The 114,496-nt window shown below is 43.3% G+C and overlaps 1 protein-coding gene and 1 pseudogene across 3 annotated transcripts; both read left to right on the forward strand.

The window, feature by feature from the left end:
* The first annotated feature begins 14,632 nt into the window (after positions 1–14,632).
* On the forward strand, positions 14,633–16,744 carry LOC138844496 (cullin-4B pseudogene; annotated as a pseudogene).
* A 29,882-nt stretch (positions 16,745–46,626) lies between these two features.
* ACO1 (aconitase 1) lies at positions 46,627–107,555 on the forward strand. Of its 3 annotated transcripts, none has more exons than XM_008248341.4 (22): positions 46,627–46,803; positions 64,491–64,590; positions 66,046–66,175; positions 67,894–68,062; positions 69,076–69,213; positions 80,310–80,379; positions 80,490–80,673; positions 81,162–81,301; positions 83,888–84,059; positions 86,886–86,986; positions 88,102–88,218; positions 89,740–89,899; positions 91,859–91,994; positions 93,077–93,161; positions 95,230–95,386; positions 97,039–97,163; positions 98,537–98,641; positions 99,549–99,691; positions 100,082–100,229; positions 102,074–102,196; positions 105,646–105,831; positions 106,746–107,555. In XM_008248341.4, exons 3-22 carry the CDS (start codon positions 66,079–66,081, stop codon positions 106,857–106,859), a joined length of 2,670 nt encoding a protein of 889 aa, XP_008246563.3. In that variant the 5' UTR covers positions 46,627–46,803; positions 64,491–64,590; positions 66,046–66,078; the 3' UTR covers positions 106,860–107,555.
* The last annotated feature ends 6,941 nt before the right edge of the window (positions 107,556–114,496 follow it).

Raw genomic sequence — 114,496 nt, forward strand, 5'->3', positions numbered from 1 at the left:
GCTCTGGGGAGGAGTAAACTTCTACGCAGCTGCCTATCGCCAATTTGACTGATGACCTGCAGGAGCTGATCCTGCTCCTGATTGGAGGAGAGCAGCGTGCTCAGCGTGTGGGTAGCAGAGTTGGGATTGGTGGAAGAGGACTATAAAGGAGGAGAGAGACAACATGCACCAGGAACATCTGAAGGAACACCTGAGCAGCCCCCGAGAGAGCCGGCCGGCGGTGTACCGCTCCTCCGCGGAAGCGGGGAAAGTGGCAGGGGGTACCGCCCCTCCACGGAGGTGGAGGGGTCGGCAGGCAACCCGGGAAGGACCAGCAGCAAACCCGGGAAGGGCCGAGCAGACCAAAGAACAGCGCAGGGTCCTGTGTCGTTCCTCCGCGAGTTGGGGAGCGACAGGATGGAATACAAATGGCTAACAGACACATGAAGAGATGCTCAGGATAACTAGCCAACAGGGAAGAGTGAATAAAAACCACAATGAGGTTTCACTTCACCCCAATTAGAATGGCTTTCATATAGGGATCAACAAACAATAAATGAACAAATGCTGGTGAGGATGTGGGGAAAAGGGTACCCTAATCCACTATTGGTGGAAATGTAAACTGGTGTAGCCACTGTGGAAGACACTATGGAGATTGCTCAGAAATTTTAAAATAGATCTACCATATAAACCAGCCACCCCACTCCTGGGAATTTACCCAAAGAAAATGAAATCAGCATATGAAAGAGTTTTCTGTACCGCCATGTTTATAGCAGCTCACAATTAGCTCACAATAGCTAAGATATAGAATCAACCCAGATGTTCATCAACTCATGACTGGATTAAGAAATTGTGATATGTATAAATGATAGAATACTACTTAGCTGTGAAAAAAGAATGAAATCCTGTTTTTTTTCAACAAAATGGATGCAATTGGGAGATCATTATGCTTAGTGAAATAAGCCAGTCCCAAAAAGACAAATATCATGTTTTCCTGATTTGTGATAGAGTACAAAAAAAGTAATGTATATGGGTGAAATTGACACTGAGATTGATTATCATTCGTAGCCCTTGTCTGTAATCTTGAACAGTGGTTTTTCTACTTACTATTTGTTGAATTCTTTCTTAGTGGGGGATTAAGCTTGTGATTATAAAGTAAATTTAAAGTATGTGATCGTAAAAATTATAAGAAAAGAAGGAGGAGGGATGCTGGGAGGCAGGAAGTGTAGGGTGGGAAGTTATGCTCTTAAAACTGAATATATGAAATACATGAAATTTGTTCCCTGTATATAAATTTTTAAATATTTATTTATTTGAAAGGCAGAGTTACAGAGAAAGAGAGAAGAGAGAGACTCTTCTGTCTGCTGGTTCACTCCCCAAATGGCCACAATGGCCAGGGCTGAGTCAGGCTGAAGCCAGGAACCAGGAGCTTCATCCTGGGTACAGGGATCCATCTTGGGCCATCTTTGGCACTTGGGCCATCTTCAGCTGCTTTCCTGGGCTGGATTGGAAGTGGAGCAGCCCAGACTCTAACTGGCACCCATATGGAATACTAGTGCTGCAGACAGTGGCTCTACCCACTCTGCCACAGGGCTGGCCCCTATATAAAGTTTTGAAAAGTGAACTAAGACACAGGCTTTAAAAAAAAAAAACAACAGGAAGTAGAGAAGAGAGGGCTGTACAGCCCTCATGAGACTGAGATCCATAGAACTGCCACTTTACAGGATGGAGTTGACAGCATCACCTGAAAATAATGAGTGGTCCCAGACTACCTGTGTGACTACCTACGGGGTTTGCTTTCTAGAAGTAGATGCAATCTTGATCTGTCCTCTGAAATAACACTGGAGAGCAATTTCATGGACGTTAGTGTTGCAGGGGATAGTACAGGTCCCATTTGAATAATATGAGATCAAAATCATGTTTTTGCTTTGCCTGAACACACAGTCTGTCCACTGAGGCTAAATGATAGTGGCACCAGTCTGCTTTGTAAATAGGGAAGAATTTTGCATAATTTCCTCAAGGATGACAGTAACATGCAAAAGATGTGAGTATACAAATATTTCACTTAAGAGTGAGTGCACAGGATTAAGACAAGGTCTGTGGAGAGTGAGAGGCAAGGTTTTAAATAGCTACTGTTAGCTATAAAACAGGTGGACTGTAAATTCTTCTGAATGTAGGTTTCCTAAAACAGAAGAGATAGATACATTCCTAAAAACCTTATGCAGGGGAAGTCACTCAAATGAATGCTTTGTAAGGGAATCAATGCATGGAGAGGAAGCATTTGCAGACTAAAAGCCACATAACACACAGAGGTTACATCCTGACAGGATACTTGTTAAAAGAATCCATTTGCGGCTCCAATATTCAGGGTCAGTAATTTCTCAGAAAAAGGTTAATGGAAACAAAACAGAATTCAAGGCACATTCTCTCAACCAGCATGCAGAAATATAGGCAAAAATATACCCTTAGCCTATCCTTGGGCTATGGAATGCTAAATTATTACAACATTTTTTGTAGAGTTTACAATCCATTCAGTAGAGAACAGAAAGAGGTTACATGGGGCAAGGCTGAGGGGTATTTGTATATGCAATTCAGCAAGTGAATTCAATGACCTCTGGTCAGTTTCAACCTGGGGTTGCAATGGTTTCATGTTTGAAGACAGAGAATATGGGTGTATGGTGGCTTGATGGAGCTGAAGAAACTTTCTCAAACTGCCAGTCCCAGAAGATACTCTGAAAAATGTATTTATGTGTTACAGACCCACAGATGATCAAGAAATGACATCACAGAAGCCAGCATTGTGGTGCAGTGACTTAAGCCACTGCTCAAAACACACATATCCCATATTGGAGTACTGGTTTAAATCTTGGCTACTCTGCTTCTTACCCAGGCCCCCTCTAATGCATCCTGGGAGGCAGCAGATGATGGCCCAAGTGGTTGAAACACCCATGAAGGAGATGAAGGAGACCCAGGTGGAGTACCTGACTCTTGGCTTGGCTAGGCCAAGTCTTGTGAATAGAAGACATTCTCTGTGTCTGTCTGTCTGTCTCTCTCTCTCTCTCTCTCTCTCTTAGATAAAAACAAATAAATATTTTAATAGAAAAAGGATGCCATAAAACCTGATCTAGACAGCATTATTCTAGACAAACTGGGAAAATGAGAGCCTGTCTTGGGTTCCAGGGTCTAGAGTAGCTGTGTTCTTTGGAAAATCAGAAACAATGAGAGTCCCAGCAAAGCATGAAGTACCTAGCAACAGAAGATGTCAAGAAACAGTCTAGAGGCACCACAGTCCTGTGCTTCTATGAGCCTGGGAGGTCTGGAACAGGATGAAGGAGCAGACTTGTATCTGGAGAGAATGGAAAATCTACCCCTGTTCAAAATGACTTTTGAGGCCGGCGCCACGGCTCACCTGGCTAATCCTCCACCTGCAGCACCAGCACTCTGGGTTCTAGTCCTAGTTGGGGTGCTGGATTCTGTCCTGGTTGCTCCTCTTGCAGTCCAGCTCTCTGCTGTGGCCCGGCAAGACAGTGGAGGATGGCCCAAGTGCTTGGGCCCTGCACCCGCATGGGAGACTAGGAGGAAGCACCTGGCTCCTGGCTTCAGATTGGCGCAGCACACCGGCCATAGTGGCCATTTGGAGGGTGAACCAATGGAAGGAAGACCTTTCTCTCTGTCTTTCTCTCTAACTCTGCCTGTCCAAAAACAAAATGACTTTTGAAAACTACCCCAGTACTTAGGACACACAGACAGCCACATGGGTCAGTTACAGCAGGCATCACAATTCTGCAGTTGAAGGCAGTGCATAGTTCAGGCTGGTTCTGATGGCTTTTATTGAGGCTCACCACCAGCTGGGTTCAGAGTTAAGTGTTCACAGAAATACTCCATCTTCAACAAATCTTCAGATAAATAATATTTATAGAGCAGTGACATATTCTAAATTGTATCCTTCCAATAAACTAGAGTATTAGCTATATTGCAAGAAAATGTTCTAAGGTGCATGGTGCTCATCCTGTGCCCTTCACCTTGAACTCCTTCAACTGAGCAACTGATACTGTAAAGAGCATCCTTGTGAAAAGTATCATTGTGCTTAATAGAAGGGCATTATTTCATTACACAGTATCCTCTTCTTGAATCTCCAAAGGATATAATTTCTGCTCTTAGTACTACACATTATTGTTTATCTCTTAGCCCCTGGCTTGTTTTTATGCTATGGACTTTAGATCATATAGTTGTTCTTACATCCCTACTGGCATTCTCTGCTAGGAAGCTCCAGGCCAGATCCCTAATCCAACTTCAATTCACACTTTCTTGCTCTTGTTTTTTGAGTTTAGTTATGCTTTATCTGTGTTATCCAGTACAATTTTGTACATTGCTTAAAACTCTTGTTGTACAGACCAGATATGAACACATGCACGCACACATTCATATGTACAGATCTAAAAGGGCTATGACCAAATTTCTAGAATAGTACAGGCATTAAGGTTTCATGTACACTTAATTGAAATTAGTGAAATTCTTGTCGCCTGTTAATATTATTTCTTGTTAAAATTTATAAGTAACCCAGTTTTCCTGCTTCTCATTTTTATTAAGGAAATCCATTTTCAACTTGCCAGAAACCTGAATTTCTTTATTCCTCATTAGAGGAGCCAAGCCTTCCAACTTTTGTGGAACAACTTCTCCATCTATTGGCACAATTTAATATTGCAAATAATATCATGAGATCAAATGTCCCCTTGTTATTCTATGGAGATCCCCCCCCCATTAAGTCTCTCAAAAAATTCCTAGTATCAACAATTAAATGTATCTCCCCTGCCTTAACTCTTTGGCTTCAGGAGTAAATAAACTTACCTGAATATATATCAAATTCATGTGAAGCTTCCTGGATCACTGTTTCCATCTCCTAGAAAAAAAATCAAGCCAAAATTTCCAAAATGAGCTACAAAGGCATGAAACATTAATGTACATAGCAAAAAAAAACAGCTTATGATGCTACAATAATTTAAAATCATGTTTAGGGGCTGAGGGAATGTTATAAATGACATGTTGATCCTCATTTTAGAATAGTTTAAAAGTAACAAAACATATAGATAGTCAAGCAGATCAACCCATTTCATCAATATGCCTGATGAACTCTTACTAAATATTGATACTAAGCTAGTCTCACCATCCCTTACTCCACAGCAAACATCTGCCTTTGAGGAATCCCCTTCATCTGACATGGTAACCCTGCCTTCTCCTACACAAAGCACACCACCCTGGAAAATGCCCAAACCACAAAAGGATCTCAAAATCCTTGTGATGTTCCAGCCTCTCTATGACTCTATAGATGTGTTGTGAATTACCCTGCAGACCTGAGGTTAAACCCTACCAAGTACAAAGCCTTAGGCAACTCACTTTTACCTTTGTGACTTTCTTTGAATGAAAAAGAAAATAAGAGTAACTACCTTAAAGGGTGATTGTGAGGATCCAATAAGATTACATTTCAAAATATTAGTTACTCAATAAATAGTAGAGTTTAGTGGTAGCTGTAGTTGTTGCAAAAAGAAGAGACTTTGTCATATATCCCCATAATTCCTTTGATACTTCAACCCTTCTTATATTGAATCTCTGGCCTACAGAAACCTAAGAGGACCTGAAAGCAGGGATTATCACAAAAAATGAGAAATAATAGGATTCTGATGGAGACTGTGGAGTGCCTGACAGGAACAAGGAGCAGATCCCTTCTTTCTTCTCCAGTCTACAAGTTTCCTTCTAATTACCCTCCCATTGGTGGAGTCTCATAAGTACAGTCAGCAAAGTATAAATGTGGTATATTGAGTCCCAGCCACCGCAACACAGGGCAGAGGCCTTGGAGATATGACACAGCAGATTTTCACTAAATGTGATGACCAACAGAAAGACTCCTGGAATTCTAGTTTGTCAACTGGCACATGAAGAGCTTAGAAGTCACCACTCTGACCTGAAAAGTAGAGAGCTGAACACGTTGAAAAGTCAAAACTCTTCTTAGATTCATCTGAGTGTGAGTTTATAGGGCAAATGGCTACCCCAGAATTGGGAAAACAGGCATATTGAGAGAATCACAACCTACAGAGCAGAAATCCATGAGCTGAAACCTCCATGGAAAGCAGTAATGGAGTAGGACAATCTGAACTTTAATTGATGAATTGCAGGAGCATCAGTGTGGACAAATCTGAGAGATTAAAAAAAAAGTCCAATGGGGGGCCCCACAGTTCTGTGTTTTACATCCAAGAGTCCTACTGGGTCCTCAGAGTGAATTTCAAAAAAAGCACCCACTATCCTTCCAGCAAGGAGAAGGGAAAAGGAATCCCTTTGAAATATGCCAGGGTCTTCTGTTCTTCTTAACAAGGCCTTTTCTCAGGAAACTCTATTTTTTCAGAGCATCCCATCTGAAGGTTTCTCTAACCAACTGGGGGAAGAGAAATACCTAAGTCCTTCAAGGCATCTGTCACATCTAACAGGAGAAAAAAAGCTGAGAAATACAAGTGTAGTTCACAGTCCAGGAACAGAGACTCACCAATAATGGATGCTTAATCTTAGAAAAGCAAGAGAGAAACATCAGATGTTATCAGAATGCAAAGAAGAACATCACTACGGATGCCATGAGTGTTAAAAGTATAATAAAAGGATATTATGAGGGACCAGCACTGTGGCACAGCAGGTAAAGCCGCCACCTGCAGTGCTGGCATCCCATATGTGCACCAGTTCAAGTCCCGTCTGCTCCCCTTCTGATCCAGCTTTCTCTGCTATGACCTGGGAAAGCAGTGAAAGATGGCCCAAGTCCTTGGGCCCCTGCACCCAAGTGGGAGACCTGGAAAAAGCTCCCGGCTCCTGGCTTCGGAGCAGTGCAGCTCTGGCCAACAGATGGGACCAGCAGATGGGAGACTCTTTCTCTCTGCCTCTCCTTCTCTGTGTAACTCTGACTTTCAAATAAATAAATAAATCTTTTTTTTTAAAAAAAGATACTATGAACAACTCTATACCCATAAATGTTATAACCTAGATGAAATGAATCATTTCCTTAAAAGACGTATCCTGCCCAAAAAAATCACACAAGAAAAAATAGACAAATAGGCCTATATCCATTAAAGAAATTAAATAAATGATTAATAACTTATCCAAACAGAACATACCAGGCCTTGATGAAGTACTGATGAGTTTTTATCAGACATTTAAGCAATTAAGTTTCAGAAGATAGAAGCAGAGAGAATACTTCATAATTCATGATATTCTATGAGACCGATTATATGCTAATAGTCATACCAAAACAACACAAGGATGTGACAACAAAATTATATCCTAATGAACATAGATGCAAAACTTCTCAATAAAATACTAGAAAATCCAATGATGTACCAAAAGAACTATACACCATGACAAAGTGAAATTTATTCCAGATATGCAAGGCTGGTTAAATATTCAAAAATCAGTTAATATGAAGTGTGCATTTGGATTAACAGTTAAGGCATCACTTAGGATGTGATGTGCCTACGTTAAATTCCTAGCTCCAACTTGTGCTTCCAGCTTCCTGCTAATGAAGACCCTGCTAGGTAAATGTGATGACCTAGATGGTTGGGTTCCTGCCACCTAAATGGGTAACCTGAATTGGTTACCTAGCTCCCAGTTTCAGCCCATAGCTGTTGTAGAGAATGTGGAGAGAACCAATGGCTGAAAATGTGTACTCTGCCTCTCACTCACTCTCTCTCTTTTTCTATCCTCTGCCTCTCAAAAAAATAAATATTTTAGAATAAATTAATGGGAGGGCTCCAAGATGGCAGAATAGGGAAGGAGCGCACTGATAGTCCAGGAAAAGATATTTTAATAAAAGTGGAGATACTGTAGTTTCAGGGAAGAGTTAGGGAAAAAACTGCAGAGGAAACTCTTCCAGAACTAGTGGGACAAGGTGGACCTATGTGGAGGGCATGGGCGCCCACGGCTTGGGACCCCAGCCACCGAGTCTACACACCAGCGCTGGAAAGGGAGGTGAGGCGAAACTGCAGTAGCCTGAGACACTCATAGAAAAGTGACAGGAAGAGCCTAGAGAGAACGAGGCTTGAAGCCCCATAGGGGAAAGTTCACCAGGCTAACTAAAGGAGAGGAAAAAAAAAGGGGGGGTGGATCGGTACAGACACAATTCTCTCTCTCCACTCACCTTACAAAGGCGAGAAAGATAAGGAGCAGGTGCCATTTTGGACATACGTAACAGCTACGTCAGCTCAGAGCTGCGCCTGCACTCAGCCAAACAGAAAAACCTGACTCTGGTGGGGAGAAATAATGGGACGTTAAACCTAATGAATGTGTGGAGCTTAAGAACTGGGACTGTGAAAAAAAAATAGAGAGTGAGTGGGAGACGCCACAAACTCGGTAACCTTGGAAACCTGGTGGAAGATTGCAGGGGAATCTGAGCTTACACTGAGGACTGCATAGATCCTTTGTGTGGTCCTTGGGACAGAGCAGACGAATATTATACACACAGGGGCCAGCACTCAGGCACTGATTGCCATCAAGGAGAAGAGCACAGTTGTGCAGAATTACTTCCCTTCTGAATTAAAAAAACAGAGAGAGAGAAGATTTACCACACCAACCTGGGTGTGTCACCTCTGGCACACCCTTAACCCTGAAGAATTGACCAGAGCTCTCTGGCCACACCCACCACAAGCCTCTAAAGATTCCCAAAAGCAGACAATCCACTTAATCTAGAGTCATAGTATAACGAGAAAAGCCACCACAGTGAGGAAAAAAAAAGAAGAAGAAACCGAAGAATATCTCTATAATGCCAAGCAACAAAGGCAGACACTGAGGAAACAAGAGCCAGGAAGACATTATGACGCCCTCAAATGAACAAGACATTCCAATACAAGATTATGAAGATGATGAGATAGAAGAAATGCAAGATACAGATTTCAAAAAATTTATAAGAATGTTTAGAAGTTATCAAAAACAAATGCATGAACTACAGAAATCCATACAGGACAGGATAGAAATTCTCTCTCATGAAAATGAGATATTAGCAGAAAACTTCCTGGGTTTGGAGAAGGACAGAGACATCCAAGTATACGAAGCTCATAGAAACCCCAATAAACATGACCAAAAGAGATCCTCACCATGACACGTAATCAAACTCACCACAGTGAAACATAAAGATAAGATTCTAAAATGTGCAAGAGAGAAATGTCAGATTACTCTCAGAGGATCTCCAATTAGACTTACAGCAGACTTCTCATCAGAAACCCTACAGGCTAGGAGGCTGGGTGAGATACAGCCCAGGTACTAAGAGAGAAAAACTGCCAGCCCAGAATATGATATCCTGCAAAGCTCTCATTTGTGAATGAAGGTGAAATAAAGAACTTTCATACAAACAGAAATTGAAAGAATCTGTCACCGAGGTTGGGAGCCAAGATGGCGGAATAGTGAGGGCGTGCACCGATAGTCCGGGAAAAAGTAGTTTAATAAAAGTGGAGTTACTGTAGCCTCAGGAAAAGGCTCAGGAAAAAATTGCAGAGGAAACTCTTCCGGATCTAGTGGATGTGACACAGAGGACCTATGGGGAGAGCAAGGTCGCCCACCACGTGGAAGCCAAGCCGCAGGAGCCGAGCCACGGGATCCAAGCCGCAGAGTCTGTGCACCAGCGCTGGAAGGGGAGGTGAGACAAAAACCTCAGTAACCTGAGACATTGGCGGGGAAAGGCAGAAAGAGCCTACAGGGAAAGAGGCCTGAAGCCCCACTGGGGAAAGTTCACCAGGCTGACTGGAGGAGAGAAAAAAACGAATAAATAAGGGGAACCGGCACAGACATTAGCCTGTCTCTCCACTCACCTTACAAAGCTGAGCAAGACAAAGAGCAGGCAACATTTTATGTATGTAAAGCGGCGCCGGCCATTAGCCAAGCAGAAAAACCTGACTCTGGTGGGGAGAAATAACGGGAGGTTAAGACCTAGTGAAAGTGTGGAGCTAACGAACTGAGACTGTGAAAATCTGAGGGGGTGCTAGAGAACTCACCGAGTACACAAACTCGGTAACCTGGGCAACCCGGTGAGAGACTGCGGAGAAATTTGAGACCATACTGAGGGCTGCATAAACTCTTTGTGTGGTCCCAGGGGTAAGCAGACGAATACCCATAGGGGCCAGATTTCATACATCAACTACCCTCAATTCCACTCAGCTGTGTGGAATTACTTCCCAACTGAGTCAAAAAAAAAAAAAAAGAAGAAGAAGAAGAAGAAGAGAGAGAGAGAGAGCGAGAGAACAATCTGGGTGAGTCACCTTTGGCACACCCTTAACCCTGAAGAACCAAACATCATGCTGAGTGAAATAAGCCAGTCCCAAAGGGACAAATATCATATGTTCTCCCTCCCTGATCAGTGACAACTGACCGAGCACCAGAAAAGAAACCTGTTGAAGTGAAATGGACACTATGAGAAACAGTGATTTGAACAGTCCTTGTCTTGACTGTCGATGAACAGCTTAATACTTTATCCCTTTTAGTATTTTTTTGTTCTACTTAATACCATTGGTTGAACTCTTTAATTAACACAGAATTATTCTTAGGTGTTTAAATTTAACTGAAAAGTGATCGCTGTCAAATATAAGAGTGGGAATAAGAGAGGGAGGCGATGTACAGTTTGGATATGCTCAGGCGGACTTGCCCCAAGTGGTAGAGTAAGAAACGTGCCAGGGGATTCCAATTCAATCCCATCAAGGTGGCATGTACCAATGCCATCTCACTATTTCAAGTGATCAATTTCAGTTCACAATTGATTATAATGATAGGATTAAGAGTCAAAGGGATCACATAAATAAGACTAGTGTCTGCTAATACTAACTGACAGCATTAAAATGGAGAGAACGTTCCAACATGGGAAGCAGGATACACAGCAGATTCATAGAATGGCAGATGTCCTAAACAGCACTCTGACCTCAGAATCAGCCCTTAAGGCATTCGTATCTGGCTGAAGAGCCCATGAGAGTATTTTAGGCATGGAAAGCCAAGACACTGTGGCAAAAAAAAGACCTAAATGGAAGATCTCTGCAAGTGAGATCCCAGTGGAAAGAACGGGCCATCAAAGAAGGAGGTACCTTTCTCTGAAGGGAGGAAAGAACTTCCACTTTGACTATGACCTTGTCTAAATAAAATCGAAGTCGGCGAACTCAAAAGGCTTCCATAGCCTTGGCAACTCATGACTAGAGCCTAGGGAGATTACTGACGCCATAAACAAGCGTATCAATTGTTAAATCAACAACAGGAGTCACTGTGCACTTACTCCCCATGTAGCATCTCTGTCCTTAATGTGTTGTTCAATGTGAATTAATGCTATAACTAGTATTCAAACAGTACTTTACACTTCGTGTTTCTGTGTGGGTGCAAACTGTTGAAATCTTTACTTAATATATACTAAATTGATCTACAATATATAAAGATAATTGAAAATGAATTGATGTGAATGGAATGGGAGAGGGAGCAGGAGTTGGGACAGTTTCGGGTGGGAGGAAAGTTATGGGGGGGAGCCACTGTAATCCAAAAGCTGTACTTTGGAAATTTATATTTATTAAATAAAAGGTAAAAATAAAACTATAGTAGAGCAGCAGTCACACAAAATAAAAAGAAATAATCAAGTAATAAAAGTAAACTCTATCAAAACTCTTCCCTGAGTTTCTAACAGTTGAAAAAGAGATATTAAAGGATCATGAAGTGCTCATTCTCTAGCAAAAGAAATACTGTTACTAAAAACTGATTCTAGGCTGAGCAAGGGTATCAAACACATGGCAGTGTTGGTGCCACTGATACAACCTCAGAATCATTCTGGCTGCCGCATTCCAGGAAGCAACCACTGATTCTTCAGAATTGTCACTTAAAATAAATCTTTCTCATTTTTGCTTGCATAAATGATGATCTTTCCCTTGAGAAGTTTGTCTGTTGAAAATAATAGGGGCAGGCGCCGTGGCACTGTAGGTTAATCCTCTGCTTGTAGCGCTGGTATCCCATGTGGGTTCCTGTTCTAGTCCCGGCTGCTCCTCTTCCAATTTGGCTCTCTGCTGTGGCCTGGGAGAGCAGTGGAAGATGGCCCAAGTCCTTGGGCCCCTGTAGTCGCATGGGAGACTGGGAGGAAGCTCCTGGCTCCTGGCCATTTGAGGAGTGAACCATCAGAGGGAGGACCTTTCTCTCTGTCTCTCCCTCTCACTGTCTGTGGCTCTACCTCTCAAATAGATAAATAAAATCTTTTTAAAAAAGAAAATAATAAAGGATACTCTCCAAAAATATAGGCTATTTTAGAGTTAAACTGTGAAGTGCTAATTTTTTCTTATGCTTCTTTGTACCCCAGTTGCATGGAGTTTTGTCCTTGCCCAGAATGGATGCATAAAAACTTTTTCCTGGTTAATTTATATTGCAATATGAATTCAGGGATGAGAGACCCGGGTAGTGAGAATTCTGCCTTGCAGAAGAGGAATTGAAACTAAGCCTTGAAACATGGGTGTTTGTTGAATGAGTGAACTGAGACCTTGAATCAACTTTTGTTTTTAAAGATTTATTTATTTGTTTGAAGGTCAGAGCTATGGGGCGGGGGGTGGGGGGGGTAAATCTCCCATCCCCAGATGGCCACAAAAGCCAGGAGTGGGCCAGGCCAGAGCCAGGAGCTGGGAGCTTCATCTAGGTCTCCCATGTGGATGGCAGGATCAGAGGTGGAGTAGCTGAGACTCAAACCCGTGCCCATATGGGATGCTGGCATCACAGGCAGCAGCTTCATTTGCTATGCCACAACACAGGCCCCATCATAACTAAACTTTGAATCTACATTCTTGCTTAGTGGCTTCTACACCTAACATGCATTATCCCAGTATTCCTTTGTTGATTTGATTTAATCCTGAACCCTGCATTAGACTTTTGGACTTTAGTATGTTAAAAATCCAAAGCTATGAACCCAATTTATTAGTCTGTATTAGCTGGCAACTCAAGGAGCTGGGGGCATTCTTTTGATGCCCTCAACTTTATCTTCCTGAGATCCAAACAGGTTTTGTGTCTTCTAACAAGTGAGTTTAAGAGTTGAAGGAGCAAAAATGCCATTTTAATTGCATCGATAATCCACTCCACAACACCTATTAGATTTTTGTGCTAAATGATCCTTTCAGCTTTCATTAAAAAAAAATTCATTCTCATTTCTTTCCTGTTGATGGTAGAAGTGGAAATACGCAAAAGCCTATATGCTGGAGACCCCTCCCAAATCAGTAAGTACTCAAAATTGTGTGCAAAATATGAATAAAATATTTTTTCATTAAAGATAAAAAAATAAATTAATGTAATTTACCATATTAACAGGCCAAAGAAAAAAAATTACATGATCATACCAATTGATGCAGAAACTTATTTGGCAAACTCCATTCATTCATGGTTTAAAAAAGAAGAAGAAAAGTCAGTAAATTAGGAATAGTGGAGAACTTGGTAAGAAAAATGTACAAAAAAAAAAACTTGCTAACATCATGCTTGACAAAATATTCAAAGTTTTCCCACTAAATCTAGAATTAGATGTCTTACTATGTTTTGTGTTGCTATTTAAAATACTACCTGAGGTATACTACCTTATGAAGAAAATATTTATTTATAAAAGAAAAGCAAAAAGCATTAACAGTATTTTCACAGTGATGTTGGAACAACTGGACATCACATGCAGAAGAAAAATCTAGACACAGACCTTACATGTTTCACAAAAATTAACTGAAAATGGATCACAGAATGTGGTTAAGCCACTTCATGCAATGCCTTTACCCCATATCAGAGTGCCAGGTTAAGTCCCAGCTGCTCCACTTCTGATCCAGATTCCTGTTGCAAAAGATGATTCAAGTACTTGGGTTTCTGTACCCGTTTAGGAAACCGAGATGGAGCTCTGGACTCATGACTTCAGCCTGGCTCCAGAACTGGCTGTTACACCCATTTGGGGAATGAACCAGCAGGTAGAAGATCTCTCTTTTACACTCCTCCGCCAATACCCTTCTATCGCTTTGCCCCCACCTTTCCCCCTCTCTCTCTGACACTTTGCCTTTCTTTTTTTTTTTTTAAGATTTATTTTTATTTACTTGAAAGTCAGAGTTAAACAGAGAAAGAAGGAGAGGCAGAGAGAGAGAGAGAGAGAGGTCTTCCATCCGCTGGTTCATTCTCCAACTGGCCGCAGAACAGACAGCCAACGGCTACCTCCTCCTTCTGCCTGGGGCTTTACATGGCTACTTCTAGCCACGTACCAATATAGAAAAAGGTGCATTTTGAAAAAATCCTGGAGCTTGTAGTGTTTGATATGAAGTTGGCTGAGGAATCCTCCTCCATCTCTTCCTCTTCATCTTCACCAACTGCTGCAACATCTCAGCAGCAGTAACTTAAAAATAAACTATATTCATCTTTTCTGTGGCTTTGGTGCATCATGCAAACAGCCCAGCCAAATCTTGTACCATCAACTCTAGCTTTGCTAATAGCAAGCCTGCCTCTCCTAAGAAGTTAGTGATCAAGAACTTTAAAGATAAGCCTAAATTACCAGAAAACAACACAGATGAAACTTGGCAGAAACTGAAAGAAGCAGTGGAAGCTATTCAGAATAGTACTTCAGTTGAGTATAATTAGAACTCTACTAGGCTATAGAAAATCTCTGTTGTTACGGATTCTCAACAAACGTGTACAAACAGCTGGGACAGATTTGTGATGATCACATCAGAGCACAAATTCATCAGTTCAGAAAAGATTCACGGGATAGTGTCCTTTTCCTAAAGAAGATTGATAGGTGCTGGCAGAACCATTGCAGACAAATGATCATAATCAGGAGCATCTTTTTGTTTCTGGATAGAACTTGTGTTCTTCAGAATTCAGTGCTGCCCTCCATTCGGGACGTGGGACTGGCGTTATTTAGGGCACATATTATAAGTGATCAGAAAGTCCAGAATAAGACAACTGATGGCATGGCTTCTCTTGACAGAGGGAAAGGAATTGTGAAGCAATTGATAGACGTTTACCCCTAAGCCTTTTAAGTATGCTCTCTGATTTGCACATTTATCAAGATTCTTTTGAACAAGGATTTTTGAAGGAAACTAACTGGCTCTACACAGCTGAAGGCCAAAAATTAATGCAGGAAAGACAGGTTCCTGAATATCTTCATCATGTTAACAAACATCTAGAAGAAGAACTAGGTAGACTTATTACATACTTAGATCAGACTACCTAGAAATCATTGATTGCTCCTGCAGAAAAACAACTTCTAGGCAAACACTTAACAGCATTTTTAAGAAACATTTAAATAATCTCCTTGATGGTAACTTAATTCAAGATTTATTTCTCCTGTATCAGCTCTTCAGTAGAGTTCGAGGTGGTGTTCAGATTCTCTTGTAATAGTGGGCTGACTGCATCAAGGTATTGGCAGCACTATTGTAATCAATCCTGAAAAAGATAAAACCATGGCTCAAGCACTGCTGGATTTTAAAGATAAAGTTGATCATATAATTGATATCTGCTTTCTGAAGAATTAAATATTTATCAATACCATGAAATGTACATTTGAAACATTCATTACAAAAGATCAAATAAATCTGAGCTTATAGCCAAGTATATAGATTCAAACTTTGTGCAGGCAACAAAGAAGCTACAGATGAAGAACTTGAGAAAATGTAGAATAATATTATGATCATATTTAGATTTATTTATGGCAAGGGTGTTTTTGAGGACTTCTATAAAAAAGATTTATTAGCCAAGTGTCTGTTATTTTGGAAGAGTTCATTTGTAGATGCTAAAAAATCAATGCCGTCCAAACTCAAACATCAACATGGAACTGCTTTCACCAGCAAGCTTGAAGGGATATTTCAAGACACGGATATTTCTAAAGATATCATGGTTCAGTTCAAACAGTATATGCAGAATCAGAATGTACCTGGAAATATTGAATGAACTGTGAATATCCTGACAATGAGTCATTGGCCAACATATGTGCCTATGGACATCCATTTACCACCAGGGATGGTAAAACTTCAAGAAATTTTTAAGATATTTTACCAAGGTAAAAACAGTGGCAGAAAACTTCAATGGCAGTCAACCCTAGGACACTGTGTGCTAAAAGCAAAGTTTAAAAAGGGCAAAAAAAAATCAACAACAACAAATCCAGGTCTCTCTTTTTAAATGTTGCTGCTAATGTTTAATGAGAAAGTGCAGCTCAGTTTAAAAGAGATCAAACAGGCTACTGGAATCGAGGCTGGAGAGTTAGAGTTAAGGAGAAAATTTACAGGCATCAGCCTGTGGCAACTAGAGTTCTGGTGAAAAAAATCTGAAGAGCAAAGATATTGAAGATGTTGACATATTCATTTGTAATGATGATTTCAAGCACAAACTTTTCAGGATAAAGACCAATCAAATTCAGATGAAAGAGATGAGGAATAAGCAAATACTACAGAAAGAATATTTCAAGACAGACAATATCAAATTGATACCACAATTGTTTGAATTATGGACACTTAGCCACAATCTGCTTGTTTCAGAAGTATACAACCAATTGAAATTCCAAATAAAGCCTGCTGATCTTAAGAAGAGAATAGAATCGTTAATTTACTGGAATTGCATGGAAAGAGATAAACAAAATCCAAACCAGTACCACTACATTGCATAGAATGTTGGCCTTGGCGCATGTAGGGTCATATCCAGTAACCAGTGCATGAACTAACCTGTTGATCCCATGTTATCTGACTTTGTTTTTTACTACTTATGATCAAATGAAGCAGTATAATGGAAATTGAATGAACATTTTTTCAGTGGTTAACATGCCCATTTTAAAGAGTAATACCTTTAAGAAGAATGTTGGTGAACTCTTTGCATGTTATCTAGCATCATGTGCAGAAAACTCTTAAGAAAATATCTACTCTTTAGGAATCCTCTTTAGAACAGGGGAAGAGGTCCCTATGACTATTTTCAAAAAAGGGAGGGGTTATACACCATTAATGTAGAAGTAAAAGGTTTATTTGCTTAAAATGTCATTTAAAAATATTTAACCTGCATGCAAACTATATCTACTGTATAGAATTCTAGATGTATTTTTCAAATGGAAAAACCACCTTAGACTTGATTGTACACTTTTTTCTGCTAATATATAAAAAGTACAGTGGAATTTTGTACATTGATGTGATATCCTGAAACCCTGCAAAATATACTTATTTTTTAGTAAACTTCCTGTAAATTCATTGGTATTTCTCACATAGACATTTCATATGCAAATAGTTATCCTTTTCCCCAACTTATTTCACTTGTTTGGACATAGAACAAAGCGGAATGGGAGTGATTACAGTGGACATCCTTGCCTTATTTCTGATCTTACAGAAAAAGCATTCAGTCTTCCATCATTATGATATCAGCTGTAATTTTATTGTCAGTGCCCTTTGACTGATTAAAAAACTTGCCTGTGGGGAGCAGCTCGGACTAGACTAAGTTACTCGAATTAGGACTTATTCTATGCATCTGCTCTCCTCTGTGGGGAGCAGCTCGGACTAGACTAAGTTACTGGAATTAAGACTTATTCTATGCATCTGCTCTCCTACAATATGGCGCTGGGAGAGGAGAAAACAGCTTCTACCCAGCTGCCTCCAGTTCAACCAATAAACTGTAGGACTTGCTCCTGATTGGAGAGCAGCGTACTCGGCGTGTGGGCAGCCGAGTTAGGATTGGCGGAGGAGGACTATAAAGGAGGAGAGAGACGGCATGCACGGGGAACATCTATGAGGAACATCTAAGGGGAACACCTGTGCAGCCCCCGAGAGAGCTGGCCGGCGGTGTGCCGCTCCCCTGCGGAAGTGGGGAATGTGGCCAGGGGGAACTGCCCTTCCACGGAGGTGGAAGGGATAGTAGCCAACCCGGGAAGAACCAGCAGCAAACCCGGGGAGGGCCGAGCAGACAAAAGAACAGCGCAGGGTCCTGTGTCGTTCCTCCACGAAGACGGGGAGCGACATAATGGTGCCGTGACTCGGATAGGAAACATGACTCGGATAGGAAACCTGACTCGGATAGGAAACTTAGGACGGATAGGAAACTTAGGAGAGAAGAAACGGGAAGAACTGGGAAAATATCGGAGAGAGAGACTAGCAAACAGCCAAGGGAAAATACCGGAGAGAGAGACTAGCGAAGAGCCTAGGGGAAAGCCGGACGAGAAAGGTGCCGGAAGAAGCTATTGAAAGCCTAGGCATAGACTCGGATATGGACTGTGGGAAAGAAGTTAGGATTGAAAGCGAAAGTGAAAGCTTTCATAGACTCGGATGCGGACTATGGCGGGGAAGCTAGGAGACTGAAAGCGAAAGTGAAACCTGGAGCAGGCTTGGACTCGGATACGGACTGTGGGGAGTAGCCAGGAGAAATGAGAGGAATATTGTTGGAAGAAAACTTAAGGAAACATACCGGGTAGAGAAAAATGTTAGGGAGGATGAAGCCGCGAGTGCAGGCCGAGGCGGAGATATAAGCCACCTTGGAATTCTTCAAGTCACCCCGGGGAGCAAGAGGCGAAGATCTGGAACCAGAGGCAGAGACGTGGGCCGCCAGAATTCGCCAGGTTAGTCCGGGGAACTTGGACTGAATGCCGGTGGTGGCGGAAACATTCGCGGAAGCCGCCGCGTGCAGAGAGAGCACGGGGCGTGAATAGATAGGGAACGGGGCTGGCGTAGGCCGTGGTGCAGACGCGAAGGGCGTGGAGACCGCGGAGCGCGCGAAGCCAAGCTGCGCAAAGCCGGGAAGCTGCGCAGATGAAAGAGGCGCGGGCTGAAGCAGCTCAGCTGGGAAGCCGCCGAGAAGTAGCCTCGGGGCGGGCAGCGGGAAGCTGCGGGGATAAGAGAAACAGAAGTTTTAGAAGTAAAGTGAGAGAAATAGGAATGCCCGGAGATAAATAGAGAAATAGAAAGGCCTCCCCTCAACATGGCAACGAGAAAGCTTGGATTCGGTCTGCCTAATCAAGTGAGGCGATGAGCACCTGCGGGCAGCTAGCAGCTTGTGCGCCGCAGGTCACCGAAGACAGGCACGAATTAACATCAGTAAGGCTTCCCCACAATGCAACAATTAGGAGGCTTGGATTCGGTCTGCCTAATTAAGGCGGTAAGCACCAAGCAAGCAGCTCGACCAGAGTATGAGCTGCAGGTCACCGAAGATAGGCACGAACCAACACTAATAAGTCTCCCCCACAAAAAGGCAATGAGAAGGCTTGGATTCGGTTTGCCTGATAGAGCTTGTAAGCCCCTGCAGGCTCGACCAGAGCATGCGCTGCAGGGCACCGAACACAGGCACGCATCAGCGCCTAAAAACCTCCTCACAACATGGCGAAGAGAGGACCCAGATTCGGTTTGCCTGATTGATAGGACTTGTAAGAGCCTGTGGCAACTCTAGCAAGTAGAGCAGAGTGTGTGCCGCGGGACACCGAAGACAGGCGCGTATCAACGCCAAAAAAATAAAAAGAAAGGGGGATCTGTGGGGAGCAGCTCGGACTAGACTAAGTTACTCGAATTAGGACTTATTCTATGCATCTGCTCTCCTACAATATGGCGCTGGGAGAGGAGAAAACAGCTTCTACCCAGCTGCCTCCAGTTCAACCAATAAACTGTAGGACTTGCTCCTGATTGGAGAGCAGCGTACTCGGCGTGTGGGCAGCTGAGTTAGGATTGGCGGAGGAGGACTATAAAGGAGGAGAGAGACAGCATGCACGGGGAACATCTATGAGGAACATCTAAGGGGAACACCTGTGCAGCCCCCGAGAGAGCTGGCCGGCGGTGTGCCGCTCCCCTGCGGAAGTGGGGAATGTGGCCAGGGGGAACTGCCCTTCCACGGAGGTGGAAGGGATAGTAGCCAACCCGGGAAGAACCAGCAGCAAACCCGGGGAGGGCCGAGCAGACAAAAGAACAGCGCAGGGTCCTGTGTCGTTCCTCCACGAAGACGGGGAGCGACACTTGCCTTCTGTTTTTATTTTGAATTGATGCCAATTTTCATCATATGCTTTATCTTGATTTATTGAGGTGATTGTAGTTTTTTCTCAATAGTCAATTGATACAGGAATTACACTGGTTAATTTTAAATGATGGGAGGCCGGTGCTATGGCGCAGCAGGTTAACACCCCAGCCCGAAGCGCCAGCATCCCATATGGGCGCTGGTTCTAGTCCTGGCTGCTCCTCTTCCGATCCAGCTCTCTGCTATGACCTGGGATAGCAGTAGAAGATGGCCCAAGTCCTTGGGCCCCTGCACCCACATGGGAGACCTGGAAGAAGCTTCTGTCTCCTGGCTTCGGATTGGCACAGCTCCGGTCATTGCAGCCATCTGGGGAGTGAACCAGCAGATGGAAGACCTCTCTCTGTCTCTACCTCTCTCTGTAACTCTGTCTTTCAAATAAATAAAATAAATCTTTAAAAAAAGTCTTCTGGAGGACAGTTTGGAAACATGATTTAAAATCTAAAAATGTACAAGCTCTTGGTAGGAATTCTAGATATTTATGCTAAGAAATAATTAGAAATATGACAAAAGTTTCTGTATAAAATAGTAATCTTTATAGTAGAAAATGGGGCAATTTTTAAACAGCTGAAAATGGAAGGCAGTAAATGGTTAAATAAAATACAATACAATGATACAAAATTGTACTTTCAATTAACTTTTCAATGATCTGAGAATTGCTGAGGTTATATTTTGAAGAAAAGGCAACATAGAAGACTAACTACCTTTTTCTCTTCACTTATTTAGACAGGACAAAAACTGATAGGCCTTTACCTTTTGATAGGAATAGGTATCTATGAGTGGTAGGATCTGGGTGATTTTAAATAGTATGTGTTGGGGGTAGGGTGTTGGTGTGTGTTTTCAAAGTCTTTTGCAGTGTACATGTTTTACTTTGATGTTGATGATGAAAGTGATGTATAAAACTGGCTTTTTTAAACCTAGAAACCTTTTATTTAAGATATATAAATTTCTTGCATTTCACACATACAAATTTAGGAGCATGGTGATTCTTCCCACTCTACACTCCCTCCCACCTGCACATCCACATTTTTCCTACCCCTCTCCTATTTGAACTCTTATTTTTCACTAAGATCTATTTTCAATTAACTTTATACATATAAGATTAACTCTACACTAACTAAAGAGTTCAACAAATAGTATGAAGGAAAAAACTGTTCCTCAGCAGTCAAGACAAGGGCTGTTCAAAGTCTTTTCACCTTAAAGTGTCAATTTCACTTCTATAGATTACCTTTCAAATATTCTATTAATTACTACAGATCAGGGAGAACATACGCTTCTGTCTTTTTGGGACTCACTTATTTCACTAAGTATAATATTTTCCAGCTGCACCCATTTTTGTCACAAATGACAGGATTTCATTATTTTTTTTTACCATTGTATAGTACTTCATGGTATACATATCCCATGATTTCTTTATCCAGTCTTCAAGTGACAGGCATCTAGGTTGATTCCATATTTTAGCTATTGTGAATTGAGCTGCAATAAACATGGAGGTGCAGATAACTCTTTCTTTTTTTTTCTTTTTCTTTTTTTTTTTTTTTTTGACAGGTAGAGTTATAGACAGTGAGAGACAGAGAGAAAGGTCTTCCTTCCATTGGTTCATTCCCCTAATGGCCACTACAGCCAGCACTGCACTGATCAGAAGCCAAGAGCCAGGTGCTTCCTCCTGGTCTCCCATGCAGGTACAGGGACCCAAGCACTTGGGCCATCCTCCGCTGCCCTCCCGGGCCACAGCAGAGAGCTGGACTGGAAGAGGAGCAACCAGGACAAGTACCCAGTGCCCCAACTGGAACTAGAACCCAAGGTGCTGGTGCCACAGGTGGAAGATTAGCCAAGTGAGCTATGGCGCCAACCCAGATAACTCTTTCATGATGATTTCACTTCCTTTGGGTAAGTTCCCAGGAGTAGGATGGCTGGGTCATATATAGGTCTACATTTAGATTTCTGAAGTATCTCCATCCTGTCTTCCACAGTGGCTGTCCCAGTTTACATTCCCACTAACAGTGGATTAGGGTGTTTTTTCCCCACATCCTAACCAGCATTTATTGTTTGTTGATTTCTATATGAAAACCATTCTAACAGGGGTGAGTTGAAATGTCATTGTGGTTTTTATTTGCATTGCCCTGATGGTTAGTGATCCTGACCATTTTTATGTGTCTGTTGGCCATTTGGATTTCCTCTTTTGAAAAGGGTCTATTCAAATCCATTGCCATTTCTTAACTGGGTTGTTTGTTTTGCTGTTGTAGAGTTTCTTGAGCTCTTTATATATTTTGGATGTTAATCCTTTAACAGTTACATAGTTTGCAAATATTGTCTCCGATGCTGTCAGTTGCATCTTCACTTTACTGAGTGTTCCTTTTGCAGTGCAGAAGCTTTTCAATGTGATGTAATCACATTTGTCATTTTTGGCTTTGATTGCCTGTGCTTCTGGTGTCTTTTCCAAGAAGTCTTTGCCTGTGCCAATGTCTTCAGGATTTCCCCAATGTTCTCTAATAATTTAATGGCTTCAGGTCATAGATTTAGGTTCTTAATCCATTTTGAGAGGATTTTTGTGTAAGGTGTAAAGTAGGGGTCTTTATTCATACTTCTGCATGCAGAGATCCAGTTTTCCCAGCACCATTTCTTGAAGAGACTGTCCTAGTTGCAGGGATGATTTTAGCTCCTTTGTCAAAGATAAGTTGGTTGTAGATGTGTGGATTGATTTCTGGCACTTCTATTCTGTTCCATTGGACTACCCTTATGCTTTTGTTTCAGTACCAGGCTGTTTTGATTATAACTGCCCAGTAGTATGTCTTAAAATCTGATATTGTGATGCTTCCATGTTTGTTTTTGTTGTGTAAGATTGCTTTAGCTATTTGGGGGTCTTCTGTGTTTCCTTATGAATTTCAGCGTAATCTTTTTCTAGATTGGAGAAGAATATCCTTAGCATTTTTATTGGGATCACGTTGAATCTGTAAATTGCTTTCAGTAGTATGGACATTTTGATGATATTGATTATTTCAATCCATGAACATGGAAGATTTCCATTTTGTGTGTCTTCTTCTATTTCTTTCTTTAACGTTTTGAAATTTTCATCATGGAGATATTTGATGTCCTTGGTTAAATTTATTTATTTTTTTGTAGCTATTGTGAATGGGATTGATCTTAGAAGTTCTTTCTCAGCTGTGGCATTGTCTGTGTATATAAAGGCTATTGATTTTTGTCTCTTAATTTTATATCCTGCCACCTTACCAAATTCTTTTATTAGTTCCAATACTCTCTTAGTGGACTCTTTTGTTTCCTCTGAATATAGAAGCATGTCATCTGCAAATAGGAGTAGTTTTAATTCCTCCTTCTCAACTTGTATCCCTTTGATCTCTCTTTTTTCCTAATGACTCTGGCTAAAACTACAAGGACTATATTGAATAATAATGCTGAGAGCTGGCATCCCTGTCTGGATCCAGATCTTAGTGGGAATTATTCCAACTTTTCCTGATTCAATAAGATTCTGGCCATGGGTTTTTCATAAATTGCCATGATTGTGTTGAGGAATATTCCTTCTATCCCCAAATTTGCTTGAAGTTTTCATCATGAAAGGATGTTATGTTTTATCAAATGTTTTCTCTGCATCTATTGAGATAACCATTTGGTTTTTGTTCTTCAGTTGATGTGATGTCTTACATTTATTGATTTGTAAATGTTGAACCATCCCTGAATACCATGGATAAATCCATTTTGGTCATAGAGAATAATCTTTCTGATGTGTTGTTGGATTAGATTGGCTAGTATTTTGTTGAGGATTTTTGCATCTATGTTCCTCAGGGAGATTGGTCTATAGTTCTCTGACTTTGTTGTATCTTTTTCTGGTTTAGGAATTAAGGTGATGCAGGATTTATAGAAGGAGTTTGAGAGGATTCTCCCTTTCAATTGTTTTAAATAGAATGAGAAGTATCTGAGTTAGTTCTTTAAATGTCTGGTAGAATTCAACAGTGAAGTTGTCTGGTCCTGTGCTTTTCTTTTTTGGGAGCATCTTTATTACTGATTCAGTTTCCTTCATGGTTATTGTTCTGCTTAGATTTCTGTGGCTTCATGACTCAATTTAGGAAGGTGGTATGTGTTCAGGAATCTATCTATCTATTCTAGGATTCCCAAATTGTTGGTATACAGCTCTTTGTAGTAATTATTAATTATTCTTTTTATTTCAGTGGTATCTGTTGTTACATTTTCTTTTTCAGCTCTGATTTTGTGTCTTCTCTTTTTATTTTTTTTTTGGTTAGTTAGTCCAATAGTGTATCAATTTTCTTTATTTTTTCAAAAAATCAGCTCTTTGTTTTGCTGATCTTTTGTATTATTTTTGATTGTTTGTTTGTTCTAATTTTGCTTATTTCTTCTCTAATTTTAATTATTTCTTTTCTACTAATATGGGGTTTGGTGTGTTGTTGTTGTTTTTAGATCCTTGATATTTATTGATAGTTCATTTATTGGTACCTTTCCAATTTCTTGATGTAGGCACCAATTTCTGTAAACTTCCCTCTTAACACTGCTTTTTGGTGTTTCCCATACATTTATTTTTAAAAATTTATTTATTTGTTTGCAAGGTGTAGTTACAGAGAGAAAGAAGCAGAGAGAGAGAGAGAGAGAGAGAGAGTCTTCCATCTGCAGGTAAACTCCCCCAAAATGGCTGCAGTGGCCGGATCTGTGCTGATCAAAAGCCAGGAGCCAGGAACTTCTTCTGGGTCTCCCATGTGGGTTCAGAATTCCAATGACTTGGGCCATCGTCTGTTTTCCTGTTTTCCCAGGACATAGCAGAGAGATGGATCAGAAGTGGAGCAGATGAGACCTGAACTGGTGCCCATCTGGAATACCAGTCCTGCAAGCATTGGTTTTACACTCTACACCACACTGCCAACCTCCCCCATAAATTTTTGACATGTTGTATTGTAATCTTCATTCATTTTCAGGAATCTTTTTATATCTCTTTTGATTCTTCTATGATCTACTGTTCATTCAGGAGTGTGTTGTTCAGTTTGCATATGTTCCTCAGACTCTTGAGTCATTGATTTCTAGCTTCATTCCATTGTGGTCAGAGAAGATACATGGTATGATTTCTATTTTTTTTTATTTACTGAGACTAGCTTTATGGCCTAGCATGTAATCTATCCTAGAGAAAGTTCCATGCACTGGTGAGAAGAATGTGTAGACTGCAATTGTAGGGTGAAAAGTTCTGTAGATATCCATAAAACTGTTCTTAATATCACTTTTTTAAGCTGTTTTCATATTTCACTGTACAAAAATAAGGTTCTCCATCAAGAATACCTCATTTTCCCTTCTCCAAGTTGCAAAAGCATCTTAAATATTGAGCAGTTTGCTTGTGGTAATAACATATCCACTCTACTTAGAGAACAAGCTCCTAGAACTTTTCCCTGTGGCAAAACAAAAATGTCACACACAGAGGCATTACAGTGTTTATGCTAACTCTGGCATTTTACATACTTGGGCACGTTATTATACTCATTAATTTTGTGAGTGTTAATAGTACTTCTATTTATATGATGACTTAACCTTTACATATTTCAATCAAACATTTCAAAACCCAATGGAGAATGTATCTAGAATGTAATAAGATGTGTCTCTGAGTGAATTTTCCCATAAGGATTTTTTTTATTTGTAATTGATACATAATTATTGTACCTATCTATGAGACACAATACAGTTTAATATATTTAAACTACTGCTAGACTAGCTAATATTTTTATTTATATTGTCAATATGGGCAGGCAAAGTTGGGCACAATGTTTTAGTTTACTCATCAAAAATTAAATAAATTAATGTTTTCTGAAAATGAAAGATTCAGGAGGCAAGAGATAAGTCAAGAAACAATGATTTCATTAGTAATGGCATGTAAATATTAAATTATAAAACATGACTTTCATCCAATTATGTTTGAATGCCAAAAACAGATATAAAATAAAAATAACCCATGGAGGTATTTTCTAGATATTCTCTTTCATGTGGATAATCTTAAAATAAGTAGAGAATAAGAATATTTTAAAAAGAGGCTCATTTTATATCAAAACCTGTTCCTGGCTTGACTAGGAGCAGAATACACTTTAAATTCAAAAAGATTAAAAATACAGAGGTTTCTCTAATTGTTGGGAACACAGCAAGATCCCCTGAAAGCATATTACTTTTGCCAACTGGTGGTTTGGGCCATCTTGCATAGTCATTTTGTTGTTGGTCACAGGTCTCATTTGCATGTAGAATCTAAGTTCATTTGTCTGTATCACCTGTGTCTCTTTTATAGTTGTGAAAAATTTAATAAGCATCTTTAATGTCATATATTATCAGCATGAAAATGATGCAACTCTTGCAATTTCTTTTTTCTTTGTTTATCTTTTTCTATACTTTTCTGTACCTTATAAAGCATAATTACCTGTTGTTTAATGGAATGATCTCTTGGTGAAAATCAAAATGTTTAACAAAACCTTGTGTTGCTGAGGATGTGGTAAAACAGGGACTCTCAAACCGCTGTTGGAAATGACTAATAAATAACACTACATCACAGAATAAAGGTAATTCTTGCAAATGTTTATAGGAATATAAATTCTTTAAATTCTTTCAATGCTGCATTTTTTTCAGGTTTAGGAATTAAGGTGATGCTGGCATCATAGAAAGAATTTGGGAGGATTCCCTCTTTTTCAATTGTTCTGAATAGTTTGAGAAGAATTGGAGTTAGTTCTTCTTTAGATGTCTGGTAGAATTCAGCAGTGAATCCATCTGGTCCTGGGCTCTTCTTTGTTGGGAGGGACTTTATTACTGATTCACTTTATGACTGGGTTATGGGTCTGTTTAGGTTTTCTATGTCTTCATGGTTCAATTTAGGTAGGTTGCATGTGTCCAGGAATGTATCCATTTCTGATAGATTTCCTTGTTTGCTTGCATACAGCTCTTTGTAGCAATTTCTGATGACTCTTTATTTCTGTGGTGTCTGTTGTTACATTCCCTTTTTCATCTCTGATTTTATTGATTTAAGTCTTTTCTCTTCTTTTTTTTAGTTAGTTGGGCCAATAGTGTGTCAATTTTGTTTATTTTTTTCAAAAAACCAGCTCTTCATTTGGCTGATCTTTTGTAATTATTTTGATTCAATTATGTTGATTTCTTCTCTGATTTTAATTATTTCTCTTCTCCTACTAGATTTGGGTCTGGTTTGCTGCAGTTTTTCTAGATCCTTGAGATGCATTGATAGCTCATTTATTTGGTGCCTTTCCAATTTCTTGAGGTAGGCACCTTTTGCTATAAACTTTTCTCTTAACACTGCTTTTGCTGTATCCCATAGGTTTTGATATGTTGTGTTGTTATCCTCATTTACTTCCAGAAAGTTTTTGATTTCTCTTTTGATTTATTCTATGACCCAGTGTTCATTCAGGAGCATGTTGTTCAGTCTCCATGTGTTTGCATATGCTCTAGGGATTCCTGAGTTGCTAATTTCCACCTTCATTCCACTGTGGTCTGAGAAGCTGTATGGTATGATTCTAATTCTTTTGAATTTGCTGAGGCTTCTTTATGGCCTAGTATGTGGTCAGTCATAGAGTGGGTTCCATGTACTGCTGAGAAGAATGTAAATTCTTTAAGTGTAGAATGAAAAAGTTCTGTAAATATCTGTTAGATCCATTTGGGCAATTGTGTCGTTTAAATCTTCTGTTTCCTTTTTTACCTTCTGTCTGGGTGATCTGTCTATTGCTGAAAGTGGAGTCTTGAAGTCCCCCAATACTATTGTATTGGAGTCTAAGTCTCCCTTGAAGTTCCTTAATATATCTTTTAAATAAACCAGTGCCCTGTAATTAGGTGCATATACATTTATAATAGTTACATCTTCCTGTTGAATTGATCCCTTAATCATTATATAGTGCCCCTCTATTTCTCTCTTAACAGTTTTTGTGTTAAGGTTTATTTTGTCTGATATTAAGATGGCTACGCCAGCTCTTTTTTGGTTTCTGTTGGCATGGAATATCTTTTTCCAGCTTTTCATTTTCAGTCTTCTTGCATCTTTGTTGGAAAGATATGTTTTTTGTAAGCAGCAAATAGATGGGTTTGTTCCTTAATCCATTCAGCCAGTCTGTGTCTTTTAACTAGAGAGTTGTGGTCATTTACATTCAATGTGACTATTGCTAAGTAGTGACTTTGCCCTATCATTTTTCCAAAGACATTTCTAATGTATACTTTGAATTTCCTGTGATCTTTAATGGGGAAATTTCTTTCCTTTACCTTCTTTCGTATTGACAGCCGAGTTTCTGTGTTTCTATGTATAACACATATTTAAGCATCTCTTGCAGGGCTGTATGAGTGGTGACAAATTCTTTCAATTTCTGTTTGTATGAAAGTTCTTTATTTCACCTTCATTCACAAATGAGAGCTTTACAGGATATACTATTCTGAGATGGTAGTTTTTTTTCTCTTAGTACCTGGACTATATCTCACCATTCCCTCCTAGCCTGTAGGGTTTCTGATGAAAACTCTGCTGTGAGTCTAATTGGAGGTCCTCTGAGAGTAATCTGACATTTCTCTCTGGCACATTTTAGAATATTTTCTTTATGTTTCACTGTGGTGAGTTTGATTACAATGTGTCGTGGTGAGGATCTCTTTTGGTCATGTTTATTGGGGGTTCTATGTGCTTCCTGTACTCTTTTCTTCTCCATACCCGGGAAGTTTTCTGCTAGTATCACACTAAAAAGGCCTTCTAATCCTTTTTCTCTCTCCATGCTTTCAGGAACTCCTAGAACCTGAATGTTGGTTTTTTTAATAGTATCCTGTAGATTCTCAACAATATTTTTTAGATTTCTAATTTCCTCTTCTTTTCTTTGGTTTGACTGTACACTTTCCTGTGCTCTGTCTTCTAAGTCCAATATTCCCTCTTTTACCTCACTGATTCTGTTCTTAAGGCTCTCAAATGCATTTGTATTTGTTCCATTGAATTGTTCATTTCATTTTGGTTTCTCTTCAATATCTCAATTTCATGTTCTACTAAATTCCTCATTTCATTTTGATTCCTCCTTAAGATTTCATTTTCACAACAGAGATTTTCTGTCCTGTCCTGTATGGATTTCTGTAGTTCATGCATTTGTTTTTGATACCTTCTAAATGTTCTTATCATAAATTTTTTGAAATCCGTATCTTGCATTTCTTCTATCTCATCATCTTCATAATCTTGTATTGGAGTGTCATGTTCATTTGGGAGCATCATGATGTCTTCTTTGTCCTTGTTTCCTCGGTTTCTGCGTTTGTTGCTTGGCATTGTGGAGATATTCTTTGGTTTCTTCTTCTTTTTTTTTTTTTCTTGCTATGGTGGCTTTTCTCGTTATACTATAACTCTAGATTAAATGGACTGTCTGCTTTCGGTGAATCTCTAGAGGCTTGTGGTGGGTATGGCCAGAGAGCTCTGTTCAGTTCTTCAGGGTTAAGAGTGTGCCAAAGGTGACACACCCAGGTTTGGCATGGTAAATCTTCTCTCTCTCTCTCTCTCTCTTTCTTTCTTTTTTATTCAGAAGGGAAGTAATTCCGCTCAGCTGAGCTCTTCTCCTTGAAGGCAATCAGTGCCTGAGCACTAGCCCCAGTGGGTATAATATTTGTCTGCTCTGTCCCAAGGACAACACAAAGGATATATGCAGTCCTCAGTGTAAGCTCAGATTCCCCTGCAATGTCTCTCACCGGGTTTCCAGGGTTACCGAGTTTATGATGTCTCCCACCTAGACTACTCATGTCTCAGCTACACCGTGAGTTCTCCCACACCCCCTCAGTATTTCGGTTTTTTTCCCACAGTTCTGATTCATAAGCTCCACGCATTCACTAGGTCTTAGTCTCCTGTATTTCTCCCCACCAGAGTCAGGTTTTCCTGTTTGGGTGAGGGCGGGCGCAGCCCCAAGCTGGCACAGCTGTTACATATGTCCAAAATGGCGCCTGCTCTATTGTCTTGCTCACCTTTGTAAGGTGAGTGGGGAGAGAGAATTGTGTCCATACTGGTCCCTTTTATTTTTTTTCTCTCCTCTAGTTAGGCTGGTGTACTTTCCCCCACAGGGCTTCAAGCCTCATTCCCTCTAGGCTCTTCCTGCCACTTTTCCGCCAATGTCTCAGGCTACTGCGGTTTCACCTCACCTCCCTTTCCAGCGCTGGTGCATAGACTCAGCAGCTGGTGTCCCAAGGTGTGGGCACCTGTGCCCTCCATGTAGGTCCACTGTGTCCCTCTAATTCTGGAAGAGTTTCCTCTGCAGTTGTTTCACTAACACTTCCCTGAGACTATAGTATCTCCACTTTTATTAAACTATCTTTTCTTGGACTATCAGTGAGCTCCCTCTCTATTCTGCCATCTTGGAGCCCTCTTATTCCCCTTTTGATTTCTTCTATGACCCATTCTTCACTCAGTAGTGTGGTATTCAGTGTGGTTGCATATTTTCTAGAAATTCTTAAGTTGTTAAGTCATTCATAAATGAAAACTTTGCAGGGTACAGTGTTCTGGGTTGACAGTTATTTTTCTTTTAAAACTTGAACTAAGTTTCTCCATTCTCTCCAAGCCTGTAGAGTTTCTGATGAGAAATCAACTATAAGCCTAATTAGAAATACTCTGACAGTAATCTTGCATTTCTCTTATGCATATTTTAGAATATTTCTTGATGTTTTACTGTTGAAAGTTTAACTAAAATGTGTCATGGTGAAGATCTTTTCTGATCATATCCATTAGGAGTTCTATATACTTGGCTGTTTCTATATTTCTCCAAATTAGGGAAATTTTCTGGTATTGTTTCACTGAGAAAGCCTTCTAATCCATTCTGTCTTTCTACACCTTCAGAAACTCCTAAAACATATATGTTAGATCATTTGATAGTATCCCATAATTCTCAAACACTATTTTCAGTTTTTTTTTTTAATTTGCTTCTTTGTTTTTTGTCTGACTGAGATATTTCCAGATTTGTCTTCTAGCTCATATGTTCTATCTTCTGCTTAACCAAGTCTTGTCAAGACTGTCCACTGTATTTTTTGACGTATTGAATTATTCATCCCTTTTTTAAAGATTCATTTATTTACTTGAGAGGCATAATTACAGAGAGAAAGAGGGAGAGACAGAGATAGATAGATCTTCCATACACTGTTTCACTCCTCAATTGGCTGCAACAGCCAGAGCTGGGCAGTTCCAAAGCCAGGAATCAGGAGCTTCCTCCAGCTCTCCTACATGGGTTCAGGGGCCCAAGGATTTGGGCCATTTTCTACTGATTTCCCAGGCTATCAGCAGGGAGTTGGATCTGAAATGGAGCAGCCAGGACTCAAACCAGCACCCATGTGGGATGTGAGTGCTTCAGGCAGATGCTTAACCTACTGTGCCACAGTTCCGGCCCCCTGAATTCTTTATTTCTAATATTTCAGTTTGGTTTCTCTTCAATATCTTTATCTCCTGGCAAAATTTTTTATCCATGTCATGTATGGATTTCTTTAACTCATGTATTTCTTTCTCATTGCTGTGGAGTAATCTTAAGATCATTCTTTTGAATTCCTTTTCAGGCATTTAATTAATCTCTTCATCTTCACATTCTAATATTGAAGTATTATTATGTTCCTTTTGAGGAGTCATATTATCTTCCTTGTTTTGTGTCTTGTATTTCTATGTTTATTTTTAGGCATTTGTAGAAACACTTGGTTTTCTCCTCTGATGACTTTCATCTTTGAAATATGCCTCTGTGGATCTGCTCCTTTAGCAGATATTCAGAGGTGTGTGGACCCAGGGAGCTGTGGTTAGTGCTTGAGGGTGGGGCAAGAGTGTTTGGAATTTTGCTTTACTTATAATCTTGTGAGAGCCTGCTACTATTTCATAAATACTGGCTGAAGACGGAGGTTCTTGGTTCATAGAAGTCTCATTACTACTCATGACACAACAAGCAGCATGAACATCAGACTGCACAGTTCTTACTCCAGCCCAGAAGGATGCCACACATACAATGAATTTGTGTCTCAGCCAGGGGACACTGAGCTTGGAGAGTCAGTGCTTTTACAGTAAGTGGTAAGCAAGCTTGCCAGTAGTATCCATGTACACCCAAGATTCTGCCATGACTCAGACTCATCAATTACAAAAGTCTTGGAAAATGTTGCTTCATCTACACCCTTTTTCAACTCTTGTCCCCCTCACTCAATGATTTTGGAACAAATACTTGACGTCATATAATTGCAGTCCTCAATGTGGCCCTCTGTTTGCACAATCTGAAGAAATAGCCTGGGTAAAGAGAAGTCAGGGCCAAGAATTCCTGGCACACTCAGAAATAATGTTCAGAGATGCTCAGGGCCCATGAAAGACTGTGTTTCCCATAAATCTGCCCTCTGCACCTCTGCATCATAGATTCTTGTGAACTTTCACATGAGTATGTCACTCAGGAGGCCACTCTGATTAATTTGACTATCAGAGGCTAGAATTAAACCTGTTCAATTTATCTCATATAGCATTTAATTAACTCTACTATTAAAAGCACTCCAAACAACATGATAAAGTTAGCCTGCAGTATTGACCTCATTCATCCCTGCCAGAGTCCTGCAGGCAGATAAGTGTCCCAGGGGAACCAGGAGACTTAATTTTAGGCAGTCAGGATATTATCTAGTCTTGGGCTAGTCTATTTTCCAATACTTCCTATGCACAGTAGTTTACACTGATCTTCTTATCTTTGCTCTCATTGTCAATAATTACAAGAGACAATAAATAGGGAGAAAAAACCCATCCTCAGTGGAGAGACATCCTGTGCTCATTCTCACAAGCAAAATATAAGCCAGACAGACATAGGTAATTCCTATCAGGATATGTCTTAAAACTTGATCTGAACCAGCATTACACTGGTCTGGCTAAGCTACAAGGTAATGTCACTGAGTGGTCAGAGCCTCCTCTACCATGTCTGGGACAACCCAAGACCCCCCAGTCATCAGGAAAGCACATGGATTTATAACAGGATGAAACAAGGTTGCCCTGGCCATGTATTTGCAGATGTGTAGAAGAGGTCCATGTCAAGAGCTCCAATTAAGGGCATCAGGCACAGCAGAATAATTCAGGAACAGCCTTCAGATTGTCAGCTGTGGCTGCTAGTTGCCTCAGGACCCAGTGTTGGATCTAGGAGACAAAGAGTTCTTTAATTGCCCCCACCTTTTTACCTCCAGCATCTAAGGTATTCCTGCCCCAGGTGCCAGTGTGGTTGTTTTCCTGATGTGCCATGAAATCAGTGGATTCCATCCCAGTAATTATAACTTCCCTTTTTTAAAATCATCTGCTTACGTACAAGGCTTTTTTTTCTAAGAGATTTAGTGTAAGCATATGGGAGGAGAATAATGAACCCTCCAAAGATGGCAAAGACGCCACACTTAAAGCAGCAAAATGGATTCTACAGATGTAATTAAATTAAGGATCTTGAGATGAGGGTGTTATCCTGGAGTTTTGAAATGGGCCCATTGTGAAATTAAATTGGCAAATAAAGGAGCTATCTGTACCTCAATGTTTATTGCAGCTTAATTCACAATAGCTAAGGCATGGAATCAACCTAAATGCCCATCAACAGAGGACTGGATAAAAAAATTATGGGATATGTACTCTATGGGATACTACACAGTGGTAAAAAAAAATGAAATCTGATCATTTGCAACAAAATCGAGGAATCTGGAAAACATCATGCTGAGTGAAATAAGCCAGTCCCAAAGGGACAAATATCATATGTTCTCCCTAATCAGTGACAACTAACTGAACACCTAAAAGGAAATCTGTTGAAATGAAACTGACACTATGAGAAACAATGACTTGATCAGACCTTGTCCTGACTGTCGAGGAACAGCTTACTATTTTATTATTTCTGGTATTTTCTTGTTCTACTTAATACCATTGGTTGAACTCTTTAATTAACACAGAATTATTCTTAGGTGTTTAAATTTAACTGAAAAGTGATCCCTGTTAAATATAAGAGTGGGAATAAGAGAGGGAAGAGATGTACAGTTTGGCACATGCTCACTCAGATTTACCCCTAATGCTAAAGCTAGAAATGTGCCATGGGACTCCAAATCCCACTAAGTTGACATGTACCAATGCCATCTTACTAGTCCAAGTGATCAGTTTAAGTTCATAATTGGTCATAAAGATAGGATTAAGTGTCAAAGGGATCACATAAATAAGACTAGTGTCTGCTAATACTAACTGATAGAATTAAAAAGAAGAGAATGATCCAGCATGGGAAGTGGGATACACAGCAGACTCATAGAATGGCAAATGCCCTAAACAGTACGCTGGCCTCAGAATCTGCCCTTAAGACATTCGGATCTGGCTAAAAAGCCCATGAGAATTTCTCAGGCATGGAAAGCCAAGACACTGTGGCAAAAAATGACCTAAATGAAAGATCTCTGTGAGTGAGATCCCAGAGGAAAGAACAGGCTATCAAAGAAGGAGGTACCTTTCTCTGAAGGGAGGAGAGAACTTCCACTTTGATTATGGCCTTGTCTAAATAAGGCCAGAGTTTGTGAACTCAAGAGGTTTCCATAGTCTTGGCAGCTCCTGACAAGAGCCTCAAGTGATTACTGACATCATAAATAGAGTGTCAGTTGTTAAATCAACAACAGGGGTCACTGTGCACTTACTCCCCATGTAGGATCTCTGTCCTTAATGTGTTATACTATGAGAATTAACAGTAAAACTAATCTTGAAACAGTACTTTACACTTTGTGTTTCTGTGTGGGTGCAAACTGTTGAAATCTTTACTTAGTATATACTAAATTAATCTTCTGTATATAAAGATAATTAAAAATTAATGAAGAATGGGAGAGGGAGTAGGTGATGTGATGGTTTGCAGGTGGGAGGGAGGTTATGGGGGGGGACTGCTATAATCCAACAGTTCTACTTTCAAAATTTATATTTATTAAATAAAAGTTTTCTTAAAAAAAGAAGAAAGAAAGAAAGAAAGAAAGAAAGAAAGAAAGAAAGAAAGAAAGAAAGAAAGAAAGAAAGAAAGGGAGGGAGGGAGGGAGGGAGGGAGGGAGGGAGGGAGGGAGGGAGGGAGGAAGGAAGGAGGCCCATTGTAATCACAGAGGGAGATTCTTATAAGTGGAAAAGGCGGCCAGAGTCACAGAATGAGATGTAACAACATCAGAGTCAGATGTGGAGATGCTACACTGCTGGCCTTGAAGTTGGAGGGAGATGCCACAAGCCAAGGAATGCTTGTGGTCTCTAGAAGCTAGAAAGGGTAAGGGAAAGAATTCTCCCATGGAGACCCCAGAAGGAATGTAGCCCTGTCAATACATTACCATTGTTGGAACTGGCACTATGGCGTAGTGGATTAAAGCCCCAGCTTGTGGTGCCAGCTTCCCATATGGGCAGTGGTTTGAATCCTGGCTGCTCCACTTGCAATCCAACTATCTGCTATGGCCTGGGAAAGCAGTGGAAGATAGCTCAAGTCCTTGGGGCCCTACAACCAAGTGGGAGACCTGGAGGAGGCTCCTGGCTCTTGGCTTCGGATTGGCTCAGCTCTGGCCATTGTAGTCATTTGGGGAGTGAACCAGCGGAATGGAAGACCTCTCTCTCTGACTCTACTTCTCTCTGTAACTCTGTCTTTCAAATAAATAAAATAAATATTTTTTAAAAATACAGTACCATTGGAACCCATTTCAGATTTCTGATTTCCAGGACTGTAAGATAATAAGTTGTGTAGTTTTAAGCCACTATAATTCTGATAATGTTAAAGCAATAATAGGAAACTAGTCCAAGGAAAAAGGAATTTTTATAAAATGCAGAAACTTATTAGGTTGCCATCCTTCATAGACTACTACAGAGGAACTCATCACAGCAGTGTACTCAGCCAGGTGATTGTTGTCTTCATAGTGGACCACATCAATCCATCCAATGACAGAATCCAGGTAACTAGAATCAGAATTAATTTTAAAACCTCAAGTCGCCTCTTGGTTATACTGCTGAAAAAGAAGTATATGTAAAACAGCCTGCCCTGGGGTTGCTATAAGGAAAAGAAAGACACCTTGTGCCAGGAATGGTTACCATGGAATTCTAAATTTTCAAGAAAGAATTACCAAACCCTTACTCTCTCATCTTGATTAGTATCCAGAAAATGGCCTCTGGACTATTTCTTGTCTCCATTTTCTAGGGGCAGCCACATTCAGTGACCGCATTGTCCTACTAAGGTGTGTGAGCCAGAAGAAGGTAAGGAAAGTAGAGTCAGAAACCTTTTTATGCTAGTTTTTGAGCAGGCCATTCCAACATTCAATAATACCAGATGCCCACAGGTGCTGCATGGAATTGAATAGCTTTACTATTCACCCATTGTTGGGTGACCTTTGTCACAAAAGGAGCACCATTGTCAGATCACAAATGGTCCAGAAAGCCAAACATGTAACACAGACGTATTTCAGGAGCCACAGTGGCATGGCCAGAATTGGCTGATCAGAATGGAACAGCAACACTGTCAAGAGCAATGAGATGCCCCCAGTAACCTAAGAGGCTGTCAAAGGTCTGATGTAGTTAATGTGCCAGGAATGGACTGGGTTAATGCTTCTGCGATGAAACCTCTTTCACCACCACCCTTGGCAGGAGTCACAAGTCTGGAACACACTGGCGGTTTCTGCACTAGAAACAGATAGCCCGTTATTTTGTACCCAGTCAGTGAGAGATGTGTTGACATGGTTCATACAATGATAGATCCAGCTAGCAGTGGCAGTGATCTGGACACCGTAGGCTTTCTCAGTGGCTTGCTTTCAGTCTGTCTCATCGGAAAACAGGCCCTTAATATGGACATCACATATGAATGACCTAAACAGTCTGATTGTCAGCCATGACCCACTTCTACAGTTCGTTCTCCAAGGGGTTGGGGTATAATAACTTTAACCTGTCAGTTTATAATCTTACAGGTGGCAGGCAGGATAGCAGACCCAAAGGCTAGATCCTTTGCAAAATCCCAAGAGTCAATAAAAATACCAATTTTATCTTGGCAAGTACTGGGTAGAGTTACGGATTGCCTCAAGAGTTCAAATTCTAACCACTGAGCGGATGGTCACATGAGTTTTCAAGATGACATACAGAGAGCAGCAGGTAAACAGCTGGAGCCACCCAGTGAACACCAACAAGCTTCAAATTAGCCAAACCATGAGCAGATAAGGCTCAGGAGACCTCTTTGAGTCCCAAGTCCCATTAATCCAGTGACCTGACTTCAGATGGTAGAGCAGGGATATAGATAGGATAGCAGAGTGTTGCCTGCCAGTTTTTCACATAAACTGTGCTGCTGTGGGGCCAGGCCAATTGGGTCTGAATATAAGCTTTCCAGTTGACAAATGAGATATCCTGAGCCTTTTCCTTATCAATTGTCAAGCTTGAGTCAACAACATACCTCCCCTTTTGAAAAAGGAGCACTTGGTGCCTGCAACAGGCATGTGGCAATACTGCTACTAGAAAACTACCTCTCTGAGTACTGCAGCCAGCCAGTCTTTAAAACCGTGGTTACCGTTTCTTTCAGGACAGTATATTCTCTTTTCTAGATCACTGGTAAGGGAGCAGAGATTACCTCTCTAAATGCCACAGTCAGTGACTAGAAGAATCCCTTCTGGCTTCATGAGCATGTAAAACATGAATACCAATTATATATTCAGCAGTGAAAGACACAACAATGCCTTCAATTGACCCTAAAGGTATTCCTCTTCTGTGGAAATTGTTGCCCATATGCTATCATTTGAATTATGGGCGCTTTCCTCTCCACAGTATTGACATTTGGGACCAGGTGATTATGGGCTGTAGGATGTTTAACAATGTCCCTGCTTCCACCCCCAAATGACAGTAGAAAACACCCCACCTCCATTTGTGATGATCAAAAATGTCTCCAGACTTTGCCAAATAGCCCTGAAGAGGTGGGGAAGAAGCAAAAATCACTCTGGTTGAGAACCACTGCCCCATGGGAGCTTGATCCAAGACATCTGATAGTGTCCGCTTCCAGAGGTGTAGGAAGTGAAGGGGGTGTAGGCATGGGGAGAGGAAAGCGATTGTGGAAAATAGCTTTTTTTAATCCTTTGCTTCCTCAAACCAAGCTCAATGCAAATTCCCTTGCACCCACGGTTCCACGTGCCTTCAAACATTCCTGCGCTCAGCAGCACCTCCACCATAAAACTAGGTGGGCTGTGGCTGGGCCCTATATCCAGCAGAGCTAACCACATTTGACTTCCTCACTGCTTCAACATTGCCCAGCACACTCAGCTTTCTCCTTGGAGCAGCAGAGGCCAGGATACAAGGACAGGGGAGAGTCGGGAGTTTCAGAGGGAAAGAACAGTTCCAAGCCAGTCATCGAGGCTCGCATCAATGTTCAGTTTTAAGCAGCTACAAGTGCCTTTGTACTCGAGCAAGCAAACATCTGCTTTGGGTCCACCTGAAGTTCTACTTCTTATAGCTGACATGATTTATTTAGCGAGCTCTGGGGACACTCAGATACAGCCACTGCTGCTGTCCCACTGTCATACAGCATCACTTCCTCCTACTCATGAGGAAAGTGAGCACAAAGCTCCACTGGGTTTTTGTTTCCATCCTGCTCCTTGTCACTCAGTTTCTAGACGTTCATTCACATGTAGGACAGTGGGGGAAACCTACCCTCCCTCTTGTTCACCACTTGGGGGACAGCATCTGCTACTGGATCCTGCAGTCCCCTTGCATCTGCTAACACAGCCCTTGGGATCTGCCAGAAAGGCACTGTTCTGCCAGCATTTCCTCTTGTCACCAAAACTGTTAGGGTCTGGGATTTTACCCCCCATAAAGCTAACAATTTAGCCTATTATTACTACATGGATGTTGACAGGAGACATGAGGCTCTTGGGTTAGAGATAAAGGATTTCATTATCCACAAATATACATTATATGACAATAACACAGTATCAGAACCACGGAAACTGTGGCTATGCATGCAGTGAATTTGTTTTGTGGCTAAAGACAAATGATTGGGAATCTACTGCTTTCATAGTAACTGGAAGACATCCAGAAAGAAATAGCTACAATAAAAGACAAAGCTACATGTTGAAAAATACAAGAGACATAGACAGTCAGATTTATGTGAAATTGCAATCCCAGAAAGAAAGGAGGCAGAGAATGGGACAGAAACAATATTTAAAGATGCAGTAACTTTTTCCAACAGCACTGACATACATTAGCACAGATTCAAAAGTCCTATGAACTCCAAGCAGAGAAAAAGAAATTTACAGGAAAGTCAAATTGGTTAAAACCAAAAATTATATAAGATTATAAAAGTATTCAGAACAAGACTGGGGCAGAAAATCCTCGCCCTGCAGCTCCAGGCGCCCTGTCGGCTTCGCAGCTCACGCCAAGTCTGGGGTCTCAGGGGAGCACATTGATCCTCTAGTCTGAGAGCGGCCCCTGGGCTCCAACATGAAGCCACCCAGGAGTGAAACCACTCAGGAGTTACTGATTCAACGATTCCTGAGCGCCTACATTCGGTAGGCTGGGCTAGGCGGTGGTAACAGGGCCCCTGCTGAGCAAGTAGACAGATATATTTTAAAAAGATAATTAGGGAGAAAATAAAGAAGGAATGCAGGGGTCAGAGGGAAACACACTGCACCTATTTAAAGATATACTGGTGTAGTAGCCTAAGCCTCTCACACCTGTGGCCCTAGCATCCTTTATGGGGGCCATGAGACCCAGCTGCTCCTCTTTCAGGCTGAGATTGGAGCCAGAAGCCAGAACTCAGTCCAGGTCTTCCATGTAGATGGTAGGAATTTAATTAACTTGAGCAATCATTGCTGCTTCCCGTGTCTGCATTAGCAGGACATTGGAACCAGGAGCTGGAGCCAGGAATCAAAGCCAAGCACTCCAATGTGGGATGCCAGTATCTTAACCACTAGGCTAAATAGCTTCTCCCATGTTGATAGTTTAAAATGACAAAAGAAAATAACTGCCAACCTAGAAGTAAATATCCAAGAAAAAAATCTGAAGCAAAGACAACAAATGAAATACTTCCATCAACAAATATAGTGTGAGAACATTTATCACCAGCAGACCCACACCTAAGGAAATATTAAGGAATAGTATTTGAAAAGGGAAAATAATCCTCAGAAAAAAACTGAATATCCAGCAAAGAATGAAGAACAGCAAAAACAGTAAATGTTTGCTTTCATATAAACATTAATTACATAAAACAATAATAACCATGCCTTAAAGAGTAAGAATCTCTTGAGTATAAACTACAATGGTATAGAATTTCAAAGGAGGGTAAATGTAGTTAGAATGTTGAGGAATCTGGCATTATCCAGGAGAAATTAAAAGTAACCATTAATATTAGCTTTTCATATGTCAAAGATGAAGACTGTAAGCATGAAATGACATCAAAATAATCCTAGGAAAATAATCACAATAAATCCTCAGGGTTCCAGAGTTGAATGAATGAATCATGTGCAGTTGGTGACCCATTGTATTAAGCTCCTAGCAGAACCAGTTTGTGGATCAAATGAATTTTTAAGAGGTTTATTTATTTTCTGTGAAAGGCAGAGTTACAGAGAGGCAGAGAGGCAGAGAGAGAGAGAGAGAGAAAGAGGTCTTCCATCCACTGGTTCACTTCTCAAATGGCCAGAACTGGTCTGATCTGAAGCCAGGATCCAGGAGCTTCTTTGGGGTCTCCTCCATGGGTGCAGGGGCCCAAGCACTTGGACCATCTTCTACTGCTTTCCCAGGCCATAGCAGAGAGCTGGATCAGATGTGGAGCAGCCAGGACTCAAACCAGCACCCATATAGGATGCCAGCACTGCAGGTGGAGGTTTTACCCGCTACATCACCACGCGGCCCCTTAAATGACTTTTTTTAAAGATTTATTTATTTATTTGAAAATAAGAGTTAGATAGAGGCAGAGCCAGAGAGAGAGTCTTCCATATGCTGGTTCACTCCCCAAATGGCCAGAGCTGGGCAGATCTAAAGCCAGGAACTAGGAGCTTCTTCCGGGTCTCCCACACGAGTGCAGGGGTCCAGGCACCTGAGCCATCTTCTACTGCTTTCCCAGGCCATAGCAGAGAGCTGGATCGGAAGTGGAGCAGCCAGGTTTCAAACGGGTGCCCATATGGGATGCCGGCACTGCAGGCAGCTGCTTAACCATTGTACCACCATGCCAGCCCCTAAATGAATTTCTGATACCTACTCTAACTTCTAGATCATTTGGTAAATGTGAAAGTAGAGATAGAGGGTAGATTTTTTTGATTCATTTATGTTTTCTTCTTCCTGTTATTCTCCTAATGTTAACCATTCTCATACTTCCCTACAGATCAATGCGTTTACCACATATTCACCTCCTCCAATAGAGGGCAGTAGCTGACCGCCAGCGCCTTTATTAGCCCTCATGGTTACTGAAAATGACAAAATGCATCTTCCTATGTTGTTTGTTTCTGTTTCCTGCCACCAAGAATGAGGGCTAAAAGGATTTTCCCTTCTAAAAGCACTTAAGAGACACTCAAAAGCAACCTCTTTATGAACTAGAAATAGGAATGAGCCAAATTAGTGATACATTTTGCTATTTTTTTCTCTTATTAGTGTTACCAAATCATTTTCTTTCTTTTTTTTTTAAAGTTTGTTTTTGAAAGGCAGAGAGAGAGAGAAAGGAGAGAGAGATCTTCCATCTGCTCATTCACTCCCTAAATACCTGCAACCTCCCAGGCTGTGCTAGGCTGAAGCTGGGAGCCCAGAACTCAGTTTGGCTCTCCCACCCAAGCACTTGAGCTCAGGGTATGCATTAACAGAAAGCCAGATCAGGAGCATCCCAAGTGGTGGCTTAACCCTCTGTGCTACAATGCTGGCCCCAAAATCATTTTCTTGGAAAAATATCAGGCGTGTGTGTTGGGGTGCAGCAGGTTAAGCTGCTTCAGATGCCCACATCCCATGTGCCTGTTTCAAATTCAGGCTACTCTACACATTCTCTCTCCCTTTCTCTCCCTCCCTGTGTCACTCTGCCTTTCAAACAAATAATTTAAAAAAAAAATCAAATAAATCAGTAGCTGCAGTCTCAGAGCAAGACACTATATTTGCATACCTGAATAGATTTAATAAGCCAGTCTAAGAGATTATTTCGCTCACCATACTGCAGGAAGTGTAACACATTCAAAGAGGATCCAATAAGTTAACAGGAAAAAGCAGCAGATGCCTGGAGCTTATGCACCAATCCTGAAATTCACAACTGAGCTGCCCCTGATTTCCAACACTTCCATCCCCCAGAACGAGGGCTAACTGTACCTGGCTGAGCCTCAAACTAGGGTGCAGCAGGGATCTCTTTGCTCTAATCAGGAAGAACCAGCTCTGAAAATATGAATAAAGAACTCTAGATTATGCAGTAGTTGAATGAAGCCCGTCCCCCCCCCCCACCCCCGGAACATTTAAGTCCCGGTTCTTTTCTCCGAGGAACAAGTAATTTCCCACTCCAGGGGCTCCGATGATTGTTGTGTGAAGGGGAAAGCCAAGCGCTGGAGACCAGCCCAGGAGCACCATCTACGCAAGTGTGACCTGAAGCAAGTTGTGTGACTGCTCTGAATTATACTTTCATCGTTGATGAAACGGCAACAGCAGTATTACCAACCTCTAATTGTTGTTGTGAAGACTGTGACAGTTGAATGACATTTGGCTGTTATTATTATACTGAAGAAAATATATTGTTAATATATTGAGGGAAATGGCACTTAATTCTAAGCAGCTGGCTAGAGGATTCTGATTCCCTGAGGAGGCAGCTCAGGGATTCAGACACTTAGTAAGAAAGCAAGAATGAAAATTAAGCACATGGTAGGCAGGGCACAGGCAAGCAGAGGGGCTGCGGCAGGTGGATATGTGTAGGAGTCAGATGAGGCGAGGAACGCCCTTGCCTTATTGTGAATATAATTATTTTTTAGAGGAACAGAAAACATTTATTTCAAACTTTTTCTGGTAGGAAGACCTACATTCAATGGAGAATTTAGGGGTGCTAGATTCCCTTCAAACAGGAAATCCGGGAGGACTTCTTTGTGCCTCACTCATTGCCAAGCAGATGTCTTCCATCTGAGCCATGCTAGAGGACTATGAGCATCATGAAGGCCAATAGACAGCAGAAAATTAAGCAATAGAAAGAAACTGACAGTCAATCAACAAACCTATACCAAGTACCTATTATGCACCCATCTCCACGTCTGAGGTATTGAACCCACACAGTCCCCTGCCCTCACAGAGCACATATTTCAAGGTAGCAGGTCCCTGGTGCCAATCTGTAGACATGCTTGAGTAGAATTATCTGCAGCAAAAACTCAGATTTCTCAGAATCCTGGCACAGATCCCATCCCTGACCTAATGAAGCAAGAGGCAGGAGAAACAGGGCGCTCTATGTTTCATAAGAGTCCTCTTGCGAGTTGGCCAAACACCCAGATTCTAAGAGTGCTTCTCAAAGGGTAGAGTTCTGTTCTTTTTTTAATGTATTTTATTTATTTTGAATTATTTGAAAGTCAGAGAGACAGAGATCTTCCATCCTCTAGTTCACTCCCCAAATGCATACAACAGCTGGGGCTGCCCCAAGCCAAACCAAGAGTTGGGATACAGGTCACTCACATTGGTGGCAGGGAGACAACCACTTGTCCCATCAATTGCTTCCTCCCAGGGTGCACCTTAGCAGGAAACTGGAATCAGGAGTGGAGGCAGGACTCACCTGTATATAGCCATATGGGATGGGATCCTCAGAAGCAGCGTCATAATGGCAGTACCAAATACCCACCCCAGGGTAGGCTTCTGATCACTGGAATCAAACTCAGCCTGCAGCATCTGTGTTTTCAATATACTCCTTCAATACATTCTGAGGTTTGGGAACCATTTTGCTAGACTGTTCCTCACGCCACTTCTTTCTATTAAATGTGTATGCAGGTGCACTGTAAGTTACAAAGCATGCTATTATGTTATTTGCCTACATTTCTTTAGGATCTTTCAATAAACTCAGGAGCCCAGTTTTCACAAGGAACTGAAGTCACTGCAGAACATGGCAGGTCTCTTAACAGAATCCTTGTGGTTCTTCTAGCAGCAGAACCTCTGGCAGGTGAGGCAGCAAGAAGAACGCGATCACCTCATCTGAGGGCCCCTCTGTCTCTAGTCTCCGGAGCAGCACTGTGGGCCTGAGCAATTACTATGTTTGGGTGAGCTCCTCTCCCCTGTGAGGCCCCTAGCAGAACCTCTGTATCATGACATCAATATTTATTAGGCGGGAGGGACCCTGAATGAGCATGGTAAGATGGTTCTAAACCCCTTAAGTATTTTGCTTTCTCAGTGAGCCACAAGATCCAAACTCAAAACATGGGACTTGGGATGAGGATGAAGCTGGATGGCTGGAGTGGAAGGGGATAGACAGATGTTAGTCACTGATTTCCCATTTTACATGTGATGAGTGACAGGTGCCTTCGGAAAATCCAGGTGATGATGCAACAAATGGATGGAAATGGAGTGTGGTGATCAGAAGCTCAGTAGGACCCATGATGGAGACATAATGGGTTTCATCTAGAAATGGCAGGGAGTTCTCGTAGTGAGAAGGTGGACAAAGCAACACTCATCCGTCTAAGGAATGATGTGTAGAGCAAGAGGAGAAAAGAGCAGTGAAGGAGCTTCCAAAAGAGAGTTATCAAAGAGGCTAGAGGTGAATCATGGGAGCAGAAAGCTGGAAAGCCAAAAGAAGGCTAGAGTTTCAAGGAAGATTAATCACCAGTGTCAAGTACGACAGAACAGTCAGCAAGAACAAGAGCAGAAGAGAGGCCGCTGGATTCCTGGCCAGCATGTCACTGCCCTGTCCAAGAGCAATACATTGCAGTGATGTGGGAAGTATTTCCTGTGTAACTCTGGCTAGTGTGTGTACAAATAATCTCAGTTCCCTTTAGAGCTCTTTATTTTCTTTTTAAGTATTTACTTGAAAAGCAGAGAGAAAGAGAGAGAGAGAGAGAGAGAGAGAGAGAGATCCTCCATCCACTGGCTCACTCTTCAAATGCCTGCCAATAGCCAGGGATGGAACAGGCCAAAATCAATAGCCAGGAACTCCATCCAGACCTCCTATGTTGGGTGCAGGGACCCAAGTATTAGAGCCATCATCTTCTGCCTCCCATGGTATATATTAACAAGAAACTGCATTGGAAATGGAGGCGGCACTGGACCCCAGGCACTCTGATACTGGATGCAGCTGTTGCAAGCGGTGGCTCAACTTGCTGGGCCACAGCACCCTGCCTGACTTAATAATTTTCTATCGAAGGCTATCAGCTATGTGTCTGTTACCACTGAATATTAAGAAATTCTTCTTCCTTAACGGGCTGCTTTAGTATGAATCAAAATTTAGCTGGACATATCCTTACCCTGCTCTGTGCCTTCTTCCTAATCTTACCTTCCCCATAGGGCTCCCAAGGGGACAGTTATTTTGGGGGCTTGTGTTAAACCTCTAAAATATGGTAGAAACTCAAGGAAACTTTGCTTGATTAATGTAAATGGAAGGACATGAGTGGGAAGAAAGCATCCTCCCATATTGGAAATACTGTGAATCCACCCCTTCAAGATTAAATATGACAATTTGTATTTCACAGGGTAGGTGTTCAGCCAGTGGTTAAGATCCATTTGGGACATCCACATCCCACATCAGAGTGCCTCGGTTTGAGTCCTGAACGCATTCTTCCTTCCAGCTTCAGGCAAACATCCACCTGGGAGGCAGCAAATGACGGCTCTAGGACTTAGGTCCCTGGCAGCCACGTGGGAGAGCCAGACTGAGTTCCTGGTTCCCAGCTGCCCCCTGGCTGTTGTGGGCATTTGGGGTGTGAACTAGTGGATGGCAGATTTCTGTCTAATTAATAAATAAATTTTAAAAATATATTACTTTCTATTTCAGAATTAAATATAAGTAGAGGTTACCCATACCCTGTAGTGCAGCACGAGGGGCAAAGCAAAGCTTGCAGGATGGCTAGAAGAGTTGAATGGGATGACACAGAAAGATCCAATCACAGGGCTCTGGTAGGGCAGCCTCCCAGTTGTAAACGGTAACAGTTTTAGTATTAGCTATTAATTATTAACGTCACAAGCTGTTTATCCAGATAGAAAACGACGACAACTCAAGGTGGAAACCTACGGTAACTTTCCAGATCATTTGGTGTGGGAAAGCTCTGCACCTTTCATCTAGAAAGATCTAATTCCTTCTGGAAACTACGTTTACCTGAGAGGGTACATTTACCAACGTCAAAAACAGGTCTCGGGACCGCCCACTCAGTGTCATTTCTCGGACTTCGGACAGGTGTACACACTAGAAAGTACATACGTTAAAAAACAAAAAAACCTTACACATGAAAATTGTGCATTCCTAAGCCTCAGACACGGGGAAGCTCAGTCCTGACAGCGCGATCCCCATGCCCACGTGTGCTTTTTGCTACTGGGAACTCAGCAAGGGCAGCTACACATGTACGGGGCCACCAGATAACGAAGCCTCTGCAGTTAACGGCCACACCGTCGGCTCACTTTCTAGTGCAACGAGAGCGACAATGGCCCTGGCTGTGGACCAAGAAGACGGAGGAGCCCCCGCCCTTCCTGCTAGGTCCACCGGGGAGGGGCGGGGCATGGGCGGGGCGGAGGCGGTCCGGCCCCGCCCCCTCCGGCCGCCGCGCCCGCTGGTTCCGGCCCTCGCCGCCCTATCCCGCTGCCCGCCCCGCCCCCGCTCGGCTCGGCGTCCGGCAGCCCCGGGGCAGCTGAGGAGGAGCGTGGAGGCGGTGGCTGGAACCGCGCAGCACACGGGAACGAGCCCCGCAGCCTGGTCCGCGCGCGCAAGTCGCGGGATCCCCACCGAGCTGTCTGCGGTGAGTGTAGGCTCGGCCCGACCGGGGTCCGCCGGGGGAGCGCCGGCCACCCAGGCCCCCCGGGGCGTCGGTGCGGGCTGGTTCCGCCGCGCCCGAGGCAGTAGCGGCCAGGGGGTGGGGGTGGGGGCGAGCCCAGAGGAGGCCCGGGGTGACCTCTTTGCGCTGTCCCCTGCCTGTGTCGCTCCGGGCACAGGGGTCGGGAAGTGGACGCGTCTCTGCCGGCCCCTCTTAGCTTGGCTGCGCGTGCCGCCCGCCGCGAGAGCCTAGACCCCAGACCCTGAGGCGGTGCGGGCCTCATTGGAGCGTCCTTGTCCAGGCCAGAATGACCTGAGAGGGAAACCCTCGCCGAAGCTGGGCGGGCAGACTGGGGACTCCACCCCGACGGGTAGAGGGAAGATGGGCCGAGGGGAGCGACCCCCGGTCCACCTGACCCGTTTGAGAGTGAAGCAGGAGATTGGGGTGCTTTTCGCGATTCATCCAGGACCTCACCAGGGACAGCGTGCAATAGAGAAGTTCCCAACCCGTTCTGAAACCAGTGCTCCTTGACACTCTGAAAACTTAGTATCCCAGGGAGCCTGTGTTCATGTGGCTTACTCCTAGAAGTACTTACAGTGTAGAAACAGAACTGAGAAGTTAGTACTATATTTCATAATGAACAAGTCTCTCTCATTTTCCTGAAAAGCAGTGTTTTTCTTCAAACAGAACGTTCTTGCGAAGTGTGGCATTGTTTTACGTTTTTGCAAACTTCCTGAAGGTCAGGCTTCATAGGAGAGGCCGGGTTGTCCTATCTGCTTCTGTGTTAAGTCTGTTGCAATATCCCTTATCATTTGTAGCTTCTAGATTGTTCCACGGTATTCTCCCGAAAACAGGAGCTTGAAAAAGGCTACTAGTCCCGATAAAGGGGATTTTCACCTTGCAGACACCCAGGCGTTCTCCCGGCATCACACTTTGAGAACCTCTGGTATAGGTAGAGAGCTTCAGAGGTTTAACTGGCTGGGCGTGTTTCTCTTTGGTGATCTGTCATCTGGGTGGGAACACACACCACCCATGCCATGGACAGTGCAAACCTCTGCTGTGTGGAACCAAGCTTAACCTCATCCTAGAAACCTGGCACTAGGTGTCCCGTAAGCCGTGACAAATCTCATTGTCCTCTTGAAAGCCTGACAGTGCTCGCTCACCCATGGCTTTGATGGTTTCTGTGCCTAGCAGGACCTGCCAAGTGTGTAGGGGTTGGTGTGAGAATTGCCAAGTAGTCAAAAAGGGATTTCCAGAATAGCAGGGAGGTATGCGTTCGCCTTCCTTTCCTCATTGCTGTTTGCAGTTGCGTAGCTGCTAGCCTTGAGCTTGTTGGAGTGTGATGCCCCATCGCGGTGCTCTTTCCCCTTTCAGAGGTGTGTCCCTGGGAGTGGTGCTCCTCCTGGTGTAGGGTAGAGGGATGTCCGCCATCAGCCTTTCTCCTTGGCGTCACACTGGGTCAGTGCAAGTTCCAGGTAGAAATTAACATGGCAAAGGAAGAAAATTCTGACTTCCTTCTGTTCCTCTCTCCAGCAGAGCCTCTCGAGCTCTGATGGAGCTCAGATGCTGCCACAGACACTTGAGAAATGTTACTGCCCATGAGCACCGGCTGTTGCATGGTCCACAGGTGGAGATAAGACTGGGCCCTGAACGCGGAGCACCCGCTGTGTTCTTTGCTTAAGACTCCACTACAATGGTGGAGTCTCTCATTCCTTTCTCTTTTCAGAGATATTTGTTGACTGCCTATCACATCACCCAGAAAGTGGTGAACGCAGGAGGAGCTGTAGTCATAGATTAGGTGACTCCTGGCTAATTGGGACAGTCCGCTGCCAGAGTGTTTGCATTAGACATGGCCCTGTGTGAAGGAAGATACTCCCTCCTGGAAGTGTGCTTCCGAAGCACGCGCTGAGCAAACCTGGGAAGGTGGTGATGAAAGGCAGTGTTTATTACCATACACCTGGGGTAGACCTGCTTTGCCTGGTTTCCCTTTGGCTTGCTTTTGTGGAGGAAGTAGCTCTCCGTGGTGCAGCCAGACTCTGTGTGGGAATTTGCCTCCAGCCTTGGATGAACGCTTTGTCCAGCTTCAGTGTTTCTGACTTTAAAGTGAGGGGTTGGGTCATTGATAGCAGGTGTCCCAAAAACCCGTGCTTTACTGCGACTGGCTTTTCCCACCTCTGCGTTCAGTTGCATCACAGTTTTCACCTGAAGTAGGCCACAATGGGAACATGTGCACTGTGGAATTAGACAGATGCTACAAATGGGGGCTTTTTCCCCCGTGGAGAGTGACTTATTAAACATTTTACTGGCATACCACTGGTTCTGTCAGAACTAAGGTGCTTTTTGGTTTGTTTTTAGTAGAAAATTGACTCGTTATCCTGGACAAAGACACTGGATATGGGCTATTTGATTAAAGTCCTCCAAAATTTTTGATAGCAAAAAACAGTATGTTTTCACCATATCCTAGAATATCGGTCAGCAAACTTTGTGTAGAAGGGCAGATTGCTGTTACTCAGCACAGCTGTCCTGTGGAAGCAGCCATAGACAATTTGCAAACAAATGAACGTCTTTATGTTCCAACAGAACTTATTTATTTTTTTATATGGGATGCAGGCACTGCAGGCAGTGGCTTTACCTCCTATGTCATAGCACTGGGCTTTCCACTGTGATTTTTGATTTTTTTTTTTTTTTAAGATTTCTTTATTTGAAAGTCACCATTACAGAGAGGCAGGGGCAGAGGCAGAGAGAGAGATATCTTTGATCCACTAGTTCACTCCCCAAATGGTCACAACGGCTGGAGCTGCTCAGATCCGGAGCTAGGAGCTTCTGCCCAGTCTGCCACACAGGTGCAGGGGCCCAAGCATTTGGGCCATCTTCCACTGCTTTCCCAGGACATAGCAGAGAGCTGGATTGGAAATGGAGTAGCCAGGACCTGAACCCGCACCCATATGGAATGCTGGCACTGCAGGTGGCGGCTTTACCCACTACACCACAGAGCAGGCATATTTTAATGATATGCTAGTGCTAGGCTGAGTTTGCAGACCTCTACCTCTGTCTTAGAGTATGAGAACAGGAGCCTTGTTTCATGGAATTGGAATTTCTTCAAGACTTTATGCATGAATGCCAGGGACTTGGATCTCTGAGGTGGCTAAAACTGGATGTAAGAACTGTGAAGGGTTTCAAATCAAATATGGAAGAAACTGTAGTAGGTTGTTTAAGACCAGGAATATTCTAGCTTTAAGGACACAGCCATTGTTGGTGAGTGAGAGTCTTTATTCCCAGCTCCCATCCTGGAGCCACTTTTGACATTCTGCTGGGATAGATGGACCTGCAGTATGGGAATTTTGGGTGTTCTTATGCAAAACCTGTAGTGTCTTTAATAACTATTCTGATTCCAGGGCCAAGGAAAAAAGAATTATTAACTTTTTTAAGAAAATTCTCATCATATTGTATGTGCACACTGTATGAATACCTGTGTATTTTTGAATAGCTGTATAGGTATGTAAAGGGTGTGTGTGATTACACATTCCATGTATTTAAAATAGCCTCATGAATATCTGGAAAACAAGCATACCTCTTAGCCAGTTTGAGGTAGTGGAATGTGGTAGAAGGAAGACAGGGAAGTTTTATTACTTTTTGTGATACCGCATGTCTGCCTATCCTACAACATTTACGTATTATTTTTACAACTTAAAAATCAAACAAAACACTGCAATCTCAACAACTTATACTTTTAAAAGGAAGAGTTTTTTTCAGTAAGAATGTTGCCACCTCTCCACTTCTCCAGTAAAACAAAGTGCTTTCTCATATCACTCTTCTGAACTGGGATATATAATACTAGTATCTATTAACTTAAAATAACAAATCCTTCTCAGATCAGCACATTTCAATGAACAGCATTAATGTTTGACTTCAACTCTTGTCCAAGGTTAAAAGTTCGAGGTCAAAGTATGTAACCCTTCAACTGGTGTTGGAGCATGCTGTTGTAGTTTTTAAACTGAAAAGCATGTAACACAGAATCATTCCTGAAGACAGAAAGCACATGCAGATGTGTCAGTGTGAACCTGCATGGACAAGGTAATGGGTGCCAAAACCATGAGGAATTTTCTCTTGGTGCTGGAGTACAGTTGCTTTTTCAGTTTCCTTCTCTTGCTTATCAATTTTTCTACATTTGATGTGACCAGAATTAACCCCCATAGCACACTGAAGACACAGTGACCCAGGTGTGCCAGGTAGCAGCCCCCTGCTGCTCTCGTGCTCTCTATGGAAATTGGGAGGGGAAGCAAAAACAGGCACACTGGCCTTTGCAGTCCTGTTGTGCCCTGTCTGCTTCCCCCTTCCCCTGCACAGTCCATTCTGACCCTCTCCCTCCAGCTGTCGGGAACTCAGGAAGTTCTTCATAGGATTAGCACCAGTGCCCAAGAATCCGTCAGCCGACCACTTCTGGATCTGTTGGCCTTCGCTCCCATTTTGTAGCTACTTTTATTGGGAAGTTTCACACATAGCGAGTGGGGAGGAGAGTGGGAATGTTCAGCTTCAACAGTCAGGAGCATTAAAAGCCAGTGCGCCTCACTGCTCGTCCTTCGCCAGGAGTTGGCATCTTCGTTTTTTGGTAGCAGTGTTTACTGACTGCTGGAATAGAAACCTTTCATCTGCTCTGCCCTGATGTCAGCCAGACGGGACTGCTGAGTGGTCTTTGAACACTTACAGTGTTAGCCTGCTTCTCTGCTTCTGCTATGCCCTCCCCTCTGCCTGCTAGTCTAATTCAAGTTGTAGCTGTCACTTTTCTCTGACCTTTCTTAAGACTCTTACCATTTTGTCATTATGTGCTTGTCTTAGTCTTCTTGGAAGATTGTAATCTTCATATCAAAGGAGCGTTTTCGTCATTTGCTTTTCTTCATGGTACTTAGCAATGCTTAATGCAAAGGAGACACTCCAGAAATGCAAGTTAAATTAGTTTGAATTGATGGAGTCCACTGGAAAAAAAATTTGAAATACAAAAGAGAATCATCACATTAAAAGAAAAAATTTCAGGTATTACTGGGTGCCAAGAATATTTTTCTCACCTGCATGGAAATTTTAAAAATTTTAAAGAATTTTTACAAAAAGAGTCTTGATTTGAGTTAGTATAAAAAATAGCTTTTCTTAAGGAAAAGTTTTTATGATCTTTTGTCATTTTTGTTACATATATATGTATATCTGAAGCCTTACATCTTCTCTGATCTAAGAGTGCTTCCCCAACCCTCCACCCCAGGGAAAAGGCCTGAAAAATAAAGCTAATTAAGACTGGGTCACTATGATGGTCAAGAGTGAATTTTTTTTCTTTTTAAAATTGATTTGTTTTTCATTTTATTTGTTCCTTTACTTGTTCACTCCACCAAATGCTCACAGGAGCTCTGCACTCCATCCAGTTTTCTTACATGAGTGGCAGGGACCCAAGTACTTGAGCCGTCACCTGCTGCCCCAGGGTGTGCATCAGCAGGAAGCTGGAATCAGTTGTGGAGCCAGAACTCAAACATTGCCACATGGGATGTGAGTGTCCCTAGCAGCATTTTAGCCACTTGGCCAAATACCTGCCCCAAGAGTGATTATTGACTGTATTTTAAATATTTGTTGTTTTAAAATGCAGAATTAGGCCGGCGCCGCGGCTCACTAGGCTAATCCTCCGCCTAGCGGCGCCGGCACACCAGGTTCTAGTCCCGGTCGGGGCGCCGGATTCTGTCCCGGTTGCCCCTCTTCCAGGCCAGCTCTCTGCTATGGCCAGGGAGTGCGGTGGAGGATGGCCCAAGTGTTTGGGCCCTGCACCCCATGGGAGACCAGGATAAGTAAGTGGCTCCTGCCTTTGGATCAGCGTGGTGCGCCGGCCGCAGCGCGCCGGCCGCGGCGGCCATTGGAGGGTGAACCAACGGCAAAAGGAAGACCTTTCTCTCTGTCTCTCTCTCTCTCACTGTCCACTCTGCCTGTCAAAAAATAAAAAATAAATAAATAAATAAAAATTAAAAAAAAAAAAAATGCAGAATTAAATCTCACCAGCTACAAGCAAGAGCCTGTGATGCCCCTAGGAAATGAGTCCGCAGTACTCTGATGAGTTGTGGCAGCCCACAGATACCCAGTGTACAGTGTGCTTTCACGTGCTACCTTGTTTCATTATCCCAGCAGCCCTTGTCAGCTGGGCAGAACAGCGAAGATGGGCATTCCTTCCTTCCTTCCCCAGTCGGAGGTTCAGGGTGCTAACGGGAATCTTGTCTACAACAGTAAAACAGCAGAGTCTGATTCTAAGTGCAGAATCAAAACCAAAGGGCTTTGGGACTAGCTGTTGCAAACAGGCAAAGGCATGACACCATTTGCTAAGTGTTCTGTGTCTTTGGAGACACATCTTGTACCCCTTCACCTGTTTAGAATTGCTAAAATGACATACTTTCTGAGCCAGTTCTTCTGCTTTACTTAGTCTTCATTGTCAAAAGCTAATCCACCTTTGATGAGGCAACAGGACTGCAGGAAGGATGCTGTGAGTCTCATTCTCTTGTCTCCATCTAAGAATCTGGGCAGGTCCCTCTTTAGATAGTGGACTTGCCTGGGCATTGCTCCAGCAGATGTGTAAGGAGCACTTCGTTCATCATCCTCGGCTTCCTCTCTGTGACCGTTACTGCAGAATTACAAAGCCAGGTACAAGTTGTGACACCGTGCATGAAGGTATGTCATGAGTAAGCTAAAGCATCCTGCGTGACTCACCAGGCTTGAATTTTGATTACGAAGAGGAGAGGTAAACAAACCACTGCCCAGAGTCTGCCGTGTGCAAGTGCAGGTCAGACAAATGAAGTGCAGTTCTGCGTGGGCTGGAGGCTTGAGACTGGCTTCAAGATGGGCTTTAGTGATGTTACATGGTTTTCTTTTAAAGACTTATTTTATTTAGTTGAAAAGCAGGGTGACATGGCAGTGGGGGAGAAGAGAGAGAACTTTCATCTGCTGATTCACTGCCCAAATGGCCACAACAACCAGGACACTGGAACTCCATCAGGGTGTCCCAAGTGAGTGGCAGGGACTCAGTTACTTGGGCCATCTTCCACTGCTTTTCCCAGGCACATTAGCAGGGAGCTGGATCGGAAGCCGCGCAGCCAGAACTGGAACCTGCGCTGTGATATGAGATGCCAGTGCTGCAGGCCGCTGCTTAACCATATGTGCCACAGCACTGCTCCAGTGTTAATGATTCACAGAGCCTTCTGCTCAGATCAGGCCTCAGTCACTTTCTAGGTGCTGGTGATGCCTATGTTATTCATATCAATGCATTTTAAGAAGTTATTTATCAAACAATTTTTGCCCAAATCAAGGGTGTTTTAGGGGTTGACTGGTCATTTACGTACCTTAGGGTTTAAAGATTGTTTTAAAGTGAGATTTCAGTTTTAAAATCCATTTGATTATCTGGATCTTGGTGAGAAAGCTGACTTCAAGAAGTTAATCAAGAATCTGTTATATGAAAAAACTGTGGAAGGGCTGGCACTGTAGCTTAGCAGTTAAAGCCACCCCTGAAGTACCGGCATCCCATATGGGCACCAGTTTGAGACTCAGCTGCTCCACTTGCCATCCAGTTCTCTGCTATGGCCTGTAAAAGCAGTAGAAAATGGCCCAAGTGCTTGGACCCCGAAACCCACATGGGAGACCTAGGAGAAGCTCCTGGCTTCAGATGGGCCCATCTCTGGCTGTTGTGGCCATTTGAGGAGTGAACCAACAGATGGAAGACCTTTCTTTCTCTCTTCTTCTGTCTCTCTATAACTCTGCCTTTCAAATAAATAAATAAATAAATGTTTAAAAAAAAGAGAGAAAAACTTGGGGCCGTCACCATGGCGCAGTAGGTTAATCCTCCGCCTGCGGTGCCGGCATACCATATGGGTGCCGGTTCGAATCCCAGTTGCTCCACTTCCAATTCAGCTCTCTGCTGTGGCCTGGGAAAGCAGTAGAAGATGGCCCAAGTGCTCAGGCCCTTGCACCCACATGGGAGACTGGGAAGAAGCACTTGGCTCCTGGCTTCGGATCGCGTGGCTCCAGCTGTTGTGGCCATTTGGGGAGTGAACCAACGGAAGGAAGACCTTTCTGTCTCTCCCTCTCACTGTCTTTAACTCTAAAAAAAGAAAAAAAACTGGATTTTGGAGTGGAGGGAGGGGTTTGGCAAAAAAATAAACTTATCTTTTAACGTATTTTTCTGTGAACTTTTTGAAGTCCCTTCATATGTGAAGTGACTCTAAAGTGATGTCACGTTTGTTGCTTGTTGGTACAGTAGAGTTGACTCTGGCTTCGTGTTTGATGCCTTTGTCACAGAGTTGGATGGGCACAGCATGGATGAGGTGCTGGCACTCCCTGGCACACAACACTCCTGGCTCTAGGACTTCTGGAGTAACATAGCACTGGTTCTTTTTTTTTTTTTTTTTTTTAAACCAACTTCTGTCATAGCCCAGCCTCCTGAGCTCTAGGCCCACAGATGCAACTACCCACTGGCCATCCCCAAACCAGCATTCCTGCTACCGTCTTAGTCAATGACTGCCAACTTGCCCACATGGGAACCACTGAGCTGTCCTATACCTCTGCAACCTCCAACCCGTTCTGTGTCCCTGATTCTCCGTGGGATCTTTTCCTTCCTGCCGCTCGCCATGACCTCTGCCGCGTTTTTCTGACTTGATGCCTGTAGTAGCGTTGTGCCCTGCCTTCCTGACACCAGCCCAGCATCCTTCCCAAGTCAAGAGTATGCTGTCACCAGTGTCGCTGAAAGGCACATCTGGTCTTGAAAATCGCAACTTCGAATCCTTGGATGGGACTTGCTTGTCTTTGGCGTAAATCCGGATCCTTCAGTGAGATCCCTCCTAGTGTGGACCCTGATGTGTCCTCTCGCTCTTAGCCTTTCCCTGTGTGCACCCTGTGTCTCAGCCACATGGAGCCGCTCAACGACTCCCTGCCCACTTTGTGCCCTTCCGCAGCTTGTTTTCTCTGCCAGAGTGTTCCCTTGACTCCCTACCTCGGTGTGATTCTGGAAGCCTCGTGCAAGGTGCTGCCTTACTGACTCCCTCCCACTGTGGGTTAGGTGCTCTCCGTGGATTTTTCTTTGTCCCTTCCATAGCATGGACTGCGTGATACTGTGGTCACCTCCCGGCCGGTCTCCCCCATCTGTGAGTGACTGAAGTTAGATGGGGAGCTTTATGCCTTCACCCCACTGGTCCATACATATCAAGTGTATGAATGAATCAGATCAGTTTCTTCTCTTAGACAATCCAGAGAGACCCAGGTACCGGATGTACTTAGGTCTAATACTGCTGTGTTAACATATTTTTTTAACGTATTTGTCACATCTTCTACCCAGTGCAGTAGGAGTCAGTGTAGGTGGCATGATGGTGTGAGTCACCATGGTAGAACTTGGGCATTGTTGCCTAGAGAGTGATGGACTTGAGTTTGTGTTCCTGTCCCCTCTCAACATGCTTCAGATTTCTATTCCCTAACCATGCTGCAGCCCTGCTGTGGGGAAAGAATGTGCCTGTCGGCAAACAGGAACCCAGGCCCCCCTGATGGGTTTGTACATCAAACTTTTGAAAAATTTTTTTTAATATTTACTTATTTGATAGGTAGAGTTACAGAGAGAGGGAAAGACAGGGAGAGATCTTCCATCCATTGGTTCATTCCCCAAATGGTTGCAACGGCCAGAGCTGGGCCAGTCTGAAGCCAGGAGCCTCTTCTGGGTCTTCCACAAGGGTGCAGGGGCCCAAGCCCTTGGACCATTCTTCCCTGCTTTCCCAGGGCATAAGCAGAGAGCTGAGTCAGAAGAGGAGCCGCAGGGACACCAGCCGGCGCCCACGTAGGATGCCGGCACCACAGGCTGAGGCTTAACCTACTATGCCACGGTGGCGGCCCCTTGAGAACTTTATTAGCCTAAATCATCATGCCTGAGTCCAGGCATTCTGGGGCCCTGCCCTGATGAAATCAGGTTGGCTTCAGAAACTTGGTGAAGTCACACAGGGGAAGATGGCCCTGAGAGACTTCTGGCAGCCGGACATCCAGCCTTTTGTGCTGACACTCTTCTGATTCCTAAGATTTGAGTTGGAAAGTTCATTACCATGATCCACTAAATGTATCACCTTCTAAAGGACAAGTCTCCGCTGGGCTGCTCTGTAATGCTTTAAAAAAATCCACCACTCTGTCCCCTGTGTTCCTCTTCCTGTCAAGACTTGGATGCAGTAGGACTTCCTAAGCCCCGCTGATGCTGGGGGAGCTGCAAGTACAGGGGACCCGCAGGCTGAGGATGGTCTCAACTGAGGAAAGGGTGAGGGTAGGCGGGGCCAGGGGGCTGCGTTCTGAGGAGTCCTGCCTCTGCTTTCCCTCTGCTGTCTGACCCCACGATGACTTCTTTTCTCAGCTCTTCTCTGGGGCTTAGAAATGCTGGCATTCACCAAGACTTTTTTTTTTTGCGAAACTCTGTTTTTGTTTGTCCACAGTGGTACTAAAGAGTAAAATGAATGTTTCTGACTTTTGAGTCTGTGTGGCTACAGCTAATGACAGATGAGTTTAATGGGAGTATTAAGTCTCTCTCGGCCAGAAGCGGGGGAACCTTACAAAGGCAGGGCTGCTCTGCTAGGTGCTACCGCAGCATTGCCCCAGGCCCCCAAGTTCTGACCATTATTTTTGGCAGTGACTGTGCACAAGTGAGTCATGATCATTTTCGTGATACGTCTTGAGAATTTCCAGTGTTACTTCATCTTGAAGTTGAGGGGAACAGTCAGATTTCAGGAAGTAGTTCCTTTATAAGTGCACTCTAATACTTCCATGTTAGGATTTCATTTCTTGTCAGACTTCAGCAGATTTGATGTTGGAAGCCCACAGTTTAAATGAAACGTACAGCCAGAAGTTTGTAGGTTGTCAAAGTCCCTGCAGTGGCCATCGAAGCTCCATGTGGCTTGGCCTCCGCCACCTCCCTGCCTTTTTTGTCGTCTTGTTTGCCCTCACTTACTCTGGCCTGCCTGCTGTACTTTTACGCACTGTGTCACCATCACAGGACCTTGGCATGTGATCTTCTCCCCCACGTTCTACGTAGATTGTCCTTTTGCTTCACTCAAGACTCTGCCTGAGTGACTCCATGTCACTGAGGCCTTTGATCATCTGACATAGCCCACAGCCCCTGCACTCCCTGCTGTGCCCACTGTGCCTTATCCACAGGACAGGTCACTATCTGTTGGTTTGTTTATAGTCTGTCTGCTTCCACAAAAATGGAAGTACCGTGAGGGTAGGGCATTTGTCACTGTTTTCTTGTACAGCCATAGGACCTGGAAGAGTTCCTGGAACATATTAGACATATAGCCTAATTGTACATTGAACAAATAAATAATTTTGTTTTTCATTTAGTACTTTTAAAATTGTCAACTTTGCTTTACAGATTGGGAAGCTAAGGTGTGGAAAAGTTACATGGCTAAGTGAAAATGAAACTGAATCCTTTAATCAATATAGCTTTAGAAGAAAATCTAGAAATACATGTAGAACATACTACTTAGTTGTCTAGGGTGGGATGGAAAATTGAGAGAAAACAGACTCTGAACTTAAAATTTTAGCAGACAGAGGCAGGTTAGTTACCTCGTGGTGGCTAAGCTTTCTGGTCTAGAGGGCAGATTTCTGCTCATCTCTGCAGTGCGCCTTCCATGTGATTCGTGGTAGAAGCTGTGTTGATGGATTGGTTCTGTTACCAAGCTGTTCCTTTCTCTTCCATCCTCTCGTGAAATGCACAGGTGTTCTGATGGCTTCTACGTCAGAGTTCTTTTAGTTACAGGTATCTCATTTAAGAGATTTTGTTTTGTTGAAATCATTATTTCGAAGAGCTTACAGGATCAAAAAGGTGACCAAGTCACTGGGGTTACTCAGAGGTGTTTAGTTTATCCAGTTTCCCACACACATCGACATTTAATAAAGCAAAGAACTTATATTCCCTGCCCTCTGTTGTAAAAGAACCAAGTTAGCAGGCTATACCGATTCCCTGATCTGGGTGGTTCTGACCTCAGTGTTTACACTTATATAGACAGCACCATTGGAATCTTCTTTTTAACCAAAAAAAGTTGTTTATAAGCAGCATAACATTTAGATATACAACAGTCAGTTTAAGAGTGGAACCAATTAATTTCTTCTTAAGCAGAAAAAAACTGAAGCTAATGAACTGAAGTAAACCCTAGAGATGTGCTATACTACTTGAACTTGGGAGTTAGAAACCATGGAAATTCAGGATGAGAGGAAGTGGGTGGGGTGGGCAAAACTCTTGAAATACAGAAGAAACCTCTTTCTGGTGTCTGCACAGATTTTGAAAACTTCCTTGTGTCTTTAGAGACCTTAAATAAACAGTTGAGCGTGTGCTCTCTGCACTTTGTAGACTACAGAGAGGTGATTCTCAGCGGGTCTACTGAAGGCTCTTTCAGACTGTGTGAGCTCCCTTGGAGACTGACGTGTGTGACTTCCTCTTCCCCCAGCCTCCCCCACACGCCCACACACACCCTGTCTTCACCCCACTACTGACAGGAGTTCTGCTGTGCTGGGTTACTCCTCTAGTCCCTCTGACTGGAAATCTTCTGGTTGCTTGTGCAGCCTATAAGCATCTATGCCTCTTTATCATGTGGCAACCGAGCAGGATCAAACTCTAATAGCAGAAGCAACTTGAATAATAAATTTAGATGCTCCAGAGGCTGAAGAGAAACCCCAAGAGAAGAATCTTATTTTTGTCCGATCATTGGCGTTAAGCTAATGTCAGTCAACTATTTCAAGCATTTCTGTAAATCTGGATGAGACAGATAAACTTCATAGCACGGCCCCACTTTTAGGTGCCAGTACTAATATTTACTGTCAGCTGGGTGGATGGTCCAGCATGGTTTCTAACAAAAATGATGGTTTAACATTCATTTAAGCTGTGCTCAGTTTCCTTCACAAAATCTGCTTGCAAGATTGCTGCTGGTCTCAGGTCTTCAGTCTGGATTCATGTGTAGGAAAGATCGCTGGCCCCAAAGTGGATTTTGCCCATGATTTAAGCTGATTAGCCCCTTATCTTGCTATAACCAAGGAAGCTCATGATGTACCCAAGCATGGGGTCAAATTGTGCAATAGATTTTGGGACTGTCCCCTATTCATATAAGGAGAAAATCTTAGAAACTACAAGTCTCAGGATGCGATACAGGTCAATAGCAATTCCAGCCCCTCCAGGGTTACAGAGCTGAGTCTCGTCCACATTAATAGCTCAGTCACCAAGAACATTTGGTCACTGAGGCCATCTTGGTGTCACTCAGTTTGACCTGTCTGGCAGACCAGCAGTTTACAAATGAAGAAATTCAGATGTCTAACAGACAGATGGAAAATTACTTAATGTCACTAGTGATTAAAGAAATACCAAAATGGGCTTTAAAAAAAAAATCTCTGGCCAAAGATAAAAACAAATGATGTTACCTAGGTTAGGCATCCCCATTCACTTCTTGAGAAAAGAATCATTTAACTAGTACCTTCCCCGGGTGTTCTGGTGATGCGTAACCAAATGAAGATATGCAAACACTTTCATTCAACTGTCCTACTTCTAGGAACTGAAAGCTAGAAGTTTGTTTAAGGAAGTGGACTAAGGACCTACTGGAGCTGTGTGTGCAGGGATTGCAGCCTTGTTTGAATGGTGATGCTGGAAACATTATTAAGGATAAGGATTGGAGTAAATTGTTATGTGTCAATGAATGATAGATTTTTTTTATGGTATGGTTAAAAGTGATGTAAAAGATCACATAATTGCCATATTAAGATTTGTGATTAATTACTGAGTTAAGCAATCTCCAAAACAATGTGAGGTCTAATCCATTTTTTGGAAAAATCCGAATGCATTTAAAACTCAGTCAATGAAATTCTAAACTCTGCTATTACAGAGGACTTTTCTTTCAACAAGGTTGATGACCTGCTGGGGCTGGCAGGGAGGGAAAGGAGCTGCGGACATGCTGAGAAGGGAGGGGCAGCTTGGATTGGTGCATATGGATGAAATATGAGAGTCTGTCTAAAACTACATAGGAACAGTCAAGGACTCTAAAGTGTGGTTTCGCTCCATTGGTGGATAAGGAAAGACACTTTGGGGAGCACAGTGAGTTTATCTAAAGTAAGAGGCAATCACTTTCTTTCAGTGTCTATTTCCTTGTCAGGGGAATGTTCTATAAACTCTAAGGGGATCTGGGTACTTTTTCTTTTTGTCATTTTAGTGGTTTTTTTTTTAAGTTTTAGATTAGCATATGTTGCTAAAAATGTTGCACATTTTTATGGGATTCAGTGCAACATTTCCACCCACATATGTATGGGATAAACCAATCAAACCTGGCAGTTGGCCTGGAGTCTATCAGCTCCTCTCTCAGGTCTTTGTACAGCACATAGTACGTGATTGTGAACTCCAGTCACCACTCTGTGCTCTGGGACACCAGAACCTGTAACCTGCATCTCACTGCATGTTGGTATCCATCATCCAGCCTTCCTTCATGCTTGCCAACTTCTACTCATCAGTATTTTAAGTTCAGATTGACCTTTCTTTTTTTTGGACTTTGACCTATGAGAGAGATTTGTCTGTTTGTCCTTAGCATTCTGATAAGCATTCAGAATGGACAAGTTCTGAGTGATTGCCCCAGCCTGACAGCTGAAAAGCCAGCAGTGCCCATACTTTCTTTCCCCTTCGCTTTTCCTCTTGCCTCAGTGCAGTCTCGGTTCATTCCATAGAACCAGAAAAGTAGCTACAGGAACAGATTGCTGCCTCTGCTGCCTCCACAAAAAAGCAAACCAGAATAACACTTTACCCCTCCCCCCAAATCTACGTATACTCTCTCTGTTCATTCTCTTTGGTCTTCATTGATTGAGGATTAGCTAGAATGGGGAAGAGCCAAGAACCCAGAGGAGAGATAGGAGATAAGACAAGACAGGAATCAAACAATGGAGTCTGTGCCTTGTTTCTGGGGATGGGAGGAGTAGGAAGAGCTCTCTGCCCAATTGTTGGAGTTTCTAGACCAAATTCTAGATCTTGGAATAATTTTGGAGTTTGCAGGATCAGTGGCAATGCTTGAGAGTTAGGGAAATGTGGACCTTGGGAGCGTTGACAATGCCCAGATTCTCCTCTGAATCTCAACCTATTCCCGAGCCAAAGATCTTTTCCCTCACACCTGCCTGGAAACTTGGTTGATTTTGACTTTCTCTTGGAGTTACTGAACCACCGAACCACGTGAACTCCTGCCAAAGTGATATGGGTGGAACTTTGAAGTGGGTTCTGAATTGCAGAGTCCTGCAGGCTTATGGAAAGCTGTTTCCCAACTTGCAAGCAAAACCGGTTTTTAGTTGCTGTTTTCTACTCACCTATGGCCCCATAGAGAGTGACAGGGAATATGTGACAATGCCTAGCCCAGACCTAGCTGCTAGAGGACCCCTGGAAAGTAGCAAAGGCAACTCCTGAGTTTAAAACGGAGTTTATCCTCGAGCTGGCACTGAGGCATAGTAGGCTGAACCTCTGCCTGTGGCGCTGACATCCCATATGGGCACCAGGTCATGTCCTGGCTGCTTCTCTTCCGATCCAGCTCTCTGCTATGGCCTGGGGAAGCAGTAGAAGATGGCCCAAGTGCTTGGGCCCCTGCACCCCTGTGGGAGACCCAGACGAGGCTTATGGTTCCTGGCTTCGTATCTGCACAGCTCTGGCCGTTGCAGCTATTTGGGGAGTGAACCAGCAGATGAAAGACCTCTCTGTCTCTTCCGCTCTCTCTAACCCTACCTCTCAAATAAATAAATCTTTTTAAAAAATAAAAACAAAATGAAGTCTATCCTGAGAGGATTTCTTGTTACTGTCCTCAGCTCTAGGCCCTGGTGGGAGATAGCCAGGAAGCACCACTTGCAGAGCAGGAGTCTCTCACCCAGAGGGCAGCAGTTGGAGGTGGAAAGAGCTGGGGCATGTTTTTCCATTGCTCTGAGCTAGCTGTACAGTGGGAATCATGATATGTTTAGATGTGGCCAGGGTTAGAGAAGCATTTGGCTCATGCTGGTGCTTAGTATTGTTTCCTCTTTCCCTTAAATTCTGCTTTATTACTATAATGATACTGAACAGTTACCTAGTTTCTAAGGGAAAAAGGAGGCAGACAATAGATCTCTTTATAGAATCCATTTAAAAAATAAATTTGAGTTTATTTCTACTTGAAAGGCACGCGCACACACACACACAACACACATACACACTCATACACATCTTTGATCTGTGATTCACTTCCCAGTTGGAATAACCAAGGCTAGACCAGGAGCCTGGAACCCAATCTGAGTCTCCTGCATGGAGTCAGGGATCCAAGTACTTAAGCCATTACTGCTGCCTTCCGAAGTGTACATTAGCAGGAAGCTAGATTCAGAAGTAGAGCCTGAACTCAAAACCAGGCACCCTGATCTGGGTTGTGGGTGTCCAAGTGGCATCCGCTCATCCCACATAAGCCACAAGAGCCATCTTGGTCACTGTGTGCATCCAGCACTGGTAGCTGGCTTTATAGTGTGCTGGGAACAGCTGGAATCATGTGAGGCTTCCAGTTCTGCCTAGGGCATTTGGTCCCCTACTGCATGCTGGTACATGTTGGTACAACTTAGCCTCTGGCTCCACCATAGAATTTTGAACTCGGAGTAGTGGACTTGACACAGAAATGGGAAGTGTCGGGACTTGAGGCTATTTAAAGAGGTGAGTGACCTGTCGTGCTCGGTGTGGTGAGGGTTTCTCACTATTTCCACTGGCTACAGAGGAACATCCACAGCCTTTGTGGGACACTCTTCTGTTGATGATTTTTCCAGGTGGAAAAAGCAGCCATTTTACTGTTGCAGTTGCTTCTGTTTGGAGTGAGAAGTTAAGTCTGGGGGCTGTAGCATGGGTAACAAATCAAAGGGAGAGTAGCACTACCACCTCTTTAAATCTGTCTTCTGAATTCCAGTCAGTGGAATTAGTCTCATTGTTTAATCCCACAGATCTGTAAACTTCTTCCACACACATTAGCCTGTTTCTTTATAAGCAATGATTAGCCTTTTGCTCCTGGTTACTTCTTGGTTACTGGATACTAATAACAAATGTCTTGTACTTGTGTGGTACGTTATCTTACGTGCACACAAGAACTAAAGCCACCATCTCCTTGCACCCTGCCCTGTCTCACTTGTGTGGGTTCCCTGGAAGCATTTTGGTTGTAACTCCTGTTCTAGAATGTGCCCTTTCAATTCCTGTATCTTCTATGTTGCCTCATTGCTTCTTGAATTAGTGTATGTACCTTTCCTGGCAATGTCCAGCAATGATTCTCAATGGAACATGTGCTAGAATCACCTGGGAGATTAAAGAGGGTGATTTCTGCCCCTTCCCCATCTAGGCTGATTCAGTAGGTCAAGGGGTAGGGAAGAGAAACTTGGGAATCAGTATTTTCAACAAGAATGATGCCCAGGAAATGCTAATACACAAGGCCTAGGGTACATAGTTACAGTATGTTCCTTTATCTCTAGCTAGTTTCTTACTTTCATGCAGAATTCCCAAAGGAATTCTCTCCTGCCAAATGGCAGCTGCCGCTGACACCAAGAGTGACAAGGAAGGAAAAGTGATTCCTGGGAATGGGGCACTGGGCCGACAGCCTTGCTTTCTTGAACTCTACAATATCCTGTGCCTGTTACAGGTACCTGTGGCTTGTCCTGTCACCTGCTGCACCCATAACTACAGGAAGCCAGCGACTGCTTCTCAGTCAATTGCCGCTCTCTCCAGAACTGCCTCGATAGGTTGAGTATCCCTTATCTGAAATGCTTACGACCAAAAGTAGATCCAATATCTCACTTTTTTCAGATTCCTGACTTTTTTTGGATTTTGAGATATTTGCATATACATCTTGATACATCTTGGGAATGAGACCCAAGTCTAAACACAAAATTCATTTATTTCATAAACACTTTATAGAGTACTCTTAGTGTATCAGTGTTTGACTGCCTCCTATCACCTAAAGTCAGGTGTGGAAGTTTTCACTGTGGCCCTATGCCAGTGCTCTCCAGATCTCCCAGAGTGTCCCGGGCTTTCTGATTAGGAATGCCCAACCTGCCCTGGACTTAGATGTACTAATACCCATTTCTTTTGTATTTTTGACTACTTTTTAAAACTTATATGTGGACTCAGTTAAAAATGTAAACATGAATATGCAATGAGACCAGTCTTTCTCCTAGTCCTGACTTGTCAGCCCCAGTCCCTTTTGTGTCTTAATGAAGATAGGCGCCTGCCTGTAGAGATAAGGCATCCTTGTAAGTTATTTAGCCTCACAAACTGTCCTTTTCTATGCATGATTTGTTTTTCATTTTACAGTAATATATTCATATTGGTCATTCCATAAATATATTGAATGTTGAATATTTACCCATAAAAACCTTGGGGTTAACCAGAGAAATACTATTTTTATCTTCAAATTGAGAATATTGAAAACTGGATTCATTGAAGGATTTTTGCTCAAAAGGTGGACAGAAAGCCCATTTTCCATCCAGTGCTCTAAGTTATGTAGTTATTTAAAACCAGTGTTTCTTTATGTGGTGGGCTCAGGGACAGTGTCTTCCCTTGTGTACCACTTGTAATTTGTAAAAAGAAACATGAGAAGTCCTTCCCAGAGCTGGGGTATCTGGGAAGTTTGGGCCTTTCTGTCACCGTGGTATAAAGATTCTCTGGTGTCACTGTACTGTTGACACCCTTATGCAAAGGCAAACTGGGAAGACTACTAACTGTGTTCAAGATACTAAAAATACTGTGGAGATTGTTATACAGGAAATCCACCAGAAAACAGCTACTGTGGGGTTTCTACAACCAAAGTTCAAGGTTTATACAATTGCATAATGTCACCTTCTGTGGACTCTTCCCCCCTGCCAAGCAGGCCATGAACCCAACTCAAAAATCTGTTCATCTAGTCATGATTTACCACGAGATGCATCCTTCATTTCTGTTGCTCCTTCTAACAGTAGAATAATGTTGGGAAGCCATAAAAACAAAAGAATTTTGGAATTTTATGCACTCTGAGAGGCCAGTGCTAGCTTTCCCAGTGGCTTAACAGAAGGTCATTCTGTTGGCTAAGAATGCCATTCTTGTATCTGTGTAAATCCCACCACTCCCGTTTGTAACAAGTGATTTCTTTCAGTGAATGTGTACCATAATTATTAAAAATAAATGAGATCCAGCTTCCAAAAAAGAAATAAATATTTTAGTTCTTTTCCAGAGACACGTGGCCATCAGTAATCATGAGCAACCCATTTGCATACCTTGCTGAGCCGTTAGATCCTGCACAACCAGGAAAGAAGTTCTTCAATTTGAATAAATTAGACTATTCAAGATATGGTAGGTGCATAGCTTAATGATGTTATTTGCTCTGATAGCAAGTGGACACTTATTTGCCTAATAATTAATTTGCTTTTATGATTGTTGGAATACGATTAGCAGAGAATGGCTGAGTATTCTTGAATTCATACAAACTCACATATGCCTTGCTTGTCTTGGTCATTTGTAAGTAGGAAATGATGATATATGTAATATTTTTAAGATACTGGCTGGCGCCGCGGCTCACTAGGCTAATCCTCCGCCTTGCGGCGCCGGCACACCGGGTTCTAGTCCCAGTCGGGGCGCCGGATTCTGTCCCGGTTGCCCCTCTTCCAGGCCAGCTCTCTGCTGTGGCCCGGGAAGGCAGTGGAGGATGGCTCAGGTGCTTGGGCCCTGCACCCCATGGGAGACCAGGAGAAGCACCTGGCTCCTGCCATCGGATCAGCACGGTACGCCGGCCGCAGCGCACCAGCCGCGGCGGCCATTGGAGGGTGAACCAACGGCAAAGGAAGACCTTTCTCTGTGTCTCTCTCTCTCACTGTCCACTCTGCCTGTCAAAAAAAAAAAAAAAAAAAAAAAAAGAAAGAAAGAAAGATACTTCACAGGGGCCAGTGCTGTGATGTAGCGGGTAAAGCCGCTGCCTGCAGTGCCGGCATCCCATATGGGCGCCAGTTCAAGTCCCGGCTGCTCCACTTCCGATCCAGCTCTCTGCTATGGCCTGGGAATAGAAGATGGCTCAAGTCCTTGGGCCCCTGCATCCATGTGGGAGGCCAGGAAGAGGCTCCTGGCTCCTGGCTCCTGGTTCCTGGCTTCAGATCCGCAAAGCTCCAGCCATTGTAGCCATCTGGGGAGTGAACCAGTGGATGGAAGACCTCTCTCTCTCTCTCTGCCTCTCCTTCTTTCTGTAACTCTGGCTTTCTAATAAATAAATAAATTAAAAAAAAAAAAAAAGCTACTTCACAGTAGATCATATTTGTGCATGTGTATCACTTAAGTACTGAGGAAGCTGAAGCCCAGAGAGGGTCAGAGACACATGCTCAGATAACAAGTGGGAGTGCAGCAGCAGGGGACAAGAAAACAAGTCTTTTTTTTTTTATTCCAAATCCTGTGATTTTTCTACCTTTGCACTGTTTTTTCTAGATAGTATTTCCAGTTGATCAATAATTTTCATATATCAAGATAGAACTTTTGTTTTTATAAATAAATAAGTTTTGGGTTTTTTTTTTTAAAATGAATTAGTGTTTTATCCTAGAAACTCTAGTTACTAGTGGCCATGCTACATAGTATTTAAGATTTCATTTCCTTTGAAAGATGGACATGCCCGTGCTTTGCTTAATTATAATTGCAGAGATTACTTTCTCATGAGCAGAAATGTTATCCTGCATGTTTGTATAAATATGTATTACTTGCTAACATATAAAACAGTAAATATCTACACTGATGGTGAGATATCGATGTAAGTGAAACTTCCTGTTACTGGAATCCAAGGCAACCATTTAGTATGAAAGAATAAATTGTGATATTTTGGTTTTATTCACTGTGAGCATTTTCTCCTACTAAATGTCTCGTAACTCTCTTCTATATTCATAGATTTTATAAACTATTGGTCACTTTACCCTCTTACCCTATTGGAAGAATAGTCTGATACCTTGTATCAGCTTTATGTAGGAATTCGCTTTATAGGGAGCCCTGATAGATAAGAAAGTATCCACTGGTTTTGTTTGTTATCTTGTTCCCAGGACGCTTACCGTTTTCAATCAGAGTTCTCCTGGAGGCAGCCGTTCGGAACTGTGATAAGTTTTTGGTGAAGAAAGAAGACATTGAAAATATCCTGAACTGGAATGTCACGCAGCATATGAACATAGAAGTGCCATTCAAACCTGCCCGTGTCATCCTGCAGGACTTCACGTGAGCCAATACCACCTCACTCTCCTCTGCCTCCCTTGTCAGCCATTCGAGAAACTGTTGGTGCAGAAACAAACAGAAAGCCCTGTAGTGACTGTAGTATAATGTATCACCCACATATCCAGACACTTTTGAGGGCAAAAGGGAGCTGTTGACCCCCCAGCAGGAAGAGTAAACTGGGTTGTCTTAAGCACACTGGGGTGTGTAGTCACCCCACCTTTTCCAGTGTCAAGGGTCCTTGTCCTTCATCACAAAGGCCCTAGTTCTGAGTAAGGTCAGGGAAGGTGAGTGAAGTAGCACGGAGCAGAGCTGAGAACCTTTTTCTCTCCATGTGCTGTCACTTGGGAAATGTAGTTTTGAATAACTGTACTTGAAACACTGATGTGCTCTGGGGAGGGGGCTAGGTCGTTCACAGATCTGACTGTTGCTGTCAAGCCTCAGCTCACATCCTGCTAGTCCAGGAGTCCTTGTTCCACATCTGTGAGACCCTGACTTTCCATCCTTCTTAGAAGCCCAGTTTCATTTTTCTAGAGGAAAATCACCCAAATTCTATACTTCCAAGGTAGTAAGAAAGAAGGATCCACTTAATGTGAGTCTGGTTCACAGCCTGCTTTTCTGTTGTATCCATTCCTTTGAATTTGCTCTGAAGTTGAAAGTGCGACCCATTTGTCTTCGGGAAGTCTTTGTTAACCCACCATGTGAATGGGAGGCGGTTATGGCCACAAGTTTTGTTTTTTTTTTTTGGTGTCTCGTTTTCACATAATTTCTCTCTCTAGAGCATACTTGCCATCGAATCTGTTACAGTGATAAAACAGTACATAGATATACTGCTCAATCATAGTACTTATTACCTATTTGATTCCTCCTCAAGGAAATAGAAATTTTCACTTTTCTAGGTCACCCATTATTAACCTCCTCTGATGAGATAGTCCTTTGCCCATGTTATCAATGGAGGCAAAACCTGAAACATTATAAGTGTGTAAGACTTATTTACTGTTTAATTCTCTCTCTCTTAGGGGTGTACCATCTGTGGTTGACTTTGCTGCAATGCGTGATGCTGTGAAAAAATTAGGGGGTGATCCAGAGAAAATAAACCCTATCTGTCCTGTTGATCTTGTAATCGATCACTCCATCCAGGTTGATTTCAACAGAAGGTGAGAGATTCAGAGGAATGCTCGGGTTTTCTGCTTCATGCAAAATCTTGGAATACAAGTCCTTTTTTATATCTGTATACAAGGAAATCTTTCAGTGCTATCTTTAGGAATAATACAAGCTTAATGCAGGTTTTCCAGGGAAGATTTTTTGGAGAAGGAGGAGGACATTTACTCTGTATGTGTGTGTGTGTTTCCTTCTTGGGGAGGAGCAGCCTGCTTTGAATCTGGCTTGAGGTCTGGAGGAAACACACACATGTGAAGTTCCACCATGAGCGTCTTGTCAATACTTGTATGTGTTTGTCTTTAAACAGGTTTGGGTTTTTGTGCTTCTTTAATCCATCAGAGCTATATTCCTTTTTTTGATCCCAAACAACTGTTCCATATCTGGCTGTCTCTGCATCTCTGATTTGGTTTCCATTCCTACTGCCTTTCTTCTTGTGATATTTCATTGTCCTCTGTTGTTTGGAATATCCTCTCCTTTCTTCCTGCCAAACTCCTGCCTGTCCTGCAAGGCCAGTTTAAATTTTCTGTTAGGAATTGCTCACTTTCCAGCATACGTCAAACTCCCTGTTCTTCAACTACCTAGAAGATTTAGTGTCTATATTGGAGGTTATCCTTAAAAGGAAGTTGCCCCTTGAGTTGTCTGGATAAGGAGACTGTCAGCTCCCTGAATGCAAGAGTTAAGCATGTAATAGGCTGTTAGTACACTAAACCAGGTGACCTTGAAATTAACCGTGAGGGAAATGAATTTTTTTAAGATTTATTTATTTATTTGAAAGAAGAGAAAGAAAGATCAGTTGATTTTTTTAAAAAATATTTATTTATTTGAAATATTTACATAGGGAGAGGAGAGGAAGAGAGAGAGAGGTCTTCCATTCTCTGGTTCACTCCCAAGTTGGCATTTGACAGGATTCAGCAGAAAGTGAAATCAAACTTGAGAAAAAAGAAACCAGTAGCCTGCTCCTAGTGAGAATGAGATAAGAGAAACTGCCATTTGTCCTTTCCTCCAAAAGCAGAGATTGCACCAGCCAGGACCATGAATTCAGTGTAAAATAAGTGTAAGCATCAGCTGTTGCTGTGTAGTGAATAACCCCCGAATCACAGTGGAGTCACAGTCAGAATTCAGCTCTGACACAGCCACCAGTTGGTTGGGAGTCAGCAGACCCAGGCAAGGGCAGTTGAGCAGCTCTGCATCCTGCTGCCATGGCTGGGCTGGCTGCTTGCGCAGGAGAGCGAGCAGAAACACACCATCTCTCTCAAGAGCTTCCTGAAGACCTGCACAGGACCACTTCTGCTGCTCAAAGCAAGGCACGTGGTCAGCTGAACGTCGTGGTTGGGGGTGGGGTAGAACAGTACAACCTGTCTTTGTAGAAGTAACTACAAGATTACATAACAAGGGTTTGGATACAGAGAGGACAATCGGGAAGCTACCTAAGGAGGCTAGTATATTAATCTAGAAGTATGAGTGCATAAAATTACAATTATCAGTGGAAAATGAAATGACTTTCCCATGTATCATACAGGGAAGATTATTTAGTGGAGGGATAAGTTAAAGCATAAGTGTTAAAAAAAATTAGAAGAAAATATAAATTTATATATTCACTTGTCTTCATGAGGAAGACCTTATAAAGTGCAGAAGCAATGAATAAATCAGAAAAAGCTGTAGGTTTAATGACTTCAAAGGAAAAACAGTAAAACATTTGCTAAAATATGGCAAAGGATTAATATCCTAAACAAATAAAAATCCATTTAGAAAAATTACAAGACTCAGCAGATAAATAAGCCAAGGAAAGTGAACATTGCACAATAAAAGGAAATGCAAACGGTAAACAATATAGTAAGTCTTCAGTTTTACACAGAATAACAAAAATTATCAGATATTATTTTCTCTTACTACAGTTAAGATTATAAAATAAACAATTTAAAAGTAGTATGAGATTTTCCACTGTAAGTTTTCTTTTTTAAAGATTGTTATTTATTTGAAAGTCCGAAGTATAAATTGAGAGGGAGAGGTAGAGAGAGATCTTCTATTCGCTGGTTCACTTCACAAATGGCCACAATAGCCACAGCTGGATGAGGCCAGGCCAAAGTCAGAAGCAAGGAGCTTCATCCAAGTCTCCCACCTGGTTGCAGGGGCCCAAGCACTTGGGCCATCTTCTGCTGCTTTCCCAGGCACATTAGCAGGGAGCTGGATCAGAAGTGGAGCAACCAGGACTCAAAATAGCACCCATATAGGATGCTGGCACTGCAGACAGTGGCTTAACCCTCTGCACCCTGGTGCTGGCCCCTTGTAATGTAAATTAGAAGAAATGAAATATGAGAAATTTCTTTATCCCTTATCTGAAAAATTTTAAGCATACCTTTGTTAGCTGAAATTCAGAAAAAGCTTGATGTTCATTAACGTTTATTAATGAACACCTAGAAGCACACTAAATGTCCAGCAAAAAATGATGTATTAAGGTAAGGTACATCTGTGAAGTGGTTTATTAGGCAAACTTTATAATTTTAAAGTGCTTGCTAAGACTTAGAACACATGGGCTGGTGTGGGGAGCAATCCGGACTAGACTAAGTTACTCGAATTAGGACTTATTCTATGCATCTGCTCTCCCACAATATGGCGCTGGGAGAGAAGTAAACAGCTTCCGCACAGCTGCCTCCAGTTCAACTGATGGACTGTAGGACTTGCTCCTGATTGGAGAGCAGCGTGCTCGGCGTGTGGGCGGCCGAGTTGGGATTGGCGGAGGAGGACCATAAAGGAGGAGAGAAACGGCATGCACCAGAAACATCTATGGGGAACATCTAAGGGAACCCGTGCAGCCCCCAGAGAGCCGGCCGGCGGTGTGCCGCTCCCCTGCGGAAGTGGGGAATGCGGCCAGGGGGAACTGCCCTTCCACGGAGGTGGAAGGGATAGTAGCCAACCCGGGAAGAACCAGCAGCAAACCCGGGGAGGGCCGAGCAGACGAGAGAACAGCGCAGGGTCCTGTGTCGTTCCCCCATGAAGACGGGGAGCGACATAATGGTGCCGTGACTCGGATAGGAAACCTGACTCGGATAGGAAACCTGACTCGGATAGGAAACCTAGGACGGATAGCAAACTTAGGAGGGAAGAAACGGGAAGAAACGGGAAGAATTGGGAAATTACCGGAGAGAGAGACTAGCAAACAGCCTAGGGAAAAGCCGGACGAAAAAGGGTGCCGGAAGAAGCTGTTGAAAGCCTAGGCATAGACTCGTATACGGACTACGGGGGGAAGCTGGGAGAAATCTCTAAGGTCGAAAGCGAAAGTGAAAGCTAGAACAAACAGACTCCGACGCGGACTGTGGGGAGAGGCCAGGAGAAATGAGGGAGGAGTATTGTTGGAGGAAAGTTTGGGGAAACATACCGGGTAGAGAAAAATGTTAGGGAAAATGAAGCCGCGAGGGCAGGCCAAGGCGGAAACGAAAGCCACTTTGGGATTCTCAAGTTAGCCCGGGAATAGGGGGCGAAAAGTTAAAACCAGAAGCTGAGACGCAAGCCAGATTGGGATCCGTCTGATTAGCCCGGGGAGCAAAGGACGGGAAGCCAAACCGTGGGGCGGAGACGTACGCTGGGTTGAATTCGCCAGGCTAGCCCGGGGAACTTGGATTGAATCCTAGTGGCGGAGACGCAAGCTACGCTGTGTTACTCGCGGAAGCCGCCGCGTGCAGAGAGAGCACGGGGCGTGAATAGATAGGGAACGCTGGCGTAGGCCGTGGTTCAGACGCGAAAGGGTTAAGCGTGGAGACCGCGGAGCGCGCAAAGCCGAGCCGCGCAAAGCCGGGAAGCTGCGCAGATGAGAGAGGCGCGCGGGCTGAAGCGGCGCAGAGCCGGGAACCCGCCGGCGGGGCGAGGTGCCGGAAAGCTGCGGGGATAAGAGAAACAGAAGTTTGGAAGTGAAGTAAAAGAGAAATGGGAATGTTGGCAGATAGAAGTGAAATGAGAGGTAGGAATGCCCGGAGATAGAGAAATAGAGAAAAATAAGGCCTCCCTCAACATGCCAATTAGAAGGCTTGGATTCGGTCTGCCCGATTAGTGAGGCGATGAGCACCTGGGCGGCTAGCCGCAGGTCACCGAAGACAGGCACGAATTAACATCAGTAAAGCTTCCCCACAATGCAACAATTAGGAGGCTTGGATTCGGTCTGCCTGATTTAAGGCGGTAAGCGCCAGCAAAGCTCGACCAGAGTATGAGCTGCAGGTCACCGAAGATAGGCACGAACCAACACTAATAAGTCTCCCCCACAATAAGGCAATGAGAAGGCTTGGATTCGGTTTGCCTGATAGGTCTTGTAAGTCCCCTGCAGGCAGAGCAGAGCATGCGCTGCAGGGCACCGAACACAGGCACGCATCAGCGCCTAAAAACCTCCTCACAACATGGCGAAGAGAGGACCCGGATTCGGTTTTGCCTGATGGATAGGACTTGTAAGAGCCTGTGGCAACTCTAGCAAGTAGAGCAGAGTGTGTACCGCGGGACACCGAAGACAGGCGTGTATCAACGCTAAAAAATAAAAAGAAAGGGGGATCTGTGGGGAGCAATCCGGACTAGACTAAGTTACTCGAATTAGGACTTATTCTATGCATCTGCTCTCCCACAATATGGCGCTGGGAGAGAAGTAAACAGCTTCCGCACAGCTGCCTCCAGTTCAACTGATGGACTGTAGGACTTGCTCCTGATTGGAGAGCAGCGTGCTCGGCGTGTGGGCGGCCGAGTTGGGATTGGCGGAGGAGGACCATAAAGGAGGAGAGAAACGGCATGCACCAGAAACATCTATGGGGAACATCTAAGGGAACCCGTGCAGCCCCCAGAGAGCCGGCCGGCGGTGTGCCGCTCCCCTGCGGAAGTGGGGAATGCGGCCAGGGGGAACTGCCCTTCCACGGAGGTGGAAGGGATAGTAGCCAACCCGGGAAGAACCAGCAGCAAACCCGGGGAGGGCCGAGCAGACGAGAGAACAGCGCAGGGTCCTGTGTCGTTCCCCCATGAAGACGGGGAGCGACAGGCTGGCACTGTGGCATAGTGGATAAAGCCACCACCTGCAGTGCCAGCATCCCATATGGGCACTGGTTTGAGTCCCAGCTGCTCCACTTCCAATCTTTCTCTCTGCTATGGCCGTGGAAAGCAGTGGAAGATGGCCCAAGCCCTTAGACCCCTGCACCCACGTGGGAGACCCAGAAGAAGCTCCTGGCTTCAGATCAGCACAGCTGCGGCCGTTGCGGCCATCTAGGGAGTAAACCAGTAGATGGAAGACCTCTTTCTCTGCCTCTGCCTCTCTGTAACTCTTCCTTCCAAATAAATAACTCTAAAAAAAAAAAATGCTCATGTTGTAGCCCTGTGTGCCAGGTACTAAACTATTTGTGTAGAGTGAATTCAGCTATATGAAAAGTTACCCTGGTTTAAAAGGTTCCAGACTCCTGAATGGTTAACTTTGGGATTAATCTTTATTTTTACAAGAAGCTATTTTCATGATTTTAAAAACTCATTTAAGAATATGAAGCAGACCACTCAAAGGGAAAATAAAAAACGATTTTGCTTCCTCGAGAGTTTAAGTAGGTCCCATACACCTTCAAAAGAAAATTAGAAAATGGTCATTCTCCAATTCATATTTCGGATGTTACAACCAGTTAAATTTGGATTATTGAGAACTCTGCTTTGTCTCCTAAACTTACAGCTCTTGGAAAAAGACTGAGAATTCACCATTCCTTCCCTTTCCTTTGGATTCCGAAGTCGTCCTTTGTGTCTTCCCTTTTTCCCCTCTCCCAAAAACACAAGAACTCAATTTAATGTGTGTGTGTGAGGTTTTTTTTTTTTTTTTTTTTTTTTTTTTTTAAGATATATGTATTCATTCATCTGAAAGGCAGAGTGACAGGAGAGAGAGGGAGAAAGAGAGATCTTCCATCCATTGGTTCATTCTTGAAAAGGTTGCAACAGCCAAGGCTGGGCCAGACCGAACGCAATAGCCTGAAACTTTTTCTTGGTTTCCTACATGTGTGGCTGGGTCCCCAGTACTTGGGCCATTCTTGGCTGCCTTCCCAGGTACACTAGCAGGGAGCTGGATCAGAAGTAGAGCAACCAGGACTCAAACTGGCACTATGATACAAGATGCCAGTGCGTCTTACCCTAGTTCAGCACAATGCTGGTCCCAAATGTTTTGGTTTAAATGGAGAAGTTAAAACACACACACACACACACACACATATTGAGAGTAAGGCTGTTTCCTAAAGTCCCACTTCAGAAGTTATTAAAGTTGCCTCATAGAATCATGGCCAACTTCAATTTCATTTTTCTCATTCATGTTGATGGATTAACCCACATTTCGGTGGCCTAGAAGGTGAAATTACTGGTGGAGACAGAATTGTAATTGTTTTCATGTCTAAAGTCTACTAACTCAAAATTCAAAGAGCTTTTGGCTGTTAACATATCTAGATCATCACCAAGTTCACTGAAACTATTTTTTCCCTTTAGACCTTGATTTCCATCAATGCTGGTTTGACTTTTTTTTATGGACTTTTCACTAACACTGTAGTACTGAAAACAGTGTAATGAAAACAGCAAACTCCAGGGTTGTACTTTGACTAGATAGATAACCAGCTCTGGAAAACACATAGAAGTTAAGACATTTCTGTTAGAAGTGTTTCCGTTTGGTGGTGGTTTATTTTTATTTCTTGAGTTAGGGTTTTGCAATTTGACCTCCTGGTCTCTCTCTGCATTTTTCTAAGGAATTAAATAAGACATGTGTGATTTGGGCTTGTTTCCAGCTCTGTTTCCAGAAATGAGCTAGAAAAATTTGAGTAATGAGTGACAGGATGGTGATTTCTTCCTTAAATATTTCTAAGCTGTTTGGCTGGTTTTAATATTATTAACTGGTCTTACGCCATCTTTAGGAATTGAAGATCTAACCAGCACATCATTGTAACATTTTACAGAATCATCACAGAGAAATCTCAACGGCCGGCGCTGCAGCTCAATAAGCTAATCTTCCGCCTTGCGGCGCCGGCACACTGGGTTCTAGTCCCAGTCGGGGTGCCGGATTCTGTTCCGGTTGCCCCCCTTCCAGGTCAGTTCTCTGCTGTGGCCCGGGAGTGCAGTGGAGGATGGCCCAGGTGCTTGGGCCCTGCACCCCATGGGAGACCAGGAGAGGCACCTGGCTCCTGCCTTCGGATCAGCGCAGTGCGCCGGCTGCGGCGGCCATTGGAGGGTGAACCAACGGCAAAGGAAGACCTTTCTCTCTCTCTCTCTTTCTCTCACTGTCCACTCTGCCTGTCAAAAAAAAAAAAAAAAGAAAGAAAAAGAAATCTCAACAAGAATCTTACAACATTTTCTCACGAAATTTCTTGAGTGAGAAAACTATCTCCTCTGTAAATGTTTGTGAGTTTGTGGAACAACAGTCAATCTAATTCTCAAAAACTTGGAACTGCATCCAAATCTGAACTCAAAGAATGTAACTAAGAAGAAATTTCCTCTTTAGTCTGTGAAGCCATTCTCATTCAGAGATCTTACTAAATTAGGGTAATTTAGGAAAGTTCTGAGTGACAAAAAAAAATTTTTTTGAATTCTCAGTCTATTCATTCCAGTAACTAACAGTAGCCAAGCTTAGCATATAGTAGATGTTTTGTTTGCATGAGTAAGTGGATTTTCACCTTGAATTGCCATATCGTAAAACACCCTATGCATTTATGGCTTATCTTACCTTGTGAATACATTGGTTCTATCAAACTGACTCCACATTTTCTGGGGCAGATATACTGTTCCACCTGTGCTTCAGTTGTGAGAAGCTCTGACATCCTCCTGGTGGTAGAGAAAGGATAGCGACAATGCCTGGCTGTCTGGAAGCGCTCAGAGGATAGCAGAAGAAGAGATGGGGTGGGCAGGGGCCACCCCTAATTAAGCATCTGAACTCTGCTGGCAGAAGTAATGGCTGGGAATGCCTTTTTTATTATTTAATTAAATTCATTTAATCTAGATAGCCAGTATTTATTCAAGTAACAGGTTGATTTAGAAGAGAGATTAGTGAACACAATTTTCACATAGCTGAGTAAGTCTAGTCACCACAGACAGGGGTGCAGATCGTGCTGACTTGGAGAGTCAGAGAATTCTCTGCAGACTGACGTGATCTGGGTCATGGAGTGTCTTGACCCAGGACAGCAGAGCTGGAAAAAAGCAGCTTGCACAGAAGCGTAAGGAAAGTGGGGTTTGCTGCAGACGGTGAGGGCTGAAGCTGCGAGCATGGGCTGCAGAGTGAAGAGGGTGATAAAGGAAGATTGAGGTCAAGTTGAAGGACTTGGCTTTCGAGACAAGGAATTTGTACCTTATTAGACAATGAGACGCCACTGGCAGATTCCAGCTGGTGCAAGGTAGTCCATTTTAGAAAACTGATTCTGGTGGCAGTGTGAAAGCTACTTTGACCTAACAGAGAAACTAGTTAAGAGGCTATCTCCGGAGCCAGTAGTTGGAAAGATGCAGGTTATCAATCTAAGACAGGTGGTCATTAAGTGAGCTGTGGGCAGACAGGGAAGAGGAGCAGAGTTAGTAAGAAGGCCATGTAGTGGAGTTTGGCCCATTGATGTGTGGCCCCCAAGGCATTTTTGATGCAGATGCCCAAGATTCACTGGAAATGGGGATTTGAAGGGGAGGTGGGGTCTTTAGAGAAGGAGGTGGAGAGGAGGACCTTGAGAACAGCTGCATCTTGTCTGGAGCTCTGCAGGTCTAGGCATCTGCCCTGGCGTCTCCTTGTTCTGTACTAAGGTTTCTCCCTTTTGCTTTTCTGTAACATGAACACATTCTCTCAGGGACCAACATACTTTTGCCATAAAGGCCAAGTAAATATTTTCAGTATAGCCACATGCTATCTCTGTCACATACTCTCCACACCCCGCCTCCAATGTTTAAAAACTTACTCATTATTTGAGGACCAAGGATATTGAGGCATTGAGCCAAATTTAGTCTATGGGTTGTAGTTTGTAGGCTTTGCTCTAAGGCAGTCTTGGGAATTGCTGCCAGTAAAGCAGTTGATGCTTACCTTGGAGAATCTTCCCATCAGGGAAAAAGAATCAGCGTGGTAAGACAGTGTGCTCTCTGTGAGGTATGTAATACATGTTTCCAGTCCTGTTCCCCCCAGGAGTGCTTATCCTTATCTCTGTCTGGCACCCCTTACCCTTGAGACTACCTCCATGCCTTCTCCTTCTGGAAGGCAGTGGAGACCACCTGGTTGGTTGTAGGACCTTTGCTGAGTGCCCCTATGGCACTCTGTACTTACTAATATCAGGCATTAGTAATCACACGTTTTTATAATTGCCTGGTTATTTCTGTATCTCTTATCAAGCTCTCTGCTCCGGGATGAGGGGCAGAGACTGGGTGCCTTTTGCACTGTTGTATGCCCACATAATAGGCTTTTGGTAGATAATAAGGGAGGAGGCGGGTGAGTAATAGATAAGAGGTTAAGGTGGAAACCTGAGGGCCAATCGGACCTGGGTTCAGCTGGCAGTTCTGTATTTACCAATTATTTGATCTTGGACAAGCATCTAGCCTGTCTGTGCCCCTGTTGCTATTTCTGTAGATTGGGGATAACAATAGTATCTACGTGAGTGTTGTTATGCTGATTGATTGAGTTCACCTGTGAAGCACTGAGCACTGTGACACCATGTTGCTTAATTAGTGATGGTCATTGCTACCAGTACTGCTGTGGCTTGCACAGTCTCTGCACCTGTGATTATTCCTGCAGAGAGGCAGTATGGCATCAGAATTAAGAGTTTTCAACTCTGGAGTCAGACCACCTGGGTTTGAATTTCATTTTAGCCATGTACCAGCTGTATGGTCCTGAGCAAGTTTCTTAACCTCTCTGTGTCTCTTTTTCCTCATTTGAAAAATGTGAATATTAATTGAACCTCACTCAAAGGGTTATTATGGAGAATGAGAAAATTACTGTATTTAAAATGGAGGCTGGGGGCTGGCACTGTGGCACAGCAGGGTAAGCCACCGCCTTTGCTGGTAGCCCATATGAGCACCGGTTTGAATCTCGGCTGCTCCACTTCTGATCCAGAGCTCTGCTAATGCTCCTGAGAAAACAGTGAAAGATGGCCCAAGTACTTGGGCTCCTGCCACCGCTGTGTGGGACCTGGATGGAGTTCCAGACTCCTGGCTTCGCCACAGCTGTTGTAACCATCTGGGGAGTGAACTGGCAGATGGAAAATCAGTCAGTCTTTTTTTCCTTCCCCGCTCCTCCCGTAACTGTTCTTCAAATACATGAAACAAAATCTTAAAATGATAAAATCATGGCTGTTTCATTGTAATGTCCATAAATGGTAACTATTTTCTTAATAAAAACTGGCTTGGGAGGTTTTAGCTTTAATTTGACTACAGTTCTTCAGTCCGTGAGGTGCAAATTATGGGTGCCTTCTCCACTGAATCTACAAAATTCTGACTGAGTTATCTGACCTGGACTCAGACTGCTACGGTTGAGTTGTAAGAATCTGGAAATGTTCCTGATGCCCGGCATTGCTGGTGGCAGTGCTGATTTACCGAATGACCTGGAGAAAACCTCAGCACAGACTCTGGGGTTTACACATTCTTGGGTAGCACCAGCTTCCCTGTAAACCTCTGTCCAAGTCCTAGGAAATCTCGATTCTAAAAATGACTGCCCTCTGGGCATTGCTCTTTGCCATCTCCCTACATAAACAGTAGAAGATAGTAACCCGGACAGGGCTCAGCACCAGCAGTGTTGTGACAAGGTCATGGATGAGAAGGGGATGCAGAAATAAGGGTTCTTTAAATGTCTAAGCTGCTGTTGTCATACATGTCTTGAATCTGTTCCCAAGTGGAAGGCTTTATAATTTGATTCGTTTTAACTGGAATTCAGGCCATGTTTTCTGTCTGCAATATTTGAAGGCATTATAGAATCCCTTGAACCAAACAATAATACTTGTACTTTTACGAGTTACGTCTCCTTTTCCCCATTGTACTGGTAGAGAATTCCTAATCCCACCCAGAAAGCCAGCAGATGCCCGTGCCACTTTATTAATTACCGGTGAACTTAACCAATAATATTTTAAGCCTCCAAATTCATACATTTTGTTTATCTCTCTGGCAGGGCTGACAGCTTACAGAAGAATCAAGACCTAGAATTTGAAAGAAATAGAGAACGATTTGAATTTTTAAAGGTATAGGCAGCGTTGGGTTCCAGTGTTGTGTTTTCTGTGTGTGGGGTAGAGGGCGACGTACTGAGAGGTATTTCAGGTATTCATGGTGTTCTTTCACTCTTCAATCTTAGTGGGGTTCCAAGGCTTTTCGAAACATGCGGATTATCCCTCCCGGCTCAGGAATCATCCACCAGGTGAATCTGGAATACTTGGCCAGAGTAGTGTTTGATCAGGATGGATACTACTACCCCGACAGCCTCGTGGGCACCGATTCGCACACGACCATGATTGACGGTTTGGGTGTTCTTGGCTGGGGTGAGTGTTCCAGGCTCCCGTTCTGTGTATGCTCTCTTCATTCACACTGATGCCATTGCAGTCCAGGAGCATCGGCTCTCATGACCGCAGGTGTAGCAGAGGCATTTTTGTCTGCCTTGTTCACTGCTGTGCCTGGCACCTTGTGGGCAGTGAATAATTACATTTGGAGAAAGAACTGGAATAAGGGTTAGGAACATTTAGCATAAATGGAAATCAACTGTGTTGTTTGTTAAAAAGGACTCTTGATCCCTACTGTCCATTGTATGTGGCACTGAGGGATTTTGATACAGCTATTTCGGGGACACTTTTGTTAATTCTGTAGAGGGAAATAGTACTATATATATAACAACTGACGTTTATAGAAACAGAACTCTGTACCACTTAAGCCTATAACTAGGTTTATTACCTGTTACTGCCACTGAGTCTATAGCTGGGGGCTGTAGTGTGGAATAATGAAAGCCTTGTTCTGGTCATGCCGTTCACTGCAGGTGTGGGTGGCATTGAAGCAGAAGCTGTCATGCTGGGTCAGCCTATCAGTATGGTGCTTCCCCAGGTGATTGGCTACAGGCTGATGGGAAAGCCCCACCCTCTGGTAACATCCACTGACATCGTGCTCACCATTACCAAGGTAACTGTGTGCTTGCTGTCTCTTCTTTTGTCTTGGACAGAGACAAACAGGGAAGGAACACATAATGGAGTCTTTCTTGGTTTCCAAGTACTCTGGAAATGCTAGGAAACAGTATGTTGACAGTTTCAGAAGAGATCAAGAGACTGTTCTGTGGTTAAGTTTAGAGAATTACATTCGTTTTATTCTTTTGGTGTCACATGAATCTTAAAAATTAAAAAAAGTTTAGTAATTTAAATACACAGAAATCAGTATGCCTACCACCAGGATTCAACAGATGATAACCCTTTATTTGCTTCGAGTTCTCTGTTTTTAAAGAATTCATATGTGATGTTCATGATAAAATTGCCTTGCCATTCCTAGAAGTAATCCGAGGTTTTGGAGAATCATTTCCATGCATGTGTTTATAATTTGGCTGCATTTTTTCCCCACATGGTGGTGGTTCTTTTTTTTTTTTTTTTTTTAAAGATTTATTTGTTTATTTGAAAGGCAGTGTTAGAGATAGATCTTGCATCCATTGGTTCACTCCCCAGATGGTTCCAGTAGGGCCCAAGCCAGGAACCTGGAACTCCTTCTGGGTTTTCCATGTGGATTGCAGGGGTTCAAGGACTTGGGCCATCTTCTGCTGCTTTCCTGGGCGTATTAGCAGGGAGCTGGATAGAAAGTAGAGCAGCTGGGACTTGCACCAGTGCCCATATGGGATGCCAGCTTTGTAGGTGGGAGCTTAACCTGCTGTACCACAATGCCAGCCCCATTTTTATGTGTAAATAGCAAGTTAGTTCCATGAATAATCATTGATTCTAAAATTTTTTTCCCTTTGTATTGTGTCACATTATTACAACATGTTTCTCCAAGCTGGAACATGTTAGGTCTTTTTTTATTTTTATTTTTTTTAAGTATTTATTGTCTTCACTTGAAAGGAAGAATTAGAGAGAGGGAGAGACAGAAAAGGGCACTCCTCCATCTGCTGGTTCACTCACCAAATGGCTGCAACAGGCCTGGGCCAGATAAACCATGAGTCAGGAGCTTCTTCTGGGTCTCCCAAGTGTGTGCAGGAGCCCAAGTACTTGGGCCATCTTCCACAGCTTTCCTAGGTACAATAGCAAGGAGTTGGATGGGAAATGGAGCCAGACCTCGAAACGGCCCATATGAGACACTGGCATTGCAGACAGCAGCTTTGCCTGCTATGCCACAACACTGGCCCTTGTTTTGTTTTGTTTTGTTTTGTTTTGTTTTGTTTTTTTCCCTCTTTAACTCTTACAGGAAATCATTTTTGGGTGAGTTGCTTTCTTTGTATAATTTTCAAAGACTATGAGAATAGAGATGGTTTTTCATTATCATGAACACAATTTTTTCTGGTTGTATAGTTTGGAGGTTTAGAACTTTTTGCATGGATGGTGTACTATTAAGTCTCCCCACTCCCCATCCTCCAAAATTTCTCTATAATCTTTGCGGCATTTGGAATTGGGTATATTTGAACACCATAGCATATCACAAATGTCTGCTTGCTGTTCTTCAAATGGGGAATCACATAGGGCTCACTTCTCACCAAAAGAGCGTTCTGTCCATGTGCTTGTCCACGGTCCCTAAAACTGGCTTCATGCAGGGGTAGTAAGTTGTGAGGCCTCACCCCTGGCTGGTGGCCTCTGTGGAAAAGATGTTGAGAGTCAGCCAGTCTGGATTTGTTGGTTATATTGATTTGTACCTGGAGTATGAATTTTCTTCATTATACTTTAGGAAATAATTCATTTAGATTCCTATTAGTGTGAATACTGGTTTGTTTAAGTTGAAAGAATTTAATTTTCAGCACTTGTAGGCATTTTCTCTGAAAAAGAAGAATGTTTGAAAAATTTTTCTTAATGTTGTATTTTCGGCATTGCTTTCTTTTTGTAAGAACTGCTTTGACATAATGTTAGATTTACAGACATGGTGTAAAGATAATACAGAGTTCCTCTTTACCGTTCTCCTAGCTCCTCTTAGTGTTAACTTTTTTTTTAAGGTTTATTTACTTCTTTGAAAGACAGATGACAGAAAACAAGAGATAGAGAGATCTTCTATCTACTAGTGCAACAGCTGGGGCTAGGCCACGCTGACTCCATTCAGGTCTCTCACATGAGTGGCAGGAACCTAAATACTTGAGCCATCATCTGCCTCCCAGGCATATTGGCAGGAAGCTGGATCTGTAGTGCAGATTAGCTGGGACTCCAACCAGGCACTCTGGTATAGAATGCAGGTGTACCAAGAGGTAGCTTAACCTGCTGTGCCACAATTCCTGCCCCTTAATGTCGTTCACATCTTACATAACCATGGCACAGTGATCAAAATTAAGAAGTTAACATTCATGGCAGTCATACACGCTTGACCACTTTTTTCACTAGGTGCCTTTCCTGTTCCATGTCCAATCCAGGGCACCATGTTGTATCTGAGTGACATTGTTTGTTGCCCTTTACTTTTTCAAAGTAATCACAAGCATGCTGGGCTAACTTTCTGTTTGAGGTTATAAGACTAGTTTATAAGAATTGCAGGGTGATAGCTCTGCATTTTAAAATGTAAACCATCAGATCTGTTTCTGTTGTTTCTGCTGCTTAGCACCTCCGCCAGGTTGGGGTCGTGGGCAAATTTGTTGAGTTCTTCGGGCCAGGAGTAGCCCAGTTGTCCATTGCTGACAGAGCTACAATCGCCAACATGTGTCCAGAATACGGAGCAACTGCTACCTTCTTCCCAGTTGATGAAGTCAGTATCAAGTACTTGGTGCAGACAGGTAAGTGAAGGGCCTGAAAGCAGAGAGCCGTCTGTAAATCACGGGATGCTAGAATCAGAGCATTGTCTTCCGCCTCCACCCCCTGGAACGGTTTGGGAAGATTTGGAAAATTTTCTTTTCTCTATATGGAGTCAAATGGGGTGTTAGGATTTAAGGAAGTTAGAGATAGGATGGCCAGTATAGAGTGGAGGTGTTTATACAGAAGCCTAGGTATTTATACAGCTCTCCTACCACTAGTTTTCTGATGGTAAACAAGTGATCTTAGTGACTACCATCTGTGGGTTTCCTACAGTATCCTAGGCTCTTGGTATCATTTGCTGTCATCCTTGTCACAGACCTATGGAGGGGATTGGCTGATTGGTTAATTAACTAAAAGGAGAGAAAACTGAGGATCCGAGAGTGGTACTACCCCACAGTCAGTGAATAGTGGAGGCAGACTCCAAGCCTGCAGCTGCCTGCCTCTTGGCAGAGAAGCACAGGTGAAATGGGAGTCTGCATATGAAAGTGATTTTTAAACATCAACAGATTCTTAACTCTGTGTATGTATGTTTAGGGATTTGACTTACACCTTTAGAAAGCTTTTTAATTTTAATACCTAGGTTTATTTTTAAATCATTAAATATTCATTGAGGTATTCAATAAGTTATTGATATCTAGTCTTGGTCCCAGGGGTCCAGCAGTGAGCAGTATAAAAGAAGTTCTTGCCTTCACAGAGCTTATATTCCAGTGAGCAAGAAAGAGAAAGGCAGTGAATAGGTAAACAGATGCCCAAGTCTGATCAAGAAAGCAGGGGGAGGTAGTTGAGTTACCAGGAGTTCTGTTCCTATTTTGGAAGGTCAGCAAAAGGCCCCTGAAGGTGAGATTTGAACTGAGGGCTGAACGAAGGAGTGAGGGGACCAGCCATGAGAACAGCCTCATGGGAAGCTTGCTCCAAATAAATCCACATCTCCCATAACCTGAGGATGTTACTTTGGAAATAGTAAAGACTGGGATGAAAAAGTTTAGTTTAAAAATGTTATTAAATATAATCACCTTGGAATGGATTAATATGTGCTCACTCCCCAGAGGATCTCAAGTGAAGAAGACGTAGGAATAAAAGAATCAGAATGAGTTGCTGAGGGCATCGCCTCAAAGAACAGGAGGGGAGGGTGATGAGCCAGGTCAAGGGAGAAGCGCTGCAGAGCAGACCCAGCGGTGAGGTTGGTTTCTGTGGTGCCGGCGGTGGACACTCAGCTTCTCACTGTCCCAGTGCCGGATTCATCAGTGTCTGTTCAGCAGAAGCACACTGCCCCAGAAGAGTACAAGCCTTTCTCATGCTAGACCCTCTAGAAGTCTCTCCCGTACCTCTTCGTGAGGACTATGCTGTGGGTTGCCAGTAACAGTGGGCTCAGCAGTAGCTCATGGTAAATAATTTGTGGGATCCATGCTGAAAGCTGGTGACTTACTGTTCAGACAAATAGACAAAAAAATCTGATGTATTGTGGGTCCAAGAATCAAGCTTTCAGTCTTACTTTACTCTCAGAGACATAGGTAGATGCATGTCCAGCAAGCATATTTCATGAATGCTACCTCCTACACCACAGTCTTTTATTTATTTATTTAAAAGAGACAGAGATCTTCCTTTCAGTATTGATTCTCCGAATTTCCACAACAGCAGGGCTGGGCAAGGCTGGATCTAGGAGCCTGGAACTCAGTTGGGGTCTCCCATATGGGTGGCAGGGACCCAAGTACTTGGGCCATCACTGCAGCCTCCTAGAGTGAGGTGTAATTTAGCAAGAAGCTGGACTCCAGCATCCCAGGTGAGTCTTAAACACTGAAACAAATGCCTACACCCCTCCCCCCCGCACACCAGGATCTTGATAAGAATTGAATAGCAGAGGACGCAGGGTCATATTCCTGGTGATACCGTCTTGTGGGTTAAGACTTTGAACTTTAGAGTCAGACTCACGTTCAGATCCTGATTCTGCTGTTTACAGGCTTTGAAAAGTTATTTAATGTTCTTGGGCCAGCATTTCTTCACCTGTAAGTGAAAATATTCGTTGTCTCATAAGGTTATGATAAAGGGCCAGAATTTGAGGGAATGCATTTAAAGTTTCACAGTGCTAGGCACACAGAAGGTGCTCTAGAGCTTGGTAGTTTGGGGTGGGGATGGAGTAGGACATTATTCTAATAATAATAATGTGGAACGCTGAGAGTCTTTCTGCACAGCTGAAGATAAGTACATATGTGTGCCTTGACTATTAGTTTGGACTTGGGGTCCTGCTAATTAAGTGTCATAACTACAAGGAGAGGGAATATCATCTTACAGGTAGAATCTTTTTCAGAAAAATGAAATGTTCATTTTGATAAGAATGATGAGGGCCAGTGTTGGGGCACAGCAGGTTAAGCTACCATTTGCGATGCAAGCATCCCAAATCAGAGTGCCAAGTCGATTCTTGGCTGCTCCACCTCTGATCCGGCTTCCTGCTAATGCACCTGGGAAGACAGCAGAAGGTGGTCCAAGTGTTTGAAGCTCTTGACTTTGACCTGGCCAAACCCTGGCTGTTGTAGCCATCTGGGGGTGAACCAGTACAGAAGAGCTCTGTCTCCCTCTGTCTCTGTAACTCTGCCTTTCAAATAAATGAATCTAAAAAAAAAATAATAATAATAATAATAAAAAGCAGCAGCTGGAGTCAGATATCAAGCTGAAATATCAACAGAGCTTTCAGTGTGTGTGTCAGTGCAGTGCGTATTATGTGTACAATCGCTGATGGGAGTATGAGTGTATAGTCTCTAACCAGGAAATACTAAGATATGTTACTTGTTACTCCTTCAATTGTTGTTTAGGTCGGGATGAAAGCAAAGTGAAGCAGATTAGAAAGTATCTTCAGGCTGTAGGGATGTTCCGAGATTACAGTGACCCCTCTCAAGACCCAGACTTCACCCAGGTACGAGAGCACCTTCCACAAACATATGTTTCCTCTTCCTCAGGGCTGTGGTTTTAGTTGTGTGTGTTTTTTTCTTGGGAGAAACAGTTGTCGGAAATTCATCACTGCGAAGTCAGAACAGAATGTTAAAAGGTTAAGAAATCAAAGGATGAGGAACTTTTAAATATAATGAAATAATATAGCATTTTATATTCTTACTTAATAGTTACAAGTTGAGTGTGTTGCCATTTTGAACTACTGATTCACACCTCTTATGTGTAAGACTATTGAGACTCCAGTAGAGGCACAAGAGCTGGTCAAGGCTAAGGCCATCATTTATCATAGACCTGAAAAGAAGTGAAGGTACAGACATACCACTTAGTTCCATTTATCTGATAACTTATCTTTTTTCTATATGGGCAAGATCAGAGGGGAAACTAGATATTAGACCCTTGTTTAGTTTCCTATTACAATGAGAAAAGGAAATATTGCTAGACTTGGTCTGTCTCCTGGCATTATTGACTTAGCTAAATCCCTCTCAGATCACCTTAGAAGTATAATAGTTTATGTACTGTTTCAATAGAAAACTCAACTCTAGTGACAACATATTTATACATTATTTATTATTTATTATTGTACCCTATGAATATGTGCATTTATTGTTAATCAAAAATGTGTTTAAAAATGTTTAAAGTGATACAAATGTTAACTCACCTTATTTGATCTTCACATGGGATATATGCATTGTATCTGTGCCCCATACCTATGTATAATTAAAGTAATTTTGAAAAAAAGAAAATGGATTTCAACCTAACTTAGACAGTGAAGAGCATGTCTGGGCTGCTGTGGGAGGGTGGATGAGTGGCAGATGCTGAGCAGCAACACAAGGTACACCTGACCTTCTTGAGGTGGGGCTCGGCTTCCTGCCTGTCCCATGCCACTGTGGTGCCCATGTAGATCGTGGAAGTCAGTCACCTAAATGTTAAGATGAACATTGGCCTCCTTGTTTGAGAGTGTGGTAGTTTTGTTTGCTTTTTGGTGTTGTGTGATGCTTTAAATTCCCTCCCTGGTGTGCCTGTGTTTCTTCCTTGTGGTTATAATGTGAATCTGTAATTCCTTTGCTTTTTGGTGAACAGGTTGTGGAATTAGATTTGAAGACCGTAGTGCCTTGCTGCAGTGGACCCAAAAGGCCTCAGGACAAAGTTGCTGTGTCTGACATGAAAAAGGACTTTGAGAGCTGCCTTGGAGCCAAGGTAGGAGTCTGGGAGAGGAGGTTGAAACCCCTCCGACTGTGCCCCATGCCCAGTTTGATAGTGCCCAGAGTTTCAGGCAGTTTCCTTATAGCACCTGAACATCTGTGAACACAATTCAGCTTTGTAAACGCATCTGCGTTTCACAGGCCTCTGACTGCATCGTTCATGTATTTGCCCCAGCTTTTCTGGCCGCGTTACTTTTGTTCATGCCTCTGCCTGCATGTCCCGCTCTGTCAACTCCGTAAGACTTGGCCAGGTCCCAGCTCTTCTGCAACAAGGCCTCTATCTCAGCAGAAAGTCATTTTTCCCTCATTTGAAACTTGATGACACTTGGTCTGAAACACTTTGATAGCCTTCAGTATTCTTTAAGTTACATTATTGCAACTTGTGTGCCTTACAGTGTAGCATGTTTCAGAGTAGAATTTGTCAGAATCACAGTACACAGTAGGTGCTCACTGAGCATTTTCCATGTGAGTGATTAAGATGAATGATAGATTTCACCTACGGGACACCAGCAGTCTACCAAATGTTCAGTTGTGCTTTGCTTTATTGATCATGGTTAGTTTGTATCTGGTCAAAATGACACCTTTCTCCAAATTTCTTTTTCTTTTTTTTTTTTTTTTTTTTTTTGACAGGCAGAGTGGACAGTGAGAGACAGACAGAGAGAAAGGTCTTCCTTTGCTGTTGGTTCACCCTCCAATGGCTGCCGTGGCCAGCGCGCTGCGGCCGGCACACCGCACTGATCCGATGGCAGGAGCCAGGAGCCAGGTGCTTTTCCTGGTCTCCCATGGGGTGCAGGGCCCAAGCACTTGGGCCATCCTCCATTGCACTCCCTGGCCACAGCAGAGAGCTGGCCTGGAAGAGGGGCAACCGGGACAGAATCCGGCACCCCGACCGGGACTAGAACCCGGTGTGCCAGCGCCGCAGGCGGAGGATTAGCCTATTGAGCCGCGGCGCTGGCTCTCCAAATTTCTATGAGGTTAGAATCAGTAACCTCAGTCAGTGTGTAACCATGACACTGTGTTAACTAAGTATTCCTCCTGGGGCTGCTGTTGTGGCACAGCAGGTGAAGCCACCACTTGTGACACCTGCATCACGTACCGAGTGCCAGTTTGAGTCCTGGCTACTCCGCTTCCAGTCCAGCTCCTGTGAATGCTTCCACAAAGGCAAGTGGAAGATGGCCCAGTTCTTGTGTCCACGCCTTCCACATGGGAGACCAGGATAGAGTTTGTGGCTCCTGGCTTCAAGTCCAGCCCTGGCTGTTGTGGCCATTTGAGGACTGAACAGCAGATGGAAGATCTTTCTCTGTCTTTCCCTTTCTGTCACCCTGCCTTTCAAATAAATCTTAAAAATTAGTATTCCTCCTTCTTCCAAAGTGAAAACTTTCATCTATCTATATATATTTTTTATTCCCATCTATATAAATATATAGAAATATCTCAATTTTTTCTTCATATATTTGCTTCTATAAATATATGTATTATGTATTTATATGTGTGTATATATTTTTTTCTTTTATAGCAAGGATTTAAAGGATTCCAGGTTGCTCCAGACCATCATAATGACCATAAGACGTTTATCTATAATGATAGTGAATTCACCCTTTCTCATGGATCTGTGGTAATTGCTGCCATTACTAGCTGCACAAACACCAGTAATCCATCTGTGATGTTAGGAGCAGGTAAGTGCACTTGAGTCTATCCCCATGGTTCTGTGGATGAGCAGGGGAAATCTCAAGACGTGACCCTGGGACTTAGTGCAAGATGTGGTTCCTTGAGCCTTGTCTTTTCTAGATGTAGCAGTTTATTGGCCTAGAAATATCTAATGAAAAGCAGTGTACAAGGCCGGCACCGCGGCTCACTAGGCTAATCCTCCGCCTAGCGGCGCCGGCACACCGGGTTCTAGTCCCGGTCGGGGTGCCGGATTCTGTCCCGGTTGCCCCTCTTCCAGGCCAGCCCTCTGCTGTGGCCAGGGAGTGCAGTGGAGGATGGCCCAGGTGCTTGGGCCCTGCACCCCATGGGAGACCAGGATAAGCACCTGGCTCCTGGCTCCTGCCATCGGATCAGCGCGGTGCGCCGGCCGCAGCGCGCCAGCCGCGGCGGCCATTGGAGGGTGAACCAACGGCAAAAAGGAAGACCTTTCTCTCTGTCTCTCTCTCTCACTGTCCACTCTGCCTGTCAAAAAAAAAAAAAAAAAAAGAAAAAGAAAAGCAGTGTACAAAACAAAGTATTTAAAACACAATACATAATACAATAGCGGGCTTTCTGTTTAGAGTGAACACAGAAAATAGAGAACAGCAGAAGAAGCGGAGTTTCTTGGAAAACCTAGAATCTTGTTTCAGACTTTGGGGAAAAAAAAAAAAAGTTGTCATGTCATAGACTTTGTCCTCCGAAACCCCCTCAGCAGCAGAATTTAGTACTGTCTCGGTGCTTGGCAAGTGCATCTGGATCACAGGGTGCTGAGGGTGCTGTGTGCACCTGACCTGCTACACCATTCTGCCGAGTAGTTAATATTTACAGGCAGGGTTTCACTAATATAAGATCTCCTTTGTTTCCAAATTTCTAATCATCCCCAAGTGTTTCCCTTGTGTCCACAGACCAGACAGCATCAAAAAGTCTTTATGGGCATAAGAAAAAAAGCTTCTTTGTGCAAGAGTTCATCTGTTGCCAGCTAAATCTTCCTTGTCTGGAGCAAATCATTTTTCTAAGATAATTTGCTTGTTGCCACATGGATGCAAGAGCCCAAGGACTTGGGCCATCTTCTGCTGCTTTCCCAGGCACCTTAGCAGGGAGCTGGGACTCAAACTGTTGCCCATAGGGATGCTGGTACTGCAGGCGACAGCTTTACCCGCTATACCTCCGCGCTTGCCCCAGATGACATATTTTCTTTATGTGCCTCCTAAAGTGGAGAGTCCTTGGGATTATATGATTATCTGAATATAAAAATAGTAGGGAATAGAGACATTAAATGATGTATTTGATTTCAACTTTGAAAAATTGTGGATCATTCAACTTGTAAGTAAAAATATGAATAATCTTAGATAATGTTACCTCAAAATGCCATCAAAAAAATGCCGTTAGACCCCCACTCCACTCCTCACTTTTTCCCTGCTTCTGTGATAACTTCAGAGCACTGAGTTGCAGTAACAGTCTCTGTACATGCCTAAAGTCCAGAGGCCCAGGAGCCCTTGATTCTCCACTTCAAGAAATGCCTGCGGTCTACAGTCTTACACGTGACCTGGCTGTGTTTCTCACCAGCCAGTGTACAGGTGATACTTTCAGAAAGGAACTCTCCAATTATGCTTTTCATCCAAATAAAACTTAATTAGAATGATCACTCCCTCCAAAAATATGAAGCACTCATTTTGTAATGTGTTCCTAAATGATTTAAACAAGGATAAGCCCTTCTCTTCATTTCCCTGACTTACTTTGAGTTTATTGCATGTTTGTGAATGGCACTAAACTAGTAAGCTTTTAATTTCTATTAGGCAGCTAAAGTGGCACAGGGTGGCAACATGAAGGTGGCTTTGTCAGGCGGTGGCGAGAAATGCAGACAGTAAGCATGAGGGTCTTCCTTGAAGTGTCCCTGGCACCTAGATTAGATGACCCTCTAAACTAGACGTGTGCTTACCATTTCCCAGGACTGTTAGCGAAGAAAGCCGTGGATGCTGGCTTGAACGTGAAGCCCTACGTGAAGACCAGCCTGTCCCCTGGAAGTGGTGTGGTCACCTACTACCTGCGAGAGAGTGGAGTCATGCCTTACTTGTCTCAGCTGGGGTGAGGGAGAGTTTGCTTTAGCCTTACACTTTTGTTGTTGTTTTATTCCTTATGGGTCTTGCTCTGCCACTTTGTAACAGATGGGAGCTTATTTGGTGGTATTTAATTGCCTAGTCTTTTATCAGATTGTAGGCAGACCAAACTCTTACATTCCAGCTGAGTGTGACCCTCCTGTACAGTTGTGCTGGTGTTCATCATACAAGGACAGTCTGAATTGGGCCTGTGCTCTGCTTGCTAAATCTACTCAGATGTGGTGTGGGACCCTCCTGGAGGAGACGACACCTTTTCAGTTGCGCTGAGTGTTCTGTGAACCAGCAGAGGCTCTGCAACTGAGGGGCTGCCTTTGCCATTTACCATGGTTAAAACCATTCAGATTGCTTGAGGCAAACTTGGTATTTGTTGCCACATACAGTTTGCCACCTTCCATATGATTCCACATTGGGATGACATGTATTTTTTTTTAAAGAATTATTTATTTGAAAGAGAGAAGGAGATACACACACACACAGAGAGATTGTCCATCCACTGGTTCACTCCCCAAATGGCCTCAACAGGTGGAGCTGGGCTAGTCTGAAGCCAGGAGCTTCTCCAGGGTCTCCCACATGGGTTCAGGGGCCCAAGTGCTTGGGCCAACTTCTGCTGCTTTCCCAGGCCATAGCAGGGAGCTGGGACTCAAACTGTTGCCCATCCGGGATGCCAGCACTTTAGGTGACAGCTTTACCCACTATACCGCAGCACTGGCCCTAGATGACATATTTTCTTTATGTGCCTTCTAAAGTGGAGAGTTCTTGGGATTATATGATTATCTAAATATAAAAATAGTAGGGAATAGAGACATTAAATGATGTATTTGATTTCAACTTTGAAAAATTGTGGATCATTCAACTTGTAAGTAAAAATATGAATAATCTTAGATAATGTTACATTCAAATGCCATCAAGAATGAAAACTTTATAGAAATGGCACTCTACAAAGCTTACTTCCTGCACCACTATCTCTTTTTGTCCTGTGGTCTCCAGGAATTGTTACCCACAGACAGCTCACTGAAAGTCACTGTCGAATATTTCTCTTTTGGCCCCTAGGTTTGATGTGGTGGGCTATGGCTGCATGACCTGCATTGGCAACAGTGGACCCTTACCTGAGCCTGTGGTAGAAGCCATCACACAGGTGATTACAGTCTGTAGGCCATCAGAACTATCATTTCTTTTCATTGTGGTGCAAGACCAAAGTGCTTCCAGTTTCAAGAAAGTCTGTGGAAGCAGGGCTGTGCTTAAAGAATGTGGTCTTTGAAGTTGATCTAAAATGGTTAGCTATATAACCTTGGGCAAGTTAATTAACCTGTTTGTGCCTCACTTTCCACAGCTTTTATTTTAAAGATTTATTTTATTTATTTGAAAGAGTTACACAGAGAGAGAAGGAGAGGCAGATAAAGAGAGAGAGGCTTCCATCCACTAGTTCACCCCAGTTGGCCGCAATGGCTGGAGCTGTACTGATCCAAAGCCAGGAGCTTTTTGCCTGTCTCCCATGTGGGTGCAGGGGCCCAAGGACTTGGGCCATTTTCCACTGCTTCCCGGGCTATAGCAGAGAGTTGGTTTGGAAGTGGAGCAGCCGGGACACGAACCAGCGCCCATATGGGATGCTGGCACTGCAGGCAGCGGCTTTACCCACTAAGCCCCAGCACCGGCCTCTTTCCACAGCTTTAAATTGGAGACACTAAAAGTGGGGAAAAAAATAAGTTGGAGATACTAATAGATTTATTGTATGCAGTTGTGAGAATTAAGACAATGATGTGCATAAAACAGTACAGTGCCAGGTGCACATGGCAAGTGCTCACTGCTTACTGGTTTTGACTACAAAGGGCCACAGTTATTTGGTCATTTGAAAGTTAGTTCAAAGTCAGGTCTTCATACAAATAAATCTAAATTGCATTGCCTTGATTTTTTTTTGTCCTAAAACTTCTGTAAGTTTTAAAAATATTATTTTGCTTGCTTTGCTTTTCATTAATCGTAAGATCTGTGTGAATTCTGGTTGCTTTTTTAACTGTCAATTTTTAGTCTTTCCCACCTGTTTGTAGGCCCCAGGTAACAGTAACCAGGATGTTGCCTTCTAAACTACCTGATGTTTTCTCATGGCCAGAAATGACTGACCATGACCCTACTACCTTTGTCATAGGGTGTCTCCCACAGAGTCTCTCGTGTGCTCTTCTTCCTTCCTTCCCTTACAGTAGGGAAGGGCCAGACGAAAGGGCAGCTAAAGAGTTACATCCAAACGATTGCAGATGGGCTAAGATAAGCCTAGGCAATCTTTTTTTTTAGTAATTTATGTATATATTTTGTAATTTATTTATTAGACAGGTAGAGTGACAGAGAGAAAGGTCTTCCTTCCATTGGTTCACCCCCAAAATGACCGCTACGGCCAGAGCTACGCTGGAAGCTATGCTTCCTCATGGTCTCCCATGCGGGTGCAGGGCCCAAGCACTTGGGCCATCCTCTGCTGCCCTCCTGGGCCACAGCAAAGAGCTGGACTGGAAGAGGAGCAACTGGGACTAGAACGCCGTGTCCATATGGGATGCCAGCACCACAGGCGGAGGATTAGCCAAGTGAGCCACGGCACTGGCCCCATAATTTATGCTTTAAGGAATAAAAATTTCATATGTACAACTTTAGGAATGTAGTTACTCTTCCCACCATACACACTCTCCCACCACAGTCCTACACCCCTCCTCCTCCCTCTCCCTTTCCCAGTTGTATTCTCCATTAAGATTCATTTTCAGTTAACTTTGTACAAAGACCAACTCTGTACTAAGTAAAGATTTCAGCAATTTGCACGCATGCACACACAAACTGAGAACTAGTTTTACAGTTAACTCTCAAAATACAACTCAGTGAGGACAGAGGTCCTGCATGGGGAATTAGTACACAGTGACTCCTGTTGTTAATTTAACAATTAACACTCTTATGTATAATGTCAGTGACCACCCACGGCTCTTAACATGAGCTGCCTAGGCTATGGAAACCTTTTGAGTCCACAAACTCTGTTAGTGTTTGGGCAAGGCTATAAGCAAAGTGTAACTTCTCTCCTCCCTTTAGAAAAATGTACATCCTTTTATGGCCACTTCTTTCTGCTGGGGTCTCACTCCCAGAGATCCTTCATGTAGAACATTTTTTTGCCACAGTGTCTTGGCTTTCCTTTAGGCAATCTCCTTGTGACCCGTATTTTCTCTTGCCTTATGCAGGGAGACCTTGTAGCTGTCGGAGTACTCTCTGGGAACAGAAATTTTGAAGGTCGAGTTCATCCCAACACCCGGGCCAACTATTTGGCCTCTCCTCCCTTAGTAATAGCATATGCAATTGCTGGGACCATCAGGATCGACTTCGAGAAAGAGCCATTGGGTAAGATTCTGTGTGACTACAATTTTTTTTCAGGTGAACCTGAAAATAATACCAAAAGAAAGTTATTGCTTTCCTTGAATAAAAACTGAAATATAGAACCTCCAGAAATAAAGTGGAGAGGAGACTCTATTTCCCAATACACAGCCAAGATATGACTCTAGGAGATAAATAAGAGTCTGCTTGAGGGTGAGGAGTGACAGGAGAGGAAGAAATGCCCTAAGTGAGAGATCCTGCTCATCTAGCTTCAGTAGTCCCCCCTGTCCCCGGTCCCGTCATGGCCTAACAGAAGGCACTGTTTCATACATGCTCAGTAGGAGCCGCTGCCATTACTTCTGTGCCTCAGAAATCGGGAGAGATGCTGCTTTGTCTTCCTTCCTCTCCCCTCCTTGCCTGCTGCACTTCCTCAGTCCATTCGAGCAGATTAGGATGAAAAGTGTGCCCCTAAAATTGATTGATAGGAACTCATAACCTTGGAGGTACAGTTGATCCTCGTTATTTATGGATTCTGTATTTGCAAATTTACCTGTCCATGAAAAGCCCCAAATCAGTGCTTATGGGGCTTTAGTGGTTGCTCACAGACATGCACAGAGTTACGAAAACTTGGTCACTCACTGCACGTGGTGCTGTGCTGAGGTCAAACGGGGTGATGCTCACCCTGCTTGTTTAACTCTCAGGCTGTGGTCTGTTTGCTATCATGTTTTTTGCATTTTTGTGTTCTGTGTGGGGATTTTGCTGTTTGACATGGCTCCAGTTCTGGTGCTAAAGTGCTGTCTCATGTTCTTCAGTGTAACACTGGGGGTGCCCTGAGCTCAGACAGACTTTGTTCAGGCTTGAGCTAAAGTGCTAGTGGCTAACGAGTCAGCAGCACACAGGTGTGCCTTGTATCCTTGGGGCATAAGTGCCAAGAATCCCCCTCAGAGAGAAAAGCTGTACAAACTTAAGTGACTTTTATAAAATGATGTTGTATCTGCATATGACCTTTGCAGTCCTTGTCTACTTCTTATTTTTTAATTGTTATTTGTTCGAGAAGCAGAGAGACAGCATGCCAAATAGTCCCCCATTTGCTGGTTCAATTCCCAGATGCCCACAACAGCCAGGACTGGATTGGGCTAAAGCTGGTAGCCACGAACTTAATCCAGATCTCCTACATGGGTGGCAGGAACCCAGTGATTATCAAGTCCAAGCACTCCAATAATGTGTGGGCATCTTAACTGGTGTATTAACTGCTAGGCCTCCTGAACATCTCTGGTCTTTTCGAAAGAGTTCCTGTGATACATAATGTACCACATGTGTAGTTGCCAGTATTTATGTAATAATCACAAGGAGAAAAAAGTCTGTACATGTTCAGTACAGACAGCATGTTTTTTAGCGAACGTTTCCAATTCACACTTGGTTGAATCCATGGATGTGGAACCCACAGATACGGAAGACATCCGTATTTAAATAAGATGTCTTTAGACAGAAGCAGATATAAAACAAGGTTATGTATGCATCCATTGCCAAAAATATGACTGGAAGCTTACAAGCACCTACCCCTGCATTTCCCGCAGGAGAGTTCGCACAGGTTATAGAACATAACTACCAAGAATGAGACTCCATCTTGTGTGATAATGAAGCTGGAAGTCTTTTTCATTAATAAACGTTTTCCCCAGGGACGAATGCAAAGGGGCAGCAGGTGTTTCTGAGAGATATCTGGCCAACTCGAGAGGAGATCCAGGCAGTGGAGCGGCAGTACGTCATCCCTGGGATGTTCACGGAGGTCTACCAGAAAATAGAGGTGAGGTCCCCGCTGCCCGGCCCAGGATCTGAGAGAAAGCCTCCCCTCTGTCTGCCCTACCTGCAGACCTGGAGGCCGTTAGGAGTGTGAACTGGAGAAAGGAACGTTTATTTCTGCAGATAACAAGAACAGGGAAACCCCACACTCCCCAGTGTCCCAGATTTGGACAAGGGTGACAGCCTCAGAAGGAAAGGGCTCAAGTTCTGCCCGCCACAGTTCTGCCCCTTTCTCAGACACCTTGGAGGGTGCAAGTCAGCTGTGTTGAGGACCCTTAAGGATTATTATACCTCGGAGGGATAGAATCAGTTGGTTGAATGCACTGTTTGGATGCCTTAAAAAAAAAAAGCCATTCAGTAGGCAATACAGAACAGCCAAAACCAGTATGTGTGTGTGTGCATGTGTGCGCTCATTTTACAAATAGAAGAAAATGGCTGGGGCACTTGGATGTTATTCCTTTTCCTGCTCTCTGCGTTAAGATGCCCAAGGGCTTCTCCCCAGGGCTGGTGGTTTTAAAGGAGGGAAGAGAGGTAAATATGTGTGGTGTTCATGCACTACACCCTCCCATGGTGCATGTTGGGAAAAGGGAGCTTGGCAGGCTTTGAGTTGCATACCTTCTCCAGAAGCTGAAGGTAATGGACCTCTGGAGTGAATTCAAGCCACCTGCATAGAAGCTGTCCTTTGCAGTATCCAGTGTCTATGTGACCTGGAGGTCCACTTCCCAAACTACTCAAAGTAAATAATTTCCCCTTGGATTATTATTAGTTCATAAGTTTATTATTATAAGTACACATACTCTGTCTATTGCTATGCAACACATTACCCTGAAGATTAGTCAGTTAACAGTTTCTTTGGGTCAGGAATCCAGGTCCAGCCTCACTGGGTACCTCTGCCCTCAGCAGGCTCCCATCAAGCCGCCATCTGGGCCTGAAACCAGAGGAGGAGCCCCTCAGGCCCACACCTGCCATTGTTGGGCTAAGTAAGCTGCTCAGTCCCTTGCTGGCTAATAGCTGGAGTCCTCCCTGTGCTGCCTGGGTCCCCTCTCAGCTCACAGCCTGGTGGCTGGCTTCCTTCAGAAAAGCCAGCTGGAAGGCAGGGGCACTTGATGGTCCTGTCCACTCTCTGTGGTCTCCTGAGGGTGTGCATCCATAGGAGGGGATCATGGCTGCCCTCCCTGCGGCTGCCCAAATAGAGTATTTGCATTTTTAAATTAGGATATCCTGGTAAAAAGAGCCCTTTTATTTGACTACTTAGAATAAAAACTGTTTTTATCATACCATTTAGCTTGAAAGTTTTGTGTTTGCATATTTAAATTTTCCTTGGAATGGAAAGTGATTACATTTGCCTTTCTTTGCCTTTTTTTTTTTTTTTTAAAGACTGTGAATGCAAGCTGGAATGCCTTAGCAGCCCCATCAGATAAGCTGTATCTCTGGAATCCCAAATCCACATACATTAAGTCACCACCATTCTTTGAAAACCTGGTATGTCTTTTTACTTCTTGACAAAAGGAGTTCCTCCAAGGGTTTCATTCCTCCTCAAATCTACTTTGTTACTCCATACACTTTGACTACCTATTTCATTAAAACCTTTGTCCTGGGGAAGTTTTGGGGAAGCTGGGCTATTTGGGTGTAATGAGCATACATTTTCTGGTCACAGATTCTATGTGGTTGTGCAATCGGAGAAGACCCCCTAAAATTTACACTGGAATGTGGCCCCTTAAAGTTCCCTAGAAATGCTATCCAGAGTGCCACATGTACTGCCGGATTTGGGGTGCCATACAATTTCACCATGGGCTTATTACTAAATCCCCAATATTAATAAACCCAAGAGGGTCTTGCCTAATATTTAGAGAAGAATTCTAAACACCAGCACAGATAAACGAGGTAGCATGTTACATTTTAAGCTTTTATTTAGTGAGAAAGATGCATAGGAGAGTGAGAGCTTTATTTAGGAGAGATAAATAGGGGTTCATACCAAGCACCAGGAACCAGCCACGTGGAAGAGCATCTAGGCCTGTATCTGGGCCAGGAAGCCTAGAGCACGTGGCCAGAAGGCCATGCGCCCTGGAGGCACAGAGCTACAGCAAGCCCCCTCCTGACTTGAGGTGGTTAAGAGTGGTTAATTAACCTGATTGCTGGTGGGCACCCAGGTGTGGCCAGGTAGGGGAATGAGGCCACACAGGGGCATGGCAAAGGCAGCAGGTAGGGGCATGAGGTCACACAGGGGAGTGGTGAAGGCGTGGTCTTCCAGTTCACAAATCTAATCAATTTTAACCTGTGTGCCTGCCTACTTCATTGTGGTTGAGGTCCATGGGCCACTACTGTTGAGAATCCCCTGGTGACTGGGTGGGGAAAACCTGGGTAGATGCTGACTTGTATTCTTTGCTAGACTTTGGACCTGCAGCCCCCTAAATCTATAGTGGATGCCTATGTGCTGTTAAATTTGGGAGATTCAGTAACGACGGACCACATCTCTCCAGCTGGAAATATTGCAAGAAATAGCCCTGCTGCTCGCTACTTAACCAACAGAGGGTAAGTAGAAGTAGTATGAGTGAGACAGGAAAGACTAAAGGCAAAAATGGAGTGAGTGAAGCCAGTATTTCACATTTCGGGTGCTGTCTTTGGAATCAGACTACTTTACTGCATAACAAAGCTAATTTAAATATTCTTTTTACAATTCCTCCAGACATGTCTATCCAGTTTTGAAAAACTCCAAGTGATCCCAGGGGAATATAGATTTCCATCTTTCTCCAGCCCACTTCTCACTCTGCCCTCAGTTGTAGCTCTGGGAACAGCTGTTCTGCCTTGGAAAACAGTGCTTAGTAGATTGAGAAAAATGGTTAAGTTGGTGCAATATTATTTTCTTGGTATAAGCTTGTTTCATCTTTGCCCTAACATTAGCTTCTCTCCTTGCGATCTTAGGCTAACTCCACGAGAATTCAACTCCTATGGCTCCCGCCGGGGGAATGATGCCATCATGGCACGGGGGACGTTCGCCAACATTCGCTTGTTAAACAGATTTTTGAACAAGCAGGCACCACAGACTATACATCTGCCTTCTGGAGAAACCGTGAGTATTGCCTCTTCAGCTTCCTTCAGAAAGCAGCCCTTGCTGGGCCTTGGAGGCTGGGTTTACACCGCGACTTTGCTGTTGGCTTCCTTTCTTCTCAGTCCCATCCGACCTCTGGCTTCCTGGGGTCCCTCTTGCAGGTGCCCCCAGTGAGGGGCTTATTATCACCGTCAAGAGTAAAACCTCTCCTTGCTTAGAGATTCTGCACCATGGTTTAACTAAGTCATTACTTTTGAGCTGATCCTAAAAAGTCTTTGTTATTTGAAAGGGAAACTCCACACTAAAACAGTGTCTGTTGATCAAGAAGGCTGTTGCATTATTTTATTAGCATTTAATTTGCTACATCCACTAGGAAAAGAAGAGATATTTAGCCTACTAGGGGCCTGCTTGAGTTCTGAAGAAGCCACTTGGAGTTGGTCTATTGCTGCTGGCACTTTTCCCAGGTGAAAGGTGGTAAGAGGTGGGGAAAGTCTGCAGGTCTGGGTTCAAGTCCCAGCTCCACCTCATAGCTCAGCCAGTTACTTCGCTCTCAGAGGTTCTTGTCACTTGCTGGTAAAGTAGGAATAATACCAACCCCACAGGGCTCTGAGACTCAAAATGAAGTGGAGTGACATGTAAGCCTCCCATAATGTGTCCCCCAGTGTGGGAGGTCCTCAGATTCACTTCCCTTCCCAAGGACACTGAAAACTAACCCCTTGCGGGGTAACTCTGCCAACTTTCACTAACATTCCAGGTACTGTCCTAAACTCGTTGCATATATTGACTAAAGTTTAATTTTCAGTGAGGCGGGCACCATAATTGTCTGTCTTAACTTGAGAACCTGAAGTATAAAGAGGTCCTGTAACTCCCTAAGGTCACACAGTGGGAAAGTAGAAATTAAAACACAAGGAGTCCAGTCTGAAGTCAGTGGTCTTCACTCCCACACTTACTGCCTCATCCACAACCAATGAACTGGTTATGTTTTTGTAAAGCAGACTCTTTATAGATGATTGATAATCAGCAGGGCCTCATCCAATAGATACTTGTTCAGTGAATATCAGGGATAATAAAATATTCCATGAAAAATATAGGTATTGAATGATGGAAGTGTGGGTGGGAGGCCCAGATGACGGCTCAAGTAGTTGGCTCACTGCCACCCACGTGGGAGATGCAGATTGCATTCCCATTTCCTGGCTTCAACTTGGCCCTGCTGCAGGCATTCAGGGAGTAACCCAGCAAGTAGAAGACCTCTATCTCTTTGTCTCTCTCTCTCTGTCTCTGTCTCTGTCTCTACTTTTCAAATAAATACATTTTTAAATTACTTAATCCTTTCTTCTCCTTTATTGATTTGTGCTTCATCCATGTTTCTACTGTCTCTACTCTTGACCTGAATGTAGAAGGATGACTAATAAAAGTTTGCATTTCACATCGTTTCGAAACACATGACCTTTGTGTTTTGCTTCTCTGCCCAACTAACTACATGGAATCTCTCATAGTGATTTAACACGGGTGTGGGTAGGGCAGCTTTTGTTGTTGTTGTTTTGTTTTAGTTTTAAAATGGTGTGGTCAAAGGAAGAGAAAAAAACCTGATCTAGTTTCCCTTCCTCCCTGACATGTAGGATTTGAATGCTTTTCTAAAACTGCCTTAAAGTTACGGCATTTCAGTTACACACACACACACACACTTCAGTTTGATGAAAGAAATAGATCACAGTAACTGGAGCTTTTTAGCCCAGACAGCCGATTCGTTGACTTTTCTGTTGACTTTGCGTTGACTTGGCTGTCTGCAGGCTCAGCAGGGCTCCTGACCCGGAGTCCACACTGCTCCCCTTGCATCTCTGACACCTTCCTTTTCTCTTTCTCAGCTTGATGTGTTTGATGCAGCTGAGCGGTACCAGCAGGAAGGCCATCCCCTGATCGTCCTTGCTGGCAAGGAGTATGGCTCAGGCAGCTCCCGAGACTGGGCAGCCAAGGGCCCTTTCCTGCTGGTGAGTATGAAGCGGAGACATCCCAGAGGGCAGCTGCCCGTCTGAACTGGAAGGGGAGCTGGGAAGGTGCCCAGGCCTGAAGTCTGACACTTCACCCTCCAAGAAGATGTTGTCTAAGAGCAAGCTCTGAAAAGCTTGTAGTGCTTGTTCATCCCTGCTGCTTGGAGGATTGGATTCCTTTTGCTTAGTGAAGAGTAATAATAGAAAGTTAAAGTGGTTCCCTGAGATCAGACATTCATATCTTAGCAACCAGGACTTCTGTGGTTTCCATAGGTCTGTTTTAGGGGGAGGGTCTATGAGATCTCTGAAATTCCATCCAGAAGTCTCTATGCACAGGGAGAAGTTTCATGGTTTTTAGGTGAACCTAAAGAATAATCCGGAGCTACTGAACTGTCAGGTTCACAGAAGGGAGAAAGGAAGGGGCTTGGGCTTTTTCAAGAGTTACTTTGGTGAGAAAAGGCTACAGGTGTCTTGGATAAACGGTGTATAGATTTTATGTAATTGCTTTTCACTGTCTGTGGAAACATTATAGATGCTCGGTGAGAAAGGGAAGCTCTCTCTGCATAGCCAGGTGGCTCTATTTAGAGCCTGTACCTGTGTCAGGGTTTGATTTTGCTTTGAAGGGACTGTGCAGGAAGCAGGAAGCTTTTACATCTTGAACATTTTTTTTTAATATTTATTCATTTGAAAGAGTTACAGAGAGGCAGGCGCAGAGAGAGAGAGAGATCATCTATCCAGTGGTTGACTCCCCAAATGGCTGCAATGGCTAGAGCTGGGCCAATCCAAAGCCAGGAGATTCTTCTAGGTCTCCCACGTGGGTGCAGGGGCCTAAGCACTTGGGCAGTCATCTTCCCCAGATGCATTAGCAGGAGCTGAATCAGAAATGGAGTAGCCAGGTCTTGAACCAGCGCTCATATGGGATGCTGGCTCTGCAGGCCATGGCTTCACCTGCCAAGCCACAGCACTGTACCTGCCACCCCCACCTCCCATCTTGAGCATTTGCTTGCCCTGAGAGCAGGGAAGAATTCTGCCCGACTTTAATCCTCAGGATGGGGTAAAAATGGTTTAGCTGATGTCAATTTAAATCATCGATGGCTTAAACAATTTAATGTGCTTAGGAAACACCGAGTTGATATCCACAAGTACAATAAAATTGTGGCTGGCTGGCTGGCAGGCAGGCCCTCCTCCAGACACCCAGACTCTGACTATGTCTTTAAACATCACACCTTTTTTTTCTTTATCAGTTACTTTGCTCTAAGTGGGGAAGAAAAGAAAGTCTGTGATTAGTTGGTAATAGATCATAGACCTGTCTTTTCTGGAAATCGCTAAAGGGAACCAGAGAAATTTAAGAAAAACAGAATGAGGCTAGGAAGGGGTTTGAGGGATAGCAGAAATGAGACCTGGGCAGTGGGCAGTCGGGAGGGGAGCTCTAGCATCTGGCGCCAAAGGGTGACTTGAGTCAGACCAGTCTGCAGAACTGCTGTATGCTTTGGCTGTCCAGGCAGCCATATGTACTTCTGCTCCGTAGCTGCCCAGTCCAGCTTGGGCCACTCTGCAGTGCTGGTCTGCACTGTCATGGAGGGGAGAATGGGTGGCTGATTTCCACAGCCAGGGATGATGGAGATGTGTGTAGAAAGCATTCCTGTACATAATGTACATTCACACACATACATAAATTACCACACAATATAGGTTATCCCAGAGTCAGCATATGTGAAGATGTACATACATGGGTGCTTCGAAAAGTTCATGGAAAATGCATACTAAGAAAAAACTATGCATAACTTTTTTGAACCAAAACTGACTTTTTAATTTCATTTTCATGAACTTTTGGAAGTACCCTCATATGTACATCTCTACAAAATACTGTCTTGAACCTGCAGTGGCTCTCAAATTTGGAAAAACCTAGGGACTTTTAAAAAAAAAAAAAAAAAAAAGACCTGTGTTTGGATCTCAGTCCCAGACAGGTTTCATTGGTAAGGGAAAGGCCTAGGCATCACGATTTTCAACACTTCCACTGGTGACTGTTCTGTTATGCGGCAGAATTTGAGAACCACTGATGTGTAGTCCTGTTTCTCAAAACTTGTAAGCATCACTAGCCCCCTCCCACCACATACATGGTTCCTGTAAGAGATTGAAGTGCTGTGTGGAGAGCTGGGGCCCATAGTATCCCAGAACCTATATGTTTAAGTGCACACTCGCTATTGAGATCTTTTAGGATACCTTATTATAATTAATGTTAATAGTAAATGGGAAGTTCTAATTAACCCTGTTTTATTGGTAATTGTTATAGATTGCCAATTATAGATTACCAATAAAATGTACTTTCTAGAGGTTTAATATTAAAACCATTCAATACAGTTTGATCCTTGAAACAGGAACAAGCAGTACATAGTAGGTGATCATTTACTCTATCTGTAGTATGTTCTGAAAGTTGCCTTTTTTAGGAAAAAAAAAAGTTTGTTACCTATTTGATAGGAAGAAGGGTTCCCATTCACTGGCTCACTCTCCAAGTGCCCACAACAGTCTTTGGCTGGGGCCAGAGCTGGGAGCCAGGAACTCCATCTAGGCCTCTCATTTGAGTGGCAGGAACTCAATTAGTTGAGCCATCACAGCTGCCTCCCAGGGTCCGTATTAACAGGAAACTGGAACCAGGAACCAGAGGCTGCTGTTGAACCCAGGCTCTTCAGTTGTGGGTGTCTTAATCACTAGGCCAAATGCCCACCCTTGAAGGTTGCTTTTTTTGATTAAACCTTTTGTATCTGCTGATATACCTATAGTAATTGAAAAATTGAAAGATAATTTTCTTTACGTTGTTTTGTGATGTGAATTCCAAATGCCACTGACTGACTAAAGAGGACAGTAGTAACATCAGTGTCCCCGGGTTGGTGGAAATGGAATGAGAATTTATTTAAGTGCTCCTATCATGTCTGTAGGTTGCAGGCAGTCAGTTAAGACTAACTATTTGGTTGGGTGTTGTGGCACAGCAGGTTACGCTGCAGCCTGGGATGCCTGCATCCCATATGAGTGTTATGGATTATGTCCATCTCTGCTTCAGATCCAGCCCTTTGCTAATGTGTACCCTGGAAGGCAGCAAATGGTGGCTTGATTGCTTGGGCCCCTGCTAGCCTTGTGGGAGATCTAGGTGGCGTTCCTGGCTCTTGGCATTGACCTGACCTAGCCTGATTGTTGCAGAAATTTGGGGAGTGAAGCAGCACTTGGAAGATTTCTGTTTCTCTCTCTCTCTGTAACTCTGCCTTCCAAATAAAAATAAGACTATTGTATAACTTATAACTAGAGGATAACATATTATGGAAAAGATCGATGAGTACTGAAAAAGAACTTGGGTATGAGAATATTTGTGTCCTAGGAAGTCTTCTGTAAAGTTGCTGTGAATCTAAAGAGAAAGTTGGAACTGTGTCCGGGTTGTTACTCTCTGTATTTGTCAGGGAATCAAAGCTGTCCTGGCTGAGAGTTACGAGCGCATTCACCGCAGTAACCTGGTTGGAATGGGGGTGATCCCCCTTGAATACCTCCCTGGTGAGAACGCAGACTCCCTGGGACTCACAGGACGGGAACGATACACCATCATCATTCCAGAAAACCTCACACCACGGATGCATGTCCAGGTTAAGGTAAGCCAAGGCTTCTCTGTGCCAAGCCCCACTAAAAGAGATCCTTTGTAATCAGTTCTCTAGGAGGAACTTAGTAGACAGGGGGAAAAAAAATCATTCCATGGACAACATTAACCTTAGGAGTCCTCTTAGCACCTTTTCTATGTATACTTTTACAGCCTGGCGAGGATGACACTTGTTGAGTTATTATTTGTTTATTGTATGGTAAGTTCCTTGCTTGCCTCCCAGTATCCATCAGCCTGCTGTCTGCTTGTTCCTCCCAGTCTCACTCCATCCCCCAAAGAATAGTGATGGAAACTCAGAGTAGGACATTTTCATATCACCTAGAAAAAAAAAGTTACCAAAATGTAAAGAACAGATATATTCACCCATTCCCTGAGCTTTCACTCCGAGCCTCAGGCTTTTATTTCCCCGGGTGGGGGGGGGGGGGGGGGGCGTGTGTGAAAGGTTACATATCCCAGGGAGCAAGCAAGGTGCCTTACCAGCCAGGCTGAGGCCGGTGCTGAGGTCTGCATCAGGAGTGGGCAGCTGGGCCAGCTGTCTCAGACAGCTTTAAGGAAACTTCTGCTGACCTAAGATGCTTCTGTCCACAGGGAGGCCCCCCAAGAAGGTTTAGAAATACCAGCCCAGTGTCGCTAGAGACTGTTGGCTGAGAAGCTATTTCTGGCTCGCGGATGCTTCTCTTCTATCTCATTTGTTTGCTGCAATACTTCTCAAACGTGAATGCACAGAGGAGTCCCCAGGGTCCTAGCTGAAATGCAGATTCTTATTTACCTGGTCTGGGGTGTGGCCAGAGACCTCTCCAGTCCTCTGTGTTGCTGGCGTGTGGCCCACACCTGGAGTGGCAGGCTGCAGTGCAGGCTGCCTGGGGTCTCGCCTCCTCCCTCAGCCACTTCTCTCTCTTGTCATCACAGCTGGACACCGGGAAGACCTTCCAGGCCATCATACGGTTTGACACCGACGTGGAGCTCACTTATTTCCACAATGGCGGCATACTCAACTACATGATCCGCAAGATGGCCAAGTAGGCGCTCGGTTCTTAGGAAACCTGTACTTGGTGCTGCCCCAGGGAGAAGGCCCAGCCGCTAGCCAGCAGAGACCCTTCTGCAGGAGCTCTTCCCTGCCTCCACGGGGGGCTCCTGCCTCACAGACAGCGAGTGAGCACTGGGGTTTGGTGCCAATCCTGGAGGCACAAAACCAGAAGTTTCTACACTCTACTTTCCTCTGTCTTTTTCTAGAATTCCAAAGCTAGAACTGTGGGAATGTCAGTAGTGCCAGAAAGAAAAACGAGTTCCTTTTTAAAGTTACTGATCAGAGGGGGCTGATTTTTTTACTCTTAACTATTAATCTTGAGCTGAACACTAGCAGGTGTCGCCTACCCATTTTATCCCTGTTATCCTCTGCTCAAGGAAACCTTTCCCTGGAGGGCCATTTTCCCTTGTTATACCAGTGTTAACTGACATAGGTAGATGAGAACTTTTCAGACTTCAAATCAGTGATTATGATCCCTCCATTTCCTTCTGAATCAATGATCCAGATGCCTCGCAGATAAATCAGATGTTGCATTTTTTTTTTTGATTATGTACCTTTGATAAAAGAAAAATGAAGTTTTCTTTTACTGTCTTCAGAATCTTTTTCAGCGAGGAGACCTTTGGAAGTGTTTTGGAGGACAGACACAGATCATTAATAATTTGAATTAAGATTAAATCTATTTTCAAGGAAAACTTGTTGACTTTGGAATTGAGTTGTGCTCTGTGTGTGGTTTTATTTTGGGAATATTTGGAGCAGACCACATCACCCTTTTGCATGAATGAGCTTTGTGTTCTCCTGTTTTGACACCTACGGGAAGTGCTGGAGGGACAGTGTTGACCCAGGATCTTATTTGTGCTGTTTGGGAACTGACAAGAAGGACTAGTAGTAGCTCGGTAACTGCAGCAAGGATGCAAGTATGGTGAGCAGATGATGGCTTTTTAGTGCTCTGGAGTTTATCTGCTCTTTTCCATCACTGAAGTCATTTCAGGGCATGTCCTGGTCTGCTCAGACTGTCACAACAAAGTACCACAGGCTGAGTGGCTTTAACAGAAATTTATCTTACAGTTCTGCAGGCATGAAGTCCAAGGTCAGGATCTAAGTGCTTTGGTCTCTGGTAAGCTCTGTCTTCCTGGCTTCAGATGGCTGCCTTTGCACTATGTCCTCACGTGGCCTTTCCTGGGTACATGCACTGGGAGAGGGAGAGAGAGCGGGATCACTGGTGTCTGTTACAAGGTCAATAATTTCATCACATCAGGGGATGACCTCATTTAACACACTTTTTACCCCCGAGGTCTCATCTGTAAATACAGCCAATCGGGAAGGGGGAATGTCTGGACCTCAGCACAATAGTTTGGGGGTTCACAAACATTTAGTCCATAACAAGGCACCTTACCGTTTATAAATTCATCTTATAATTTTTTTAAATTTTTTCACATTCTGATGAGATAAGGTACACCATGATAGAAGGGCAAGTATTATTAGTTGCACTGTACATATCAGTTTAAATAATAAGTCAGATCTGGTAAGTAGAAGTGGCCAGAATTCAAAGCTGATTTTTGGAACTGAGATCTAGAGATTGTCCTTTCTAAAAATCGACACTTGGAATGTATGAAATTATCATGCCTTACCACTGGATAAAACCTGTCAACTCCTTCCCTTCTTGATTTTGCCTCTCTGAAAGCCAGCCTGCTGCCTGTCTTCCTGGGCTCTCGGGCTGTGGGCCTGATTTCCAGTACTCTAGGTGGGAGGGGTCCCAGGCTGCCTGAGAACACAGTCAGCCTGCTCCACTCGTGGTAGTTCTGTCTGAGCCTAAGCACAGCCCAGCCAGTACGCCTGTTAAGGATTAAAATTGAGTCAGTGTTTTGTGGGGTTTTTTTTTTTTTTTTTTTTTTTTTTTTTTTGCTTTGTATATGTTCAAAAATTTTAGTTGACAAAAGTTATATTTACTGCATATATGATGTTTTGAAATATGCATATACTGTGGAATTGGCTAAGTTAAATCAATTAACATGTATTACTTCATATACTTATTTTGTGGTAACAGTTAAAATTTACTCATAGTGATTTTCCAAGAATATATGGTTATCAACTGTAATTGCCAGGTTGTATAGTAGATCTCTTGAACTTGTTCCTCTAACAGATACCGTGTCACTTAACATCTCACGGATATGTTCCACCCCCTACCTGGTAACAACCATTCTGTTCTCTGCTTCTGTGAGTTCGAGTTTCTGGGATTCCACATTTCAGTAACACATGGTATTTGTCCTCTGTGCATGGCTCATTTCACTTAACACATTGTCCTCCAGGTTCATCCATATTTTCCCAAATGATGAGGTTTTCTTCTTTTTAAAAGCAGAATAGCGTTCCATTATGTGTGTACCACATTTTCTTCAGTTATTCGTTGCTGATACTTCGGCTGCTTCCATACCTTGATTATTAAGAAAAATGCTGCAGTGAACACAGGAGTGCTGACATCCCTTCTTCACACTGGTTTAATTTCCCACTGCTGGGATCGCTAGGTAATATGGCGGTTCTACTTTCTTTTTTAAGGGACCTCATGCTGTCTTCCATAATTGCTGTGCTCATTTGCATTCCCATCAGCAGTGTGCAAGCATTTCCTTTTTTCTGCATCTGCATCTACACTTATCTTTGGTATTTTTCATCATAGCAACTCTAACTGGTCTGTGAGGTGATAAGTTCATTGGGATTTTAATTTGCTATTGGCCATTTTTCTATATGCCTCTTTGCCATTTGTATATTGTCTCTAGAGAAATGTCAATTGAGATTCTTTGCCCTTTTTTAATCAATATAAGAAAACAGACTTCATGTATTTTATAGATACAATTCTAAGACATTGAGTTGTTCATTGCTATTGAGTTGTTCCTTATGTATTTTGGGTATTAACCTATTAAATCCTCTTGGCCTATTTGTTTTTGTAACAGTACTGTACTACTTTGATTACTGTAGCCTTACATATTTTGAGGTTAGTGTTATGCCTCCAGCTTTGGTCATTATGCTCAAGATAGTTTTGGATATTTGAAGGCCTGTGGTTCCATATGAATTTTAGGATTATTTTTTCTATTTCTGTGAAAAATGTTGGAATTTTGATAGGAGCTAAATTGAACCTGTAGATTGCTTTTGGGTAGTATAGACTTTTTAACAGTGTATAAACATGGGATATTTCTCCTTTCATCAGTGTTTTATAGTTTTCAGTGCATGTGTCTTTTGTTGAGTAAATTTATTCCTAAGTATTTTTGTGTGTATGTAGCTGTTGTAAGTGGAATTTTTTTTTATTTCCTTGTTAATTTGTTTTTTACCTATAAAAACACTACTGACTTTCTTTTATTTATTTGAGAGGTAGAGTTACAGACAGACAGAGGTAGAGACAGAGAGAAAGGTCTTCCTTCTGCTGGTTCACTCCCCAAATGGCCGCAACAGCTGGAGCTGCGCCGATCCAAAGCGAAGAACCAGGAGCTTCTTCCGGGTCTCCCATGTGGGTGCAGGGGCCCAAGAACTTGGGCCATCTTCTGCTGTTTTCCCAGGCCATAGCAGAGAGCTGGACTGGAAGAGGAGCAGCCAGGACTAGAACCAGCGCCCATATGAGATGCCGGCGCCACAGGCAGAGGATTAACCTACTGCACCATGGCGCTGGCCCCAACTACTGTTTTTTTTTTTTTTTTTTTTTTTTTTTTCTTAAAGATTATTTATTTATGTGAGAGACAGAGTTGGAGAGCTCCCATCTACCAGTTCATTCCCCAAATGCCCAAAAAGCTGGGGCTGGGCTGAGGCCAAAGCCAAGAGTCAGGAATACAGTCCACGGCTCCCTGCAGGTGGCAGGAACCAAATTTTCTTCCTCTTTAGTTTGAAGCATTTATTACTGTTTTGAGAAAATTACACAAAATCAATTGCTGTCCATGAACAACTACATTTATATCCCAATTCCAAAAATATAGGTTAACATGAATTGTGACATCCACCAAATACTTGTCAAGTGTCCTTCTTGACAAGATTTTCTTAACAATTTTAAACATTTTTCCATATGCACTTCATATGTAAGTATTACATACATACACATACTATTTTTCATGACAGCAGGGATATTAATATTGTATAATGGGATCATGATGAGGGTTATAAAGTGAGAAAAGAATGGTGTATTATTACATAAGGTATATGTATTCAATGAAGAAAACATACCAAGTAATATGGTACCCACACATTTTTGTACTATACATACACACTCCAAATAGGAGAAGTAACATGTAGAATTTGTCTTTTTGTGTGTGGCTGTTTCACTTAGTATAATAATCTCTAGTTCATCCTTCTTATTGCAAATATCAGGATTTAATTCCTTTTTAATGACTAATATTCTGTTGTGTATACTACATTTTCTTTCTCCAGTCCAGTTGATGGACATCTGGGTTGATTCTGTATCTTTGCTATTTTGAATTGAGTTGCAATAAACAAGGAAGTGCAGGTATCTGTTTCATTTGCTGACTTTATTTCCTTTGGATATATATCCAGAAATGATACTGCTGGGTTATATGGTAGAACTATTCTTACTTTTTTTTTTTTTTTTTTTAAGATTTATTTATTTATTTGAAAGGCAGAGTTACAGAAGGGAAGATCATCCATCTGCTGGTTCAATCCCCAAATGGCTACAACAGCCAGAGATGGACCAGGCCAAAGCCGGGAGCCAAGAGCTTCTTCCAGGTCTCCCACATGGATGCAGGGGCCCAAGTATGTAGGCCATCTGCTGCTTTATGATGAGCATTAGCAGGGAGTTCGGCTAGAAATGGAGCAGCCAGGACTTGAACCAGTGCCCATAAAGGATGCTGGTGATGCAGGCCGCAACTTAACCTGCTGTGCCACAACATTGACCCCTACTCTTTACTACTTTGAGAGACAGTCATACTGTGGATTTTCTTTTTTAAAAAATTATTTATTTAAAAGGCAGAATTAGAAGGAAAGAGAGATAGAGATAGAGATAAAGATAGAGATAATCTTCCATTGCTAGTTCATTCTCCAAATGGCCATGATGGTTAGGGCTGTACCAGGCCAAAACCAGGAGCCTTGAACTCCATCCATAGGTCTCCCACATTGGTGGCAGTGTCCTGAGCACCTGGGTCATCCTCTGCTGCTTTGCCAGGCACATTAGTTGGGAGCTGGATCAGAAGTAGAGGGAAATGAAGCAGCTGTGACAAACCAGTGTTCATCTGGGATGCCGGCATTGCAGGTGGCAGCTTAACCTGCTGTGCCACAGTGCCTTCCCACATCCTATTTTTCATAATGGCTGTACTAATTTTCATTCCCACCAACTGTGTACTAGGGATTAACCCAATGTTTGAACTGTCACCACTGACATCCAGGGTCTCTATTGGCAGGAAGCTGGAGTCAAGAGCCAGAACTGGGCATTGAACCCAAGTACTCTGCTATGGGGATGTGGGCATCTTAACCACTAGGCTTAATATGCATTTCTGATTTTTGTGTGTTGATGTTGTATTCTGCAAATTTATTTAATTAATTTGTTTTAACAATTTGGTGGAGGCTTTAGAGTTTTCTATAGATGTCTCATTTTCTGCATTCCTTTATTCTGTTACACTTGATATTGAACCATCCTTGCACCATGAGATAACACTCACTTGATTATGAAAAGTGTTCCTTTTTTTTTTTTTTTTTTGGGGGGGGGCAGAGTTAGACAGTGAGAGAGAGAGAGAGAAAGGTCTTCCTTTTTCCATTGTTTCACCCCCCAAATGGCTGCCATGGCTGGCACGCTGCGCCGATCCGAAGCCAGGAGCCAGGTGCTTCTCGTGGTCTCCCATGCGGGTGAAGAGTCCAAGCATTTGGACCATCCTCCACAGCCTTCCTGGGCCACAGTAGAGAGCTGGACTGGAAGAAGAGCAACCAGGACAGAATCCGGCACCCCAACCAGGACTAGAACCCGGGGTGCTAGTGCCGCAGGTGGAGGATTAGCCTAATGAGCCGTGGTGCCGGCCAAAAAGTGTTCCTTTTAATGTGCTGTTGAATTCACTTTGCTAGTATTTTGTCGGCTATTTTTGTACCTATGTTCCTGAAGTTTATTGGCATATAATTTTCCTTTATTATAGTGTCCTTGTCTGGCTTTTTTATCAAAGTAATACTGGCATCATACAATGAGTTTGGAAGTAGTTCCTCTTCAGTTTTTGAGAAGAGTTTGCAAATGGATTGTCTTAGTCCATTTTCTATTCCTATAACTGAATACCTGAGACTGGTAATTTATAAAGAAATTCACTTCTTACAGTGCAGAAGCACAGAAAATTCCAGGTCAAGGAGCCAAATATCTGGTGAGGACCTTCTTGCTTTCCAGAGTTCCTTGGCCAGAAGAGCTCCCAAATCACCCTGAAGGTCCCATCTCCAAATACCATTCACATGTGAATCTGGGTATGAAATTTGGGGAGCACAATCAGTAATTTACATGTAATGTTGTATAGGGTTCAGCCTTGCCACCATCGTGTGCTGTACTTTTCTCTGGGAAGCTTTTTGTTACTATTCAGTCCCCTTCCTCATTATTTCATGACTCAGACTTATGTTGTGTGTATCTAGGAATTTATCCATTTTTGATATTTTTCAATTTGTTGGCATGTAATTGTTCATCATGGTCTCTCATCCCTTGTATATCCATGGGGTCAGTTGTAATGACTTTTCTTTAGGATTTTGAATAATCTTTTTTCTTACTCTACCTTAAGTTTGGTCAATGTTTCTTTTCCAAAAGCTCTTAGTTCCAGTAACCCGTATATTGTTTTTCAGGTCTCCATTTATTTTTGCTACAATCTTTATAATGTCCTTCCTTTACTGTCTTTGGGCTTACTGTTCTTTCTGTTATTCTTTGAGGTGTAACATTGGGTTGTTTGAGGTCTTTATTTTTTAATATAGGTGTTTAATTTTTTTACATTTATTTTTTTAAGGAATACAAATTTCATATGTACAACTTCAGGAATATAGTTATTCTTCCCAGCATATCCGCCCACACTTCCAATCCTCCTTCTCCTCCCTTTCCCAGTCCCATTCTCCATTAAGATTCATTTTCAGTTAACTTCGTACACAGAAGACCAACTCTGTACTAAGTAAAGATTTCAAAAATTTGCATGCATGCACACACACACACAAACTGTTTGAGAACTGGTTTTACAGTTAACTTTCATAATACAACTCGTTGAGGACACAGGTCCTGCATGGGGAGTTATTGCCCAGTGACTCCTGTTAATTTAACAGTCAGCACTCTTGGCCGGCGCCTCGGCTCACTAGGCTAATCCTCCGCCTTGCGGCACTGGCACACCGGGTTCTAGTCCCAGTCGGGGCACTGGATTCTGTCCCGGTTGCCCCTCTTCCAGGCCAGCTCTCTGCTGTGGCCAGGGAGTGCAGTGGAGGATGGCCCAAGTACTTGGGCCCTGCACCCCATGGGAGACCAGGAGAAGCACCTGGCTTCTGCCATCGGATCAGCGCAGTGCGCCGGCCGCGGCGGCCATTGGAGGGTGAACCAACGGCAAAGGAAGACCTTTCTCTCTGTCTCTCTCACTGTCCACTCTGCCTGTCAAAAATAAATAAATAAATAAGCAAACAAACAAACAGTTAACACTCTTATGTATGATGTCAG

The sequence above is a fragment of the Oryctolagus cuniculus genome, chromosome 1 (assembly GCF_964237555.1).
Source record: "Oryctolagus cuniculus chromosome 1, mOryCun1.1, whole genome shotgun sequence".
NCBI classification, from domain to species: Eukaryota; Metazoa; Chordata; class Mammalia; order Lagomorpha; family Leporidae; genus Oryctolagus; species Oryctolagus cuniculus.

Excerpts from the sequence above, each read along its gene's own strand:
- ACO1 (XM_008248341.4), top strand. The coding sequence starts at position 66,079 with ATGAGCAACCCATTTGCATACCTTGCTGAGCCGTTAGATCCTGCACAA. Across the intron at positions 68,063-69,075 it reads GTCATCCTGCAGGACTTCAC|GGGTGTACCATCTGTGGTTG; the intron begins GTGAGCCAATAC and ends TCTCTCTCTTAG. Across the intron at positions 97,164-98,536 it reads AGGTCTACCAGAAAATAGAG|ACTGTGAATGCAAGCTGGAA; the intron begins GTGAGGTCCCCG and ends TTTTTTTTAAAG.